At 41.7% G+C, this 144,179-nt stretch overlaps 3 protein-coding genes across 6 annotated transcripts in view; all 3 read right to left on the bottom strand.

Moving 5' to 3' along the window:
- rab18a (RAB18A, member RAS oncogene family) overlaps nucleotides 1-8,276 on the bottom strand; it is an 18,011-nt gene extending 9,735 nt beyond the window's left edge. Inside the window, exons 1-2 of the mRNA XM_034707039.1 lie at nucleotides 8,079-8,276; nucleotides 4,273-4,328 (exon numbers count right to left, since the gene is read on the bottom strand). Coding sequence (XP_034562930.1) covers nucleotides 4,273-4,328; nucleotides 8,079-8,146 — 124 coding nt within the window. The 5' untranslated portion in view covers nucleotides 8,147-8,276. The remainder of the gene's footprint in view (nucleotides 1-4,272; nucleotides 4,329-8,078) is intronic.
- A 2,527-nt stretch (nucleotides 8,277-10,803) lies between these two features.
- itgb1a (integrin, beta 1a) lies at nucleotides 10,804-45,823 on the bottom strand. 2 transcript variants are annotated; one of them, XM_034706713.1, is made up of 16 exons: nucleotides 45,460-45,823; nucleotides 25,332-25,398; nucleotides 24,803-24,955; nucleotides 22,076-22,295; nucleotides 21,803-21,973; nucleotides 21,110-21,348; nucleotides 20,649-20,804; nucleotides 20,417-20,512; nucleotides 18,913-19,002; nucleotides 18,585-18,725; nucleotides 17,659-17,861; nucleotides 17,321-17,559; nucleotides 16,999-17,221; nucleotides 15,754-15,989; nucleotides 15,384-15,550; nucleotides 10,804-12,059 (listed from the first exon to the last, which is right to left on the bottom strand). In XM_034706713.1, the coding sequence occupies exons 5-16, from the start codon at nucleotides 21,915-21,917 to the stop codon at nucleotides 11,994-11,996; spliced, it is 1,971 nt and encodes a 656-aa protein (XP_034562604.1). In that variant the 5' UTR covers nucleotides 21,918-21,973; nucleotides 22,076-22,295; nucleotides 24,803-24,955; nucleotides 25,332-25,398; nucleotides 45,460-45,823; the 3' UTR covers nucleotides 10,804-11,993. The 2 variants fall into 2 exon arrangements, with proteins under 2 accessions (XP_034562604.1, XP_034562603.1); XM_034706712.1 differs by having other exon boundaries at nucleotides 24,870-24,955.
- A 10,189-nt stretch (nucleotides 45,824-56,012) lies between these two features.
- Nucleotides 56,013-142,823, bottom strand: nrp1a (neuropilin 1a). 3 transcript variants are annotated; one of them, XM_034706677.1, is made up of 21 exons: nucleotides 142,558-142,823; nucleotides 141,429-141,769; nucleotides 140,054-140,220; nucleotides 139,260-139,775; nucleotides 126,920-127,342; nucleotides 125,490-125,664; nucleotides 108,661-108,842; nucleotides 99,838-100,065; nucleotides 96,990-97,145; nucleotides 92,337-92,503; nucleotides 78,062-78,217; nucleotides 74,081-74,225; nucleotides 69,316-69,647; nucleotides 66,856-67,000; nucleotides 64,852-64,962; nucleotides 64,059-64,109; nucleotides 61,664-61,807; nucleotides 61,280-61,557; nucleotides 61,072-61,168; nucleotides 60,910-60,963; nucleotides 56,013-59,251 (listed from the first exon to the last, which is right to left on the bottom strand). In XM_034706677.1, the coding sequence occupies exons 5-21, from the start codon at nucleotides 126,984-126,986 to the stop codon at nucleotides 58,965-58,967; spliced, it is 2,775 nt and encodes a 924-aa protein (XP_034562568.1). In that variant the 5' UTR covers nucleotides 126,987-127,342; nucleotides 139,260-139,775; nucleotides 140,054-140,220; nucleotides 141,429-141,769; nucleotides 142,558-142,823; the 3' UTR covers nucleotides 56,013-58,964. The 3 variants fall into 3 exon arrangements, with proteins under 3 accessions (XP_034562568.1, XP_034562570.1, XP_034562569.1); XM_034706679.1 differs by lacking the exons at nucleotides 139,260-139,775; nucleotides 140,054-140,220; nucleotides 141,429-141,769; nucleotides 142,558-142,823 and adding an exon at nucleotides 128,610-129,141 and having other exon boundaries at nucleotides 64,873-64,962; XM_034706678.1 differs by lacking the exons at nucleotides 139,260-139,775; nucleotides 140,054-140,220; nucleotides 141,429-141,769; nucleotides 142,558-142,823 and adding an exon at nucleotides 128,610-129,140.
- Between the last annotated feature and the right edge of the window lie 1,356 nt (nucleotides 142,824-144,179).

Here is a 144,179-nt window from a genome sequence, read left to right as displayed (position 1 = left end):
ATGCCTTATATGCAGGTAAAATGGTTAGAAATTTCAACAATTTCTTGATGTTGGGGAAAACTTGAGCAGCAGCTTTCTGAACTGCCTGATTATTTATTTATTTGTTTATTTAATTTTAACAAAATCCGTTTGAAGATAAATGAGTCCAATTTACTGAAAACGAACTCTACAGCAAGTTTTCAGCATCTTGTGTGTCAGAAATGTTTTATCTCTCATTGAGTTTTTAGGTGATGATAGGCAGATTTTTTTTAAAAGTTAGGTCACGGCCCTACTATGACACCGAGACATCTAGCTTGATTTGTAGATTTCCTTGTCGTAGATTCAGGAACTGACTTTAAATATTTCTTATTGAGGCCAAAAACAATGATTTTGTGTTTTTGTCTGTTAAAGCAAATCCTATCCCGACATCAGACTACACTCACTGATGATGTATTGCGAAAACATACACACCCCAGAACGTCTCTGAACTTACACTAACCCCAGATTTCCAGACTGGCATTGTGCCCGTCCCATGTCCTGTATTTAAATTATGGAGTGACCGTGTATTCATATGTATCACAAAGGGACAGTGTGGTTTAACGTCCTAGACTGAAACCAATGCAGACTTTTATCCAAAAAAATAAAAACCCACCACCTGTGTTATGGCTCAGAGAGCAATGATTCACTCCTGTGAACCCCACCGGGTCCTAGAGGAGCAGACATTTACATGAAAACAACCATGTTGTCCCTCCTTCCCTTGACAAATAAATCTCCTGTATTGCTTTTGTGGAGAGTTTCAGTGTGCAGTGTCTGGGTGACATGTCAGACACAGTTTTAGCACCCACTGACAGATTTAGCAAGGGAACGTATGCTTACGATCGGCTTGTTTTTACATCTGGGACAGGGGAGAGGAGTTCAAGTTTGGAGTCAAAACACACGAGGAGAAAAGTGGGCATGAAAACAGGCTGAGGATATACGACGTACAGTGCCAGATACAAACACACAGTCTGTTCACACAGTCAGCCACAATAACCAGCTCTTCCTCCAGTCCAGCAGGGTTGCTCAGATACTGTTGCCAGATGCATGTGGAGCAGAGTTTACACTAAACATGTCTCTGATCCAGGACCAGTCTGCTTTATGCAGTGCAAATTCAGACAGGCCTTTCACAGAGAACATGCAGTGAGGCATTGGTTTGTAACATCACAGTACAACAAGACTAGACCTAGACCTTATCTGTCTGTTTACATTGGACCACAATCAGCCTTTAATTGGGCATAGAGCTTCACTTGACAGTTTGGTTGATTGAACACAGTTTGGTACTCCAATATGTTGGTGTGGCTGTATGAGTGGTGCATCTCTTGGTCCGGTCATTGGACTGGGACTAAGCCAAGTCTTAGTTTTGATTTCACAGACGTGCACTACATCCTGTCAGGACCAGGAATCGATCTTAATGACCAGTGTCACGAGGACCGTAGCTTCTCATGTGGGGCCTAACTCTAACCCTAACTGGCAGCGCAGCACCTTAGGGTTTTCTTGATTAGCATTAAAACATACCCCACCATATCTAAAACAATGAAGTTGCTGGTAGCAGATGACATGTCAGGTCAATGTCACAGCATGTTGTCTCTCTTTCTTTCTGTAATGACTGCAACCACAAATATCTAGGTTGTGGGTGTCAGAACAGGCGACTCATGCTTATTTGATAGCTGTAGGCCGTACACTGTGTGCTAATGTAACCGTAAACTGAAAGATCTTCTGTTACAGGGGAGAAAAACAACCTCAGATGAACTCATTTAGTCGTTAAAGAGGAGTATACATGAGTTGAGATCCAGTGATACTGGATTAACAGTGATTTCTATCTGAATGTGAGAGAGCTGGAGACAGTGGGAAGGCGTGATTCCAATAAAGACATCTGTTGAGCAAAGAGTTCATGGCTGGCTGAGTATAACAGTAGTTACCCAAGACTTGACCTTAAAAGAAATGTGCTTTAACTGTCTCCACCTCTTCTTGAAACTGTGCTCTGTGTTGTAACAAAGACAGCATTGTGAACTACAAACCCTCCAAAAATAGGGCAGAAAAAAACTCCAACAAGGCAATAAATCTGGGGTTATAAATGTTAATATGAACAGAAAGGCATCAAGGTTAGTTGCTACAGCGTCATAGCCCTGTGGCCTTGGTGCATCACATGATTAATACCAATAATAGAAGCTAATATCATTTGCAGGTCCACTTCTACTTAGAAAAACCTTCACTCTTAATGTACAAGTTTTGGGCTACAAGAGCACGGGGGCTTACTCCTCCAGCTCACCATGCACTCATACCATCTGTTACGAAACCTCCTCACAGCCAACATTTCTGCAAGCTGACCTTGTTTTTTTATTCAAGCATTAAAGATCGTCGACTGTTTAGAGAACTTGTAATAGACAAAAGATGGGGAATTGAAAAAAAAGGAGAAGATGATTGAGCCAGTTTCTGGTCCTGGAGCAGATAACAGGGGTCTATTGTTTTGTGGATTGATGTTTAATGCAGTTCACAGCTCCTGCCAGTTTCTGCCTCATAAGGGTCGAGAGACCAGGATGCAGAATTAATATCGGTTTATCACCACTACACTGAGAATGGGAGCCATTGTTTCTACAGTATAGTGCTTAAAAACATTCAAGTACCAGACGCTGGAAAGCACAAATACTCTGACAGACACACTTGACCTTTCTCCGCGAAGTCATTGCACCAGTACTTGGCTTGCGGGAAAACAGTTGAAGTTGAGCAAATTGCATTTAGGGTCACAGAGTCAGTGGGCAAATGTTTTGAATTGGTTAGCCGACTGTGGACAACATTAGCAGAGCTCGCCCTGGTCGAGTGGTTATATGCTCTTCTAACAAGAACTACATATAACATTATCTGTATTGTATTGAATATTGTCTGTCTTTTGTGCTTGTATACATCTAGGTAGTAGAACATTGTTACATTATGGCAATGACATGAGCACCACATACGTGCACGTTGATGTGCCCCTGACTGAAGCGCAGCAATTCTCAGCTGAAACGCTTGAGGGCAGTGTGGTCTGTGTGATAGTCGGGTCATCTGTTTCCGACCCCGCTACAATCTCTGTTTACATTTTTTACAGCGATTCAAAAGTTATGTTAATCTACAGCTGATACATGTTGCTGTTTATCATACAGGCATGTTTAAAGGGAAGAATAGAGAGGACATGTCAGAGGGGATGACATCGAACTTTTATTCTACTTTATTTACTTATTTATTTATTTTAAGTATAGCATATTATTTTCTTTTAATGGTTTATTTTTTAGTGTTTTATTATCTTAGAAATGTATTTTATTTTGGTGATTTTAATTTCCTGTGTTGAGTTTTAACATCTTATTTTATCTCCAGTGTTTCCTCATTAAGATATCATGAGAGCTTTTCCTCAGTTTGTTCAGCAACTTCTTTTTTATTTATTTTATTTATTTATTTTAATTGTTTTTAAAACTATTGATGCATATATTGTGTTCTTAACCTTAGGATTGCGGGGTGGGTTTGGGGGTGGAGTCTTTTTCTTAATTTATTCTATTTTAGGTTGTTTTTATGTACAGCACTTTGTGTTACAATATCATTGTATAAAAAGCGCTTTATAAATAAAGTCTGATTGATTGAAATACACTGCCCGGTGTGCGGGGATCCCGTAAGTGTTGTAAAAGCGTGAAATACAGTGCAGCCAAGCGGGCCAATCACAGGGCTTGCGTTCCGAGTCGATTCGACACGTAGTTACATTTTGGAGGAGTTGCACGCCTGTTACATGCGTAGGCATCTGCGTAGGTACGGGAGCTACACGGACCTACGCCGTAGGCTTCTGACGATTCGATGCAAAAGTATACATCAGGCTTTACTTGGAGCTACAGCCCAAGCTCGTTGGGGTGGTCAAAGCATTTCAGGTCTACAGCAACAAAATGATTAATCATTTATTTGACCAACTAGTAATTCTGGCGCCAGCTAGCGAGTGTTTAATCGCAGAGGCGACTTAATGTTAAAATCTTAAGTGGGCATTTATCCTTATTCTATTGACATTGCTAAGCCAGTTCCCGTTACACTACCTTTATTTCAGTGTCTTTCATGAGAAACCACAAAGTTTTGTTCAAACCATTACAATATGAAATAATTTCTACTTTACAGTTTTGGGTCAAAGAGTGTTTTTGCTACCCGTGTGGTTTGTGACTCATTTCTACTCAACTCATAATCATCTTGCAGTTATCACCAACATTACACGCACAGCAAACTCACGTCAGATGTGTTACTCACCTATTGTTGCTGTTTGTTCCGGGTCAAATGTGTCATCTGTGAATCTTAAAAGGAGGCTGAGGACAGGAAGAAGGAAAAAAACAGATGAGAACTCCTTACGAATCACTCACATACACACAGCAGAGGGGCTTTTTGGTGACACCAGTTCACCTGTGCTTATCGAGCTTTAGGTCTTCAGATCAGATTTCTAAACGCTTTGTTCACAGAACCTCTCCTGTGGCACCAGCCTTATCAAATTGTGTATCTCTGTCTCTTTGTATTGATCGCTTTGTTCTCCATGTTCATGTACCAGCTTTATTGTAGATGATATCACAGCTGGACTGCAGTCATGAGGTCAGGGTTCATTTCTAAACTATGACTCATCGAGTGCATAGACTTTAATCACAGCGCTGATGATTAGGATAAGCTGACTCCTTTCCTCTGACCCGATCATGAGTCTCTTATTTTTCTCATGGGCTATCAGAAGGGATGCTGGAGTAATGAGTGTTTATTGTTTGGGGTTCATACTGCAAATTAACCATGCCTGGAAACAGCCGAGTTTAGAAATGCGTTCTGTGAGGGTCATTTGTTCGGGGAAAATGAAGATTGTGTTTTCTCTGCCAGGCAGACATCTCCCTGTCGATTTAAGGCTTCTACAAATTACAGGGAAACAAACTCAATATCTGTTTACCACTTAAAAATGAGTCCACTCAGTGAAACTACTCAACAACAGCACCAACGGCTCATGGTAATTCAAATCCTGACATTTTAAACAAATAAAAGCTTAAATTGGTTTATTGTATTAAGCTGGAACCTGTGTAATAACAAAAGGATGCTGATTTCGGGGTACAGTACTGTGCTGCTGAGTAGAAATATCAACCGCTGTTTATGTTATGGCATGAATAAAGTCAGGGTCTCCTCTGTGCTAGGTCAAAACAGAGAATGCATTCATTGTAAGAAAGTGACCCGCACTACTGGACACAATTAAAAGAAAATAAATAAAAGATTTCTCCACAGTTAAAATAACACAAGAGAAGACCTGAGATTAGAATCATTTTGTGTGTTATTATTAAAAAAGTAAACTCAGTAGGATGATGAAGAACAGATTTTGACACCACAGTGGGGACAACACTGCTTACATTCTAGTTGTTCCAATGTTATTCAGCATTGTCGATACAGAATCATGCCATCAATTCATATCCCCATCTCTAAGTTATGATTGCTAATATAACAGCTTTTTATTTTCATTTAAATGCAACAGTTAAGTAACATTAGTGAGGTAGTCTTAAATAGTATTGGAGTATTTATTCATTGTTGTTGCCATGTGTTTGTGACTATTTTGTTTTTGTTTCCATTATTTGTAGTTTCGTGTTACTCATCGTTTATTTGCTCAGATACTTAGTTTATTATTTTCATTTTCATTCTTGATTTTTAAAATTGGCTGCTATTGCATCTTTGTTTTATGGATAATGTCTCATTTTAAACAATTGTTTTTCTCGTTTTGTTGTGTGGACCCCAGGAAGACTAGCAACCACAATGTGGAAGCTAATGGGGATCCTAATAAATAAAGAATAAAGAAATAGTACTGGAGCTGTTTTTTTGGAAGTAAAAAAAACACGGGTTATTGGACAATCTTGATTTCAGAAAGGTGAAACTGGTATTCTCCTCATAAAAATAAAAACATGATCATGATAAGCAAATACACATCGTTAAGACTCACTGATCCAAAATGAAGCGTATCCTCCAATACATCAGATGTTTTGACACTGGGGACCTCATTCCTGTGATTACGATGCAAGAGCCTACATCATTTTGGGGTTCTAGTTTGTTATTTAGGAATCTGGAGCTAGGTCATTCGTCCACACATTTGATTTAAGAAAGTCACATCCCTTGTCTCAAGGCTTGCAGCAAAGCTTCAGGCAGCTTATATGCTTCTGTTCCGTACAGTACTATTTCAGTAATGTAGTTTGCACTCTGTGATGTTTACAACCCAGGTTGTCTGTCAGGATTTTTTCATGCAGACTGGAACCACATTCTTGGAGACAAGCAAATGTGAACAAGCACTCAGTATGCATACCACAGACTTGACTAGAGGTTGGACAAGTGTTGCTACAGCAATGTTTCGTGCCTCTGACTCTTTCGTTACAATTAAGATATGGCTAGAACCAAATATTTGTATTTTAAGCTAAAATTGATGTGCTTCTTCAAACAGATTTGACACACCATGTTATTACAGTATGGTCCCTTGTGGCGGGGCTGAAGACACTAAACCTGCACTTTAACTTTTAGGGGCATTTTTCATTCTTCAGTTCATCAGATTTTATTATTATTTTAATTATTACTTTAATCGTTATTATTTGAATCATTGCTTTAACATTTATTCATCTTACTTAATTGTTTATTTATTTTTTTATTTCTTGTATTCATCTGATCTTGTTAACGCTACCTTATTTTTAACTTTTCTCTCCACTATTACTTCTTTTATTAATTCTACTGTATTGATTTTATTTTTACATATTTTATTTATAATCATGCCTTTTATAATTTTACCATTGCTGTTATTTTCTGTCTCTGTTATTCTGTGAAGCACTTTGGGCTGCATGTTTTTATGTATGAAAGGTGCTCTATGAATAAAGTTGAGTTGCGTTTATGATATTATGATATATTATTGTTTTGCAATGTATTAATAATCGCAGAGTCCCCAGTGTTTTCAATACAGTCAGTATGGTATCATATCGTGGGTTACCCTGTGATACTCACCCCTTCCACACACTATAAAGATCTAAAGACTAATTTTGGTAAAACAAACTAATAAAGTTACACTCTGGTTTAAATATTACCAGTGTTTTGTGAACCTTTGATCACCACATAATACTACTACTACTACTACTACTACTACTAATATTAATATTAATATTAATATTAATAATAATAATAATAATAAATATATTTCTATAGTACCTTTTTGAAATAGGTTTACAGAGTGCAAGACATAGCGTGTGAAAAAACAAAGACCCTGACAATGATTAGGAGAACTAGAATGAGTTAAGTAAAAGACAATAATAAAAAACATGCAGAAATTAAAAAGTCAGTGATGAGTTAAGAAGTAAAAGCACATTTTAAAAAAGTGTGTTTTAACTTCTTAACTCATCAATGATTTAAAAGAGGACAAGGGTATGGCTTGCCTGATCTCCTCTAATAGGAAAAAAAAAATGAGGTAAAAGCTATACTGCCTCAATCCAGGAATGCCAAGCTGACTCTGAGCAATTAGATCAAGCAGGGTGTGTGAAATATTGACTGCAATGTCCGTTATAAAGTGTGTGTGAAGGTTTTGATCTGAGAAAACCAGCGTTACAAACAACAAATCAGATCAAACACAGTGATTGATCCTCCTTGCATGGTCAGCTCAGTTATCTGCAGTAAAAACTTGACTGTGAATGAATACCCAGTGTAGCTGTTGTTTTGCCTGCACAAAGAGATTAGGTAACAGTGTGTGCATGAGGCACTACAGCCACGAAGACATGGCAGGAAAGGAAAGTGGTCTCGATTGCAACATCTTCAAACAGCTGTGTGAACAAAGATGATGTCACACACAGCTAGCTGAGGTTAGCTAGACATGTACAGCCTTATTATTAATATTTCAGCTGTGAATACCCCTACACTCTGTCACGTTTTAACATCAACATAATGACACCCCCCTGGGTTATTCTAAAACGCTCTACTATCTCATCATTTCACAGTTTGTCTTCTGCTGCTAAGCTAATACTGGCTAGCTAACGCTGACAGTCAGCCACGACATCATTTTCTTAAAGATATCTTCATCTTACCTGGATTTTCCAACACCACTTTCTCCAATTATCAATATTTTCAGCGTCGTCAATACATCGTCTTCCATTTTCTGTTCACAGTGAGCGGTGTTACTTTCAATAAGTAGCTCTAACAGCCTCTTAATAGCGACGTCTCGAACTCGCCTGCGTTCCTGTTTACAGCATACAACAAAGATAGTTCAAGCAGCAAGATGCCTCACTCCGAACATATCCCGCGTGACATTTTAACACTTCCGCTTACGTCATGTACAAAGTACCAGATACATTCGAGATTACACTGTGATTTCTTTGTATTTAATTTAATCATCATTTTCTCTTTATGTTGGAGAAGGGACACATTTAAATATTTAAATGCCTGCTTTAGTAAAATATGTGTACATTGTACATGCCATGAAAGTGATTGGTAAGAAAAATTACCTGTCCCTTGATTTGATTTGATTTGATTTGATTTGATTTGATGACTTTATTTCGAACATGTAAAAGTAAAAATACAACCAAAAAAAAAGCATGTAAGTAGAAAAGAAGAAAGAGTTATACAAACATACATACAAGAAAAAAAAGACACAGTTATACAAAAGAAACAAAATCAATATTAGCAAGCAGTGAAACAATTTACTTTACATGTGCGAAAAAGGAGTAGGAAGAAGTTAAAACTTATCTAATCCTACCCCTCTATTCACTATTTTCTGCCATTATACGAGTGCAATCTCACACGTCAAATCTTCATATATTATCTTCATATTTACATCAACAAACAAAAGTAAACCCCTCGTGATTCTCAACACTAGTCTTCCTCCTTGTACCTCATGAAAATCATTTCTTTGTACTTCTTCTTGAATTGAATTATGTTCAGACATTGCTGTAGTTCCATATTGAGACTGTTCCACGGTTTTACACCACAGACTGAAATACAAAAACTTTTCCTTGTGGTCCGAACACTCACCATCTTTAAGCTGAACTTCCCTCTTAAGTTATAACCCCCTCTCTCTTTCACAGAATAACCTTTGAATATTTCCTGGAAGGAGAATTTTCCTAGCCTTGTACACAATATGTGCAGTTTTACAATCTACGAGGTCAAATAATTTCAATATTTTTGATTTGAGGAACAAGGAATGTGTGTGTTCACGGAAATTAACATTGTGAAACTATCTTTGGAAATACTGTTGTCAATCAGGCACAAAAAATCTTGAAGGACTCTTCTCATGTCCTTTATTCAGAATATAAATTATTGCCCTCTGGAATACAGTTCAGAGTGAGCAGATATAAAAGTAATAGCTTCAAGCTCTCCTTCCTCCCTACTTCCATCACTCTACTCAACAATCTGCACTAACATAATGCTCTTGTATGAGTATGAGGGTTCACTTACTCTGCACTAATGTTAATATGATATTGCTTTTTACTGCCACACTGGTATCTTATTGGTAATTATTGTATTATTGGTATTTGTTGTGTCATTGGTATGCCACAGTGACATGGTTTTTTTGTTTTATCTTTGACAGTGGGCATGTTATTGTATATTGGTATGATGAATGAATGTATTGGTTGTGACCAGCATTGCACTTATGTCCACAACAAATTTCCCCCTGAGGACAATAAAGTAGATCTTATCTTATCTTATCTTATATCAGTGCCTTGTAAATACACCTCTAAACAGTTTGCATGAATACTAATAATCAACAGTTATTTATGGGGCCCCTGAAGTCCCAAAAAATAAAAATGAGCATATTACAAATCATAAGTTAATATAATGATCTTGTTTGCACAAGATTATAACTTATTCCCACAAAATAATAACTTGTGCACACAAAAAAAAACATTTTAGCCTATCATCACTTGTCCTCTAATGTCCAATTGTCTAGCTTTTCAGGTGTAAGTGGAGTTTTGAGACTGACTGGTATGTATGTGTTTTTGAATTGCCTGACAAAACATGTATAAAGTTAGAAAACAATTGTAGTTTTCTCTCCCAGACTTATCCTGTACATGGTCCACTGCTACTTTAATTATTTGCCTGATCATCGCTTTCACTTTCTCTTGTCATCTCACAACTGAAGAAAAAAAGGCCATACCTTTGTAAAATTGGTACAAATATTACCCTATTATAAATGTTTATACATTTCAAGAAGTAAGAAAGAACATTTGTTTATCTTTACCTTTGTGAATGCTTGACTAAATACTGTGCTTTTTCAAAATTGGTCAGAAAGGAACTCTTATTGTACATTATATTAGAGTTATCTGTAATCCTGCTTTTCATATTGAAAAATAAAATAAAAAATAAAGTAGTGTCAAAAAAACACCACAGCTTGCCTTAAAATATTCCTCATTCAAATCAGATTTTTGTTATTAGTTTTCTTTGTACAAACATGTCAAAAACTGTCCATAGGAACATGATTATTTTACACTGCAGCCCAAAAGCCAGCCCTCCTCTGAACGAGACTCATCTGAAGTGTTAAAGTAGGAAAACTTGTGATCATGAGTCAAACCATGGCAGGATGCGTATGGATTTCATGCTCCACATATTTCATTAGAACCACAATGTACTGAGAACATAGCCTTACACTGCAGCTTTCTAACCCTGAACTTTAAATGCACTTACTACTTCTATCTCTCACTTCAGCTTCATTGTGTCATTATTGCTGCTTCTGTATCACCATAAAAAGCAGACCCACTACTGATTTCCTGTTATTTTTGCTTTTATCTCAAAGTGATAGCCACACAGAAGACACTGATCATTTTTGTAATTTATTTAATAAATAACTCATAAACAGCATCAGAAGAGGACATGGTATTGAAATAAAAGGCACTTTGAAAACAATACTGTGAAGGCTTGTGTGTGGTACTTTAGAGGCATTTGGCTGTGAAAGAGGTGATTCATATAATGTTCAAAGAAATTCGTGTTTCCGTTTATAATTGAAAAAAAAAAGAAAACTAACCTAACTGACCAGACAATAAGTTCATTAGTCCACTGAATAACACAAAGCAGGCTTTTTGGCGAACTTGACAAACACAGGAAAGGACCTGAGAATAAAGTTGCTGCAGGTAGCAAATAAAACTTCATATCATTAGCTGGTTGCATCTTGCATTAAAACTTTACAAATCCTTTGATTGTTCAACACTGCTACAGTTTGAATAGTTTAAGTGGTATACAGTCCCTTTGTGATCGTTTCATAACACTTCAATTATAGACAATTGATATTCATCTTCATCTCATGTATTTACTCCTTCAGAAAGTACTCAATAAGAGTAGAATAAAATCTCAAACTTCATGTGTTCATCAGCTGCAGTTTAAAAACTACATTTACAATTACTGCATACAGGATTCAACATAACTGTCCAATCTATGTTGAATGCTAAGTATCACTCAATACTCTCACTATTGCAATTCTTTTCTTTATATACACACATTGACATAATGTGCTGCTATGGCTGATGATTTATAAATCAAATTCAGGTCCTGTCTGCAACATACAAACACACAGGAGGTCAGTGCACAGAGAGAGACAAGACATACAAGTGTCAGAGAGAGAGACAGAAGCTGAGGAATTTTTGTACACATAATAGATATCCATAGTGTCCACATAGCGATGTTCAAAAAAAGCTAATCTTCTGCCTTTGCCAGTCCTGCGGCAGGGAAAAAAAGCACCTTCATTTCATTGTTTTTGCAAATATGCAACTTAAAAGTATATACACAAACCGTATACTGTACATCTAAAAATTCAACAAATGCATATAAATCATAAGTGTTAGTAAAAAGGCTGATGCAGTGGCTGCAGAGTGTATCATAACAGTAAAGCGACAAGAAAAAAATGACGAAATTTCCACCAGGTTTTTTTTCCTTCAGACCCCCATAAATCCACGGTAAATCCTGCAGGCATCAGATGATACTTGATAGCAGAGTTCATGAAAGCTATGCAGCCTTTATTTTCCTTCATATTTGGGGTTGACGACAGTTGTGACAGCACTTTTGTAGATTGGATTTTCACCCTGTAAAGCAAAAAAAAGAATCAAGTTAATCATGTTGTTAGAGCAGTGTGGACGCAACTGTTAGATTTCTCATATTAAAGCAAGGCTGACCTTTCTTTATCAAGTCATTTATTTGAAACACTCACTCACAAAAAAACATGCTGCTCTGACAACAACTAAGAGCAAGCACACATTTCCAACACATCAAACTTACCAGGCAGGGATTCTTGTAATAAATGCTTACGTCCTGAATGACTGCAATAGTTCTGTGACAGTTTTAATTCTCACAGCACACTCATGCTAACTATGAAGGCAACATTACTCTTTCAGGGTTCACTTGTCTGTTTTTAGTTTGTTTTGTAGGTTTAAAGGAGAAGTGAAATAAAGCAACAGAGTGAAAAAATATGAAGACACACATACACAGTCCGTGCAGGAAAGCAAAGCAGAAGTTGAAAAAGAAATACAAACTTAAAGGGCACCAGCTTTACGGCCATAGTTTGGATTCTGGAACTGATTGATAGGACTCTTGTATATGGGGTTGTCTTGCTACAGGTGGAGAGTGAGGAAAGAATAAAGTTGAGCACATAACAGAAGTAAAGAAGATCAGGAAAAAGCAGAGCAAAAGATGGAAAGGTCCAAATAAATTCCAGAAAATGATGAAAGGGAAACAGAGTGGAAAACAGAAATTAAGAAATGAGGACAAAACTATGGAAGCGTATTGCATTAAAAAAAATCTTTGTTTTTTTCTGAATAAATAAAATAACTATCTCAGAATTACAAGAAAAGTTTTTATGAAAAAATAAAAATCTGCTGTATTTTTCAACATACTGATACCTGGTTTGAGGCACTGGGGGGTACTCATATCTCTAAGTCACATGGTGTTGTTAATGTTTGGTATTAAGCTTGTCGATGTTGCACCTGCACATTAGAGCTCTGCAGCGTTTCAGACCTAGAGCTCACTCTGATCTGCAGGACGTTGTTTCTCCAAGGTCAGTTAGGACAATACGCTTCATGTATAACATGATGCATCTGATACACACTCAGGCCAGCTACAGGGCAACTTCAGGGACGATTTCATGAATGCTTAAAACACTGGATAGCTACCCATAAAGTGCAGCTTAGGTACTGTATCTCGTTAATTTTTTTCTGTTTCAACTTTTCACTTCATGAAACGTGCCAAACTCCAGCGGCAACAACTACTACTATCTGTCTCATCAATATCATCTCTCTCTCTCTCTCTCTCTCTCTCTCTCTCTCTCTCTCTCTCTCTCTCTCTCTTCTGCTCAAGGTTTCTGCCTGTTGTAAAGAAGTTTTTCCTTGCAGCTGTAACTTGTTAACTATTGCAAAGTGCTCTACTCATGGTGGATTAAGATGTGATAAGACTGAGTCTTACCCTGTCTTGATGTTGGGTCTTTGTTAATGATGTAACATAGAGTGGTCTAGACCTGCTATGTTTGTAAAGCCTCTTGAGATAACGTTTGTTGTGATTTGGCGCTATATAAATAAAGATTGATTGATGGACAAATTCCAAGATAATTTTCTCTAATAGGCTTCTGTACAGAAACATGCCTCTTGGTCTTGATTTGTCTACACTGACTTTGTAATAAAGTGCATTTTTTGTGATAATTTGCTGGTTAACATGGTGAGCTTTGCTGCACTTTCCAATCAATATGCATTTAATGAAGACATACATTGTAATAACAAAAATAATGATCAACGTCCCTCTAGTTTTCAAGTATTTTGTATGATAGGTTGTGTCCAGTATGTTGTGCTCTGTCTGTTTTATTGCTGAATTTGTTTGTTCCTCCTTGTATATTTGTTGTTCATTTTAATGCAAATCTAGGGACAGGCATTGCAATTAGCTTAGGCTGTAAATAATGCTGAAGTGAGTAGCATCGGTTTATTTGATTCATACTTGTCCCTACACAAACCTGAGCATTAGTAGTTTGTTCTTACCGTTGATGTGCTGCTATATATCCTTACATACAAAACAATAAAATAGACAAACATTAAATATTGATTGATAAAACTGACACTGTTCTTTAGTCTAGAGAAGTTTCCTCTTCAGTAAGGAATAGAACGAATACATTCAGACTGATTTGGGGAGCCTTTTTAGGTGCTTCATCCAAAGTGAAATGTGTTGGCTGATAATCAACAGTAATTATTCTTACCTGGACATGAACTAAGTTTACATCCTTTACTTTTTCAAATTGTTATCTTATTCTTTGCTGAGACTGATTGCTTTACTGGTTGCCTGTTCCAGTTTTTGTTTTTCATTCCAGGTCTAAATGGGTTGTACATCATAAACTTTTATGGTAAGTAACTACCGTTTCTTTTTTTCCTTCCTTGTATTCATTTCATGGTTCCTTTATCCAATCAATATCTCTTGCCATTATCATTTCCTAAGCTTTTAGTGATGATAAAAGCTTGAGAGCAAAGAAAACAAGGTCTGGGCATCCATCTGACTCTGGCTTTGAGTTTCGATGAGTCCTTCCAATGGCCCTTTGTCCCATGTGACAATACATTCATAAAGGCTCTATGCTGTTGATATACTGCAAAGTAGTTTCCATAATGTGTCTCTGTCCTGCACTTTTGAAAAAAAGACAAGGAAACACAACTACAGAAAGTGCAATTTACACAAAGGCAAACTTCATTTAAAGTGAGTTCCATCTAAATTTCCTAAAGTTGAATCTTCTGAAACCATTTATAAGAATGTAACTGGATGTTGTTGCTGCCAACATTAGAAAGTGTAGGAAAAAGCTCATCCATAGGGAGCACAGGAACATAGGGAGCAACTGAGTGCTAATCAGGAACATTAGCATCATCAACCACAGATACAGTGATACTATTCAATTCTACCACTAGGTGGAGGCATCTCACTGCACAGGAACCTGTGTTGAGCTCCAGCCTTCTGTCATATTGATGTTGGCAGATGATGCTATAAAGGGCAGGAAACAGAGAGGGGAGGAGCTGTGGCCACTCCCCGGAAAAAGTCCAGCTCTGCTCTTGGTGCATAACATTCCCAAAAAAGTCCACACAGTCACTGGCATATTTCCTCTTTATTTTGAGTGCTGCTCAAAAGCAACACATTCAATCTGTGCCTGCAGATGGGAGACTGGAGGGAATGTGAGCCAGACACTTTGTAATGATATCAATAAGTCTGCAAATCTCATCTGCTGCTAAGAACAACAAACGCTCTTCACAAGCTAATTCCCTGACAGCGGCTGGCTCTGCAGAGCAGCCGAAACAACACCTGTTTTCCACATTTAAATATCTCCGACAAACCTCTGCCAAAAATAAAAAATATTTATCCTACTGATCTTTCACAGAGTTCCAAACACTCACCGTGTCCCATTTGGCATTCATCTTCTCCTTTTCGAACTTGGCAAACTCTCTCCTGTCCTGGATGATCATCAGCAGCTTCCAGATGAGCAGCAGGGCTAAGCCAATCAGAACGATACCGGCGACCACACCCGCCACAATTGGGATGATGTCAGGACCAGTGGGGCAGTCTGAAAGCAGAGAGTTTTGGCGGCTTTAAATGACGGGGCCAAAAAAAAAACAAGACCATGGGAAAAAATACCATCACACGCCCCGGTGTGAATAAACAAATGATCTATTTTTGCAATCAAGCCACCACAGCCCCTGTAATTATCCTCCCCTGAAACAGAAACCTTCCACACCCTGGCTCATGTTAGCCCAGATCGCTGCTTACCCAGACTGTCGACCACATGGACCTCCTTCTCTGTGTTGTTGTTGACAGCATAGGTGTAGTAGAACCAGCAGTCGTTGGCGTCCCGTTCCTTGCAGTGCATCACAGGATAAGAAGCCTCGTGAGGCTGTGGCAGCTTCTCTCTATCCTTCACTTTGATGAGGTTGAAGTAGCTACAGTCTCTCTCACATGTGTCCTTCTTCTCCCCGGTGCCAAAAGTCCGACACTGGACACACTCTCTGAGGGAACAGGGTGGTATTAGTAAAATGGTAAGTGGACTGTACATCTAAAGCACTTTTCTTCTTCACTTGTCTCTAACTTACGTATTTCATGTCATGTTAATGATCATACAGTGAATTATTTATGGAACATAACAATGATGACAAAAAAAATGTCAGTCTGTGGTCCCAGCCTCAGATAAAATGAAGGCTACTGAGTCAATAAGTTGTATTCAGAACAATGAATACAAGTTCCTTGGCTCTGAGAGATTCTTTGTTTTGTTTGGAACAAGCTGCCACCTTAAGTTAGATTGTTACCAACCTTACAAACTTTTAACTAATGCCCTAAAACATTTAGTTATTCCTTGGCTTTTATCGCAGCATGAGAGATGCGTGGTCTCTGTCTTTGTGTGCTCTTTTATTGCTTTTATTTACTTCACAGTGTTTTTTTAATGTGTTTTTAATACTTTTCTTTAGTGTTTCAATGTGCTTTTAATTTTAATTTTTACAGTGTTTGTGTTTTTAATATTTTTCTTCAGTGTTTCAATGTGCTTTTCATTATTACTGTAACAGTGTTTATGTGTTTTTAATTATAATTTACAGTGTTTCAATGTGTTGTTAATATTTTTTTACAGTGTTTCAATATATTTTAAAATTATTTTAGTGTTTCAACATCTTTTTAATACTTTTTTACAGGGTTTCAATATGTTTTAAATTTTTTTACAGTGTTTCGACACCATTTTTTATACTTTTTTACAATGTTTCAATGTATTTTTGATAACCATTTTTTACAGTGTTTCAAAGTATTTTTAATAATCATCTTGGAGCTTGTCGTCTTCCTCTTGGGGAGTCTCAGTTTCATTGTAAACAGTAAGTAACTATACTTTTTGAAACCCAACAATGGCAATAAGCCATATTGGAAGAATAAGCCTTTATATTTTTGAAAAAACACAGAAAGTAAACAAAATAAAATGTTACATATGTCGGTTAAAACTATTTGCACATTGATAGAACTTCATTTTAGACTTACTTGTGTTCAGTACAGACTCCTGGGCAGGTGGGACAAGTCTCACAGGTGGGACCCTGGAATTTGGGGTCAGTGCACTTGCAAATGCCACATTCACACTTCCCTCTGCCGTTACAGCTCTGCTTATTACTGGCCATACATGTGCTGTTGTCTAGGGAACAATCACAGGCGCTTCCTGTCCACATTGGTTCACAGATACACGCTCTACATTCGCATTTTCCATGGCCTAAGAAAGGAAAAAAAAAACAGCGTAGCAGAGCTTGAATTTGCTTTTCTTCTCTCACATCAGTTAAGACCAGACATTCATTGGAGCTGTCAAACTCACCTCCACACAGTTTGTTTCCAGAGCGATCACAATTGAAGTTGTCACACTCGCAGTACTGGCCGCTATACCTCTCCTCAGGCTTGTCTCTCTTCTTGCACTCACAGTTGCCGCACACACAGTCTCCGTTGTTGCTGCATGTGTCTGTACCATTGTCTTTCCTGCAGGTCCGGTCCATGTCTTCTGTGGCAACATCATTACTGCTACATTCACACTTTCTTCCCACACGTCCTTCATTACACCTGAGACGAGGGAAGGTGTGTTATTCACAAGGGTTTCCAGATTCTCTATATGCTCTGTGTAGATACATGATGTAACAAAGATTGCTTGCACGGACTTACTTGCAGGCTCCACACTCGTAGGTCCCATTACCAAAGTGGCATTCTGGACTGTTCTTGATGCCATCTTTGTGGCATTCACACTCGCAGATGAAGTGGAGAGCAATCTCCACCTCCTCTGTAAATCCCAGGGGCTTGATTTTAATGATCTCAGGCTTGCCTTGTTTGGGACAGCCCTTCGATGTCACGCTGATGCTAAACATGACCTAGGAAGGGGAATTCATGAGAACGCTGTGAAAATCTCAAACTAAAACACCTTTGAAGGTCAACCAATAAAGAAGTTTCCAAATGATGTCATTGTGTGACGGAAACAGAACATGATGACTGAGAGCTTACTGGTCCACCGACACAAGGAGTCGTTTCTGTGCAACATAGTGAGTGAATTGTGAGAGTGAGCGGTGGAAATTATTCAGTATTTCTGAAAGGATACCTTCTTCTTGTTCCAAGTGCATAATTACCAACACACTTGTAGTGGTCCAGACAGAGTTTGGGATTTTTTTTTATCAAGTTGTTCATGGTTTTGCTGTGAAACTACTGAAAAATAAATCTTTATCTATTACTGCCTGTTGGTTGCTGATTAAAGGAGCAGTTTAAAAGTTTTAAAGCGTCCATGCTCAACGCTCTGCTGGGTTTTTGGTACGAGTATAATGCTCACGGTATCTACCTGTTTCCTTTCCTTCTGTGTCCTCTTAGATAGATAGAGAAAATGTATGGTAATGTAACATGCAACTGTCATGACTTCAACTTGTAATAATGATAATAGCAATAATAATAATTAAAAAATAAATACATACATAAATAAATAAATAAATAAATAAATAAATAAATAATAATACTACTACTACTAATACTAATACTACTACTACTAATAATAATAATAATAATAATAATAAGTAAAGTCATTAAAAGAGCACTGTTTCAATCCTCACCTCATCCCCGATAGAAATGTTGGAGCACTTCCGTCCATTTTCACCCTCACTAACCACTCCATTCTTACAGCGGGATGTGTAAGCTATCGTCACTCCCTCTGGAAGCTTACTGTTCTCCAGAATAACCTCAGACGACAGAGACTGCCAAGAATCAAGAGATAACATTGTCATTTCCTGCACTGCATTTCTTCCTGTCGCTTTGTTTAGACAGCATACATAAACAAAGCTCGGCAAAGTATTAAATGAGTGCATTGAGATGAACAAACACTCTGTTCTACATGAATCTGAACATTTAATGCCTTTATATGGTACATGAGAGTGTACTTACATTGTAAGCATCTATAATGAGGTTGATGACGTTGCTGGAGTTGGCAGACAGAGTACCCACTGCAGACTTTGGAATCAGATTTTTGAGCTCCTAAAAAAAAGAATATTGTTGATTATGGGAATTTTGATTAGCGATGACAAAAGTATCAAGAAAACTCTTCTTTAGATGTTTATAAACTGTAAATACAAAACTTTATTTCATTTCATTCAAGGTTCAGATGGATACAACAATGATTTTAACCATTTAAAGTCCAAGGGCTTTTGGGCTTTTTCAGTCCGGGCTCCTAAACTATGGAACGACCTACCAGCTGAAATAAGGCATGCTACTTCTGTTTTTAATTTTAAATCACTTCTTAAAACTTTTGTGTTGTGGAGGCCTTTTTTTCAGAAAGGCCTTCACAACTTTGTAACATGTTATTATGCCCTGGACATCTTGTTATGTGTTCTCGTACTTTGGAGTTCCTTTACGTGTTCCATATTTATACATATGTATGTATGTATGTATGTGTGTGTGTGTGTGTGTGTGTGTGCGTGCGTGTGTGTGTGTGTGTGTGTGTGTGTATGTATGTACATATGTATACATGTGCATGTGTATGTGTGTATGTGTGTATATGTGTATATATGTGTATATATATATATATAGGGTTTTTTTTTCTATTTAATTATCATCTTTCGTTTATATTTATCATTATTATTATTTTCTGTGAAGCACTTTGTAACTGTTTAGAAAAGTGCTATATAAATAAAGTTTATTATTATTATTATTATTATTATTTATGAATATTTTTAGCATTTTATCTCTAATAAAGTATAATAAAAGGCGCTCCAGTGCTTATACAGGTACTTTTCCTAACTGTAGTGTGATTTCGTAGGATATCTTAAAATGCTTCATATCCCCAGAATCAGTCAAACCTTGTCTGAAAGGTTAAGAAATCTTTACAGTATAGTAAATGATTAGGTTAAAGTTTTCTGAAAAAGTTGCTGTTTTTTCAATGAATTATTTTGTTAAATAAACTTATAAAACATTGATCCATATTTTCAATATCCCTATAAACTATCCATAATATTTACCCAATGAATAAACGTGAACAAAAAAGCTGCACATTTTTTTGTTTTTGAGATACGTTTGTTTAAGTAAGCAAAGTGCAAAAGTGCCTGTTTTAGTGTAACTAGTGATGTTGTTTCGCCATCATTGTTCACTTCACAAAATAAGGTAGAATCCGTTTTAAGACTACTGTGGACTACGCCATAAAAAGCCTTTTTCTTTATCAAACCCAGATGGGCTGAACCGTGCTCTAAAATAACAGCATGGCAGAAGAAAATAATAAGTACTTTCAAGAGATGCTACCATAACTCACAGCAGATGTATCAGCCCAGGTGGATATATTTACCCATGGGCATTTTGAGCATGCACGCAGAAGGAGTAGGGGAGAGCACGTTCCAAACTGACTGCATTCGAGTTAAGTCTCATTGTGTTGGACAGAGATGAGAAAGAGGACACTTACTTGGTACACAGGCTGGAACTCCTCTGTTACTGCAAAAATGGTCTGAATGTTGTTGTCACTTAGCTTCTGAACCAGGTGAGCGATGGAGGGATAGTCCTTTAACACAGAGAGTCAGATTTATGATGTAAAAAGAGTAGCAGTGTCTGTTAAAACTCAGCTAACAGTTCCTTTTCATTGCCTTTCCTAAATGTGGGAAGCCTTAAAAACAGGTCACCACCACTGATCTACTTACATAGTAGTGGCTCATGGTATACACATTGTTCTCCAAGTGACACTTTCCGTCATTGGGCAGAACGATGCCGCCCAGTTTACCGTCTCCAGCAAAGTGGAAGCCAGCATCAGTGGAGAACACCAGCAGACGTGTCACATTCCTCCAACCAATTTGCTCCTGAGAGAGGAGAAATGAACTTAAACTAGCAGTAATGATTATCGGTGCACAGCGATGTGGAAAACAGAGAAACTGAGCCGCTAAGAATGTGACACATTAACTTTTTTATTATCACTGTATCCAAAACTCTTCTTGTAAAAAGCAGGGGCTCATAAAATACCTTTTTCACACATCACCACATAAACACATTTATTGGTGCTTTATCCCTGGGAGCAAGTGCCGTAATTGTGGGAAAATTACCTTGAAATGAGATCCTGAGGAAGATTATTTGCCTTAGTTTTTTTTTGTAGTTTTTTTTTACTCACCCCACACACAGCAACTTGCATAATGGCATCAAAGCCTCCCTCAGGAGAGTCCAGGTTTCCAGAGATGTGCTGCTGGCCCACCAGGGTGTTGAACTTCTTGCCATCGTTGGTCAGTTTCAGGACGTTTTTGTAGCTGAACGGGCTGGTGCAGTTCTGGTCGCCTGTGCACGGGTTCAGCAGCTTTGCAGGTGTGGTGCTGATGTACGGCATAACCGTCTTTTCCACAAAGGAGCCAAAACCTTTGAAAGAAAATCAGATTTTAAAGAATTTTAGCCACATGTTTACAAAGTAATTTGGCTTAATAAGACAGCAGCCCCTGCAAAGGGTAAGCTGACACCAAGTATATTTAGAGGTCACCGAACTCCCAAGTGTTCACTACTTTAGTTTGTTTGTACAGGCCAAGAAAAAGGTCATTCAGACTTGGGTGGCTCCTAATACTTACAGGACACCTGGAAACACAAAGTGTTTTTAAAGTTCGATACTGTGGACCCGCTTCAGAAAGAACCAAGACCATACACCCCTAAAACCTTCATCACATGTCACTATTTGTTCTCTTGGATTAAGTAGAAATATCAGTCTCATCTAAGGATGTTAACAATTAATCAAGTATTGATTAATTGATTGAGAACTTAATCGAAACTCTTTCCTTAAAGAATCAAGCTGCCAAACTCAATCAACCTCCAAAATCCTCACCTATCCTGAAGTCCGAGGTGATCTTTGACATCTCCAGCATCAGACTGGTTCCCAGGTTCTTCACATTCTCCAGATCATCCTTCATAGAGTACGACAGGTCCATCAAGTAGTACATATCGATGGGGTAGTCTTCAGCTCGTTTGAACTTCAGGTCGAATACCTGGGGCTCACCTACAACAAATTACCATCAACATTATTTAGTGAGTGTTACAGAGCTACATGTCTGATGAAATCCAGAAGAAGGAAGAATACTCATTATAGAGCTATCCTCACCTGAGCGTAGAGTGAGGCTGAGTTTCTGGGGCTGGATCTGAGTGATGTCCTCTGGCTTCAGTTTGTCTGCTCCCTTTCTGCGGGTCGTCACTGTTTTGTTCCCGAGGACTCTCTGTTGACCATGTGGGTTTTCTATCAGTGATTCATTACAGCCTCTTTTAATCAGGGACTGCAGCTCGTCACAGCGGGTTGACACGGTCTCTCCTTGTTGCAGGAAGTTCTGGTAGGAGCAGCACAGGGAGAATTAAAGGGACAGTCCATCAGTTTTGTAATGGCATTGGAAACTAACTTTGGCTTGGGTTTGGTAAATGCTTAAAAACTGGAAGCTGAAGATGTTTGTAAACTTGTACAGAATTAACAGCCCATAATAATTCTATAATACAATAGAGAGGTTGTTCACTGCTTGAGGACATACAAAAAATCTTGGATACAACTTGGCAACAGGTTAAATTAATAGTCTGCTCACTCATGAAGCCAAAACACCAACAATTATAAGAGTCAAAGAGTACACTACGAATGACATACGTACAGCACAAGGGACATACGTACACTACGAGTGACAGGCACACACCATGAATGACATACGTACAGCACACTACGAATGTCAAACGTACAGCATGAATGACATACGTACACCACGAATGACATACGTACAGCACAAGGGACATACGTACACTACGAGTGACAGGCACACACCATGAATGACATACGTACAGCACACTACGAATGTCAAACGTACAGCACGAATGACATACGTACACCACAAATGACATGCGTACAGCACAAGGGACATACGTACACTACGAGTGACAGGCACACACCATGAATGACATAAGTACAGCACACTACGAATGACAAACATACAGCACGAATGACATACATACACCACGAGTGACATACGTACAGCACGAATGACATACGTACACCACGAATGACATACGTACACCACGAGTGACATACTTACACCACGAGTGACATACGTACACCACGAGTGACATACGTAAACCACGAATGACATACGTACAGCACGAATGACATACGTACACCACGAATGACATACGTACACCACGAATGACATACGTACACCACGAATGACATACGTACACCACGAGTGACATACGTACACCACGAATGACATACGTACAGCACGAATGACATACCTACACCACGAATGACATGCGTACAGCACTAGTGACATACGTACACCACAAATGACATACGTACAGCACGAATGACATACGTACACCACGAATGACATACGTACAGCACGAATGACATACGTACACCACAAGTGACATACGTACACCACAAATGACATGCGTACAGCGCAAGGGACATACGTACACTACGAATGACAGGCACACACCATGAATGACATAAGTACAGCACACTACGAATGTCAAACGTACACCACGAATTACATACGTACAGCACGAATGACATACATACACCACAAGTGACATACGTACACCACGAATGACATACGTACACCACGAATGACATACGTACACCACGAGTGACATACGTACAGCACGAATGACATACGTACACCACAAATGACATACGTACACCACGAGTGACATACGTACACCACGAATTACATACGTACACCACGAATGACATACGTACACCACGAATGACATACGTACACCACAAATGACATACGTACACCACGAATGACATACGTACACCACAAATGACATAGGTACACCACGAGTGACATACGTACACCACGAATGACATGCGTACAGCACTAGTGACATACGTACACCACAAATGACATACGTACAGCACGAATGACATACGTACACCACAAGTGACATACGTACACCACAAATGACATACGTACACCACGAATGACATACGTACAGCACGAATGACATACGTACAGCACGAATGACATACGTACACCACAAGTGACATACGTACACCACAAATAACATGCGTACAGCGCAAGGGACATACGTACACTACGAATGACAGGCACACACCATGAATGACATAAGTACAGCACACTACGAATGTCAAACGTACACCACGAATGACATACGTACACCACTAATGACATACGTACACCACGAATGACATACGTACACCACGAGTGACGTACGTACACCACGAATGACATACGTACAGCACTAGTGACATAAGTACACCACAAATGACATACGTACACCACAAATGACATACGTACAGCACGAATGACATACCTACACCACGAATGACATACGTACACCACGAATGACATACGTACACCACAAATGACATACGTACAGCACGAATGACATACGTACACCACGAGTGACATACGTACACCACAAATGACATGCGTACAGCGCAAGGGACATACGTACACTACAAGTGACAGGCACACACCATGAATGACATAAGTACAGCACACTACGAATGTCAAACGTACACCACGAATGACATGCGTACAGCACGAATGACATGCGTACAGCACTAGTGACATACGTACACCACAAGTGACAAACGTACACTACGAGTGACATACATACATCACGAGTGACATATGTACACCTCGGTGTTGTTCTACAAGCTACAAACTTCCAGGGATCACACACACTAGTAATTTGATTTTGACTGACATCAAGGAAATGCCTGATTAGCAGCATAATCTAAAGACTAAAGTGCACGTCATTTCTTTCCGAATGATTCAAATCTATATGTAGCTACAGGCCTAAATGATCTAAATGAAATGCTTACTAGAGCTGTGAGACTTAAGATATCAATCTGGATTTCTCAGCAGTGGTTGTAACTGGGATCCACATACCGGGTCTGTACACCAGCCACATTTAGCCCCAGCCTGGATGCACTCCCCGCAGTATTTGGCGTTGGCATTGATGCACTCGTTCCCCTCTGGATCAACAAAGAGAGAAGAAGAGGAGAAGAGGAGGCAGAGTTAGAGGGGGCAGGGGTAACGCTCAGTCCCTGCAAAGTAAGCAGCCTGTTAAGCCCTCTGTGTTTACACATCAGTTCATCTGGAACACTGTGTGGCTCGATGGTAATTGGATACAGAGATGGGATATTCTGTCTTTTCCATTATCCTCTCCGCTCCGTGATGCTTAGGTGGATCTCTGGTCTATGACATCATTAATATAGATTAGGCTCCCTCTCTCTGGAGCTAGTCATCATCGTGATCTCTGCGTTCATAATACAAGCTTACATCAAGAAAATGACATCAATGTGACAGAATAAAGATGTGAGCACAGCATCTTGTTCAGAGAAATCTTACCTTTCTGAGCGTTACTGTAACAAAGGACTCCTACCAATGAAGATATCAAGAACAGCTTCAGGTCCATCTGAAAACACAAGAAAAAAACTTTAAATGCCTGATGGCCATTTGTGACTATCTCTCTGATTGGTGACCTTGCTGCTGAGTTTCATAACTTCCTGGACAAAAGGGTCCAGAGGAGCCTCTGAGAGATGAGGGATTAGATCTGTAAATGGTTGGTTATAATTGGAGATAATAAATCATCCAGTGGCAGGGGCTTTTCTATTTTCAGCTGGACAAATGGTAACAGGCAGCTAATTCAATTCAGACCACTTTCACACAAACACAGTACACACATTCATGCAAAGAAAAACACAAACACAGTAACAGTGACTTGCAGCTGGTATCCCTCACAATCCCTTTTCTGTAAATAGCACCAGTTCCCCAGAGAAAACCCCTATCTTGTCCTGTATATTGATCCTTTGTCTGAATGCGGGGCATCTGGTCAGCCATATCGATGCATCTTGTCCTTTTCCTAATGCATAGCTCATGACTTATTTATCATAAGAGAGGTTTTCAAAGGGTGATTTGTGAGCAGTGTTAGGCCAGTCTAGCCACTATGTGAAACTGTACTTAACCATAGTGGTTCCTTGAGCAAAAGCTTGCAAATAAACCTAGAGCGACAATGCTAACATGCTAGTATTTTAGAGTGTTAACTAGTTGGTAGGATTTCAACACTTGCTAAGCAACACTAATCCAATCCCAATCGATCCAGTAGTCATAAAGACATTGGTTCTTACGGTGGCCATGAAGGACAAAACAAATTTACAAAAGATGAAAAACAAAGTTGGAGACAAATTTAATTTAACAATTAATGGCTACTGCCATAATGCTATAATGCTCTACTAGCTGGATGTAAACAAGCACAGACGACAGACAGCATATCATAGTGTAGTTCGTCAGTGTTTTCATCTAAGAACGGAGCTTAAGTATCATGCTGTGTAGGCCGTGTCTGAATTAATTGGTATATAACCACTCGAATCGAGCAATTAGTAACGAACGCAGGCATGTGGAAATTAACCTGTAACCAGGACTGGTGGTGCTAGCTCTGCTAACTTTAGTCACACTTAGTAAACCAATTTGACAGAATTTACCCACAGACTCTGTGATCCTGTGTTTAGCCGTGATAAATAACGTGACTGTTTTCTGAGTGTACCATTAGTCTAGTCGATCAGTCTGAATTTAAATTTGTTTTAAACAACTACGGAATTAGTTGCTTTGGAACCTCCCTAGTTGACACCAGAATGAGTTCCAATGGATTGTGGATGAACATTTTAAAACAGTAAGCTTGGCATTTTTGCCATTCATATCCTGGTTCTGAGCCAGAAGTGACCATATTTGGTTAAAAGAGTGAAAACACTACCTTGGTTGATATATAGTGTGGGCAGTGACTCAAAATTAACATTGTACTGTATTGAAGAAGACTTCAAACTGGCATTTAGACGATGAACTCTTTAGGAGAATGATTACTGAGGCTATATTCAAGAGAAAATGTGTTTTTTTTCCTCACAGATAATGATTAGACTTTTATTTCTATTCAGTGAAGTCATCCCCCTGCTGGCTGCTGTTGTAGAGAATGCACTTTTTCCATATTTGCTTCACTGACTTCATTGAATTTTAAAATACAGTATCTTGCTTGGACAAACCATCCTTCTTTGCTGAGTCTTTCACTAAAACCACTAACATCTTTCCTCAGTGTTGGTGCAACAGAAAAAGTCAGGGATTACTGAACTCAGCAGAAAGAAATTCCATTCAACAGTACCAGATACTGCATATTTCAGTCTTCCAATCACCAACCAACCATCATTGTCTTCCCCTGAACCCTGCTGCTAGCATTGCTATAGAAACAGCTTGAGCAGATTTCCTGTAGTTTTAGGTTGCAGCTTTACTAACAATAAATAATCATGAGAACAGAGCTGAGGTTGCTGAAAGTTAAACACAAGGGCTTTTCAGTGACCTCTCACTATCATTATAAATTCCACAGTCATGCTACTGCCTCAGAAGATTTAGTTAGCAGTGTCAGTTCAGGGATTCTCAGCACCTCGTATTGGCAGGTCTAATAAGCGACAGCTGGGAAGGCTTCTAAAGAGAGACACTGAATCAATGGCCTGATGCTGTATGCATTAGCCAGCAGGGGATCAGCATGAGCAGAATCTAATTTACATGTGGAATGTACTGTATGATGTCCTTCCCATCAATCACAAACTCAAGGGAGACATTTCTGAAAGAGTCTTCACAGTAGCTTAAAGCAATCCACGATATATTAAAGCATAAGGTTCAAATTAGAGGTAGAGAGATAGAGATAAAGCCACTAAAGTTTTTGTTAACTTTTACTTTTTTGGACCACTTTCAGGCTATTCATAGAGGCTACATTAAAAGACTGCATTCCCAAACACAGTGGTAAAGGAAGCTCTGACGTTCAGTGTGCTCGGTGTTGAGTGATGCATTCCTCAGTGCAGTGTGTGCGTGCATGCATGTGTCCGTTTATATAGACACTGAGGGGCAGACGGCCTGTCTGCAGGCCCCCAGATTAGATCAGCTGGCTTGAATCTCTACTGCTGAGCGTGGGTGGTGTGTGTTGGATGGATAAAGACGACATTTAACCTGGCTCTTCCAGTATTACACCTCACTATAACAAATAATGCAAACAGGCTTCTGAGAGAGTAAATGTATCATAAAATGTTTCAGTGGCAGCCTAAAATAAAATGTTTGGTATTTGATCTATTTTCTCATGGAAAATCGATTTCAGTGTAGACAAAGCTTTGAATGAAGGAATTTAGGTTCACATTCCTCTTGAAACAGACCAGCACACTCTAATATTTTCTTTCCCCCCAACACCAGGGTTTCAACTTCAGCTCCTAGGAATCACTCAAATGCAAACCGTGTCTATAAAACACCAGCAAGGTGTCAAGTTAGTAAAATAACTGTGTTGTCTTTAATCCCATGAAGCTTAGCAGCTGCACGCAGGAATGCTTGGTAAAAAAAGCTACAGTAAAATAAAGCAAAAGACAGAGAGCGGTCTAAGTAAGGGCTGGGAGCAGGATGTTGTGCTGCCCTCAAGTCCACCCCCAAAGGAGTTCAGAAGTCATAAATACAACTTGTCAGTGCTTCAAGATGGTTTTGGTTAACATGGCAGTGTAACAGATGTATTTTTGTCTCCAACATTTCTGGAGTAAAAAAGACATGAGTTGCACAATATGGAAAAAAAAACTAAATTTAAACGATCCAGACAGATTAATTGTCATGTATGATAACATGATGGTACTAGACTCATGGAGTTAAAATATTTGCCATTGAAATATGGAAGAGAAAAGTAAACATTTGCTTAATGGTGAAAAAGTGTTCCATAAATGAACCAATAGCATATTCATTTTACAGCCAACAACACATTATTAGGACTGCCCAGTGCCCAATATGTATCAGGCCGACACGTTAAAGGCATGATGAATACTGATAGTACAATTATAATCCATTGTTCACATAATACAGTTTTGTCTGATAAAAACAACCAATAAAAGTTGCTTTCATTTATTTATTAACAAGCCTAAACACTACGACACAGTAGGTGTCAGTATGTGATTCCCAATTGAACAGAGAAGAAGAACAAGCGCAGCTGCAGCAGGCTGACAAGAGAGTAAACATGGTGTCACCTGTGTGGATGTTTTTCACTGTTTCAGAGGAACCAATGCAATTTGCAAAACATGTGCCTCAAATATACAGAGAAGAGGAAAAGGGCCCTCAAGTTTTAACCAAGCAGCAACCTCCTGTCTAAAAATATGAGTCCAATGCGGAAGTGCTAAAAACTGCAGTTCATCAAGGATCCGCTTGAGGCTGGCTCCAGAAGTACCGGAAACCACATACACACCAATTCAAAAAAGCTGATCTTTACAGCAGAAATAAACATGTTTACAGCCTGGTACAAAAGACGAGTGTAGTCCAGATGGCTCATTTCTCGATCGGCACACACTGTACGGGGGTGAATTTTTTTCTAACACTGCAATTTCAAAGATATTAAGATTACGAGTCTTCCAATGAGAGGCACAGCTGACTTGATTGACAGGCGGGAACACTGTAGCTGTCTGCTAGGAGGCTCAAAGCCCGCCTCATTACGTCATAATCACTCGACAGCAGCTAGTATATGGCTCCTGCTGACGATTGGCCTCAAAACAGCGCTTCAGAAACAGATGGGTGACATCACGGATATTACGTCCATATTTTATTGCAGTCTATGGCTTTAACACACCAAATATTTCTGGCACTTGAAAAGTCGTCATTGCAACAAAGACATATTGAAGAAAAATGCAGAAGTAGCTGCAGATAGCATTAGCACCAAGTGCTGTAGTGACAGTTCAACAGGAGACAATGCAATACTAAAGCAATGAATAAAAACAAGTTAATTTCAGCACTTGATGACCCTCCTTTTTGTGCGGTGGAAGATGAAAGATTTCACCAGCTAATGGCGTATTTGGAACAGTATCCTGAGTCACTGCTACTTTGCAAACGTATCCCTACCTGCTCTGTATGATGTGTTCTCCAAACACACTCGAAGTCTGATCCACAACAATGTCAGGGACATAGGTTTGAACATGGATAGATAGACTTCTGATGTTACTCCAATGAGTATGCTGAGTTTGACGGCTAGACGGCTAGATGAAGACTTTGACATATAGATGATATAGAAAAAAATAAGAGGAGCCAGAACTGCTCTTTGTTTTGTGTGTTTATAATTGAGATTTCTGTTAGAGTTGATATGGAGTATTAAGAGATATGCATCTTTGATCACTAAATCTTAGCCTTTCTGAACCTCAGGTGTGCCTACAAATCCATAACGTCATCATATACAGTATAAGGTTTTTATCATTGGTTGTTATCCACATGAAGTGAACATAAAAAGTTAAAGGTTGTTGAAAAGAGCAGTTCTTACCATCTACAGTACATATGAAACAGATTATATTAAACAGAGCTTGTAACACGATACAATTGCAGCACAGAATCAGAAACAAATGCTACAAAAGGCTGTTGAAACAATAGAAAACACTCCCACTTTCCCAGTCCTTCAGTATGAAGCATGTTCTGAGGCTTTCACACGGTCTGTTTGTAAGAACAATATCTGGATAACTCCCAGCTCACAAGTCTTTAATTTTACTCCACAGTGAGATTGAGTTCCACAAACTATCGCACTCAGAAACCAAACTATGTAGAATTTAAACAACAGAAATAAAAGCAAAGACAACTTTTACCCTTTGTCACTGGGAAACATAACCATAAATACTACCGTCAGTCTGATGTATGAGGTTTGAATAGTGCATGTATGAATAGTTACACTACAATGAACAGTTTAACTAAACGGGTCGTGCTGCAGACATGAATCAGAGTTACTTGCGTAGAAGAGAGTTGAGGACTATTTAGAGATGTTTGTATAACAACCTTTTTTGTTTACACATAGAGAACATATAAAGAAAGAGAGAGTAGCACTGGTTCTTCTCTTACAGTGAAGTAGTTTATAAAGCTCCCATGCTCCTCTCGCCTCTCACACATGCATCTTTTATTCCTCATGGCCTGTCCACTTGTCAATCACACCTGAGCTGTGACTAAAGGCATCCCACTGTTTCCCAGGCCCCACAGAGCTCTATCAGCTGGCAGGAGAAGATGATGCATGGCAGACATTATGGTGTGTGACTAAAACGGGCCCAGCTTCTCAGGCATTCCTGAGGGACTGAACGCGCTCTGACCAGGATAGTAACCTGCAACACACTTACTGCACTTTGAGGAAATGTGAGCGCTGAGGGCCATGATGATGATGGGACACTGTATTTTTAACAGCCTGTTTCCCATAAGCACTTTCACCTGGTGCAATGAAGACATCCCTGTAGTCTGATTACATCAAAGTGAACAAGAATATTTATGTAAACAAGAAATACTTTATATCTGTTGGATGAAGGCCTGGGAATAACAGCCATGCACACATTATTTTGATGCATAGCTAGTTGGCTAAGATTAACTGGTGCAAATGTGGTGACATTTTTCAGGATTTATGTTGGGTTCAGCAGAGACAGAAACAGTGTGCTAGGTTATATAAACACTCAGCTATTGTACATTAATAGCATGTCATATCGTTGTTGCAATGTTAAACCATCTTATTGCACATTGCATCTTTTTTCTCTGGCCCATTTTTTCTCAAAATTTTCGGTGGCCGAATTTTTGGTGCATCCCTAGTGCATATCTGATGTAGCTTGATAACAGAGGTTGATTGTTCAAGCTGAACCAGCCCAATGGTAAGTTAAATCAAGGTGACCTGGTTCAAGCAGATCAAGTAAATGCAATCCGAAAATGCCCTTTTGGGCCATTTTCAGCAGAAATTTTTTGGTGGCTCCCTAGTTTAAACAAAGTAAAGCATGAACCTCCTCTTTAAGGTTATATGTGAAAGCCTGCAAAATAACTCATGGGCTTCTTCCAAATTCTGCCTTTCGTGTAAAGATGTCTCACAAGCATAATTCAAGAAGTATGCAGTGTTTTTATCTTTTCCTCTTGATGATGAAATGCTAGATTCTTAACAAGATAGCCAGAAAGCGCTAACCACACATAATACACTGACATCACAGTTCTTTCAAATCTTTCAGGTTTAACTTCCTTGTAGTTTCACCAGTCACGCTACAGCTCAAAGGCTAACATACATTATTTTTTAATTTATGACTCAATGAATCCACGTGGTAATAAGTGGATTTTTACTGGACTTTGTGCAATTAATCCCATTATTTTGATAATACAGAATAATTCCATGTTGTGAGCCACAGTGTGAAACCCTCTGGTGTAGAATGACCCAGCCTAATTGAGCCGAACAAACCTCAGCTGTGAAGCAGTGGATTTACTTTCCTTCAAATTGAGCTGCATTTGCAAGTGCTTAGAAGTACTTACTTCAGCAAGCACTGCCATGAATAATGACCAGCAGAGTCAGGGAGGCAGTGAAAAAACACACTGCAGCAGTAAAGAACTGGTGGCAGCACGGAGTCACAGCGCTCTTTGTAGGGAGAGGGAGGCCTGGGCTTCCCTTCCCTTAGAATGGCTGTTCTTCCCTGGCCGTGAAAAGAAGGAATGGAAAAGAAGGAAAAACAGGAAAGGGCGGTGCGCAACTCGGAGGGGAAAGGGGTAGCTGCAAGTCCAAAAAGAAGGAACTTACATTTAAACTCACCTTAATCCTCCCTCCTCCATTTGTGCAGTGTTTGTCTGGTTGTTCAGGCCTTTATTATGCCAGTAAAACCTTCATGAATCAATTTGGAGAGGTGGAGAGAAACCGAACAGGTCTGAAATGCTTAGGTATCTGGGTCTTTTAAGACTTTGTGGGCCTTGAGTTCGGGTTTATATTTCATTAAAAAATTCCATGATGTACGCAGTCAATCCGCTGTTGTCCTTGGCGTATCTTTGGCATCCTTAACTCCCATCCTCCCTCTCTCCCCCTCACCATCATACCACCCACACAATCACTCAGCTCACTCCCCTCCGCACAGAGCAGAGCCAAAACCAATCGCCCTTTGACTTCACACACCCTTCACCCTGCTCAGAGAACACGTCCGAGCTCCGAGACGTACAAGCCGACCGACAGAACTGAGGCGGAATACCAAACAGTGTCTGTCTGTGTCTCTGTCTGCTCCCCCCCTCGCCACCACAACAGGACCCTCTCATAGCAGACAAAAGCAATGAATCAGGCTCCCCTTTAAAACCATGACACAAGGTCTGATACTTAAAGTGTTCCCACTCACCGTCGCCTCTCTGCCAAAAGAGCCTCTGTGTGATAAATAATACTAATGAGGCAGATGCTAATGTCTTTAATCTTTCGGTGCTTCTGTGCTTCACTGACACTGATACGGGCAGACAACCTAAAGGGATCTTTTTTTCCACCAAAGAAAGAGAGAGAGAAGTCCTCTGAGAGATACAGATGAAGCCACAAGCTGCATCAAAGTTTCCACATTACATTAGCATTTGAATTCTCCAGCCATTCCTCGATGAAAGAACATTTGTCGGACAGAGAGAAAGTGAAAAGAAATGTCATAAAGAAGAGCTCAGGTTGGAGTGAGTGATGCCACAGTTAGCTATCCTTGAAGAATGTACACCTTACGACTGAAGAGCTTTGGTAGCTTCTACCGTCCTGTTTTGACATTTAGAAAACACTTTCAATGATTCAGCGGACTTGAATGATAAAAACTCCTCTTAAGAATTGAAGAAGCTAACATTAAGCATATTCTCAAATCTCTAAATCAAGTGCAAAGTCATTCTCACAGTGCTGTATTGAGTCACATTTGCAGAAAAGAGGTTCAAAAGCAGAAATGAGCCTGCAACATTACAGACCACAGACCTTTTAGTCATTAGTAAAGAGATATGATGTATAACAAGAAACATTTTCCTACTTCACACATGCAATCCTGATTTTTTTCCTAAATTTTCCAGAGCTCTGCCTCTGAAATATTCCAGATTTGCTTATTCATACACATCCCTCACAGCATGAGGTCTTCCTGTTGGAGGAGGAGAGTAGGGGATGATGGAGAGGAGAGTCATGACATCAAAATGGGCTAAGGTGAACGTTTTTAAATTTGTAAAGATGCTATGAAAATCATTTTTTTATTCACCCTGTTATATGTTGCTCTCTCTGGTTCACATGATATAAGAGTTATCACCCCAACTATGAATTTTCACAAAAATGTCCAGCTGTGTTCCTGCATCAGCTCTGCCCGAACTGACACAGAAATTGTTCTATAAGCGTTTTAGACCAGAGGAACTTTACCCTGGAACTACGTGCATTTCAACCGGTGGACCCAGGGTCTAAATTTTGTTCAGGGGTAGATAATCTCCCCCCTAGAAAGCCCCTGCTAGGAGGGTAGTACTTTTCAAAGGTCCCGGGACTTTTCAAAGGTCCCGGGACTTTTCAAAGGTCCCAGGGCTTTTGGGGGGCAGGGCCTGCAATGCTGAACGTGTCTGATAGATTAACCACAGAGTTTTTATTCTGCCCACTGTCCACAATAACATCACACACATCTGTGATTCACTTGATTTCTCTTTCTTTGATTTGTTCCATTTTTTTTTTATGTCTGTGAACTTTTCAAAAGAAGAATCTCTTGATTTAGCAGCTTGTAACAGAAGTCTTCTCTCAGCCCACCGAGAATGCGTCTCTCCCGGTGTTACGGTTTTAAAAGGGACCCTGTAAACTGGAGACCTTCAGCTAAATGTAACAGCATTTGTGGAGTTTACACAGCTGTTGAAACACAGAGGGAGTTTTAAGATTAAATATCCTCATCAGATATTTAATGATCGTCTAAAGACGTTTATGAGGGATGCATCCGACTGAAAGTCGGCAGTTAACAGGGTCGTGGTATAAACCAAAACACTGGCCAATCTCTGCCCACGGCTTTTTGAGTTAAAAACGATTTTAAAGTTGCGTTGAAACGTCTTTGCTACTCTCTTTATCTCCTCTCGCGTGTTGATTCAGTGAATCCATCTGTGATGAAATATAGCACCATCTAAAACAGCGCGAGCTGAGTCTCTTCCATGCTAACAGGCTAACTGTGTATTGCTCATAATGATAACTGCTTGTCTGTCTGCTTCTACGGTGTCATCTGTGATGAATGGCATTCCTCTTTGTTTTACTGCCCTCTACTGGTCTGGTGGTGTAGTGCATTTTTTTTTCCTCCATATGTCACTGGCCTGATTTGCACAATCGACCTGGGACTTCAGCTCGCGGTCAAAACGCAGACAACAATGGGGGAAACAGAACCTTTTAGTTCAGGGTAAAGTAGTTCTGGGGGCTGAAAAACCCTTGGTACTCTTTGTCAAAATGCACCTTATGAAGCTGGCAGGAAAAAGTACAGGTAAAGTCAAGGTGAAAATTTCAGACATTTTCGTCCTCAATCATGTTGATTATGAATCATGACTCATTCATTTCAAGGATAATAAGGTTACAAGTTTGGCATAATTAGGAGTGCGGCTAGCTTGACTGACAGGCGGGCCCATTGTAGCTGCTAGCTACGAGGCTAAAACCTGTCTAAATTCCACTTCTTTGCCTCTAGGATGGCGGAAAGTTGGGTTGAGTTAGCATTTCCAATATGGCGACCACCATCGTTGGTCTTCAAAACTCTGCTTCAGGAACCAATGGGTGACATCATCGAGACTATGGCCATGTTTTATACAGTCTGGGGTTACTATCTCCAATGTTTGTTCAGTAGGGGAATGACTTCATCCCACTGTTTTACCTCCATACCTTTTATACAGGCTTCCCTTGGTGAAAAACAAAGCTGGTTGAACAGACATCCAAGTGACTCCTTTAAAAAGTGTAAATCAGATATTCTAAATCTTGCCCTCAGTGTTTTCACTTCAGTGTGGGTCCATAATTTCCCACCATGTATTTGTTTTAGGTGTAGTAGCTATAGTTTAAGTGCTACATTTATGAGCTGCTCGACACATGGCTTTTCTGCAGGCCTTTTTGTGTGCTCTGCCTTTTATACAAAACACTCAGCCAACCACATATGTTGGCCCCGTGCCTGCCAACATTCCCCCTGAGTATGTGGGAGGCTAAAGATATAAAGATACATTTCATGGGGGGATTCTGCCTTGGTAAGAGTTTCTTACTTTTCAGAAAATCAATATCACTTTAACTATTTTTCTATATTGACTAAGGGTCATATCTCATCACAACATGCCCTGAAACTTCAACAACTGAGTTAAAACCACTACATTTGGAGGAACGCCAAGCCTTTATGTCGCTATTCACAGCTCTATCTCTGTGTTGGAAATAGCTGTGCAGTGCTAACAAGTTATTCTTGACTCGTGACCTCCACACCTGGCCTCTGCGATCACTCCAAAAGTTGAAGCAAATCACAAAAGACACAAAAGCAATTTGCCTCAAGCCCAAAGAGTACATGGAAAATCCTACAGTTAACTTCAGTGTTAATCTGAATGGAGACATTTAAGCGTAATGTGCCAGGAAAAATGTGCCGCAAGAAAATTCCAGCTCAAAGTTTTTATATATTTGAAGTAAAACGCAAACACTTGAAAAGAGACAAGCTTTGCAAGAGCATAGCGAGTTATCTGTTGAAGCGTTTAGGATGATCTGATGAAAACAGATCAGGAGCATCCAGGTTTCACCAACAGCCAGGCTGACATGCCGGCTAGTTTTAAAGGATCATGTGGGGTCGCCAGTCTGTGACGTTGTGAGCTCAGGGCTCAGCCTGTGAAGCTGAGGATCTGCTGTACAGTAAGCCTCCTGAAACTCCCTGTGTTTGCTGAGTCGGCCCTTCCTGAGCTGAAACACAGGAAGCTCAACTGGATCACACAGGAAGCCTGTATCACAGAGCCTGGAAACCAGCCGCAGCTCCCTCTCAAAGCCATGAAGATGACATATTTGGCATTCAGTTGTGAGAGGAAGAGAAAGAAATACTGGGAGAAACGGGGAGAGTGCCATGTTACGGAGGGGTTGAGAATGCAGAGAGCTGCCAAAACGGCAGCATATTGTCTTTGTGAACCGAGCGTGTCTGATTGTTAAAACCTTAACCAGGCCATCACTGTCATCTAAACTATGGGAAAAGCTAAACAAGCCTTGAAACTAGCTCAGACAATGTCTACGACAGAGCAAAATGATCTCGCTGAAAATTGATAAACAACTGTCAGATATTAAGCCTCTGAGATTATCTACAAAACACAGAGCAGCACCTGCATTGTTCAGACAGCAGGAAGGATCATTTGGAAACATGGCATCAATCTGCAGCGTCACACAAATATTTACAACACTGGATGCAGACAAGGATAAAGATCATCTCTCTAGAGCATGTGTTTATAAATAGAAAGAAGCTACAGCTACTGGGAGGCAAACTATATATGGCTATATTAGCTATGACCAATCACAATCATGAACAGTCTGAATCAGATTGTCTAATTTTACAAACTCAGAGCAAACTATGATATTTGAAAAACATGAAGACATTAAAGACATAATCCAGACTAAATGAAGGCTCATAATATCACTTTCCATCATTAGTGCACAATTATATCAATTACTGTTTGTTCCCTTAAAGGTACAGTGTTTAGCAGAATAGACTCAGTATAAATGAAATATAATATTAATAACTTTGTTTAAATTAGTGTTTAATCACCTGAATATAAAAATCTATTAGTTTTTGTTAACTCAGAATGAGCATTTTATATCTGCAGAAGGAGCGGGTCCTCTTCCATGGAGGTCGCCGTCTTGCACTGCAATGTTTCTACAGTAGCACAGACAAAATTGTTAGCGGTGGACCACTGGACATTCAAAATCCATATTTCCCCCCGCTGTGCATCTAATCTTTAGAAATAAAAGCGATGCACTCCTGTCACAGGCTGAGTTATTATTTGAGGGGCATAGCGTTAGCTTGGTCACTACCTGCAGCAGGTGTGCTTTGTGAAACAGCTCTCCGCTTCATTGATGATTTTTACCCCCGGTCTGCGTTAGTGACAAAGACAACCTGGGGACGTCTGTTTAATATTAGACATTTGCCGTATTTGATGCTATCACCGTAAAAAAAAAAGCTCTGCATTTATAAATTAATTTAATCCAGTTTGGTGACACATCAGACACATTTAGTAAGTTTGATCAACTCCTTGGCATCAAAGAGTGCCGTGAACTGACTGTCTGTCCAGAGCGCCTGTCACTGCAGGTGCATTCAGGGGGCGTTGTAAAAGTGTAACACAGACCTGTATTTTGCGTTAATGGCATTTTTATTTGAATCAAGAGAATCATATATAGTGATCACATGAAGAATGTTTTCTTTTTACTGTTTTGCAGGGACAGGCTAGATTATTTAACGTAAGATATTACAAATGCAAAAGTGGTAAAAGAGTGAAATGTGGATGATTTCAATACTTGGTACAACCCTGATATCGATATCAATCAATAGATTGCTGTGGCAAATTCTGCTGTTAGCTGTTTTAATGTAGCTGGTTAGCATGCTAGCATTTGCTACAAAGCACTGAATGCTAATCTCAGCATGCCAAAATGCCTCCAAGGACATATGCTAACATGCTAATGTTTTATCAAGGAAGTTGTTAATCTAAATCACGCAATCTAGTTTCTCACCAGCCTTTGCTGATTAGCACAGCAGACAAAGTAGAGCTGAGGCTGATGGGAATTTGGTCCAAAACTAAACATTTCATCAGATGAGAAGAAGTTCTGGGGATCCTTGAGTTATTACAATTCCACTTGAGAGGGAAACCAAGGTCTGGATGAAAAGGAAACAAAAACCAGCCACGTGATTTTATACGAGGAGAGCAGAGCAGAGCAGAGAGGAAACTGCAGTATGTAAGCTGTTCAACAGAAGCTAAAAAAACCTCACAAAGACTGTGTTGAAACTCCGGCATCAGTCCTAGGCTGTGCTGTTTTTCACTACACAGACAGATATGTCAAAGTTTGATCTTAATCCAATTTTCACCCAGCGGTGGGCCAGCTGTGGACACCTTCGCCGTATTTCTGCTGAGGCCCTAATCCTCCAAAACTGGCACAGTAATGACACTCAGATGTTTTTCATTAGGCCGCAGACCTGACACTTGAACCTCAGGGCCTCCATTTCCGCTGCCACTGGAGAGTGAAAACTGCAGGGCTAAAACAGTAAGCACTCCAGAGTATCATGCATTTCCTCTTGGGAACGGTACGGCAATATCTGTCAAGTCTAATTCTCTGAGTGTTCTGAGGGGCCTCTGACTGAACATCGTGTTCTGAAACTCTGCTGTACCACTTAATCACGACAACAGACCGAGAGACAGGCTTGCTCTTCAAAAATCTCTGCTCTACATCTCTCAAGCTTGATGTCCCTGAAATGTACAGCTGGTGCTGAATAGAAATGAGTACATCAGCTTGTTCTTGCATGTACTTTGAGCGTGGTACCATCGTCCTGACGTGCTGCTGGTGATCTGCCTCATTAGTCTTCCTCCGTTTAAGATATCTGCTCACATGAATGATGGGAAGCCTAATAACTTCATTGATCTTTTGTTTGTTTGCATAACTTGATCTGCTTGAACCAGATCACCTTGATTTAACCAGCATTGGGCTGGTTCAGCTTGAACAATCAACCTCTGTTATCAAGCTACATCAGATAGGCACATCTGCAGATACGGGACATTCCAAAGAGTAGTAAGCGGCATGAAAAAAAGAGTCCATCTATGCAGCCAGCCGCAGTACTATAACGTCTTTTTGTCTCTGAACCGGGGGACTGCTGGTGACTCACTTTAACACCCCTGAGACTTCAGCGTCAAACAGACCACACTCACTAAGACAGAAAACAGTGTTTGCATTGTGCTGGTCCTACAGTTGGCTCCTGCATAAAGGGCACTGGGCAGAAGCACATGGTGAAGTGACTGCTGGTCAGTAAATGATCAACGTCTGATGTTTTTTAAAACACTGCTTTAAATTTCTAATACTTACAGAGGTTTTTTTATATACATTTAGGTATTTTAGGTATATGCAAATTTGAATCCTGACAGGGTGAGTATAGGAGCCTGATGCAGAAAAAAACTAACGTTTTTACCACAGTGTCAACAGGCAGAGACTCTTTTCTGTGGATACATTTGACATAATGTGCGTTTTTCTTTCTTGTCGCTTTTGCTGTTCAGATTGAATCACCATAGTTTTGGGTTCTGTCCAATCAGAATCAAGTATCAAGTATATTATGTAACATCAATTACACCTACACCAGTTGAATAAATGATGGTCTCCATCCTGAACTGTGTAATTAATGGACGTAGTATCCGTGACTCCACCCATCTGTTCCTGAGAGCTGTTTTGAATCCAGGCTACGGCGGCAGCCATATTGGAAACTCAACCAGGCATAGTGTGACGTAAAGAGGCGGAGTTTAAGCCTCTTAGTCAACAGCTATGTGTTCCCGTCCGGGAGTCAAGTCAGGCATGTCCTTATTTGGGCAAAAACTTATAATCCTAATATCTTCTGAACCGTCATGATAGAAAAAAATTCACCCCCCGTACAGCGTGTGCCAATAGAGAAATTAGCTACGTAGAGCCAAGCCGTTTTTTGAACCAGGCTATAAACATGTTTATTAATGCTGCAAAGATCGTCTTTTTTAAATTGGTGTCTATGTTGTTTCCAGTGTTTCTGCAGCCAACCTCAAGCGGATTCTTGATGAATTACAGTTTGTAACAACTCCGCATGGGCTTCATATTTTGAGAGGTTGCCGCTTGTCTCCATCACATTTCTGGACTTCTTCAGAGATATTTATACACTATATCAAAAGCTACATAAAGCTGTCTTGGTACATGCATGTGAGCCTTATGCTTTATCTTTAAAATAGACATCTATCAAAGTTTTCCATAAACACTGGCTGTGAGCCCTACATTTGAAACTCAAGCGGAGTACTCTCTCAGTTTCTAAGTAGCATCATGTTGTTAGGAACTTAACATTTATCTTGATGATAGATTGTAGGTCATTACTGAACATCAATCTCGTCACAGCTCTGTAACCTGTAGTTTTTATGGTGTTAAGCACAGAGTCTGTTTGTTTTGGAAAGGAGGGTAATTCTGCTTCATTTAAAAAAACCTGTTAAATACTTCAGAAATACCAGCTTTAACAAACACAGACCGCCTTCCAAAGAGTTAGCAGCAGGTCATCTTGAAGACACTCCTGCTGTCCTGAAGGAAAGTTACGGCTACACACTTTTTAATGTAAAATGCAAATAAATAAAAGTACTGACTCACTTTGAGTGAGATATGACACTCATTGGGTGGTGATTGGACTTTTGGAGGGCAGAGACGTTTCCCTCAGTATTTATTCAACCCTCTCTTTCAAGATGTCCTTAACAGCAGAGAAAAATGTGTTTGATGCTGTGTTTGATTGGTTCTGACAAAATGCTGAGATGTGATACTCTGTTTTAATCTACCATCTGAGTATCATAACATTTGTTTGACTACAGCTATATTACTGTAAGTGAATCCTGTGTTGATGTTAGTGAACACAGCCACATTTCAAACAAGAACTCTTTTATTTCCTTGAATCTGAGCTTGTCTGTGGGTGACAGGCGTACACACATTTCTATTGCAGCTCACAAGCCTTCAAATTAAACCGCTTCACACTGTCAAAATAATAAACATAAGCATGGAAGAACTTCCAGCAAGACAAAACTCGGCTACTATTTACTACCAACACAACATGTTTGGCCTCTTTTTACCCAGCAGACCTTGGCGAGCAGAGGTCAGCTTTAACCACGCCATTCCTCACCCGAGCTCCAGATTCTGTTTTTAGAAGCAAGGGGGCCACACAAAGACGGCCCAGAGGAGCAGGGTAGAGAAGGGTTAAAGTTTTGGCAGGAGGTTGCAGACCAAAAACCGGGAGTAAGGCCCACCCCGTAATCTAGCTGCTGAAGAAAAATCTGAGCAAAAGAGGGTTTTCAGAAGAATGGAAACACAGAATACAGCGAAGGAAATTATAATGTTGCACGACTTATAGCGTGGTCATATGGCAAAAATAGTTTTTTCTACTTTGAAAACTATAAATGTTATGACAACATACTTTGTTATTACCCAGGCTGAAAGCTGGGGTTGGTAGTCAGATTTAGATACACTTTTTGTTATACTGGTTAAATTGATCTTTATGTTCCGACGGCAATCAATACACAATGCAATCCTAAAAAAGAGCGGAAAAAAGCTGCTATCTACAGCCGGAGTAAACCTGGGAAAACACCAACCAATCCCTGCCTTTGGGAGCCAAATTATGATCCAATCAAATCCCGTCCTGCCGTTCTGCCCACCTCCTGCGCGTATATTTCATGTTTGTTTGTGTTTTTAACTTTCACTATGATAATGTTTTGGCGTTTTCTTACTACTGAGTGAGACATGAGTTGACGTAGTGCGAAACACAAACGATGTGCTGAGGACCGGTTTTGAATCAGTCACAATCATATGGTCGAGAATCAGCGGCGCTCGTGCATGTGAGCGGGGGCGTCGTTTTGGAGGAGCTCCGAGGGGAGGGGTTAGACGAGGACTGATGAAATGCTACATTCAAATTCATGCTAGTTTTCCGTGCCTACCAACCCTAGCTTTAAGCCTAGGACCTCGTGGCGCAACGGTAGCACGTCTGACTCCAGATCAGAAGGTTGGTCAATGTTTTGGGCGGCAGTAGCTCAGTCCATAGGGACTTGGTCGCCGGTTCGAGTCCCAGTATGGATGAAGTTTGGTAAGTGGACTGGTGGCTGGAGTGGTGCTGGTTCACTTGCCTGGGCACTGCCGAGGTGCCCTTGAGCAAGGCACCGAACCCCCAACTGCTTGGGGTGCGCTGGTTGATGGCAGCATCCTCACTCTGACATCTCTCCCTAAGTGCATGTCCACTGCCTGTGTGTGCATGATTGTATGTATATATACCAAAAACTGTGTGTGTAGCATGTCCAAAAAAATAACACGAGTGAAAAAATTGAATTTCTCCCATGGGAATTAATAAAGTACGTTTCTTCTTTCTTCTTCTTCAAGTTAAGGTCTATCAAAGACACTCAGTCTCACCTTAAAGATTAGTGTCTCTCTAGCGCTCCTGAACAGACACATGACGTCCTAAAGAGGCTGCAAGCTGAGCTGCAACTTATTCAGATCAAGTTGTTTCTAGGAGCTTATATCAGGGCTTCTTTGCTGTTTATTGTTCACAAGATTTGAATGTGAACAATAAACACAAAAGAAGCTTCAGGAAAACACAGAATAAAAAAGTGCATGGTTAAAAGCCTTTGTTTCTTCAAAGCTTTTTATTCAATACAGGATGTCTGGTGAGGGGGCTGCTAGCCAAGCTGTCACTTATGCTGCCACATTTAGAAATGTGTGGTTTAATCTGACTGATCTTTGAATTACCACATGTTTGAAACATCCTCAGAATGCAGGAAAACACTGCCTGTTGATCAGACATGTGATTCAGTACCTAACAAATCACATACAACTGCTCTTCAGGGAGCATCGGTTACAGACCATCTTCAACAGCAAAGTGTGTGTGTGCGTGTGTGTCCATACCCTGGAGGTAAACGGCTAAAAGGAGGTGATTATTTACACCACTTTACGTGTCTGGGACTGACATCTCCCCCTTCAGTGCAAAGCATGCGTCGCACAGACCGATTGTAAGCATTCATCACTTCTGTCCCACAGGAACGCAGAAACACACGGAGAAACACACCGTGCATATTCATCACTGCTGTGTCAAGGGGACAAGTTCGCACGTTGGGTGAATGTCTCAACAGGGAAACAAACACACACATGAGAAACATCACATGTCCGGATAGAAAGGCCCGGGTGTGGCCCCTCTATGTGTGTGTGCAGTAAGTGGTCTCGTAAATCAAGCGGGAGCCCGGCCCCTGCAGCCGCAGCTGTTCCCAGGGGACCCTGAGGTCGCTTCCATTAGCTGGTGGCTTCTGGCTCTGCTACCGTCTCCCACTGTCCTACATTTACCCTCCTTCTCAATTAACCGTCCTCCCCCCTTTCCTCATACACTATACTGTCTTCCCCTTCCATATCTCCTTGTCACACCCCCTTTTATCCTCCCTCCCTGCCTCCCTTCCTGCCTCCATTTCCCTGATTAAAGTGATGGCCCTCAGCTGCACTGCGGAGTCAGCTTCGCTTTTTATAAGGCCTACTACCTCCTGCTCTCCTTCAAATGAAAGCTCTGCACGATCCAATCGATGAATGCTGTGCAGCCTGTCCATCATGCACTGCATGGGTAACAACAAGCAGCTGTCAGAAAGCTACTGTGTGTCTTAGCTGCGCATCAAGTCCTGCACACATGCATTTCTGTGTTTACTGTATGCAACAGATGACATAAATCATTATCTCTCTTCAGGGCCTCTCTGACTCCAGCTTTTTACAGAACATCTGCAGCCTCCCTCCCTCTCTCTCTCTCTCTCTCTCTCTGGCCTGTCAGCATCTCATGTCAAGTGACCCCTGAGTAATTTAAATAGATCATGTGAGATCACTTGTTGAAGCCCTTTCATATGACCAAAGACATCAAAAGGGGAGAGGAGAGACAGGATGTTGAATCTGACCCAGGAGAGATGGATGGGTGGAAAGCATGTTGGACACCAAAAATAATTCACTTTTATACTTTGTATAAAAAACAAAGCTTTTTTAAAAACAGCTTTTTCTTTATATTTTTTGCACAGCCTTATGGCTAACACTTGCATATTTACATGGATGCTACACTGACATGTTCATTAATATGCACTGTCCCTTTAAATAAATAAATAAATAAATAAATATACATAAAAAGCAAAGACACTTGATTTTTGATATATTTCACACCATATTAAATTAGGATTTTTTTGTTGTTGTTAAAAAAAAACCTGCAGGCAATAAACCAGATAAGAGAGACGTAAGACGTACATAAGACGTACCTTTTACTGTATACCTAACACAAAAATGAAAACAAGAGACAGAGCGTTCGCAGTTAGGGGTCCGACACTCTGGAACCATCTGCCCGAGGAGATCAGATCTACTGAGTCAGTGAGCTCTTTTAAATCTCTTCTTAAAACATACTTTTAACACGGATTTTATGTGAATTTTATTTGACTTTATTCTATTTTAAGCAATATATTTAAAAGAATTGTATTCCTTTAGAGTCTTTTTAGGTAAATTGTATGTCTTTTAAAATATGTTTTATGTCTTTATCTTGACTTGTGTGTTTTTATGACCTGCCTGTTTTATTTTGCTGTCCATGTAAAGCACTTTGTAACCTGGTTTTTGAAAAGTGCTTTACAAATTAAATTAATATTATTATTATTATTATTACCGCACAGGGGGCGCCAAAACTGACACAAACTGAAACCTCCTTACTGCAGCTTTAATACTTTATTTTTCTATTGCTTAACATAAGAATGAGTGAATGATAAACTGAGGTTACATTGTTTGCGAAAGTTAAAAGCAAAACTATATCATGGGATAAAATGTCACAGCAAGTGCCACAAATTGTCATGAAGTGCAGTAACACCAATTTAAATTTAGCTCACAAAACAACCTCTACATAAATCAGCTTACCAATGAAATACAGCTTTTTGGGACACAGGGATTTAAACGGAAGGCTATATTGAGAAGAGTTGTTAGTTTCCTTACCTTGCTTCTGTGCTGTTGCCCGAGGCTTCATACAAAGTTCAGCTGTATTTCCTCTCCTAGCTCCCAGTGATGAGCCTCTCTGCAGACAGACAGCAGCAGCAGCTCTCTGCCCTGTTGGCACCGGGAACCTCTCTTTCTCTCTCTCCTCCGACAAAAAGTCACGAAAGATTTCCACAGACACTCATTCCCTTCAACTTTACTCCTCAGAGAGAACGTAAAGAGTATGAACTCAAATCAAACGCGGGGACAGTCGGATATCTGGAAAGGAAACTCAATCCCCGGGGCGATAGTGTGGACCCGTTTCCCTCGGTCTCAGTCAGGGGAAAGCGGAGAGACGTGACCGCAGAGGTCCGCTCCTCCTGCTGAAACCTCACTAATGGAAGAGAAACAGTGCGACAAAGAGCGCTTCCGGTTATATCCTTCAAAATAAAACAAATTTAATGTAAGGGAAAGACTACTGTATTGTCTCAGTTAAATTGAATTTATTCATACTAGTTGCAATTAATATGTCCAGTGCTGCCAATGTGATAAATATGACCCTGTACGTCATTGTAATGCAATTTTTTTGAAAATATTTCAGTATAACTATTTGACATTAAAGCTGCTGTTGGTAGGAATGGTGTAAAAACACTTTGCTTTTTTTCTGCCGGATTTGGAGAAAAGGTCATAATGCCCATCTGTACTCATCGGTAAGTGGAGTAATTTGAGACTATTGCGAAATCTCTGCCTTTTCCTATGCCTTTGTATCAAGCAATCTTATTATTCCCTCGTTCCCGTTATGACGGACCAATCATAGCTAATCTCCAATCCTCTGTCCTGATTGGTTGAGGGGCGGCCCCTACTACGTCCTCTGATTGGTTATGAGTCCAGTACTGTTATGACTGCACATGCCGATCTGTGTTGGGGGGCTAAGAGGAAATCTGGTTGGGAGGGATAGTGTTGACGTTCAAAGTCCCTCTCTCTGAACAGATGTTGTACTCGGTGACTACCAACAGCAGCGAAGAAGTTACTTATCATATTTAGGTAAGTGAGTATTTTGATGTAGTAACTTATTGTTAATTTCAGATACTGTCTCATCTATTTGAGATCTGTTTTAATTTGACATACTTACTCATTATGTTGTGCTCTACAGTGATTGTGTTAGAAAATGTTTAGTTTTTTTAATGATTTCTATGATTGTTTTTCATTGAATCACCATCACCTCAAAAATTAAGATTAATTTCAAACAAAGTTTCACAGAGACTCTTAAAAAGACATGCTTTCTACATACATACATGCATACATAGGCTTTCTAATAGTATGTGGGCATAGGCTGCAAGACAGGCACATTGATTAACTTCATTAAAAGAGTCTAATTGTTTCTTTAGGTACATAGGATGAAATAACTAGTGATGAAAATTATGGTAATTAATGCATAGACACGCACTTTATACTGGAATTGGTGTCAAATACTGAATCGTTTTTTAACTGCTTTTATTTTGAAAAGGCTTCCACGCTGTTCCTGTTTTGCTTTTTGCTAAATTTCGCTTACTTGTTGCAGCTACAGTCTGAGCCCCCTGCTGACGTCACTGCTACCCCTTCACATAATCGCCTATTTATACAGATGCTGCCAACATGTCTGCAAAGATCCATCAGTCAGTAACTCCATTAAAATGAATGTCCTTCATCATCAGTATTTTCATTATTTCCAACATACTGCTCCGATATATCAAAAAAAAAAAATACAGATAAGGGAGAAAACAGCTGTCTGTTTACATTTAATTACAGATATTACTCAAGCACCTTCCATGTTTTTTTATTTTATTTCATCCTTTGATGATTCATTTACAGGACTTTAAACCTAATCCGTGTATAGAAAATAAAAGAAAACTGCAAAGGGTGATTACTAACTTCACTTAAATGGATATACATTACCACAGCTTTAAAATCTCTGAACTGGTTTTCAGTAAACCAGTTTACCCTGAATGGTGTGTGGAGTATATTTCTGATATATTATCAACCAGACGTGAACCTTAGTTGTCTTAGCTGTGGTCAGTTAGTACAGCTGAGAGTCCTGACTAAATATGGTGAAGCAGCGTTTAAACACTATGCTGCCTGTAACTGGAAAAACTGCTTTTAGAGATTAGATATGCTCAAGTGAAATACATTTACAGTATAGAAAACCTGCACTTTTTTATACTGTAGTTTTAATTTACTCTCATTGCAATGTACAGGGTATTCTAATGTACTCTATCGGACTCCCTGAAAGTATGATTTTATGGACTTTTATGTACTTATGTAAATATTCCTTTTGTTTAAGCATGTTGTTTTTATCTTTGTGGTTTGTTTAAGCACATTGAGTTGCCATTATGTATGAAATTAACTAAATAAATACATTTGTCTTACCTTGCCCTGCCTTAGCTGTGTTGGTTACACAGGTAAAGTGTGGCTTTAGTCCTTAAATAAATTCATAGCACAATTATTTCGACATACAAAGCAACAGATATCATCATGACTGAGACAGTTATTTTAAATAATGTGAGATTTAAGGACCAAAGTTTCCTTTCATATAAAAACTGAAACTTTTTCTGTCTCTTACAGTGAATTCTTCCTCTCATAACTGGAGCATTTCCTCCTGATGTGTGTTAAAATTGGTATTGTTGTGTATAAATACTACTACTAAATTAAACCTGAACAATCAAGTCAAAGAAAGAAAGGAAGTAAGAGGAAGTCAAGTGTTTTTATGAAATATCACATCTGAGAGTCATGTGAAACTGCTTATACTTCGATTATCAGATTATTTAAAAATCCTAATGATCCCATCACAAAGGCCAACATTAATAATAACAGTTTCTTCTTTCTTTTCCACAGCAGAAGATTCCATATAAAACCCTCAGAGCATGTTTTGGACCACATTCAATGAAAATAATCAACTCAGCGAGTCATGTATTTGCTTTAACTGAGCGGAGAGTTATTTGTGGCTCAGCACTCAGGGACGTAGTGGAAAAAATGCGATAGAAAAACAAACTAGCATGTCCAGAAGATCCTTGAATCCTGTTTAGTCTCCAGGGAGTGTTTACTAGGGAATGCAGCTCTTTATCTTTTCCTCTGCCCCCAGTGAGATAGTTGAGAAGTTCCGTCTGCTTAAACTGGACTAAAACTCCATTCTATGACATTCAATAATAATGCCTTATTGCTGGACTCATATCTTGATTTTCTTGTAGCCTTTCCCGGATACATCACTTTTGAACTGATATGAATCATACTCACAAATTTAATGTGAGAGGAAATTTGTGTGACTCAGTTACAGGAAGAAGAGGTGATGAAGATAAGGGCTGTGCAGGGGTGCAGAATGCCCAGCAGGCAGCAGAATACTTAACACCATTAGTCAGAGGATATTATGAGCACGGAGAGGTCTCTGACACACTGCAAGTGATACAGACGTAGAAGGGTGACTTTGTTCTTACAGTATATCATACCTCACTGATGGTTTTACATTCTGATCCCCTCTGACATTAATAATGGGTCAGTTAAACACAATTTGTCAGGAGTACAGCAAAGGAAGACAATATGAACATAGAAAGAGTTGAACCCACATCTGGGAGTTTTTTTCTTATCTTAAATCTGGACTAACCCCTCGTGGGACAAGATCCGTGATGGTTCTACTGTAGAGGCTAGAATCAGTGAGAGTAACTCAGTACAGGTTCACATGTAATACAAAAGCAGCTTTGTCCCAGCAGACATCAGTGAGTTCCACAAGTTTATTGATACAGCAGTAGTGTTATCTATTGAGGACAATTGATCTTTTAATCTTGTTTTCACTGATGGCTTATTTGATCTCTATCTCTTTTTCTCAGTTTTTTCTCATTGTCCCGAAGAAGAGCCTGAGCTTTCGACTCCCCAACGGTTCTTAATTTAGGATATTTTTATGAGAAGCCTTATAATTGCCCAATTTTGTACATTTATTCTGTTAAAAGACCATTCTTACTTTTTTTTAGTATTTTAATCAAACTTTTGTATTGTACAACTAAACAAAAAACTGCAAACATATCCACGGAACAGAACCAGAACCAAACTCAAACAAACAGAACCAGAAACAAACTCAAGGGAACAGAACCAGAACCAAACTCAAGCAAACAGAACCAGAACCAAACTCAAGCAAACAGAACCAGAACAAACTCAAGAAAACAGCACCAGAACAAACTCAAGCAAACAGCACCAGAACCAAACTCAAACAAACAGCACCAGAACAAACTCAAGCAAACAGAACCAGAACCAACTCAAGCAAACAGCACCAGAAGCAACTCAAGCAAACAGAACCAGAACAAACTCAAGCAAACAGCACCAGAACAAACTCAAGCAAACAGAACCAGAACCAACTCCAGTAAAAAGAACCAGAACCAAACTGGAGCAAACATTATTAATGTCCTCAGGTTGGCATTGAGAAAAATCCATGCCATGCTGATCAATCAAAACAAAGTTCTGCTGTGAGCAGAGCTGGGGATGAGTACTGTGAGAGCTCAGCACCGAGAGGAAAAAACTGGGAGCCGGCTTTCTCTCGATGCGAGCCGGCTCTTCTGATTCACTATAAAGCATCGTCTCTCAGAGCCGCAGCTTTCGATCATGAGACATCACTACCCTGCTGAGAGTCCCCTCTATGTGAGTGGAGTTTGTCCACGGGAACAGAGAAGGTTCCCGACAAAAGTCATGCCAACACCTGCATTCTCGCACTTTACAGATGAGGTCAAGAGATAGGGAGAAGATGTGCGTGTGCGTGTGTGTGTGTGTGATTGTGGTGAAATATGTGAAATATATATGTAATATAAACATGCAGGGGTGGTTGCAAATATGTGAAAGGAACCATTTTTATTTTATATGTTGATTACGCTAATTAAGGCAAGTAGAAGAAGTTTCATGCCGAAAAAATACGTTTAGCACTTTTAACATTTTTTTATTTTTTTATTTTGAACTTTGAAAAGGGTCAATCTGACCCTGAACATAACAGGAGGGTTAAATACTTATGTATCCTTATTTAGGCAACTCTTAACCTCCTTCCCTCTAACTTGTGTAATTCTATCCATCTGAAAAATGCTACAGAAGCTACAAACCTCACTCTGTGATCCATCTGAAGACTTTGTTTTGCTTCATGTTCCCTGAGTGCATCTTTAAATGGAGGTGTAATGTTTTAGGTAAGCTGCTCTTGAAGCTTGGAATCAGCTGCAGGAAGATTAGGGTCTTGGGGTGTTGGTCTCTTGTGATCTTTTCAGAAGCAGATTGAAAGAGTTGGAGGACGATGCATCAGGTTTTAGATGCTGTGACTGAAGACTTCTCCTTAAGTGCCCCAGGAGGTTGATTTGTGTTTCTGTATGTCTGCACAGTCTTACCTGACACTCTTGTTAAATGGAATTTTGATCTTTATGAGGCTTTTCCTGGTTAGAAAAAATATAAAGTAGCATCCCATTTTAGGATTTGCGCTGTAATAAAAGAGATTTCTATTTTTCTTGTGTTTTGAGTTCTGTTTTTTATATCCAAGAACTCTGATGAGGGATATTTATATGGATGTATGATCATTATGGTATAGACTAATGGCATAGTAATGATTTTTAAAGCTTGTATTTTACTATTTTTCTACATTTTTCAGTTATTATTTTAAAAGTTAGAGTTACGTAAAACCTAAAGATATTTGATTACAATAACACGTCTTGTTGTTCACCTGGGACAAGTCACTGTTATGGCTGTGGTTTTGCAGAATTTGCAGTTTAAGTTACATTTTTTGCTTCATTGACCTCTGGAGCCTCCCTGTGGTTTGCTTTAGTCACTGCAATGAAATGGGAACAAATACCTTAAAAAAGAAAACTGTACTTTAAGGTGAAATACAGGGACATAATTTCATGATGGTATTCTGTGACTACTATTAGAACTACATTTTATAAACTTAGATGTTTGAACCGATTTTGAGTCATTGATATTCTTCTACTGAACCAATAACCATGCTGTGCTGTGATTTTTGGGGGCATTACATCTTGTTAATTCAAACGTTTTTCACATTCTTTTATTTTCTTAAGAGATCTAGCTTGATCCTGTTGTTTTTTCTTTCATTAAATTAATATTCCTGTTAATAGTAGCACATGTAGACATAAGACTGATGTTTTAATGACAAAATGAATATGTACAGAAACTTATTTGACTTTATCTGGAAAGAAGATACTGAGATCATCAATACACCCAAAGATAGCTCTGTTCAACTATCATGTCACAACTGTATGACAGTGAGCCATCTTACAATGTTAAACAGATCTGTAACTGAAAGTATAATTCATTCATAATTCTTTGTAACAATCAGACACTTTCTAACAGCAGAAAACGTTCACCTTGTTTATTGTTTAAGAAACCTACGAAGCTGATGAGTGTGTTGGTTTATCACTTTGCGTTGCTCATTTGCTGCTTATTGTTTGTATACTTGCTAATAACTCACAATATCTATGGATATAAGATGACGAAAGAACAAACCAGCCACACATGCACCACTATGCAACATATACCTTGATTTGTTTCATGGCAACTTTCCTTTTAATCTGGAATTATATTTCTGATTTAGTCACACAGTAACGCCATGTTCAGAATCCAAGAGACACTATTTCTAATTTTACTCAACAGAGCCATCTAGTGGTAAAATGGAAAACTACAGATGTAATTTAAACTAGTCCCAAGCCAACAGTGCTTTACAGTGCTTTCTGATCTTCTTTTAAAGACCCATCCACATCTTTTTCAGTACATAATTACTCCATAACAAGTAAAAGTATTGCATTATAAAAAATCTATATTTGCAGCTATTGTCACCTGTAAATGATGTGTTGTTATACATGACTGTTGGGTTTTGGGTGGATAAACCCTTAACAACTGTATGAGAACTGATGGCAGAACAGTGTAGAGCCAGCTGTAAAAATAAGGAGCATCAGACAACAGGTTCCAGAGCTCTGTTTTTTCTTTTACTTCAGTTCACACATGATACAAAAGAGTCTCACATAACATGCAGCAGATCCCTCCAGACAAAAGGAGCTCCACAGGTGAAGCTGGTTCCATGATTGCAGCAGCAGCCAAGCAGAGGAGACACACCCTGACCCCCACCTTCACACACCCTGGCCTTTTTTACCCCCTCAGTCTCCTCCCACACCAGTGTAATCACAGTCACACCTGCCCCTGACTCTAAAACACATATTTACATCTAAACAATACTTACAATTAGCAACCTCCATGCAGATGATTGAACAGCTAATACAGATGAAAGAAAATATCTAATAAACTAAAGAACTACCACATAAGTCAAAAATACCAAAATATCCCCTCTACCCCCCTCCCCTCTCTTTCTTCTGATCACTCAACTCAGCCTAACAATGTACAGCTGCTGGAGTCCTGTGGCTGCATCCTCATGTGTGCACCCATGATAACACGCCCCCCGGAAGTAGACCCCAGGAAGAGAGAGAGAGAGAAAGATTAGTAAGGGTTTCCTTTCCACAACAAAAAGCACAGCAAAACAATTTGCTGTACTAAATTAGAGTTAAACTTAACAGTCAACGTGCAGGTGTATTATCTTTCTTCACCTTAGTGAGGGGGATGCTGTCCAGCCTCCTCCCAATGACTTAATGTGATTATAGATTCATATCAGAGCTGAGTTGGAGCTGCTTGAGGAGCAGCTGGACTCTAAACTAGTTTAACTTGTTAATTCCAGCAGTCACAAGATAATTATGAAGGTTGTTGTGATTTAATTTATTCCTTAAGTCTCTTTACGAAACATTATTTCTCTGTACAAAAAAGCAGGCCTCTTGCTCAAATGAAGAGAGAGAAGATTGCCTTTTAATATTTTGGTATTTCAAAAATAATCGTAAATTTAAGGTCTGTCTAGGGACAATGAAACAAATGAGACTATGAAAGCTGGAGTGTGTGGCATCATTTGATCTGGTGCCTTCTTATCTAATTTATAAACATTAAAATAAGTTCTCTTGGTTCTGACTGTTTGAACTCAAGTTTATACCTAATGCAGAAAAAAATGATTGATCCCTCCTCTCAGTTGATTTTTCTACCTGTATGTCCCCAACACTCTACAAACCCCTGAGTTTAACCGAGCAGTTTATCAAACCCCTTTTTTTTGTACTAATGTTTAATGTCATAGCTTTAAATACTTCAACTGTTCTGTATATCCCTTTCTTCTATAAGTGCGTAAAACACAATTGACTGATGCTGCTTTGTCTCCTCCTTGCTCGGCTGATTCATTAATTACTGCAAAGTATTTCTGTGCGAAACTATCGGGTCAGGTTTCAGAAGAGATAAAAAGGATCTAATGGAGTTGCTGGGATACAAATCTCTTGGAGTTAATTGTGTGTGAAGGATACGCAAAGAAAATTATGTTATGAGTCTAATTGCTTGTGTATGATAATGGGGGACTGAGTATTGCTGCTATTTATCTACCAGTAAGAAGTGCAAATGTTTTACAACCTTTATCATCTCAAATAATTGCTAATATTCCTCCTTTCGTCTTTGGAAAGTACATTAAACTATAAAACCAATTCCCATTTATATTCTGGATTTAAGCCAGTTTCAATACTACTACAAAATTACTCACCAGTTTCTAATTGCTCCATTAAGTGTCTCCTTATCTCGTCTGTCCCCCTTTCGGATATGGAACTCAGTGTATCATCTTGTGAGACAAGTCAGTTCCTAAAATTCATCTTGAGGAAAGTGGAGTGGAGGAGGAGGAGGAGGATGCACAGGTGTCTCCTTTACAAAAGATTTAAGGGATTCAAGATCTACAACAGTCATTGCAACACTTAAAATACATAAACCATGCATGACCACAGTAATGTACGATTAACGCTAGATTCTGTTCTGTTTTGTTCTGCTCCTTTACAGTCCTACACATTATGTCACAGTAAGTGAGGTGAGGTTACCTAATATCACTTCTTGTAAAGTGACTAAACTAAAAGTAATGTAATGTAATGTTACATTAGGTTCAGCATTAGGTTAGCTAATGTCACGTCGTGTCCAGTCACGTCACGTCATTTCATGTCACGCCAATTTATGGGGGCTTATGTGTTAGAGGTTAGGCAAGGTTAGGTTAGGTTAGCTAATGTTTAAGGGGCTTATGTCTTATGGGTTACATTACATTAGGTTACGCCACGTTGCGTCATGTTGCATTATGCCACGTTGCGTTATGTCACGTTGCATTTCGTCACGTTGCGTTAGGTCACGTTGCGTTAGGTCATGTTGCGTTAGGTCACGTTGCGTTAGGTCAAGTTGTGTTACGTCATGTTGCGGTACTTCACGTTGCGTTGAGTCAGGTTACATTTAGTTACGTTACATTTCGTTATGTTACATTACAATACTTACGATACCTTCCGCTACATTATGTTCCGCCACTTTATGTTCCGCCACTTTATGTTCCGCTACTTTATGTTCCGCTTCTTTACTTTGTGCTACTTTACGTTATGCTGCTTTATGTTCTGCTACTTTACTTTGTGCTACTTTACGTTATACTACTTTATGTTGCGCTACTTTATGTTACGCCACTTTATGTTACGCTACTTTACTTTGTGCTACTTTACATTACGTAACGCTATGCTACTTTACATTACGTAACGCTATGCTACTTTACGTTACGTTACGTTACTTTACGTTACGCTACTTTACGTTATGCTACTTTACGTTATGCTACTTTACGTTATGCTACTTTATGTTACGTAACGCTATGCTAAGCTACGCTATGCTACGCTATGCTACGCTATGCTACGCTACGCAACTTTACGTTAAACTACTTTACGATACAATACGATATAGGGGCTTATTATGTCTTTTGGGTTATGTCATGTTAAGTCGTGTCATAATATTTCATATTTGTGTTTTATCTTGATCACATTGAAGGTACACCTGATTTAATTAGCGTTTTTATGGTCATGATGCCCAAGAGCTGTGATTTTAAAAGGAAAAAACATAACAGGATGAGTGTTGGCAAGTGAATCTTATTGACAGAAAAGCGTTCATAACAACTAGACTTCGGATGTGTATATTTCTCTTGTATATTCAAGCTCTGCGTCATGCCTCTTTTGTATGTTCAGACCTCAGCAAAGGATATACCTGTTCATCTTAAGCTCCACTACGCTCCATCTTCTTCACTTGCTCCTATTGAGAAATTCATTAAGATGGCACTCTTTGTTAAATTTCAGGGTCATAGTGGGCGGATAGAGGAGAGAGGAGGCCATGAACAAGGAAAGAAGTAAAACAAATGGAGAAAAGGCAAGGGAAGGAAGGGGAAGCCTGATTTAAGCTGATGATCGACAGCTGGAAAAAAGAGCTGAGTGACTGAATGAAGGTCATACCAGCTTCTCATTGGTGGTCAGTTCCCACCCCTCATTCTATCCCAGGGTTTTTGTAACCGTTTACCACTCCAATTGGCTCTGAGATCTGCCTTTGATTATTCACCATTCATTCCATGGTGTCAGAGTGAATCAGTTTATTAGTTGCCTTTTCTCTTTCATTTAAGTGACCAAAACAACTTAATTGGAAATAAAGGATCCACCTCCTTCATATGAAGAAGCCTTTTATTTGTATCTTTGGAAAGCGATGGCTGTAAAACAAAGTCTAGACAAACTGTTCCTGTTTACATCACTGTCTTGCTGTATTAGTGCTTTCACATCACTTTGATGGACAGAACAGATGTTGCTCCAAAGAGCTGATTGTGAGGCTGCTGGTGAACCTTTACAGCACGGCTGTGATGAGGATCTGATCGGAATAAAAGAAAAACAAGATCTGGATTCTGGATCACAACACAAATATCCCCTTTTCTTTTTTTAAGGCCTTGCTGTTTATTCGTTTTTTTCCTACAACAGCAAAATTACAGAAGCAGTATTGAAAATAAAAGTCTTATTTTCTTGTTCTTTGTAAAAAACAGAACAAAATCTGCACAAAATTTGAATGACAGTACAAAACGAAGCGTTAATATGCCATGTAAATGTGTAGGGGAGGGACATTACTGTTGGAAAATCTATTTGCCTTTTTCAATAATGAAAACATCTCAATATTTTTACATTTCAGAATTATATCACATAATCTGAAACTATATATATAAAAAAGATGAAAGAAATGAACATGTGTTTTTTGTGTTTTTGACTTTCTTCTGTTTTTTTGCAAATGAACGCTATAAACACATAAACCTCTTAAATATATTTATCAGTGCAACATTGTTTCTCTTGAGTCCACGCTACAGTATCCTTTTTCTCTAGTTTTAGCAGACGTCGCTGGAGCTACAGTCCTCTACAGCTGAAAGCGCGGCAGACGTTACGGTGTAGAGGTCGAGAGGAGTGGGAGGTCGATTTCTGACATGAACAAAGCTGAGGATGTGTTCACCACGGCACGACATACAAAGCACACAGATGTAAAAAGACGTCACCCCTCTCAGTATTGAGTTCTTAGATTGATTGTGGAAAAAACGCCGAGTTCCTGTACTGTGGGTTCTTGTGTCCTGATACTGTCAGTCTCACATGGAGTTCACACAGAGTTCCTTCCCTTTGTAGTGTCGGGTTAGCTTGGGATTGTCCGATACATCCATCTGCAAACAAGAGTCTCCATAGAGATTTAAAGAGTTCACTTTGAAGTAACATTTGCACTTCTTTGAGCTTATAAAGAGATAGAAAAACACTGTCACACGTTTCTCCACTCCATCACCTCCCCTTTTGGGAAATCTTAAAGAGTAAAGCCAGTTCTTTTTCTGAGTGAATCATGGGAAAACTGCAGTTTTCTTGTTTTTTGAGTGTAGGTGAGAGCCCCCATGAACCAGAAGGGGGCGACCATCCTTTGGTAAAGCCATGGAGGGGAGGCCAGGTGACCTGATTCAGGTGACGCCCCGCAATCCCTCGCTGTACCATTGTCCCGTCTGAATGACATCAGCTCTGACATCACAACGTTATGGCTGCTACACGTGAAACACGTAAAACTCTTTGTGGCCCCTCTATGAGGCCTTAAGCTACAATACAGCATGTGAACAATACAAACTGGGCTTTTTTTTTTTTTAAAGAGACAGATGTGTCTGGCTAAAGTAATGTTAGCACCATTCTTCAGTTAGTGTGTTAAACCCTCTTTTTTTAAAATGAGGGGATCAGTAACAAAGTGCATTCAAGCTGCATTGTCCAGAGAGCACTTCTTCAGTGAACAATCCACAGTGACGTAAGGAGGGGATGAGCTAGCATAGCTAAAGCAGAGCAGTGATGATGATTGTTGAGTTTTTGGTATGCTGACAGACATTTTTTTTATACTTTAACACCTCCTCTGCCTTTGACATGAGAGTGTTTGAAGCTATATGAAATTATACATGAAACTATATGAATTCAGGTGACCAGTTGAATGCAGAGCAGATATATGATGAAGAATTGTGGCATTAGTTGAAAAAGATCTTTAAGAGTTCATCCTGTCAACTGTTTTTTTTTTTTGTTTCATTACATTTAATTCACTTGTCTTTTGTGGGCGGGTGTTTTCGGTGACAGATGGCTTGAATGCACATTGAAAGTCGCCGTAATATCACAAAAAGCTAACTCGTCTGAGCAAGAAAACCTAAAAATCAAAACCATAACACTGCACCTTCCACAGAACAGTCAGAAGATTGTATTTACACACACACAAACCCATGAAAAAAGGGATACTGCAGCTTTTTTCCTTTTTACTTTCTTTAAAAAGGGCAATAAAATATATTAAAACTTATTTACAGTGTGTGGGTTTTGGACAGAAAACAACAACAACAAACAAAAACAAAGCGCTGTGACAGATTGTTATCCTGATTTGCAGATATTCATACGATAATGTGCCCCTGTTTTCTGTCATAACTTAAGCCATGTACAGTAAAAAACACCCGGATCAACAGAAGAGGCCAACTGAAATATACTAAAGGCACTGTCAGAACCATACATTGCCATGAATGGGACCCTCACTTTAGAATGATAGAGGTCAAAGGGGAAAAGGTACATGGGTAATGGGCACACCCTGTATGCCACAACATGGGGCAAATCTACAGTTTTGCCGGATATGGTTCATTTTAGATTTTGATACGTCTCTTTCAAAAGTCCAAAATAAACAACCTTCATGGACTGATAAAGAAAAAAAAGATTTCTTTCCCAGAAAATGATAAATACTTTTAACATTATTAATAAATTGGTCTCAACACCAGCATCCGATTGTAAAAATGAATGAAAATCAAAATAGAAAAATTAAAATATCATCTGAATCATCTGTACATATTTTTTTCTGTAGTTTATTTGTACACAGTGTCCCCTACTGGTAGGTTCTTTTTACTGCTGCTCCTGAGAAAAAGCGTGGGTCAGTCCAAACCTCCCATTGGTTCCTGAACCTGTCCCTCATCCAGTGAAGTTGAGGGTGGTGGCAGTCCATGAGCCTGCCTACTCGCTGATACACGAGAGCATATGCCTACAGCCAGTCTTGTGCACGCTCTGCACGTCATACAGTCACATGATGCACCCAGTCCCAGCTCACGCCTCTGAGTATGAGCTCTGTACATTGAGTTTGTCCTTCTTTAGCTTCACGCCATCCACTAGCTCAAAGTTATAGTTCTCCAGGGCTGATAAGTTCCTGTCCGACATGCCACCGTGTGAGCAGGCGCAGTACAAGACCACGCCACAGATGGCCCCCAGGAAGACCCCGAGGGCTGACATGGCGATGATGGTGATGAGAATTGGGTCGAGCGTCTTCAGCATGTTGCCCGCCCCGCTGATCTGGTTGGTCTCCACAAAGTCTGGATACACGGTGATGTCCTCAACTGGTTGAGAGGCAGAAAAAAGAACAGCTGAGTCAGATATGTGGTTTGATAAAAAAAACTATGAAGACTAGATATAGACCTAACTATCATTTACCAGGGGCCTAACAGGTCCCAAAGCCCCCAAACCTCCAGACCAGAGATGAATTGTACAGGCCCAAAAGGAAATGTGAATGCAACAAAACTTTAATAAGGGAATTTATTGAAATTGTCCTTCCTTAACTACAGCTCAAATAAGACATGAATAGAATAAAAAAACATTTCTGGAATCCTTAATTTAAAACTCCTGTGAGGAAATTTAGGATTGGTTGATTTTGACACCCCCTTGTGGAAAATGTTCTATGTCTTGTCTCTTTGCTAATCTGTCCTGTACATATCTAAATAGTGTTTTTTCACCAAACATCTCTTCCTCTTGTCTTTAATTTGCTCTGGAAAATGTAAACTAAGTCTGTTTCTTGGTACCCCCTCCTCTGACACCTACCCCCTCACAGCAGTTACAGGTAAAAAATAATGATCTAGAAAGATTCAATCTTGTCATCAAAGGTCTTGTTGGCTTTATTTGAGGTATCAAAATGCTTCAGCATTCATCCAAGTGTGTTTCATAATCATCACAAAACTCCTTATAGTAGCTTTAAATAGAAAAACCCGGTCATCCTCGTTCACAGTCTCATCTGATCCCCCCCTACATGTCATCTTGCAGGCTAGCTTTCCCCCCCACACTAAACTACTAATCGGTCATGGCTGCATTAAACATTACGATTGTCAGATCTTTTCAAAAAGCTTAAACATACGATTTAGGGGTGCCTGTTTGAACTTTAAAACAAAGTACAGTGTGTAGTCTAATTATTATTTTGATCTGAGGTGAAGACATAATCTTAACCAGTAAAATCCACTATACTTGCTCAAGCTCTTTCAGTGCTTCAGCAGGTCATTATTCAGAGCAATGGTCTTCTCTGATGTATGAGACATGTTTGTTGAATTGTAATTGTAGGGGCAAAGTTACGTTCAGACATGTTAAAGGTAAATAAATAATCAACAATTTTGGGTTAAAAGTTAATCTTCAAATTTGTGATTTCATTGTATAAGTTAAGTTATAAAATATGTTAAGAGTCAGCTAAAAGTGATTTGATTTAATTCATGTGGATATTTTTGTAAACTTAAAACGCAGTATGGTATTGTTGTCAGCAGTGAGTTATGTTACTGTCCCTTTAAGAGAGAGAGAGCTCTTTTGTGTGGCCGTAGGGTGAGACTGGGGCAGACATTTGAGGATCAATCAAGGACCGAGCCTCATGGTTTCTTTACCGCCATAGTATAGTTCTTTGTTTAGGAAAACTTAACTTTGAATAATCCAGTAAGATTGTTTAAGAAAACTGTGGATTAAAGGAATTTGTTTCATCAGTTTTACTCGGAGTCCTGTGGGAGTTTTTTCCTCTTCAAGTGAACATACACAAGCAATCCCAAGGCCTTTTGATCTTCAACCACCACAGTAATGGCTCATTTATAAAGGCTTGGTGGTCACAGAGGGACACCTATATGTAATATTTGATGGTAAAAGGCCAATGAGTCATGGTTAAGGACAAACCCTGAAGAACCTATAAGTACGCAAGTGGTTCCAGAATAGGTACAGTGCTACAAAAACAGTCCATGTTTGAATGACTTACGGATTTCATTGAGGCGATCCTCTGGTAGCATTGGCTCAGTGGGCACATCAGGGTCTGTTCAAAGAAAAATTCTAATTATATCCAACTCCACAAGAAAACATGCAGCATTTAAAACTGAATGATTATATTCAACATCAAAAAGTGAAACGCTAAGAGTCTCACCTTTACACTCAGCCATGCTGAGTCCATTGAGAACCTTAATGTCATCCACAGCAATGTCCCCCCAGCTCTTTCCATCAACCAGACCTTCGATCACAACCTTGAAAGAAGCACAGATTGACTTTTTAGGCAACCTTTTCTCTGATGCCACACTGAGAGGAGTAAAAATATCAAACCCAACGTCCAAACACACAAAGGCAGACCAAGATACCTGATAGGGTTTGTTGGTGCGTGGCACAAGGACACGGCCTTCCCTCCAGCGGTTGCCCTGGTGACCACTTACAGTCCACAGCAGGATGTCAGCTGGACCGTCGACTGTCTGTTTGCGCTGTTTGATATGCAGAGTGCCAATGTGTGGGCCGAACATGTGGTACCAGAAAGACACACACAGGTCTGAGTCCGGAGAGCTGACCACCGGGCTGATGAGCCGAGCCACCTCCGTATCTTGAGGACGTGTCGCGAGGGTATAGATGAAGTTCCCTGATCCACCTGTTGAATTAAAGAACTTCTATCACAAACAGACTAAGGTGGAAAGGATGGTGTTTTTCAGCATCACTCTTCTGCAAAGTGAGCAGGACCTGGCGGGTGTTCTTACCTGTGTGGTCCATGTTGGGTCCCGTGTTGAGCGTGGGAGTGCCACTTGACTGTATCTGCCACCTGGAGCCTGTGTTCTCTGATGTCCAGCTGCAGAAGGACGGATCGTTGGCCCAACCGAAGTCGCAGGCAAACCACAGAAAAGCTGCAAATGTAACAAAAGAAAGGTTGTGTCAAAGCAGATCACATTTCATCATCACCCTTATTACAAAGGAGAACAAAAATTGCCAAGAGCTCTGAACAATGACCCATAGGCTTGTCGTGATATGACCGCAGGCTATAGTTTGAGGGTTTCATCCACTCACTCTGATCAGATACAGAACACTAGAGGGCAGCAAAGTACTGTGGCATGTTAACTTGCAGACCTACATCTGAGAGAGAGAGCAACAGCAATCTCAGGAAGAAGCAACAGAGTGGGACAGAAGGCAAGTTATGTCTCTAACATGTCAGAAAAGACCTCATGTGGACCTAATTTCTTGGTTGCAGTTAATGATTTCTTTTAATGAACATCACAGGGTGTGTATAGGGCTAAAGAGTGACACTAAGGACGGGCACAAAGAGGGAGACAGCGGAAGAGAGAGATGGAATCTGGACATGGCGCCTGTTTAGTAGGAAATGTTCATAGCAACCTGCAGAGAACTCAGGATTTTAATGAGAGCAGGGACTTGAGGTTTTTGAAGACAGCTATGGTAACAGTGCCGGGGCCCCATTCCAACAATGTAGACCCCCATGGACACACGCCGTGCCTCAGTAGAGGCAAGAAAACGTGTGGGAGCTCAGGCTTTAGTGTTTTTTAAATTGGATAAAGGAAGACTTCCAAAGAACACAAGGGAGTGAGATGCTTGGGATGTTAGCCACGGCCTTAAACTCCAGCATGAGATGCCTTTAGAGATACAAAGAGGCAGCTCTCCAAAAGTCTGAATACATGGGCCAATATTCCCTTTAATAACAGGAGGGTTTTAACTAGCTTCTACAGGCAGAGGCTCTATGTTCCCATTAAACACAAAGGATGGAATTCCCATGTGGAACCACATTTCAGACGCCAAGCCACTTTTCTTTTTTTTTCGGCGAGACATCCCAATTCCAATTAAAAGGCTTTGGGTTTTTTTTTTTTTTTCCATTCTTGTGAGGCTTTGACTGAGGCTACCAACAAGCTCGGGATGAGATGAGCAGCCACATGACTCACTCGGCCATTTGATGAAAAGAAAAAGAGACTTTTTATTCTTTTTTTTCCGAATACCAACGGAAACCACGTCCTCAGAGATAAGAGTGTCCGGGGCCGAAAAACACTCAAACAGACATTAACTCCTACAAATACACTGAACTGATAAGCATGCAGTGCTTGAGGCTCTTGAAATGAAAAGTCAGGCCGGTAAGTGTTTACCCACAAATGTTTAGTTCTGTCCATCCATACACACACAAATATGCAAATACACACCTGCACCTTAGCTCTCATTTATTATAATAGCTGGTGTCCCTGCAGACTGCAGACAGACCACAGAGCCAGCTGATGGAGTGAAGGGGGCTGGGTGGAGCCTATGGCCCATTAGCCAAGGTCAGTCTGGGGCAGAGCCTCTCAGCTGGCTGCTGCCTCATCAACCTGCTATAGGAGACGGCACTATGTATGTGTGTGTGTATATGTGGTGTGTCCATGTGACCCCCAAGCACACCTCATTTCCTGTGGTCATTTGCATTTTGCTTCTTTGTTTTTGTGTTGTGTGTTTAGTGTGTGTGTGTGTGTAGCGTGTGTCTGTGTCGGCCCAGTGATTAGTGATTATGCTGAGGAGGCAGCAACAGAGCACCAGTGCTAATCATCAGCCAGCCCTGCATCACACAACCTCCCCTCACCCTGTCAGTGGGAGCCTCTCAGGGCCATATCATCAGCCGTAATAACAGACACACATCAGAGAGGAGAGGCCGCCTTAAGCTGGCAATCATTAGCGGAAGTACGCTTCTTTACGAAACTATGGAAATAAATTCATAACAACCGAGTGAAGTTGAATATTCTCCCTGTTTATGTTCATATAATGTCAAACGCTGAAAAAAACAGCAGGCTCAGTGCTGTTTTATTCTGATTTCTTTCAAAGCTTGAAGCTAGAAAGGAACTTATCTCTGATACTGAAAGGTGGAATACAAACACGATGGTGAGTCATAAACCACAAGCTAGCTCTAAGGCCCTGCTCTAATGGGAGAGGGACATAAAAACACAAAAATGCTTTTCATTGGATGCAGAGTTATTATACTGCCTCAAGGATGAGTCATTTGTTTATGTGTTCAAGGAAACCGAACTCTCTTAAATATCATAAAACAAACAAACAAACAAAACATCTTTTATATCAATGTTGGACAAGATGCTTGCATATAAAAATTAGAAAAAATGTTCATATTTTTCTCACCTGGGATGGTGTCCACTTCTGCAGTAGTGGTCCCCGGTATGATGGTACTACCTATCACAACATAACACATTAGCAAGTTTAGCTTAGCACAGCAAGAGTGTGATCATAACTCATGTCTTTCACAGACGACTCAAGTGTCTTGCTCTCTAAGCTCAACTAATCAGAGTTGCTGTCTTTCTCTTTCATTTATGGCTGCCTTGTCTCCATATAGCCTCTGTGTAGCACTTATGTAATGCTTGCTAATCACGTGACCGAGACAGTGCCATGCTCATCATCGTAGACTGCTGGTTAATGGGGAGTGCAGGCAGCAGTGCAGCTTCAGAGAGTTACTGGGTTAGTGGGAAATGAGGCCAGGAGGAGTGAGGAGAAAAAGGTGCAGGTGCAAGATAAAAGGACAGAGAAATACATAGAGAGAGAGAGAGAGAGAGAGAGAGAGGCAGAACTGATTGTCTGTAGGTGCAGAAGCAGTTTGTGTGCACATTTAGAGAGCTCTCCAGGAACAATCCTCTCCTGTGAGCGTGCAGAGGTGGCGGTAAGAGAGGTGGGTGCTACAGGTGCAGCTAATTAGAGCGCCGTACTGTACATGCCAGCACGTATGTGGGTGCATGCATAGTGCCTGTGAGTGTGCACAATCGATGGCAGATAAGCTGTGGCGGCATCGTATCAAATGGCTACAGAGAGCACAAAGCTGAGAGAGTGCAGCAGATTGAACGTGAGCCAGAGCAGAAGGAACGGCAAGAGAGGGGGGAATAGAGGGGGTTTGATTGCAGTCTCATGAGGGCGATGTTAGCACCTGTCACATCGTAGTCATCACCTGTGCCGCTGTGGCAGCTCGCCTGGTCGTCGTCACACTCGTCTGATGGAGTGGTGCTCGGTGCTGTTGTGGTAGGCGGTAGAGTAGGAGCTGTGGATGGAAGGAGGGAGAGAGACGACAGACACAGATGGATTAGATATCAAGTTTAGAATATGTAGCTCAGCATGTGCACTGACCAGAATATGTCCCAAAAACATGTCTTTGTAAACATGTTCAAATCACACATTTCCACTGTACAGAACCTAAGCTTTACAATTCTAAGCATTGATATCCTCACAGTGGCCTAAGGGATTTCCCATTGAGAAATAAGAAAATGTGTATAGTATGTAAGCTCTGTATGTTTTACCCACAGTGACACACTGGGATTCAATCTACGCCTGGGCTATTAGCATCCCTCCTTTTATCATGCTATGGAGGGGTGGGTGTCTATGAATAGAGTTGAAGCTATAGCATGGTTGTTAAGGCTTTGGTGGCTGCAACTCAAAGATGGAGAAAGAGGGAGCTAGATTGGCCCCTGGCTGCCAGTGCCCTATCATTAAGGCCCCGCTGCACTTGGATGTGGGCACAGCCTTAGATCCACTCCACGCTCCACTGCTGCACAGCCTAGCTGTGGTGTGTGTGTGTGTATGTGTGTGTGTTTACAGTGACTGAGTAACAAACGGGCTTCCCCAGCATACAGGGGGGAAAAAGGAAATGGTGAGAGATGGAGAGAGACAGACATAGACAGATAGGGGCAAACTGCCTGAAAAATGTATGTGTACTGACTCCGTGTGTGCTATTGTGAGTGTGTGCGAGCTAGCACTCTCGCTCTCTCCCTCTGCTCGATGAAATATGAGGCAGATCAGCCCCTGTCAGATTCAGGGTGGGGGAGGTCAGGGATGGGGTCAGCACTGCGTCAGGGGAGCCTCTCTCAGAAATGAGGATTTAGCCCCCCCCCCTCAGTGGCCTGCTACACACACACGCTTGCACACACCAGTAAAGCACCAGTGTATGTGCGTGCCTGTGTATACATGCCTGTAACCGCATGTTTGGCAGGGTGACTGCGGTTGCTCTGTGTGTTTACGTCTGTGTGAGAATGTGTTCGTTTGGCATTAACACTGAAAACAAGCATTATTATCTGACTAAAGCTCCCACTGGGAGACCACGAGGCTTACAACTGAACAGGTCTCCCTGAAATCCAATATGTAAATCCACTTAGGGTTAACGCTACACACTCTTATACTGTTGAGCTAGTACTGTGCTACATCAGCTCAGATGGGTAAAAGAAAAAAATGAGGGTCATTTTAAAGAAAGAAAGTGTGTGCAGCCCTTTGTAAGAAGAAAGACAAGCAGAGGTTGCCAAGAGTGTGATGCAGGCCAGGCTGCAATAATCCTACTGGACCAGGTGGGCTTTCATTTCATCCCCCTCTACAAGTGGCTATCTATGGGGGCAGCTTTGATGTAACCAGGAGACGAGACAACTGTCCCTTGTAGGGATAAAGAGCAGGAGCTGGACAGCTGTGGGCCCAACAGTGGGACCCCCTCACGCACATCTTAAAATAACCCTGACTGTACAAGCTACTTACAGACATGTCATTAGCTTGGATGATAGATGGCTGACCTGAGTGTGAGTGCTGTTCATATGTGAACACATGTAAGAATAGTCTGTGGATAAATGTAACAAGCCAGCTTTGAATGGAGATTAAGATGTTGGGAAGAACGTCAACACTGAAAGTGAAAATTTTATTGCCACAGTTCAAAGCTTCACAACAGCTGGAAATGTCATTAGCTCAGAAAAAGGTTTTAATCTGTAGAATAACTTTTCCACCACTGGTATCAACATTATTACTACTGGTAGAGAAATCAGCAGCACAGGTAGAAATGTCCCCACCATAGGTAGAATTTCTATTGTTTTTTGCCTTTGTTGCACATTTTGCACCGAAGCTTAAATGATCATTTAAAACAGAACAAAGTTTCTTTTAATAGAACTTCTAACTGACGTACCTTCAATTTCGCAGCCAAGCAGTTCAAGCCGGAGGCCCATGCCAGCAGGAGTGGCCCTCTCTGGGTATATTCTGATGAAACGTGTCAGCAGGGGCTCCACCGTCCTCAGCTCAGGAGTGTCATAGTTGCTATTCCCTTCAAAGATCTGTCAGAGAAAAAAAGGAGGGAAAAAGACAGAGAGGAAGAAGTGAGTGAAAAAAAAGTGAAATTTCACTGATAATGTCACTGCTGGATGTTTGACTGCTACAGCTCTCTAAAGGAGATGCCCTGAGGCAGACTTATCCCTGCCATCTAAAGACCAGAGGCAGGGTGGAGGGCTGGCATGTGCTGGGTTGGAGGAAAGATGATGTGAAGAACAGAGGATGACCAGAACTCTCTCATCTTGCTGACATCTGAAGCATAGCTAAGGCGAGTCAGGGATGGGGCTGGTGGCGCAAACAGCATGACGCACACCTCTGTCAAAGACAACTTTCAGCTCCTTCAACTCTGCTTCAGATCTTTCTCAAGCGAAGGGAATAAATGAAGGAGAAAAGAGGAGGATGTGGGGTGCAAGCAAAGCAAGAGATAGAGGATTGATGGAAGTGGATTAATGGATGTTATCATGTGAAGGAGCTTGGTGCAACTTGGATGCTAGAAACCTCTCAGGCGAGGGGAGAGAGGCGGCTAACTAGGACATAGGGGATATAGATCCTCTGTACTCCCTTAATAAATCAACCAATAGCCCATCTGGATCAGAGTTATGCCCTGTCAGGGACGCATGTAATTGGGGACAGGGCTGTTGCAGCTCTTCTTGGTGGTGAGCGTGGTTGTATATGTGCTCATATAGTATATATGCATTCTATGTGAGGACGTATATGCATGCTTTGAGCCAAGTGTTGGTTTTCTGTGCGTGCAGTGACATGGGCAGATAAATCTCCGGTCACTTCTCTGTAGTCTCTCTTCTCTCGTCCTCATCCTTCCTCGCCTGTTTACCCCTGACTCCCTTCACCCCTCCTTCTTCGCTGGAGAGGTTTCACCGTCCATTGAAAGGGTTGAACGGTGTGTGTCGGACAGAATACAAAGCAGGGAGAGAGATGTGGGAAAAGCACTCCGAGAGACTTGAGATGCTTATCCTAATGTGATTCAGAGCACTGCAGAAATTGACTTGGAACGACTGCTTAATGACTCACTACTGCTAGGTGAAACGCTCTGGTGAAAATTAACCAAATGCGTCATAATCTGAATCAATGTTCAAATGTGTTTGGGAGATATTTTTAGAGATGCATGTTCAAATTATTTTCCATGCCACTGAAGCTAAAACCTGTCCTTTGACTCGTGTAAGAAATCAATCCGTCAGCCAAACAAACTTCCTGCACAGAACCATCCTAACTATTTTTAATGTCCTTAAGCATTTTTCATGGGCATCAAAGCATTTGATCAACAAGACAGAATCTTCATTCCCTTCTTGGCTTCGTTGTTTGGAGTCACCTTGGCTGGGAAGTTGCCTTAAAAACGGAGCAGGTCAGAGTTTAAATATTTGCCTGAAACACTCAATGCATGATATGTCTCAAGTTAGATATATGGCTTGAAATAATCTGTCCTTTCTTTAACAACTCCTAATTCAAACTCTGGAAATTGTGAGTAGAGATTATCTGAAATGCTTGTAATAAACCAAGACTTTCCCACATATTTTAATATTTTTTGCATGATTATTTGCAGAGATGTGAGCTTCCATGTTGCACTGGTAGTCATGCTCAAGTTCCACGACTTGCAAAACATTCTGGAATTTTTTTCAGCCCTCTGTTAGTGGTCTGCATTTTGGACTCTTTTTCTGAGAGTGCGTTTGTAGGGCTTGATGATAAGCACTTCGTAATCCCTAGAAGAAATTGGAAATGCTACCCCTGGTGGCGGAACTGATGGGATGGTCTATGTGGCGAAGCCAAGGAGGGATTGGGATCATTGGCTGCTTATTAATAAAGAAAACATGCTTCCATCTCCTCATATTGTGTGAAGTTGAAGCCAAAGTACCACCACATGGATGGGCGCTGACATTTTCTGCTGGTGAAGCCAAGACATGCGCAGAAGAGATCAGGCGGGACTGATGTCATGACCCTTAAGCTAACCAAAACACACATTTTACTTACAGATAAAACATCAGAGATCCCTCTGTTTGATAGAGTCCATAGCAGATCAGAGTCTTGTGTTGATTTGAAGTGGACTCTCATGTTTATAGTGACTATTGTGTTGGTGTTTGCTACATTTTCTCTTGCTCTGCTGCTCCACTTTGCGCACAAGGCAAATACTAATAATGATTTCGACTATAACCTATATATCATCTGTTAACATGGAGTGGGCAGGCTTTGGGACTTAAACTGCATCCAGTCACTGGTAGATGCTCTCAAAGTTTTGGCTTCTCTTTGGGGGAGCTGTTGTACTTTTATACAGTCAATGATTTGGATTAACAAAAACAACAACTCTCACCTTCGGCTTGTTCCCGTTGGTGTCTAAGACCATCCTCCACTCAGAGCCGTTGTTACTGTAACCCAGTCGAAACTTCTTCATGAAGACTTTGTTCTCACGGTGCTTCCCTCCCTGGATGATCAATCCCTTCACCAGTTTCTCATCGCCGAGGTCCACCTGCAGCCATTCGTTGGTGAAGGGCTGGGGCTGGGGCAACAGGGTCCACCCTGTCCTGCTGGTCAACAAACGAGCATTCTCTGGTACCCAGCTCCGGTCCGTATGAGAGGAGGCAGTGATCTGGTTGTCTGTAATTAAACCTGATACCATGCCCAGCATGCCTGAGCAGGGGTACTCTGAAAGACAAAAGGGAAAGCAAACGCTACTTAGCTTTTTGATGCAAACTAGTGAGAACCTGCAGGGATGATGGATGCATAGGAAACAAAAGATTTGATCTGTATCCAAGGGCCTGATGTCCAACATCATTTCTCATGCCACGAGCCTGGTTTGTTGAGTTTGGGGTTCACACAGGGGCAACAGGAATACTGAAAGTCAAAGTGAGGAGGACAGTTCCCCAAACTCTTTGTGATGTTTCTGTGATCTCTGCCTCTATTCTCTCTCTGTCTGCAGATCTCATGCATACTAATTCCTCTGCCTGAAGCGGTTGTCTCCAGGCAGCCAATTAAAACCCTCCTCTCGGTTGGTGCTTCCACGTCCTGCATTCTGGGAGCGCTTTTTCTTTTCATCTCCCTGATCCACCCCCTCCTACCTCTGTAGACTGGAATATACTGACACACCAAAACAGATTCTCTTTGTTTTTTATCTGCTGCTGCACTCATCTACCTTCTGCTCCACAGCTGTCAACATCTGTGGGACTGGGTCTTTTAACACCTTGTTGTTTCCTGTCCACGTTTTCAAACTTTCTTCTCCCCCTTTTGTTCTACTTCTCTGATCTTATCCTTTTCTAACTCTCTGTGGGTTTTAGCATCTTTGGATATATTTTCAAAGACGTTTTTTTTTCTCCCTTTTTTCTTGACACCATCCTTCCATATCAAGAGCTTAAGGATAACAACCTGTTGTTACAGCTCAGAACCATTTGTGTGTCAGAGTTTAAGCCTTTTATCAACTTTTCAGATCTGACACAACAACTTGATGAGCAACCATATTAAGCAACGTCTGGTTCTTAATCTCCGGTGCTACTTTTGTCCTTTTGTGTGTGCTGCAATTTAAAAGAGAAAAATAAATTCACAGTTTTTTACCGTCAGAGTCTTGCATTGAATCTGGACATCATGCGGTCTCTTCATGCAGCCACACAGATTACTCCTGAGCTCACAAGTTCCTCCATATTGTTATTACCTCTGCAAGTGTGGCGCTGACTTAGCTGTCATGTTTGTCTCTACCCAACCTCCCTAAAACACTTAATCCCAAAACACTGAGTCACAGACCTGTGAGAAGTAACAACATATTTACTTGCTCCCTTGGAGGAACAAATCCCATCATTGTTACATCCTCTGTGTCTGTACCGGACAAAGTGTGCACTTTAGTGCTGCAGGACTTACACAAAGATCCACATTGGTAGTATCTGTGAATAGTGCACTTAGACTTGAAGAACAAGACCTCATTTTCATTCATTTATCTCCCTCTGGTTATCAAAGTCAGCTAACTCTATGGTCCTGCACTGCAGTTTTAAAAATCAGACCAAAAGGAATATTCTCTGGCGGCATGAAAGACTCGGATCGACTTTTTCAGATTTTTCTGCTGAAGTATTGGCAGAGCTTTGTTTGAGAGCGAGCACAAGAACAAGCCTCTGGTTGAGCAAAGCTAAGGCCTTGAAAGGAACTGGAGGCTTTTGAAGTGGGAAGATATGAGAGAAAGGTATATGAGTGTGATTGAAAGTGTATGTGTGCGTCTCTGATCTGAGTTTAGACACTTGGGTGAACTCCCCGGTTCATCTGGAACTCTAAATCGACATCAGCTGTGATCACAGAAGCTCCAGAGATGGCATGCACGCAACGACACACCCAGAGGACTAAACACGTGTGGCTGTTTGTGGACTGTTTGTGTGTAGATGGTGATACGTGGCTATGTGGGTCGCATGTGGGGTTTGGGTGGAGCATCAGCGGTTCATCAGAGATATTTATACAGCGTGGTGTATTTACAAACAACAGGGCAGTGGATCTTTTTATTAATGAGTAGCGGTTTGAATCAGCAGGGCCACGCGACCATGATAAGTAAGGGTAAAACATCTTGCAACATTCTGCAGTTTGACTCCTCTAATCTGATGTTTGATTTATGGTCTTGACATGTAACATGGAGAGTGGGCGCTTAGAGGAAAAGCACCTATGAATAGCTTTAAATAGCTCTATATTATGGTGAACAGATGTCCAGATTTGTCATAGACTGTTTATGTTCAAGGCTAGGTGTGACTTGTTTCTAAAACCTTCCTTGCGTCTCATGTTCCCTACAATGATGTTTTCCTCTCCCCTCAATCCTCTGTCAAACTAGAAGTAATTCTTTAAAGACACACTTGCTTCTGTTCCCTGCGGCTTTGCCCCTCTTACCAAAGATGCATGGAGACACGAGGAAATGATGTAAGGGAGAGAAGGAATGAGGGTGTATGTGTAAAGAGACATGAGACATCTTTTCTTTGTAACCTTCACGCTAAAAGATTTGAGTGTATGTGTTGGCAGGGTCAGCAGATCACTGATTCTTTTGTGGAGAATTTACATTTAGAGAAACATATTACCACACAATTGACAAACTTTCTTCACCATCATTTCTTTGGGCATTTTAAGGCACCCCTGCAGTTTAGGGGCCCAAAGCAAGTCCACTACTGCTCCCAAAAGACACCTCCAAAAATCTTTAACATCCTAAAAGTTCGAAAATTTCTAACATTTTTTCATGTTTCCACCCATAACAGAAATTAAATTTGCTTTGGCACTTTTTTACAAGCATGAAATACAACCAAATATCAGAATCCACACTGATTTGTAACTCTCTTGTGCTGTGTTCATCTAGCCTGCTAGGATTTTTGCCTGAATGTCTGGATCACCATGCTGTGGGTTTCTGGGTGGTTTAGCTTTCTAACAGTTTATCTGAAAATCCAACCTGACCAAGGGTTGCAGAGTTCTGTGGTTTGTCAAATAGGATGTCTAACCATTGTCAATCGAACCTCAATGTTCAAAACCGGAGCCAGGAAAAGTAATTATGTGCATCTAAGACTAGACTCAACTTGATCTAACTCACTGTTGGTGCTTCTCTCTGATTCCTTTTCCTCTACAGATAATAACCCTACAACAAAGTTAGGATTTCTTACAGATTTTCACAGCTGCATCATATAAACAGCTCTATCATCATCTTCAATCTTACACAACACACACATGACGGTGGTTTAGCTAGCGGTTTAAGTTAAATCAATCAATGTGCCCCCATCATGGCTGTTGTTAGCCTATAAACCAAGGCAATAGAAGCTATGATGTTATGCTAAATTTGAGCATACTTTGAAAACAAACACCAAGATGCTAGCACTTGTACACAGCAACACAAATTATCAGTACTAATTTTCATGATTGAGTTTGAAAATATGGACAGCCTACTCCCAGCTCTGTTTCTTGTCAAATTTTGTTGAAATATTTAAGACGCTACTATGGGGCAGCACATTCCAGGGGAAGTAGAGCTGCACTAAAAAAGTCCTCCATATTTCTTTTAACAAAAGTTTTTCAGTGAAGTTCTGGTATCAGGGAAAGTTGAGCAGAGTGAGTCACTGAGTTTATACAGCCCTCATGAGCCCAAACAGTTTCTCTCCCTGTAACATCACTGCTAGCATGTAGTGGATGTGGCTGTGCCTTCAGAGCACCCGGGGGTGATGACGTCCTTACAGAGGCCCAGCGGTGACTCGAGTCTTGTGATGTGTTTACGCTCTGTGCAGCGGTCTGGTCGTGTGCCTGAAACACACGCCCCAGCTGTAACTCGGCTGTACCCACAGTGCCTTGTGCCTTGCTATTATATGCACAGCCACACATACTGTATGTGATGCAGAAAACATCCAAACGCACAAAAAATGGCACTTGGAAATGGATTTGGCTGGCTACAACTAATCCTAACTCCAACTTTAATCAAAGGATAAACCTGAGGTAACACTTACTTGAAAAAAGCTTTACTTTACCTTCCCTTCCCTATCCAAGTGCAGAAGAGCAAAACACAAGAGCAAGTACTTATTAACATTCAATTCATGTGCTTCTAATTCCATTGAGATGCAAACAGATGTGCTACACATACACACAAACACTCTAACCTCTCATTAAAATAAGATTGACAAAAAGGCAAAGATTAGAGGAGCTTTGCCAAAACCAAAAAGAGGAGGCTAAGACCTGATCACCAGGGGGACTGGGACCATATAGACTCAGACCAGCTGCCAGCTGTTGGCTGCATCTATATTGAATGAGGAACATCTAAACATGGAGTAACATAAATAGGTAATCTGTCTTTGTGGGCCCCTCCTTTATAATGCAGCATCTCTCTTTAGCCTTAGAGGAAGACTCTCACAGAAATAGTGCTTCATCTCACACCTGGCAGGAGGAAGGTGTTGTGCAACTGAGGCGTGGATGCATGATACCGAGAATGATGCAACAATAGTTTCTGGCACACGTGCACAAGTGTCATCGTCAGATTGTAGCATTTGAAACAGGTTCGTATTTACTTATGATATAACCATGTGTTTATGTGTCAGCTGCTAACAGAAATACAGCAGAGCTGTGTGCGTGTGTGGAGGGACCTCTGCAGTACCAACCTGATATCTTACATCCGTACACCTCGAAGCGCAGTGCGATGCCTGTTTCCCAGGTAACGGGACGGACTCGGACGAAACGCGTTAGTGTGGGTTTGGGCAGCTTCGTCTTGGTAACGTCTGTCGGATTGGTGTTGCCTTGAAAAACCTGCGAAAGAGGGAGAAAGGTAAATTATTGATAGAAAGTGTTGAGTTGAAAAGCAGAGCGGAAATGGCTCCAAGACCTTGACTGCATTGAATCAAGAAACAGAGAACCGAGGCAGGAGAAATGTACGCTTTATAAGATTAGGATGCTGGAAGTAATCATGAGGGGTTATTTTTCCGACAAAGAAACATGACTGAAGAAGAAGAGTTTATTGATCAAATATGTTAAAAATCTGACTAATGCATGACAGAACATAAATCAATTACTGTTAAGCACTTTCATTACTTTCAGATCTCTGCAGCTTGGATGAGAACCAGGACTGAGAGGAAAGAGCAGATAAGTCCAGTCTTAACTGTCCTGTTTCATGTAACATTAAGACATTAAATTAAAGCCCCTATGAGGAGTTTTTGGACTGGTTGTGAAACACATTGATAGTATATGACCTACAAACCAGACCAGCAACGACAAGATTCAAAATGTCTATGCTGTCATCTTTAGTGCCTGAAGCTGCTGTGAGAGATTTAAAGCACGTTGACTAAACAGCATTTTTTTTTTATATTTTTCACATCAAAGATTCACATTGGGTGATACATTTCACCTTTAAAGAAAGAATGATTTTTTTTGTTGGAAAACATGACTTGCACATGTGTAGGACAATCAATGAAGACTTATGAGGTCCAGCTTTGTCAACAGGGTGCGCCAAAATCAACACAAACTGAAAGGTGCTTTGAGGTCCTTCTTTCTTTTATTCCGTTTTTTTTTTTTTTTTTTAAAGTTGTCTTTTAATTGGTTTAACATGTTTTATTTACTCTTATTTTAGACATTATCATTATTATTGAGTGATTTTTATTTCCCCAAACAGTGACTCTATGTATTGTATCTTTAATTTTTATGTGTTGTTGTACTTTAACTATTTATAACTGGAGATTTACTTTTCATTGCATTACTTTATCATGGCAAAAACATGGAGTCTGTTTTTTTTGTTTGTTTCTTAAAACCATCTATTTTCATGGTAAAAATTGTGAGCATGGGTGTTCCTTATTATGAAGTACTTTGAGTCATATTTATCTTACAAAAGACTTTTCCCCCTTCCAATTATTTGATTAGATTTATATATTTTTTTTATTATTGTTTTTCTTATTATGCTTTTCATTAAGTTTAGTTGGAAATTTAAGTGATAAAACATTAATTTCCACACTTGGTCTTGCGCTAACTTTCAAATATGAGACTAATTCTACAGACTTCCCTCCCACCCTTTTATAACCCTAACACTTCCTCTTCCTCCACATGTAGCAGCACAAACAGGCTGTGAACCGTGACTGTGAAACCTGAGGCAGTATGTGTAACACAGAAAAGACCAGATTGGCTCAAGATGTCCTCTTTCTGTCCTCCAGTTCCAGATTTGGTGGGTAGTTTTTACTGCACTGTCTTGTTTAAAGGTCAGAGATGTCTCTGTTCTGCCCCTGGGGTCCGTTGACAGTTTACTAGCACCATACGAGGAGGCCGGCCACCCAGCGAAACAACTCCCTACAGTCCACTGCAGTTCATTCCGGGTAATTGAATCACACCGGTGACCATGTGACCTCGTGACCTCTCTGACAGAGTAGCTATGGGGCAGAGAGGAGTCCAGTGGAGAGGAGCAGGATGGACAGAAAGATAGAAAGATAAAAGCTCTTAAAAAAGAAAGAGGCTGAAGCATTTGTCCCTGTGCAACACATTCCCTGAGCCATACCTGTCAACTGTGTCACTAAGGGACCAACAACAAAGTCATCCACTCTCTAAAAATGTCACGCCAAGCCTCCTCTTCTCTTGCGAACTGTAAAGTGGCTTTTTCCAGAGCTGCGCTTAAACGCAAAACTGCGAACTCAGCATGCAGCAAATAGTGCCCCTCTGCACAAAAGCACTTTAGAGCGTGGAAAAACACAGACTAGGCTCACCACGGCACCTTTACACTCCCACTTTACAGAAGGGACTGTGTACTTTAGAGAGACCATAAAATAATCAGGCTCAGGGCCATGTGTACACTGCGGCACAGACATGCTTGTTTGGATGGTTTGCTGCTGTTCAGAACTTTTTTGTTACCCTTCAGACCACAAAAAGGAGCCTTGTGTTATTTACATGTCACACACACAGATCTGTCACACACACACAGGCCTCCCTGACCCTCCAAACACACACACAGCCGAGGGTGTATCTGCCTCCAGATGGACAAAACCTGCTCTGTTTGACAGGCTGATCAGCAATCGATGGTCACAGCCTGTCATGCTCCGGTCAAGCATGCCATCCCTCCTTCCCTTTCTCCTCCTCTCCCCTCTACCAGCTGCTCAAACATGACAGCCTCTCCTGTTTCTTTCTATCAATATTCTCTTTAACTCTTGTTTGTCAAGTCTTTTGTCATCCCTGCTTCTTTTACGACAACTTGACGGGTGCCTGACATAAAGCAGAGGCCACATTCCTTACATAATCCTCCCTGTGGCGACTGCTGTGATGAAGTAGCACGAACGCCTTGCTGGAAATATCATGCACCAACATAGACGGTGGGTTTACTATCATGCTGAGTAAAGTGCATAATTACATGTTGGGAGAAAGAGACTTAAGAGTGCGTATAGTCGGGTATTCCCCCTTTTGTTGAGCTCAAAGGAGACTTGGAGGAGACCACAATTCAAATCAGATGGCTGCTTTACTGAGAGGAGATGTTTCAAGTGCAGTGCATGTGCAGAGGGGGCTTTTATGACTCTGTTTCTGGTTAGGCTGACGCAAAATGAACTATTTTTATTATTTGGTCTTCTCTGATAGTCCCATGTGAATATGAGGGCAGTAAAGGTAAAGAAAAGTCAGCAGCACTTTGTTTTACAGGATGTTGAACTTTTTTAGTGCAAAGAAGTATCAGTTAAACTTGAAAATAGCAAAATCAGGGTTTTTGATACCATAAAAATGTCGTATTGCACAGTTAAGATTTTCAAATTATAATAAAGCCCTTGATGCTTAATTAATTTTTTCACTATTTTACTTATTTAGGTGAACAAAAGATGGTAAATGTTACAAGGATTTATAGAAATACAAATGCAGATCCCACTTTTTATGAAGTTAACTTTTGTTTCCTTTTAAAAAAGTCAGTTTTCCCTATTTCAGGTATAAAGAATCCTGTTTATCGCCTTGTGCACAGTATTGTCATAGAGTGCAATGTATAAATCGGATTCCCTGCATAACGAAGGTCAGATTTTTGTCTAAACCAGGGCGTCAAACTAATTTCAGTTCAGGGGCCACATACAACCCACTTTGATCTCAAGTGGGCCTGACATGTAAAATCATACGTAACAGGACAACTCAAAGTGTTTCCCTTTGTACAAGTACATCCTGAAAATGTCCACATTACAGCTGTTGTATTTTTCGCCATGATGAATCTCATAGTTGGACCTATGAAGTACGCACATGTATGGTGAGCATGTGCACGACATGTGGCTCCTTTTTTCGAAAAAGGTGGATCCACTGCTCCTGCTGTTACATGTTAACATATAAGAAAACTTTAGTGTTGATTGGATCTTGAAGCGCTCTAAAAAGTCTATGAATTTCCACTGGATTGTGCAAACTGCAAATATTCTCCTGGAACGCTGTTCAGGTGCGCTCCATCAGCACTATGATTTTATGTGACCCCCAGAGAACAAATCTGAAATAGCAGTTACTTTTATTGAAAAAATGTAGCTAAAGTCTTCTCTGTAATAGTTTTGGAGCCTCTTGTGGGCCAGTTTTGGCCCGCGGGCCGTATGTTTGACACCCCTGGTCTAAACAATCCTCCTGCAAAGAAAATTTGCATCCACAGAACTAGAATAATCTCCTACCTTTTGTTTGGAGCCTTCCTTCAAAGTGATCCAGTCCTCTCCATTAGAGCTGACATCCACTTTGTATGACTTGACAAAGTAAACCCTCCTGGTCTCCTGGGAAATGGCGCCCTGGGTACCGATGGCTGAGACGAACCGCAAGAACCCAAGGTCCACCTGTGGAGGGGGAAAAGACAGAGAAAGAAAAGACATGTGAGAAAAAATGCTGCTTAGAATTATTTAACAGCCACAGGAGCTGTAAGAATGACACGACTCTCCCTTTTAGTGTTTAGGAGAATACTTATTAATCCTGCTGAAATAAAGTGCCTGTTCAGATGAGTAGTTTTGTGAAAGGGGCTTTCATTGCTCGGCCTGTATTAATAATGCACTGACAAGATTGAGAGTTAAAAATATAACCCCGCCAGTAGATTCACCTCTGGCTGCAGTCTCATCACTCTGCTACCTGGAATTTAATAAACAGCAATGAAACGATATTCACATTAATGAAATAGACACAGGATGACAACTTAATTTCCTGAGACAGGAGACAAGAGCTTATTGGCTAAAAGTGAATATTGAATAGAGCAGGGTCTGCAATCACATTATCAAAACTGGCCAGGAGGAAAGAGGGATACAGATTGAATATCAAATATTGTACCTTTTAAAATATGCAGGGCTTTATGAAGTAATCATGAACTGCAGAGCATTACTGCAGGGCTGTTATATTTTCCCATGGTGACTGCCAGGAGGGGTGGGATCAGAGAGGCATGTGAGAAAGGGTTTTTGGTGTTCGTCTGTTTGTATACCCATGTGTACACATTTCTAAGAGTGTGTGCTGCAGTAAGAGATGATCATGTGCAGAGGAAGTCACTGGTATATATCAGACTGTGGTGTGTCTGTCTGCCAACCATCATGCATGTTCACAACTACGACCATAACTGCCGGGAAAGACAAAACACACTCATACACAGGCTTTTATATGTCACCCTGGCTTCTGTCTTTGTGTTAAGAATAGACTTCAAACAGGCTTTTGATTATGTTAACTGGGGCTGTCGAAATTGACGTGATAATAACGTGTTAATTCAAATTCTCCTTTACGCAACTAATTTATTTGATGCACAATTAATGCGCGCACGTTCTGTGTATGACCCTCGGCCCGCCCCGTAGTTTGGGAAATCAGGAATTGATACAGCAGTAACATAACATTGTGGATGACAAGAAGAAATGAATAAAGAGGGTGTTTTGAATGGCAAGTTCAGCTTTAAAGCACTGCCAGATGGTTCTCTGGACAAGACCAGAGTTATCTGCATTTACTGTTGATGTGACAGAGATGCATTGACAATGCGTCTGTTGATGTGATGCATGAGCTCAATCACTTTGTGTTGAGCTGCTTAAAAAAACAGGATGTTTAGTTAGTTGGATATTACATGGTGGTAGTGTAACGCCGTAACTTGTTTAATCTCTTCGGAGCTGTTAAACTTCAACAGCGTTAATTAGAAACTTCATTAATTATACTTGAGGGCTGTGGGGAAGAAAGAGCACGGGACAACTTCTGCTGTGAGTCGTGTTGCGTTTACTGACTCTTCCTCAACATAGGAAAACAGCACATCGAAAATGTGACACCCTCACTTCAAAACCATCAAAACCATATCACCCTGAGCAACCTTAAAGCAGTGCAATATATGAAATAGAAGTATTATGAACTTCATTAAAGAACTCAATGATTCAAATACTTAGACCAAAATAAATCTCATCTTACAGTAGTGTTACTAAGTAATGTTACATCCAGGTCAAAATGCCCTTTCAGCATATTTTTTGAGCATGCAGTACCTTTGATGTTGTGTGGCAATTCTTCTGGACAGTATTTATCATTGTTTCGGATTGCTACAATAATAAAAAACATGCATTTGCATAAAGCAAGCATATTTGTGCACTCCCATGTTGATAAGAGTATCAAAAACTTGAAAAGTATCCCTTTAAGGCACATTTAGAACAGATGAAAAAATGTGCAATCAATTTGAGATTAATCGCCAGTTAACTATGGACAATCATACCATTAATTGCGATTAAATATTTTAATCGATTGACGGCCCTAATATTAACCTTCTAGCTGCACCATAGTAGATGTAAATGAGAAGAGCATAATTCTTCCCTGGTCTGTTAGCTAACAGCAAAACCAAAACTTTAAACTCCATCCGGGAGCTGTATCTTTTTTGTTGTCAATACCTGAAGTGAACTCCAGGCCTTCTGGGTAACAAATGCTTGGATGTTTGTCACTTATGTTATTTGAAGTCAGTCTTTCCTGTGTGGTCAGCAAAGAAACCTCTTGTCATACATCGAGTCTGCAGCAGTGCCTTAATGATGCTCCGCCGTCCTCGTGCCATTGACACAGCACCGCTCTGCCTTTGTTAGCTTTTGTTTCCGTGGTTGCAGGATCAATAAAGGTTAATCTTGTCTTATGTTATCTTAAACTACAATTTGGATGTCAAAAGTGTCAGTGGCATACTGTTGTATATCACCCTGCTGGTTTGTTCTGATAAATTGCAAAACATTAGCACATTTGCTACTAAACATGTGTTGACAGGCAGCTCCCTTCATTCCTGAACTTGTAAGATCTATTTTTAAGAGGCTAATTATTAGTTAAAGTGTTGTAATTCTTTGTAATGTAGTGCTGTGTTAACAATATTTATGACACTCCATCAGCCCTGGAGCTTAAAACATTTTCTAAAGCCCTGAATGGAAACTCTCAAGATGCCTTGAATGTGCAAGATGACAAATGGTTGAACTTGTAAAATCTTTCATTTTCTACCGCCCTCGTTAACTTTGCTGTCATTTGTATAAATTTACTGTCACGTGAAAGGTCTGACTTAGAGCCTGGAGGTAAGATCAGCTGTTGCTAGTTCTGAGAAAAACAGACTTTTTCAGCTACTAGTGATAACAAATTGTCTCTCCTCGACCTCTGTGTAGGCTACTTAACCCTGACGTACCACCCCTTCATCCATAACTGAGGAAAAGAGTGGGTGTTGTGTGAATCTGAAAGGTTTTAAAAGGAATGCAAACTCCTCAGTGTATGAAGTAGCGTGCTTAATTTTAACAAGCGTTAACACCGTCTCTGACAGGCTGAGCTGACGTTAATAAGGAGTAATGGTGTTGCGTGCAGACGCCACTAAGGCACAGGAGCGAAGCAGGAAGCCGGGGCGTTGGTGGAACGCGTTTTCAGATCGTGATGAGACACAAGGTCCTTTGATGTTGACGTGGGATGGGCCCAGGCTCTGACGGATGGCAACCAGAGTCTTGAGTAGATTACTGAATCAGCGCAGAGGAGATCATGGGTATGTGCATGTGCAAAGGTTTGTAAGAAAGAGCGACAACAGTGAAATCCCTTATGTGAGACGGAGCAGACAGACGCAGAAGCATGCACATATTTTAGAAAATCTAAGCCAGCATGATCTGCCTCCAAAAATCTCCACAGAGCTCCTCCAGCATGTTAAAACCATACAGCCAGTGCCAGCTAGTTTTCTCTGCCAACCTTATATACAGCACTGCGCCACGCTTAATGACTCGTAGCAAAGAGCAGCAAAGGAACATCTGCATGCCACAAAACGCCGGTCATTCCTGCTCCTCAAATTCTCTTCCAAAGGAAAAAAGACATAAACAGATGGGAGCAATAAATGATGCTTCACCATGCTATTCTCTCTCTCTGCTAAACTCAAAGGCTTTGGATGGATGGAGGCTAACAAAAAAGACAGTCAAATACTGAAACAGAATACTTTTGTTCCTGTCTACGGGCTCGAGAGGCTTATACAGTAAGACCCCGTTTTCTTGTGGGTCTACAAATAGAGACAAAATCAAATCCTTTCAGCTTCAGATGGTTCCTGTTTAATAACGCAGGAGCTGAATTCCTTTCTGCTGGGTAAATGACCATATATGTGATAGCGCATGGCAGGGCGGCCTGTGCTTGCGTGTCAGGTTATTAACAATGTGCTCAAAAGGCCAGTCTGACTGATTCCAACCTGCACCAATGGCGCTGCAGCATACTGAAAAGGCTAAAAAAAAAAAGGTCTAATAGGGAGACTTGGCCTTGGGATGTTTTCTCTGAAATGATCTCATTAGGTGTAATGGAGAAGAAGAGGAGCCTCTGGGAATGAAATGAGTGCTGGTGCTAATTGGGCACACTCATGGGTGCTCAGACTCACAATCTGAGAATCTGAGTGTGGCAAAAAATGGGTAGTCTGAAGAGAGATGGACCGATATATGGCTTTAATCAAAACACGATGCCAACTGGAAAGCTCTTTTTTGTAAATTAATGTTTATATTCAAAGGGTAGCAATTTTTTTAGGGGTTCTCTGCCATGGGGTGTGGTACACTGCCCAGTTTAAAGAGCTGAACGTCTAACATACTTTCATTAGTTTGTGGTTCGGTAGTTTTAAAGTCACAAAAACCATAAAGATTCTGAGGCAGAGAGAATTATTGGAATTTTGGAAAGGTTTTGGCACAAATACTCTTATTTAATGACACGGAATACATGCAGCCTCCATCCAAAAGTGGCATCAGGGTAAGCTTGACTGGTTCAGACAGAATGATGGAAGGAAGCAAGAGGAAAAGATGAAGAGAAAAGTGAAGAGGAGAAGGTCAGGAGGGGGGAAACAAGCTGCTGACAGTGATGCCTCAGATGATGTGAAGGACAGGAGCTTTGGGTCTCAAGTGAAGAAGTATGCAGACCAGATCAATTTCACAGACACGGGCAGATAACAGGGCCTGGGTAATGAGCAAAGCATGATTTATTAATGGCTGCTTGTTGGAGGCAGAAGAATGAGGCAGAGGCCACGCTAACAAACCAGGGTTTCGTGGGTCAGGGAAGAGAAGACGCGCTGCCAGGACGCTTGGATGTAAAACAAAGTCCGTCCCACACCACAGACACCACAGCGAAAAACAAACAAGCCCAGATAATGATTACTATTGGGACTCCTTTTAGCCCAGAGCCACAGACAGCAATAACTGACCTATATATACATACACAAACACTGCACGGTGGATCCTGGGTAAATAAATCACTCACAGATGATAAACTATTTGTCATCGAGCCGTGAAAGGCTGAATCATGCCTAATGGGTGATGTAATCACTGCGCTGAAAGGTGTGAATTATGACTCATAATCTACTATCTAAGGGGACGCGCTGCTTTTTGAGACACTGCTGATCTGACGGAATAAAGCTTGTGTCTGGTTCTGTTATTTCTCCGATGAGAGTGTGAGCTTGGAGTGAAGCCCACATAGAGAGGAATGACACTGTACATTCTTGGCATGCTGGTGCTCGGTAACTCATATCAGTAGGAACACACACACACATACACTCACACAGGGACATAAACATGCCAGGCTGGGTATGAATTCACCCACACTTCTCTGAATCTTTCCATAAAGTGACGGCGGGCTGATCTGTGTGTGGGCAGAGCTTTAGCTTGTCCCTGCACAAACGGCTTTATTGACGGGGATCAGACTAGCCTTAGTTGACTTCTGTACCCTGCTGCATCACCTCTCTTTCTTTCATTATCTTTTAACTGCTTTGATCTAAATGTTCTTAACCCCTCTGAATTTTTACCTTTCAGTCTATCTTTTTCTTAATGCGCTTTTGGCCATGCAATAACAATTCATAGCAAATATCAATGCACAATATGCACAAGAAAGTTCTTCTTCTGTCACTGTCAAGTTTGTTATAATATAACATTATTACTTGCACAATGTTGCCTATATGGTATAAGTTATGTTAAAGGGTAGGCAGGATAAGCCTTGGCTTCAGCCTACATATTTTTTGGTCAGCATGTGATTGGCCAAGATATATGTGGATGTTCATGCATGTTTATATGTATGCATGAATGTACTTGTGTATGTATGCATGTGTGTGTGTACGTATGCATGTACATATCGATATGTGTGTGTATGTATATGCTAGAATCTATATATATGTTTTGGTTTTTTTTGCTTTTATTTGTAATTTTCAATTTTTTTTTTTTGTAATTTTTGAATCAGTCAATCAATCAGTCAATCAATCAATCAATCAATCAATCAATCAATCAATCAATCAATCAATCAATCAATCAATCAATCAATCAATCAATCAATCAGGTGACAATAATACAAATATTTGTGGTTTTAAGTGATAGAAAGCAGTATATCAACCCAACTTTTTCAAATGTTTACAGGGAACAGTGGAAACAGCAGCAATATTATGTGAATTGAAGCTAGATTATGCTTGAAAAGAGCAGAAAAAGTTGTCTTAGTTTTGCCCTTGACGTCCTGAACTTTTGAAGACTTGTCTTGACTGCCAGAGCTGTAACTTTGTGTCTATAAGTCAGATCCCGTTTATATTGCTGCTCATTGTGTGAAAGAAACCTGTTGCTTCCTAACAGCCTCGTTGTTTGTTTGAAGCTGATTTAGTAAATGCACGTCTGTAGCTCTATTCACATTTGCACTCAACTCCTGAAAACTTCCCAAAACTCTCGAGATGAGCAGCACATGTGAACGCAAACGGTCCATTACCCTGACTTTTTCCTGTTAGACCCATGTAAAATTTGCTTTAAGAAGTCTGAGTGATCTAATAAGAGACACAGCAGGAAATAATCAGAAGTTGGTAGGAAGGGTTGATTCCTAAAGATTATATGCTAAAAAAATGTTGGATTAAGACGTTCTGGAATTTTGGGGGGCATGTGTGAAAGAGGCTTAATTTTCTTTCTGCTGAAACTGCCTGAAACTACTCAAATTCTAATCACCATGTTTGGAAGAAAAATGCCATTTGAATCTAGCCAACATTTGAGAATTGCTGCAGTGTCACTTGGAAATTCCAACATTTTGTTTCTCTAACAGTGGCATACTCTCAAGGCTGGAGGCTACAACAAACATGGTCGGGCTTGATTTAGTTGCACTCAAAATTTAAAGTAGCTTTTTATTGTTCCTGCAAACCCACTTCCCAACAACCCTGCTGACAAGTCTCTGTCTCAGCCTCCTTGGAGTTTTTCCTTCTCCCACATACTGCTAAACATGTTTGACTGTTTTGGGTGTGCTCTGCCTTCCTGTTGTGAAGCAAACTGATGACTCAAAGCCCCCTTTTCCTCACAACAGTGAATGTACACAGCTCCAGTCGTTTCACAGACTAATGAAACCAGAGAGGCAGAAAAAGAATTAGTCGTGCTCAGGCTTGTAACATCAGCCAGTTAAAGCCTGGTGTGCATGCAATTAGATCAACAACTGAAAATCCACATCAGGAATTTGAATGAGGTGTGTGTGTTACTGTGGGAATAAATGACAGACAGACAGTGTATTTATGTATTTATGCGTGTTTGTACAAGTTTGAAGAGATAATTTTCCAATTATCGCTCAACAGCAGTGGCAGCTGTGGGCGTGATCATTGGCTCTATCTGATACTCTGCGTATTGTCTCAGCGCTGTGTGACTCAGTGCCACATGATATGTATTTGAGGCTATTCGTTGTTGTGTGGGTGCAAGGGGCAGACGTAGTTTATAAGACTAAGGGAGGAGGAGGAGGAGAAGGAGGGTGTGTTCAAGAAACAGCAAAGGCTCAAAAGCTTTATCTCTCACTGCTTGATTGGCCTATAATTGAGTTGCCAAGAAGTTGTATGCAGCAATCCGTACTCTGGGAGAACTTTACCGAATACTTTCTTTTAAATCCATTTCTCTACTTCCTCCAACAGAGGGGGGGGGGGATAGCTTCCTATATGTGTGTGTATATATATATATATATATATGTGTGTGTGTGTGTGTTTGTGGGTGTGTGGGCTGCTGAGTGAATAACTGAAGCCTCTTGGGAATGGGTTTATTCGTTTTCCCTCACCGAAAAAAAAAAAGCAACAAGAGAAATGCCGAGGGTGAGAAAGGAGGGAGTGCTCTTCTGTGTTGGAACGTCAAAGAGCAGCTGGTAAACATACACTCAGATCCACGTCCTGGAAACAACCTCAGGAAACGCTTTATGGATCGCAAAGGATGGTATAGAAAAAGGAAGATAGCCTTGGTTTCCTGTGGCCATCAGGCGGATGCAGAGCCTCTAGTCACCTTTTAGTGCATAAAAATATGATTACAATTTTCTTTGTATGGTAATGAGAAAAAAGCAAACATTTCCGTGAACTTTGGAGCACATAGCTACTTTTATATGCAAATAATTAGATGTGAGAGTCTTCTTGATCTTAGAACCCATCTGCTAATGTTTGACAGCTACTTAGCCTCCCGAGGGCAGTAAATATCTTACTGGTAAAGAAGTTAGCAACTTTATCTACGACCAAGACCAGTATATTCTAATCTCACAAAGCACCTAAGGAGACAATACACTTCTACTATGTTAGTTTCCAGGAAGCCCAGTGCTGCAAACACCTGCAAACTAAGATTAGGAGGCTTTAATAGAATTAAGCCCACTAGCCGCATGCTAACACGGGGCACTCAAGTCTCACGCATTGGGCTTGAGGCACACGCATTTTAACCTGTTCACACACTCACACGCCACACTTTTTATTTCTCACGCACAATCATTACTAGGACAACGACCACCAAGTTGCGCCGCTTTTCCTTCAGAATGAGTTTTCCATGCTCCAGCTAAACAAAAAGAAAGAAAGGAATATAGCTACCCACCAGCCAATCAAAAAATATCATCACTGTATCCGGGTAAAACAACGCAACAACATTATGTTCCAAAGAAAAGGATGCACATGCGCAATGCAGACTGACCGCAGGTTGGAAGACGACTTCTGTCTGATGGACAACAGTGGTCAGTCTCTCAAAAAGCAAAAGTTACAGTCCAAGTTATGAATCCTCCAAAACACTTACAATCAACTATGTATCAGCATTAATATGTACATGTCTGTTTATAGGGGAGTAAATGGATCTACAGGGTTAGCCAGTTGGTTCCATGATTGCATTTTGGCAAATGTGCTCTGCTCATTTTGCTCTTCAAGGATATTTTTTTCTGCATGCAAATAAAGACGTTCAAAATTAATAAGCCATTACTACTCCAATTATAAACCAAAAATCTGAATCCTTCAAATCCACAAATTATACCCAAACTACAGATTATGTGTTCACACTGTTAATAGAGATTGATTTCCCAACCAGCTTTCAGTTATCTGTCCACCAATTTCACCTACAGTCTTTTGGAAACGGAAGCTTTGTTGGAATAGCTCCATTACCTGAAAGTGTAATTAATTCTCCTTTAATGGAAATTGCATCACTGAAATGCTGCAGGACCTATGAACTCCACTCACGACCTTCCATTCATCACAATATTCACCTGACAGAATTACAGTTTATTTTTAGCCCTCCGACACCTTTTTGGTAGCATTAAATTATGCATGTCTTCCCATGCGGCCATCATCTGTTTTACTGGCTAAAGAGGGATGTACTGGTTGGACGACAACTGAAGCAGAATAAAAAGCTGTCTGGTGAGTCATGTGTGTGAAGTGTGCCTTTGCTTTGGGTTTGTTGTTTACACAATAGCACAATAGAGGCCTCAGTCCCAGCTGAGGAAGTATTTTCACAGTCATGTTTTAAGTTTCCTCTTCCGTCTGAATCATCCTCAGACATTAACTCCAGGGTCATTCCCAACTCGCAGCACACATGACTAACCGTCTGTTAGGTTGTGAGTAACGATTATGCAACTAAGAAACAAGGATCAGGGGAAACGATGGTGACATGAAGGTGTGTCATGTCTGGATGTATCTTGATGATCCAATCCTAGTATATACAGCTGTGTAGTGACTACAGTGCTCTCAAGCTTCTGTGTCTTCAGCTCATGCACTGAAAATGACACTGATTACAGCGGGGCTGAGTTTTTTGTCTCTGGATCCGAAGGCAACACTGTTTCATGTCATTACATCATGCCATACTTCACATTTTTCGATTTCTAGTCCCACTGTTAGGCAACTCCACTCGAGTGTGGGTCTCTGTCCTCTCATTGATTTTACAATTGCGAGCCAGGGCTGGAGCAGTGAGGCACAGACAGCGTCCATTGTTTCCATTTGTACAACATGATGATGATCTCACTGGCGGCCACATGCCAGCCTACGCTTCTTTCTGCTTTCCACTAGACTTCATAAACTGAGAAGCTGCTGTTAATTACCGGTCCATATTTTAATTACTCATGGCTCTACACAGTGGTAAGCCCTGGAACGGGGACAGAAGTGTGGAGAGAGACAATAGCGATGAAGGGGGCATTTCTATAACCCGCTGACCTGGGCTAATTGAAAGCACATTTGGATGAAAAAGAAAACAGGATACAGCAGAATGTGCTTGTTTAGCATTAGTGTTAGTCTCTACACTCCGGGCGTGCAGAAAAGATAAACACTTTGGTGGCCAGAGCAGTGTTTACATCGAGGAAGTGTGCAATTAGTGGGCTTTTGGTCAGTGGAACTCAACCTGTTATCTTTGCTAAGTGGTTCATGTTTCACAGCGCTGTTTGCTAGGATTGACAAGGTTTTAACTTTCACGGAAACCTGTGACAAGTACCTCTGTACTAACCGACTCTACCCTGAAATTAGCACCACAAACTGGGGATAACTGAACATACTGTGTACAAAAAAATACTATGTTTGGTGCTCACATCTATCAGACAAGCATGATTAAAGCACTTCTGTCATGACAAGAGTAAAGGGACTCACTATCTCCCCTTGTGATTAAACAATTTGCGTAATCAGACGCATATAGAGGATGATAAATACATAAATACTGATGAAGTAATCAGGGATAATGCTTCCTGGCAAGAAGATTGAAGATAATGGCAGGAGCCAATGAAGCTAAATTATAGATATGAAGAGAAATTCACTCAGGCCCACAAGGATAAAAAAACGAGTGTATAGGATAACATGTACAGTATATTCCCATTATGAGATACTCAATAAAGAGGCTTTCAGGTATTGACAGTTGGGTTTCATCCAAGACTGTGTAAATTATTCATGTTGTGTTTATGTGTGATCAATGGTAGCAGTCCGGCAGAGATCCAGGCTTGCTTCTTTTGCTTCACTCTGATATTGTGGTGACTCTTGGACGCCATCAGATCCTTTTTATACGAATATGACAAATCTGTTTTATGCGTTGTCAGATTCTCAACATTTTCCCCTGACGAGGTCCAAGAAGAACTGTTGCTTTCACCGGTTCTTAATATACTTTATACTTTCCCCCAACAGACAAAGTGTTGGATGTTTATTTCAAGATATCGATTGATTCTATTTTAAATTTACACCATGGCTGTCAGTGTTAACACATTAATCATCATCTTCATTCAATTCACGAGTGCTATTTTGCCCCTCTCTGTTGAGCCGCTGCAGCATTTTATGCCACCTACGTCATCTTTGAAGGGCATCTTCTGATATGCAAAAATAAGCAAAGATCAGACTTAAATTACAGAGACTGATGCTTCTGTTTGATCGTTTTTAAAGCAAGACTTTAACATCATAATGAGAACCAATGCAGATGCAGGTTTTTCCTGACCATTCCTTGTGAAATCCATTCTGACTTCATAAAGCAAGGATCAGGCTATAAGCTTGGTAGTCTGCAGGGGTATCCTAATTTATTTTTACTGCAACCTTCTGCAGAAACCCCTGCTGTTCATCCTCTTATCCTTCAAAGAATCCATGGCTCACACAGGCAGATAATATGCAGAAATCTCCATCTACCTTGATGTAGATCTGTAGACCTGAATTTCAAGAGGTATGAGTGGAAGAAGAGAAGAAGAGAGAGGAGACGTGATTTGAAAGGAACAAGTAGAAAATGAAATAAAGGCCTGTTTTGAAGGATTATTGCAACTTTCTGTATTCCCTCTTCAAGCCACAATCCCCCTCAAAGGACATCTGTCCATCTCTGTGTACACCAAAGGGCTGATTAATGGCCTGGCTAACCCAGCACTCAAAGCTGAACCACACCACACCAATCTAATTACCCAGAGAAGAACACACAGTCTAGCATCTTGCCCTCCTCCCGCTGCATGCATCCGAATGAGGCAGAATTAAAATGGATGACAAATCTGGATTATGTTTTGCAAAAAAAAAGAAGGAAAGCAGAGCAAAGGGAAAAATACCCAGGAATCAAAAGGCCGCCTGTCATGAATAATAAAACTGTCTGCCTCCAACTGCAGTCAGGGTATGATAATGAAATAAATAATGAATTGATTACTATGCATCTGATGGCACACTGAGATGATTTGTACGTGCCACGAGGGGGCCCGAGCTTGTTGCAGCACCATGGACCGGCTTAATGAAAGAGAAATGAAGAATTCTCCTCTTTAATACCACTTGTGATAATTGGGCTTCTGCTCAGAGAGCTCGGCACAAGTGCATCGCACTCCTTAGAAAACATAAATTACGAGGCAGCCACAGACTTCACTCCTTCGCCGAGTTTGAAATTACAAATCAGAAGAACACCGTTCAATGTTTTGATCTGATTAGTATTGGGAAAACAGCACGCCCATTAGAGCACATCCAGATTATACTGCTAAATCAAATCTTCAATATGATCAATACTGTGGCAGGCGTAGTCTCGAGTGGCAACAAATCATTGTGATCACTTGTAATTTCCGCTGACAAAAGGCATGCATGTGAAGGGTTTGAGTAACGGCGGATTTTTACTTGTACATTGAATCCATGCAGAGCCTTCACAGCAGCCTATGTCAGAAGAGTGGTCTGGCTTTAGCTGTTATGCTTTCGTGCTTGTGTCTACATCGCTCACTACTACACCACCTTAATGCTAGTTAGCTGCAGAGTATCTTCGCTGCTGTGCTCTTCTTCTTCTGGCTTCTATGCCATTGTCTTTTACTGAAACTGAGCGGATCAAATTGGCTATTGAGTCAATGAATCTTGAACACATTTCCTTTTAATACACTTGGAGCCATGCAGGAATTATCCACACAGAAATTCCCCCTTCAAACACAGAAACTGGCATGACCACTTGAGTTGTGGCTTCTCGTTGAAGCCATTTAGCTGTAGCAGCTAACTACAAGCTACGTGAAGCACAGTGACTTCCTTGTAAAATGAACAAATCAAAGTTGTTGGGGTGTGACGTACTGTAGATGTATCACAAACATATCATTCAGGCTTTTCTTTCAACTCATTGCTCAAATGCCAAACTGAGCAATCCTTTAGATGAGACAACACTTCAAATGCAATTGAGTGTCTACCAAGATAGGAGTGAAAGAGGCCATGTTCCCCACTAATCCACTTAGATACATGCTGGTCTCTGCAGGACACTATAGACCCAGTCAGGCTTCCTCACAAAGTCATGAACACACAAAATCATGAGAGATCGTGCAAAAACATGCACACACTCATAATCAAACTCTGATTCAATTATTTTAAAGGAGCAACAGAGTCCCTCAGGATAATATTTTCATTGCAATATAAAAGGGAAAGCTTGCTTATGGCCCTCTCCAAGAAAATATTTGGCTACGGGTCAGCTCTATTATTCATCCCCTGAGGAATATATGGAGGCCAAACTTTTCAGCAATGAAGCAAAGCCTGTAGAAAAAAACAGCAGCAGAAAAAGAAAACAGTCCAGGCATTTACAAGGCCTCAAGGCTTTCAGTTAATAAATCAAACATGCTCCCAAACGCATCTCGTAGTGCTGCAGTGGTGCTGGCACTGGGGGGGTTTGTGAGTGGACTTAGGATATGTGACTTATCCCCATCTGGGAATGGGAGAACTAAATCCTTAATCTTTTCACATAAAGTTCCCCCAGTGGGCGATGATCACTTTGTGCAGATAAGCTGACAGAAAGAAAAATATGACAAAGCTTGTTTGTGTGTTCCAGAGTGTGTCTGTGTGTGAGTGTGTGAGACTAGGCAGGATGCCTGGACTAAATCTCAGCATCCCCGGAGGCAGCCACTGTTATCAAGGAAAGGGAAAGTTATCAGGTAGGACAGGAAGACAGAGGGAGAGGAGAGAAACACATTCATAGGTAGACAGTGATAGAGAGAGTGGACGTCGACAATTTTTGTGGGGTGTGGACTCAACCACCCCGGAGGTCCATCAGGACAACGGACATTTATCATCAAAATTGTTGAGTCTCGTCAAAGCGTTATGGGGGACTCTGTACCTCCAGAGACTGAAGGACAAACACAGAACACTCCAACTGAGCTGAAGCTGGCAGGACGCCCCTACAGCACACACCCTCAGACTGTGACTCACCTCTAAAAACATACAGCAGACAGAAGGCACCTGTTTCCACAGCCATAGTTTTCTATCTAAATCACATATGTTATATTTGTTGAATGATTCGTCTCCTCTTAGTGGCTCAAAAAGTAATGTATTACCTGAATCCACTCTTTGTTCGAGTCCTCTGCCGGCGTCCATGCATTTTCGTAGTAGTTGAGTCTGGAGCGCTCTTGGGACCAGCTGGGGTTGTAGTGGGATGAAGCCACGATTTGGTCCGATGTTATCTCTCCTGATTCCATTCCCAAAGGGTCGCTGCAGTCAAAGTCTAAAGGGGGGGAGGAAAGGACAGATGGAAGATAGAGAACAAGAATGAAAAAAGGAGAGGAAAAAGATGTTAAGTTCAGACCACAGAAGGCACCAGAGTTTGTCCTGCTTGTGCTTTCTTTTTTTCATTTTCCCCAAGAACCAGAGCTGCTCTCTTGGGAAGGGGACACCACACGACAGGCACTCAGCACTGCTGGGTGGAAAGTAACGGCACATCAGCGACGCTTCACTAAATCCTTTCTGTTTCTCTCTCTTTAGTTTTTTAATGGAAGGAGGATGGAAGTGTTCCCATTAAGACGTAAAAATGTCTTCATAAAACATTCAGTGTGGGCTAAGTTTACATCAGTATTAGGCGTTAAAGTGACTTTCCCCGCGGTTATTTCTTCTACCCACTGGATTCGTTTCCCCCTCTCCCTATGGGCAGTTTATCTTTTTTGCACATTGTGACTTTTTCCCCTCCAACTTGGTCTCTTGGGGGAGTTTAGGTGTGGTTAGTATCTGGATTTTACAGCCATATATCACACTTAATGGCCAAACCACCCATGGTAGGAGGTGGCTCCCTTGTTTGTGTTGACATGGGGCAACCGTTTTGAGGTATCCTTGGCTCTGTGGTGAAATACTCCGCTGGGTCAGATTGGGTCAGCCCCCTGTAACCCCTGGAGGGCAGACATGCTGACACCGCTGTGGACGAGGCCTAAACAACATTTTGAACGAATGATATGACCTTTTGGTCAGGGCAGGGGTCGTATAATGTCCACTGCACATGTTTTTTCTTTTACTCTCTCTTTTTTCCAATTGTTGTATCTTTGGGCTCAAAACATTAATCAATATGGTGGAGTCCATAATGTCAAACGTGAGGCCCTAAAAGGCTTTTTCAAATGCATTCTTGACATTTTCAGCAATTTTCTTAGGAGGCAGAAAATGATGTAAGAGGACGCTGTGGTTGTCACAGTTTCGATATTTACAAGTTACAAGACGTGGAGTTAGATGCCATGCTAGCATTATTTACCTTTACATCAATGCTGAGTGTGAACAGACTTATTCCCAGTATCAAGTGAAGATCAGTAAGGAACATGCTGGTGAGCAGTAAAGAGTATATAGCAGCTTCATTGCGTACAGGAGGCTGGGTCACGCTGGTTACAACGGTTGCATGATATAAACATCATCACCCCTTCCACTCACTTGGTTATCTTCCTGACTTTTACCTGCTGTGTTCTCACATCATCTAACCCGCACTTCTTGAAGACATTTTATAAAGAGGCTGGCAGGAAATGTCCTCATAAAATCTGGGAAAAAAATCTGATTTTTGAATCCACACATTTAGCCCTACCTAAAAATTTAAGGACGATTTCAGGAGTTTTGCACTTGTGTGAACAGGGCTTATGGTTGATTTCTTGGTAGCTACTTTAATTTTTTTACACACTGTTTTTCAGAACTGTTACCTGCCTGTAATGACTCTGCTTAAACATATGGTCAATGCCCCAAAAAATGCAATCATGTGTGTGTGTGTACAGACACACACACACACTCCCTCACAGGGCTCAATATGAGGGGCAGCGTGGAACTGTTTTGTGTCTACTGCCTATGAGCTATCACAGATGGTCTCCCCATCTGCCACACTGCTAACACACCTCAGTCACTGGGTCAGCGTGTGTGATTTTGCCTTACTGAGTAACTGGGAGCTTGCTCATAGGTTTTGAGTGCGTCATAGTCTCAGTGTGAGGCTGAGAAAACTGTCTCACACCTCTCCGGCGGCTCTCTTTTGAGACGAATGCCCGTTCTTGTCAAACTCTTGTTCTCAGTACATCTAGATTACGCGATCGTGATCAACAAAAAAAAAAGGCAAAAAGGCATATGTCTGCTGCTTGGGATGCTATCTGATTATGTGGGTTACCGACCAAAGGCAGGCTGATAGCCCAAGAAGATAGCGAGGGCTGGCTTGACGGGTGAGGGGAGTTGTTGGAGAATTAGAGCAGGAGAAACAGGGGAAGAACAAAACACAAAGCCTCCTTTCATCACCTTATCACCTCTCATCAGTAGCTTTCAGCAAGAGTGTACCCTTCCTCTTGCCGAAGCGAGAAAATCCAGCGTGTATTATGCATAAGGGGATTATGAATGATTTAAGTGGTACAAGTCTAGAGCTGTGGAGATGAAGTTTGGGGATTTTTTTTCCATCCTAGATACGTCTTAGTTGGTGATGTAAGACCAGGAAACTCATGTTAATGAAGGTATTTACTTATCATGGGTCCGATATTTCACCATGCCTCTTAATAGCAAATGTTAAAGGTTGATTTGCGTAATCTGATCCTGGATGTGTGATTAAAGCAACTTAAGTAACTTCAAGTTAAAAAGAGAAATGACATCACCAGTCATCGCTGTGCTCATTATTGCTTGGTGTGTGTGTTTCTGTGTAAGCACTTAGCGTCTGCTTTCCCCTTTGGGCAAAGACAGAACCTTTTTCTTTTGGAGATGATTAGTGGATTTGTTGTATGACATCCATCTGCATTGCTGTTCAAAGACTGACTGTGTGTGTGTTTGGGGTGGTCTAGCCCCTGGACAGATTTATGACTCCTACCAGTGCTCGTCTTTCTTAATGAAATGTTTAGTTAGAATGTTTTGCAAAATGGGGTCAGAGGGTCGGGCCCTGTGACAACGATGCTGCATGTGAAAGCCCTAAGGTGTGTGTGTGTGTGTGTGTGTGTGTGTGTGTGTGTGTGTGTGTGTGTGTGTGTGTGTGTGTGTGTGTGTGTGTGTGTGTGAGTGTGTCCTGGGTGGTTACTGGTAGGGAGGCTGCCTTTTGCAGCCCGGCTCCGCAGTGTGTTAAAGTCTTGTAAACCACAGGAGGGGAGGCAGAGTTTTACCCTGTAACAAATTCACCAAATGAAGAAGCAGGAGGTGTTTATTTAATAACTGGGAAGCTCTGTTAACGTGTGGGAGTATGTGGTAATGGGACCATGTGTTTGGACAACATCTGCTCGCTACTTTTTTCTGATAATCCTCCTAAGGTCATGTTATTGCCCTCTTTTTCCTGCTACCACTTTTGTCTCATTCTGTCCAATTTTTTTCCACTGAAAAAAAATCATCTAGATAAGATAAGATATCCTTTATTCATCCCACAACGGGGACATTTAAGTGTTACAGCAGCAAAGTAGACAGTGCAAAACAGTATAAAGTAAACAAGAGCGTATAAAATAGCAATTATTAAAAAGTTAAAAAGTTACTCAAGTTACAGTACTCCTTCTCCAAAAGTAGTATGGGAGTTACAGTGTTGAGTTATCAGTCTCTTCTTCTGTTGAACCCTCAACTGGCAGACACTTTCTGTGCTTTTAAAAGCTGGGTTAAACTCACATACTGTATTTTGATACAGATTATTTTTAGGGGTTGCTTCAAGATTGTTTTGGACAAGCCCCCAAATTATGCTGTTACTGGCTTAGACAATTTGGGACTTTGTGAACTAAGAGCCTACAAAAGATGTCATGCTCCAATTTTCCAGGGATTATGATGATATTTTCACCTCTGGATGAATGGTAAATGGTAAATGGACTTGTACTTATATAGCGCTTTTCTAGTCAGTCTGACCACTCAAAGCGCTTTCACACACTACTCGTCGCATTGACCCATTCATACCCATTCACTCACTGATGGTAGATGCTGCTATTTAGTGAGGGACCATCAGTATTAGTATCTCAGTATCTCATTCGTACACGTTCACACACCTCTGAACAACAGCAGGAGCAATTTGGGGTTCAGTGTCTTGCTCAAGGACACTTCGGCATGTGAACGCAGGAGCTGGGGCCGAACCGCCAACCTTTCTGATTGATAGACAGCCGACTCTACCCACTGAGCCACAGCCGCCCCGATGACCAAAAAATAATTGATCTGTACATTAAGCTTGTTAATATTACTTTGAAATAACTGTTATTCATAACCAGGAGTCAAATGGGGCTGTCCATGGCTCCACCTTTGGGCACATTATTCCACATGGGTGGAGATGTTGTGGAGCTGTTGCATACAACGTGTTTTTCTTTATTCTAATTAACTGCCCTTACTTGTTCCACGGAAGAAGCTTTGTCATAAACAATGAAATCTGTATAACATCTGTCCTGAATCAACTTCACAATAAACCAGCAGAAAGTGTGCCCTTCCCAGAGCTCCGTGAGGGTGAGAGGGAGGAGATTCTGACAGCTCATCTCCACAATCAGACACGAAACAAGAGCAAAGTGCACCGAGCGGCAAAACTTTATGGGCCTGTCTCAACACCTACAGTATATAAAGAGTACAGTTAAGTCCTGCTATAGGTAACAGGTGTCATAGAATAACTTTTTATGCAATTTGGCACCTTATTTAAAACTGATTTTACTGGATCATGATTTCATTTTGATTTCTGCTTTAGCATGCAGAATATTTGCTGCTTTTTTTCGAGGGCTCTTTCCACCTCCTTGACTCTTCCATAAATCTGATTTACAATGTTTTTTACGTTAGCTCACCTTCTGGAACAGTCCTTTCAATGACAGTGAAGTTGGCAGAGAAGCCTTCCTTAGCAATGGCGCTGTCGGTGTTGATTGTCAGCGCCAGGATGCCAGTGTAGGAGATGATCCTGCCTGGGGTGTTCTGCCCACAGTATCTCCCGATGTATGGACCCACTGGAGGCAAACAGCAACGGGACAAAGAGGGAGAGAGAGAAATAGAAAGAGGGGGGAGAGAAAAGCACAACATTGTTACGTGGGTTAGACTTGGGTTAACTCAATATTTGTTTGTTTGCCCGAGCCATGTCACACATCGGTTTTACTACCAACTCCCCCTGTGGAGGTGTGAAAACTAGTGTGTCAGTGAGGTATGTCACCGGCTGCATTTCTTTAACCCGACTCCATAAAAAGGCTCCCAACATTCCAGGACTGTTTGCTTGTTGGACACAAAAAGAGCAAAGTGGAAGAGGGACCTCTGGTGTGGGAGGGTCATGGTCTGTGTCTATTTGCTGGCCGTAAATTCCCCAGCCCTCCCGTCTTCCCGTATATTTTTTAATTGAGGAGGACACAGCCATGGCTGAGTGAGTTTTGTGAAGGAGTCCAGACAAGTAAAGACTGGGCAGAGAGACAATAAGGAAGCTTTGGAAGACAGAGAGCAATAAAAGAGTGAGAAGTACATGTTCCACTGGGCAGCTGAAAGGGGAAACTGGATTGGTAGAGGAAAGAAGGAAAGAGGTGCATTAGGGGGAGACAGAGAGGTGGAAAAAAAGAAAAATATCATTCGGTGAAAACAGAGCACAGTGACCTTGCCCTGTGTGTGCTATGATCCATGCACAATTTTGAGTGTGTGTTTCTGTTGGTGCGTAGAGACCTGCAGCTTATCCGTGATTAGTAATGCTGTGATCAGCGCTGAGTGACAGTCCTGCCTCCCCCTGGCCTCCCATCATCCAGAACATGCCTCTTCCAGCCTAGGGCTGACATGAAAGGCAAAGGCCAGACCACAGGGACTTACAGGGCAGGAGTGCGATGGCTCAGATTAATCTTCATAACCCTGGTGCCTAGTGTTTGTGCGTGGGAATATATGTGTGCTTTTAAACCCGCGAAGACCTTGGCTGAACAAAAAAAGGCCATCTACTGGATTATCTGCATGACTCCCCAGCTCAATGAAATTTTAAAGAACATCACTATGAAGTCCTGCTTTGCTCCATTCCTCTGGGAAGAAGAATGGAGGAATGGTGGTACAGCGTCTGTCCAGTGAGGTGTGCTTTGAGAGGTGTAATTCCCCCAGTGGTTCACAGAAGCCTGTATTTGCCCAAACATGTCCCACCTCTGCACACCTCCCAACAGCTACATGCCTCGAGCCTTTTGTGCTAATGCACTATCGATCCAGCAGGCACCACGGGAACCGCCTGGCAAAAGACGTCACACTATTTTCCTCCCATGGCTTATTTTTATACAGGAGTGTCTGTCACAAACAACAACACTTGAAGACTGTGTGATTCCATGTAGGTCGAGTTCCTGCCCTAAAAAAAAGCTCACTGTTGAAGAAAAGAGATTCTTGTGTGCCTTATTACAATTCTTTTGTGTCATAAAAAAAGAATCAACACTGAATTAAGCACAAGGGGTGAGAAATCTCTGAATTTTGATCAGTCGGAAGTAGCACAGGAAAGTTTCTTTTCTCCAGACCCCTGAGGTACTTGATGTATTAAAATGTGATAATAATGTGACATATTCTCAGAGCCTTTGCAAGTTTCCTTAATCAACACTAATCTTGAAAATTAAACATGTCCCACCTCAAGGGGAGAACACGCAAATGAGTTATGGAAATACTTTGTGGAATCAGAGGTAAATTCCATGGAGAGGTGAGCTTAGAATAAGAAAATCAACTTTAAGTAAACTCACCTGAAAACATGCGCAGGGATTTACACTCCAACTTTATCATCATTTTGTAAGTTTAGCATTGAATACTGATGCGTTCCAGGTTGGATGCTACAAGATAAAATTCTTTCAATTTTCAACTACTGATGGGTGAAAAAAGCTTTCATCTAGTCTGCACCCCCTGTTGGATTAGCCATGAGAAAAACTGAAAACTTCAAGAGGTGATTTTGTTCACTGAGTTCAAAGCTTCATATCGGGCCAAAGAAGCTTTGCTTTGAACACTGCTAGCTCTCCCATGCTCTTTTTCTCACCTGCTGATTTTGGGAATTATTTTTTAAGGCAATATTTTATTTTGTGCCAAATCTAACGAGAGCTGCAGCCTTTGCTTTGCCCTGGGTCAGTTGGATGTAGTGTTCATCAGGACCAAGCATCTTCAGGTCCAATTTAATAAGCTTTTTTTTATTAATGTGGGAAACAAAATGTTCAAAGTACTTTTTATAAACAATAATTTCCCTGAGTTTTCTATGCGTCAGGGGGTGCTTAGTCTAGACCTCAAATTCCCATATGCACATACACCGACAAACCCTGCACAATGCAGCCTGTAACTGTAAAAGGAAGGGCAGCTCTCATAATCAGGAAGTGTGTGGCACTCAGCGATGACAAAGACTTGCGCACATGACGACTATTGGGCCCCTGCCAAGTCTGGTCAGAGCAGTTAGCCCACTGACCAGGATAATGCCATCATATTGTCTAAAAGTGTTCATTCCTTTTGCAAGTAGTGGAGCTGAAACATGTAGCCCCCCTCAGTTATCTTAACATCTCAGAATGGCAGATTTTTTGACCATTAGGGAAATGCCAATCTGTTCTCACTCACCCCATATAAAACTATGCTCTCATATTTAATGGAAGGATTATTTCTCTACTTCTTTTTAAAGTTACACAGTCACAAGTACCATAGATCGTTGATAGCCCAGTTTGTAACCTCTCTCACCTCCAGGGAAGCCATCCCAGATCTCCAGTCTGTCATAGCGGCAGAAAACACCAGCAGGCGGAGTCGGGTCCGGCTCCAGCTCGAAGCTCTCAAACTCCAAAATGATCTCAGACATCTTGGGAGCGAAGATCATGAAAGTGCAGTCCAGGTTGTTGGGGTATTTTTCTGGGAAACCTGGCGACTTTATGACACCGCTGTTGGAGGTGAAGTTCCTGGAGCATTCAGGACCTGCAGGAAGAAAGAAGAGAGGAAACGAGGAGATGAGAAAAGACAGGAACTAAGAAAAGGGTGTGGATGTTTTTGTTTTTTTGAATGACTGCTGGTTAAGTGATCTGTTTTAGGGGGCTTTGTGTGGTAGGTATTGCAAAGTTGTGCCTCCCAGCTGGTCTATTGAGTTGGGGACAGTTTATAGCTCATAGAGGAGAGGCCACCTTGACAGCTCCTCCATTCACTTCAGGCTACATCTGGGTTTATGTGCTTTTTTTTTGTCACACTCCTTCCTCAGTGGACCTGTGTCGAATCTGTAACATCTGGATTGCGAGTGTGCACTTTAGTGAAAGGACTCAATCACCAAAATCAAGGAGCGATGAATAAACAGCCTGAATTACTGTGCAAAACCCTGTTCCTCTCTCATCAGGACTCGTCTGTGAAACATATGAGAGGTGCTCAGGCAAAATTACAGCGCCACTGATGAAAGGCGAGGGCAATGACTGCACATATACACACTCTTAAACACACAATTTTACACAAGGGAGAGTCAAAATATTTATTCACAGCTCCCTGGAGAGCCGCCCGTCAGCTGATGAGGAGCAGTAACACATTTCTCATGTTAGCTACTTCGCAGAACATCAAGAGCATGAGATTATGATTCAAGAATGACTGACAGGTGATAAAAAATGATGCAAACAGCTGCAGGGAATTCATTAAGAAAGTGGCAGAATAAGGCATTAAGACTTGTTCACTGTGCATGCACGGGGGCCAGATTGTAGCCAAGCCTGGCTTCACACATTTACAGCATCAGGAAAAAGAGGACTACAGCCATCAAAGGCAATTATTTGGAGCCATTAATGGTAGAAATGTGCCCAGGATGTCATTTTCATGGTCGTCTGACAGCCAGTGTGATGGGCGCAGATGGGGGTGATAGGAATCAAAATTGCAGGGAGTTGTGCCAGACAGTGCCTCGGTTCTGCAGTCATTGTAGCTTAAATGAATGTGGCAAACTGTTTCTGAAGCATCTTGCTGGGCACATAATTCAAGACCATCAGGCCCACTTCAGTGTGTCCACCGCTGGAGTGAGTGAAGGGAGGGAGAGCCATGTTGGGTTTCAACAGTTGAAAGCCATCGTGAGTGGCGCTTTGACTCTAAAGAGAGCTGACATTTAGTGCAGCGGCTAAAGTGTAGCTTTCGAGAACAGTGGGCACCATTAATTTCACAGCTTCCCCTCCTATTTACCCCCGGAAAATGGAGAGGTTTTGACAAGAGGGAACTAGTGTTCCTAGGGATGACAGGGTTGCAGGGTGCTGCAGTTTTGCACTTTACCTCGCTGTATTTGCGAGAAATGTCAGACAGTTTGGCTTAAAAAAAAATAATACAGATGAAAGCCGCTTCTTTTGGGAAAAGGTGCCAGTGTTCTCTGAGTGCTTGAGACAGCTGCAGGACCTAAAGTGCAGTCCAGGTCAGTGTGCTGCATTCCCTGTGGATATTGGCTCAGGGTTCCACTCTCCAGCCATTTCATCAGCCTCCACCGTGACCCTTATCTCAGCTCAGCAGTTGACCAGAACAGATTTGGTCATTGGAAATGGTTCACTCTGAAAACCGGGCACCGTATTGGCACAGAAACAAGTGCCTGGGCTGCTGAAATTGTGCATAGTATTTCATCAGAATGAAGCCTAATCCTAAAATGTGATAACTTTATATTATAAAAATGCATTTGTGAGATATTGGGCTTAAAAAAATGTAAGACTACCTCGTCCTAAAGCTGGATGTTTCCTTCCATCCACCAAAGAACAAACACTGACATTTTACAATGGGTTTGGTAGTGGTAAACAGGTGGATGAAGACCAACTTTGTTAAAAGAAACAGTAAGAAAATGAGAATTGTATATAACTGGAATGTTTCTTATAATACTTGCAATTATGAATCTGATGTGAAAACAGGGGCCAGACTAGAAGGATACGTTTGTCATGTGTTTGTGAGAGAAAGTGTGAAAACAGTGCGGCTTAGATTGCAAGCTTGCAGGTGTCGCTCCTCTTTCAGCAATCCCTGTGAAGTTTGCATATCCCATCTTCACCACCAGGTTTCCCTGTGCGGAGTCTCTCTGAACAATCATGACTGAAGCCAAGCCAACGACAAACCACCCTATTGTCACCTTTTGAGTGCCTTGCTGCGTTTATAACCTCCCAAAGAAAGGACAGGCTGGAGACACCACAGCAAAATAGAGTGGCGAGAGAAAACAGAGCGCCTTGGTCGTTTCCCAGCTGTGAGATAATCATCCAACAGATCTCTTTTATCTTGTGCCTCCACATGGGAGGGCTTCTGTCCCTGGCTCCCCTCACTACACCCAGGATACTTTGTGCTGATGTCTGCATGAGAGGCATTCAGTGATAGCTGTCACGCTTTTTCTGTGGCAGCATCCGTTTTTTTTTTTGCATGCATCTGTGCTGACAAGGAGCGCACAAGGAGACAAAATAAATCCTGTAGTCAGCCAGACGCTAACTCGCTCTCTGTCTCGGCCTTGTCGTTTTCTCTCCTGGTGGATTAATCGCCTCGTCAGGACAGACGGGTTTTCTGTAAATATGAAGGTTTTGACTCAGGTAGGGCTGATAGAAAACACAAACAAAGATCGTTCCATTCCTTCAAAATAAGATAGATTGTTTGGCCACCACAGCGCAGCAAGTGGTCCGAGCTTTAAAACAAACACCCGAATTTACAGCAGTATGTTTGCAGAAAGAAAAAAGGAGTAACCTTGGACATACTTTTACCAACAACCTCCAACCAGGCGCTCAGACATTTACTGCCGGCAGTAATGGATTCCTTTAACTCTTGTTTATACTGAGCCCTTCTCCTCTGGAGGGGGGAGTAAACAAATGTCACTCCAACTCGCTGGCTGAGTGATTAGTTTGTTTAACAGAAGACAAAATGATATTTAATGGAGATCTGGTTTCAACTTTGTGAGTGTAAGCAATCGATAATAATAAGTATTAAATAAATATGGTTTCAACTGTTACTCTCCCTGATGACTTGTCCTCTGCGTCTCTATTAAGCTGCTGCTCTAAGTGCTCAGAGCAGACCAGAGCTTGGGCGTTAATCATTACAACAACATTGCGCCAAGGAACAGGCGTTAAATGTGTCGGGCGGGTTGCTATTTTCATTTTTAAATCTGTCTCGCTCTCCCCTGTTCGTGTCTTGCTCCTTTTTCCACCCCTCTCTCTCTGCTCAGTCAGGGTTATTAGTGGCTGGAGCCATGGGGGCTGAAGGTGTTGTTCTTGGGCTGCTAAGTAAATCACCACTGTTTATGTTCCGTGCCGCTCTCTGGCTGATCATTAGCCCAGTTCACAGCCCTCCACCACCCATTACTGCCCCCTACCCCGTCATACCTCACCCTCCCCTCCGCTCACTGTACGCCACACTGACAGAAGGGTTAATCGTCGGTGGAGAATTAACTCTTTCAACAGTAAATCAAACATTAACCTGGAGCCTGCTGAGTGTCATTCATTGCAACAGATGGAAAGGCAGGTTTACCCATAACCACTCGCACCCTGAGGCACTGCTGACATAGTATTTAGTAAATTGGCTGTTCCCGTGACATCAGCCCCTCCAGCCAATGAGGGATGACACTGTGCTGATTGGTTGGATGAGGCGGGATGGGAGGTTAGAGTCTTGCTCCTGCTGCCTTTTAGGAGATTTGTTGTCTCAGGTTTCCATGAGGGCTGTGTGTGTGTGTGTGTGTGTGTGTGTGTGTGTGTGTGTGTGTGTGTGTGTGTGTGTGTGTGTGTGTGTGATGACAGTATGTCTCCATGCCAGATGTGACCTATGCCATCAGGGCGTGCCGTTCATGAAAGCAGAGCGTGCCCCCTATTACGCCCCACCCAACCACATACACACACACACACTAACACACAGATGCATCTTAAAAGTGTTTTCACAGGTGTGTGTTAAAGTTAAAGGGCCCGTATAACAGAGACATGATAAACGGGGCTTTTATGTGAGGGGATGACACCACAAGTATCAATCCAGTAGATCAAGGCTACACCCACACTCATATATTTCCATCTTAAGATGTACAACCTTTCCCTTTTTCATCCAACTTACTCAAAAAAAAAAGACTTTTTGAATCTTTGGTGACCCCATTTTAGTTCTGGAAACAACAAAAGTCTTATCACCCCAAAAGATGTCCTTGTTTTATCATGAAAGGCTGCATAAATTACCAATCACAGGCATTTCTGATTAGTAATTGGCCCAACATGAAGAACCACGTGTCTGTTTCTTATGTGCTTGTTTACAAGTCCAGCCTGCAATGCTTAAACACTTAACTGGAATTGCAGATTGCTCAAATGCCAATTAACGACATGTGTGAACGTAATAGTCATTCTGCCTGTGAGGAGACAGACACGAGCTTTTGTGTGATCGAATGGAAAAGGGCATACTAAGGAGGCACTACTGACACTATCTCTGCCTCTGCGCCCACTTCAATAGATCTGCTTCCAGCATTGATGTGGCTCTAAGAAAACTGCAGAGCTGTTAAAAGAAAACATATGTCGTGCATGTGCATCTACTTAAGAGGACCAATCTTTCCAGAAACTCTTGAGGAGATAGGATAAATACAGTTTTCAGTCTTCTACGAAAGCACCAGGATTTCAGTTGGGGTTAGCCCCACCTCATTTTTGTTTTGCTCCACTCTACAAGGTGGATATCAGTGACTTTTTCTCCATAGACTCTAAACAAGAAGATGATGTAGCCACTGTGACGTCACATGTTTCTGGTTTGTGGACTGCTTTTTGTATAGCCTTGAGATTGGCTTTCTCTGGCGCCACCATCATTGTGTTTTTTGGAGCCAGAATGGACAATATTTGGTCTACAAGGTGGTTGTGCTGTGCTGAATATAAATCCAGATTGACAGGTTGCTTGAGTAGCAACTTGTCAACCAAAACCAAGAGGCTGTGTCCACCTTTTTATTCTGCTTTTGGTTGTTGATCAAATCAAGGCAGTAGCTCTCCAATCGTCTTTATTCACCATTTCCTTCCTGCCTGGAATTTGAAGGCCTCCGCAGAGAAAAACACAAACACAACCAGCTTGCTAATCTCTCTCCTTCAGCTCAAATATTCCTCACTCCCCAGACTTATCCCACTCTTCTATCTCTCTCCTCCCCCCCACCTCACACACCATCTCGCTTTTTTCCCGTCTCTTGCCAGACTTCAGCCAGCGGAGCGAGGCTGCCAATTTGCAGGCTATAAAATAAATAGCCCATGCTAATTAAGATGGTTGGATGGGAATGAGGAGTGGAGAGGGGTAAGAACTGATGTGGAAGCGGCCATAGAGAGTCGCAAAACAACCTGTTCTCTTCCAATTAGACACTCTGCAGGCTACAGTTGATGAAAGCCGGGGCCGCAAATGCCAGCTTGTTGACGTACGTGTGTGAAAGTGTATTTGCATAGTTTGCAGCTTAAGTGAGTAAGCCTGCACACGTAAACATACTTGTTTAAGTTGGCATCTGATCCCTGAAGGGAGTACATGTGTTTGCTTTGTGGGTGTATTTATCTTCCATGTGACCTTTGCTTGTGTGTACCCCCAGTTGAAAGGCAGTACCAGTCCCTGGGGTTGACTTTCTGTGATCTCCCGGCCTCTCATCACTCGGATAAACCGCCTGCATTCTTTGCATTTCCCTTCATTGGCATGCAAAAGCGCAAGCCTCCCATTCCTCCATCCGTTATCAGAGCATCTGTGTATCATCATTAACGTTACATGTGTTAGCCAACACAATGTTCTTCCAGCTAATACCCTGCTTGTTGATAAGCTGTACTAATCAGCTAGCTTGGAAACTCTCTTTCACTTTGGTCCTCTCTCTCTCTCTCTCTCTCTCTCTCTCTCTCTCTCTCTCTCTCTCTCTCTCTCTCTCTCTCTCTCTCTGTCTCTCTCTGTCTCTCGCTCTGGCAAACATGGATGTTAATTGATCTTCTTTTGCAGAAAACAGTGCTGCAGTAGTCAAAACACAGAACAAATTCAAAACATAAAGGGGGTCTGGATCTACTGATGAAGCAACGGCACACCCATGGTGCTCTTGTCCAGGGGGAAGATGGTGCTGGTTCCAAAACAAGATGAAAAAGTTATGTCCTAAAGCAACAGCCCTGATTCCCTTTTAGATTGCATGAACAAAAAAAGTACAGATTCCCATCTCTGAAGAGCAGATTTTCTAATTTCAGTCCTCACACACATCTGAGTTTCTTGCAAGATCTGTATCAGCAGTTTCCCTCACCCAATGCCAGTGCACCCCTAACACGCCTCATTTATTAGAAGCCTTACCTAATAGATGAGACTGAGAAATACCAAGCTAATCATTGGAAGAATGCAGCACATTCAAGTTCCTTATTAAGGGGGAATGAGGCAGCAGAGCGTGCGGATGAGTTTGTCAGGGTGGAGTGTCGCTTTGATCTCATAAATGGGCCCACACTCCACCAGCTGCCCTGCTGTGATGGCGACACACAAACACAAGCACAAACACACCATCCCAGATTAAAAGGAAGGAGGGACCTTACAAGGCCATTCATCATGTCTCTAAGGGTCAGGGTAGGCCGTCCCATAGACTGCTGCTAAGGTTAATTAATGAAAGTGGAGTCTGTAGCACCTGTCTGCCTACGAGTCACTCTCCAGATATGTGCTGTCCTCCTCCACCACACTCCAGTCTAAACAAAGACAGGGCAGCCAAGCAACAGGAAATTCTCTCATGTTATGCAGTGTTCTGATAAGATAGACATCCCCTGAGGATATTTGTGGTTTATCGTGCCTGATTCCTGAGCAAAATAACTCAGATGTCTTATTTTTAGCCTTAACATTAATAAAGGAAGTTCAAACTGATTCTAGTGCTCAAAGAGAAGGAGGTGAAAGCACTCTCTAACCCTAAACAGCACTCAGCGGCTCAAACTCTCTAGAATTAACTGCACCCTTCCTTTGGACTGCCATCTGACAATGAACAACATTTGTCAAATCAATGCTCAGCAAATGATGCCCTCGCTCATTGTACAATGATTCACAGCACATAAAAACGGCTATGATTACGGAACATATGGGACTATGACTCATTGCTTTTGAATGGAGCATATTGTCTGCCATATTGCGATTGCATAATTTGACGCTCTGCTGCCTTGACTAAATCACAAACAAACCATGAAATTAGACAGAGAGGTTTTTTAAAACTACTCCTGCAGCTTTCATGCAGTCATAAAGTCTGAGTTTGATCGTTTCGGATTAGAAATAATCTGATTGAAATTATTGGTGATGTGTATCTTTTAATAGTGTCTTTAAGAAGTCAGTGGCTACTTGCAAACACCAGGTACATCTTTTTTTATTTTTATAAATAAGTCCTTTTATTTTCCAGTTGTTAGTGTAGTTAGTAATGGGGAGAGGGTATACAGCTGTTTTTAGAATAGCAGGTAGAAGAGGCAGTGAAAGATCCATATATAGAACCATATGCCATAGGCATCCTCCTGCTGGGGACGTTCTGGGCAGTGGCGACAGCTTCTACTACTCGTCTCATCACTATCACCTCTCTCTCTTACTCCCCTCTATCCCTCTTTCAAGACCCAACTCAGTCGAGGCAGATGGCTGTCTAACATGAGTCTGGTTCTGCTCGAGGTTTCTGCCTGTTAAAGGAAGTTTTTCCTCGCCACTGAAACTAGCTAAATTCTGTGATGTGCAATGCTCATGATGGATTAAGGTGGGGTAAGACTGAGTCTTACCCTGTCTTGAAGTTGGGTCTCTTTTCATAATTTGACATAGAGTGGTCTAGACCTCCTATGTTTGTAAGAGCGTCTTGAGATAACGTTTGTTGTGATTTGACGCTATACAAATAAAGATTGATTGATTGATATTTATGAGTGAAAATGTATTCTGGTTTTGTGGGACTCACTGAAATGATAACAACCTCAGGTTCAGTTGAGTATATCTCTCATGAAGCTTGTAAGCACAGCTTTTGATCTTCAGAGTTTGAGCTGTAGTACATCACTGTGGTGGCCTCACCGTACAACATCTGTACAACTGAATGAAACCTGTGCAACAGTTAGTCAGCCACTTTATTCTTCTTCATGACGTCACCATTTGAACAAACAGGTTAATGAGAAACATGGTCCTTAACCTGAGAAGTACTTTATAACGAGAGTATTGCCGCGGGACCTCAAAATGAGTCTACAGGGTTTTCATCCTCAAATAATAACTAGGTGACACACTTAATTTGATAAAAATAAACTTCTGATGAAAAATTCTATCATGTGAATTATAGATGTTAGTGAAGATCTGTATTTTAACCCCCTCAGTCGGACATCTCATGTTGGATTGGTTGAAATTGTATTGCATCTGAGGTTTAGTCTCAGACCTCAGCTCAGTACAGGTGCAGGGCAGAGGGAGTGACCAGGAATCTGTCTGATTAAATAGGCCGCCAAACTGGGAGGATGTGTCTGTAAGGTGATTGTGAGAATGTTGAATGTTGCATGTTTCATGTGAAATCAGTGCTGCCTGAACTAGCTTGCAGGCGTTGCCCTATTTCTAGTATACGTGCAAAAATGTAAAAACAGTGGGGGTAAAGTGAATCTCAATCTGTGCTACACCACCCACCTGTCTTGAAGATCTCATATCGAATGGAGAAACCTGCTCCGTGGGTCTCATAGTCAGACACGAACTTGATGAAAAGCTGGTTTCCTGAAGAGACGACCGGAGATGGAGCGATCTTCCCACAGTATTTCCCCACAAGCTGACCGCTCTCATCCACCCCATCTCGCACCTCCACGTAGTCATACCTGAGGACAAGGCAAGTAGAAAAAGGAAGCAGTGTTAGTCAACGTTTTCACCGCTTCAGGTTTGTTTTCATTGCCTTCTTTATCCTGCTCTCTTTGCTGTTGAAGTAAATTGGATTTGTTGGAAATTAGGCTCATGTTGTGCCTGAACACACACGCACAGATAAACACATACATTCATACCCAGAGGAGCACATGAACTCAAAGCAACACAGCATATTGTGCAGGTAATGTAGTGGAAATGAAACACTGTGCTCTAATGAGGTCTCAGGTTAAAACTCAGGGAACAGGTGGGCAGGTTTTGCTTTCATTATATCGACCTGGAACACACGCAAACACACAATTGCTGCAGAGGTTTAGTGCTCCGAGCAGCACTGAGGCTGGTTTACGTAACTGATTCAACAACTGAACCTCAGTCGAACGCTTGTCTGTCTCCCATTTAACCACAGCACAACACCCACAGTGTGTGTGGGCCTGTTGTTTAATAGAAAATGTGAATTGAAAGTGATAATATCTAACCCTTTAGGCTTAGGCTGGTGCATAGAATGAAGCAGGTGTTAAAGCTGTTAAACACACACATAGACACGCACACACACACTCATACACAATCCAACATCACATTGAAATGGAATTTCAGACCAACGGCTTCAGAGGAGAGCAGCCGCCTAATTGAGTCAGTGAAGAGTTTAGGAGCAGAGGAGGAAAACAGCTTTCAAATAGGACTTTGGAAAAGGAGCCATGACGCACACACATACACGCACAGACACAGACACACACACACACGCACACACACACACACATACACAGAATCTGGCGTGTGAAACCTTAGCTGGTGAAAGCGGCATTAGAGTGACTGGCCAGTGAGGGTGGTCTAAACAGCCTCAGGTTCTCCTTTGCGTGTGTGTGTGTGTGTGTCTCTCTTCAGGCACTTGTTGCACTGAACCATATGAGTTGTGGTTTTAATTTCAGTGCGTGTGTGTGTTTAAGTTTGCATGATGCTTAAGATGACTTTTCCATGCTGTGTTCTGACTCTGAATGACAGAGCTCAGCCACCATCCAAGCGCTGATTTCAGTTCAGGTTTCCACACTTTCCTAATTGCCCGTAACGCAAATTCACGCCAAGTTTTTGAGCTCTACAAGGCCTCTCAGCGAGCACTGCTGCTGCTGCAATGGTCCTATATCTTCATCAGAGAAGGAAGGAAAGAAACTCTAGTAAATACAGAACTGAATTCTGATGAATGTGCTGTGTTTAATTCGCAGCAGGTGTCGGGCACAGTCACACATACTCTGTCTCTCAGAAAGTATGTGCCTCCTGGGCACAGGGGCCTGTTTTCATAGTTTTACTTGATTCCCAAATTACTGTCAAAACATCACGTCTCCTTAGCGATTCTGAATTAACTTAATGCTCGGGCTCTCACACAAAAAGGCGATTTACACTTTGAATGATGGCTCAGGGTGGGCTAAATCCCTCAGGTGGGACCTGACTTGTATCCACACGCAGTCCTTGGCAGCTTTTTCTGTAAAAACAAATCCCTCACTCACCTCAAATGTGTTTGTAAAAACAAAAAAAATCAAGTTACCAGAAGTGATTTTGGGAGGTTGGGGATTGGTGGACTGAGGTTTGAAGAAAATCACTGAAAGTACTTAGATTGAGCATGTCAAGAGGAAGGACAAAGTGTAACTTAATGTGGAGTTGGTGCTGCTTGAAATTGGGTCCCTCGAGGAGGTGCGGTGGACGGATGACTTTGCATTTTCTCTTTCTGCTTGGATAGAGTGATCTGAGGTGATATGGAGCTGTCAACGTGCATGAAGCGCCTTCTCTTCATCCGAGAGAAATCTGCTCCCTTCTTTAAAACTAGGCCATGATATGCAATCTTCCAACCTCTCTCATAATAAACTGGATTACAATCTGGTTTCTGCCTTTGTTCCTTTTTGAAATCCTCAAGCTGTTTGGTCATTTCTGTGCGAGGTCTTCCTCCTCTCATCAGGTCGCCAGCTGTGGCAACAGCCCGGCTCGGCTTAGACAAGCACCACTTTGTTTCAGCGACTTTATCAGCTGCAGCGAAGTGAGAAAAAATATTTTCACATGGTGTGTACAATATTTACCCCAGGCTACACAGCCCAGGAGCTACTTTTTATTTAGTTTGTCCCTGTAAACAGGGATCAGTGTTGTTGTTTTTTTCTGCATAATGATATCATCGTCTGGTTAAGTCACGAGAATTACTATTTATAGTGTTGAGCCAAAGCTACAATGACAAAAGGCATGAGTGTTTGTATTTATGGAATCCTTTCCTCTCCTCTCCTCTCCTCTCCTCTCCTCTCCTCTCCTCTCCTCTCCATCTTTCAGTTCCCAGCTCACAACAGAGCATCAATCTTCCCGTGGCCCTGCTCTGTTCTATCAGACGACTTATAATTCACCTCAGAGCCTCTGTCTCTGCAGCCCCCCTCCAACCTACCCTGCAACTGCCAAAAGTGAGGCGTTGCCAGACGCTTAAAAAATTGATGCTGAGATGCATCACTGAGATAGAGAAGGAGAGGAGAGTAAGCTGCAGTACAGTTGAAGCAGCTGAGTGTTTGTAGGTATGTGTAGTCTTGTGTTATTTCTGTACATACATGTGCATTGGTATAGAGCTCATGAACCAAAGACATTCAGCTAATGTTTTTGTTTTGCCTGTCCTCATGAACCCTTTATTCATCATCCAACAAAAACAAAACTCATTCCTATATCCATCTTGACTCCTCGCACCTCCAGAAAAGCTGTTTATTGCATTTTACCCTGGCGCGCCATCAGCTCGGATGGCCCTCGTAAAAGGCAGCACAGTGGGAGACGATGCAGATGGAATAGAGTGAACACCCTGGGGGTCCTCACTGTGCTCCATGTGCGAAAGAAAGAAGGAAAAGAAGAGGTCTCCCTTGGAAAATGTCTCTATTTGTGCCTAAATGACTGGTGTGTCAGCCTGGGCTGCAGCAGTTCTGCACTACTGGGTCCACACTGTGCTCTGCTCCTGCTAACACAGATCCATCCAGGCCCTTATCATCTGGAAGACATTATGGAAAACGCTTGATGGGACAGTAAGATGCTTTCAAAAGGCTCTCCTGTTGCCGACAGTGTTAAATGTAGCTGTGATCTACAACTCTAACAACCTGTAGGGGCTCGGCTCCAAGACTCAACTGGGGAAACTAGCCCCATCAAGAAAGAATATCTTGGCTTTCTCCACTTCTCACAGTTTTAGGGTTTCCCGCTCATTTATGTCCTCTGAATCTGCCAAGCAAAACTTTGATTCCTCTTCTTAAAGGACCCGTGTGGTTCTTTATACGTCCCGTTGCTGCTGTTTTTGTGTCTTTCATTCCTCATGACAATACAATCCAGTTGAGCCGTACACCTATTTATCCCTCCAGTCGGCTTTAGGTCTGGGTGGGCCTGCCAGCACGCCACAACATACATACACAGGCGATTACACGTACACACACAGACAGGCACACAGTGAGCTGCCTACCACAGTGCTAATAGTAAAAACGGTTTGCCAATCCAGTGGGGAAATTAAAGGGAAAAAAGAGGGGGCGAGGGGGATGAATGTAATTCTCAACGACCTTCGCTTCACCGACTCAAATGTATTAGCCTGCCTTCTTTCTTCAGGCACAGAGAGAAAGCAATCCGCTAGTGTCAAACAAGAACATTAGCCCTCCTTGCAAAGCCAAAGAGAAGGCGACAAACCACCGGACTAACAATATAACACTTATATTGCCTGAAGCTTTCCCATGGAAATAATCTGTCCTCCTTCTATAAATGTCTGCTTGATATGGTTCCACAAAAGCAATACAATCTGCGGCAATGGAATAACCCTATGACAGACTGCATGAGCCTCATACAATTGGTTAGATTTCTTAATCAGACCATTTATAAGCCGTGGAAACCCCCCAGAACAAGAGCTCTTTCTTCGCTACTACTCCCTTTAGTTCAGCTTATAGAGAGCAAATGCCCTGCGCTTTTCTCAGGCATTCCTCTTTCTGCGGCTGTCACAGTACAGCCCGCTATTTCACGAAAACATGTCACCTACAACATGTCAAAACATCTCTGGGTAACACAAGAGGAAAAGCCCAAACAACAGACATGGGACAACTCTATGAGGCCCGGGGGACTTAGCAAGGAAAAACGGACTAAGTTGTCAGCTGTCAGAAAACTCAGGGCCCACAGATTTCACGTGTTCAGGAGTCTTGGTTAACAAACTGTCACTTGGGGCTCCGGAAAATCATCATTAACGTTTGTACAAGGGGGCACGAGATAAGCTGATCTTTGACTTAGCCTGGAGGGGACATACCTTTCTGAAATAAAATTCTTCCATTCTCTTCTTTCTTTCCTTTACTGCCTCCCCATTGCATGTGACATTCATTAACCCGCACCAGAATAACAGCTTCCCTCTTTGCTTAGGGCTGAGGCCAGCTGAAATGACACCCCTGTTGGCTAGCCTGGACACACCAAAAGAAAAGAAGTGCAGTAAACCTGTTCTACATCTTAATGTCCTCGGCTAAAGACATTAAGCCTAATTGACTCGCCGATGGTATGATTTGCATTGACGGTTGAGATCTCATCGTCAGAACAGAAACTTGACCATGAAGTTTATTTTAGCCATCGGTCTCCCTGCTGATATGTCTCCACTTCTGAATCTGCAGAAAATTACTGCAGGAGTTGAAGTCCTCAGAGCGCGGTAACCCACCCAGCGGGATAAACCGCCGACCAATCAGAGCTGATGGGTTCAGAAGTGGTTCGTTGTCAGCGAAGGGGAGAAGGGCATGATTGCTTTGCTCACCACCACGCTGCCACAAGGATGGATGGAGGGAAAATATAAAAGAAAAGAATGATGGGTGAAAAGATGGATATTCCCCCGCCCAGGCTGCACAGCTGCACCCATCCAAGTGGCCTCTTTGGGTGTCACCCCCACACGGTTGCCATCAGCTCGGTCATATTTTTAGATGCGGTGGCTGTTTGTGATTTTTTTGCGGCAGCCTTGGCAACATGTTTGTAAAGCATATTCGCTTTCCTGAACAGCAATTATCATTAGCATTGATGGATTTAGCGTGCCTCTATCCATTAGCTTTCCTAATTACACTGTCGAGAGATCTGCTGTCGCCAACAATCAAATTAATGAATTTGGCTATTTAGGCTCAATTATTGCATCCCCCCTCACTCTGCAACATGCACAATAATCCTTTATTTGGAAATATGAGCACAGACTGACAGAGGGGGACTTCTGCCCCGGGGGGATGCTTTCTGCTCAGCACAGAGGAGGCTGATAGTGGTGTGTGCTGGAGGAGGGGGGGCTGAAGGTGGAGTAAAACAAGCAGGGGAAATAAAACTGACCACAATAGTTCCCATTGTTAGCACACTGAACAAAACCCCCTACGCTCACCTCACATGTAAGGCCTTCTGCACTTTGAACCCAGTCAATGCTCAAGTATGCTCAGCTGACTTGTTTTCTGTCCCCCTGGGTGACTGGGACATGCCTGCAGGGCCAATGCAGAGCTATGCATGTTTTCCAGCCATACTGTCATAAACCTTTGACCCCCTTCCCTCATTAAAATTGCTAACCATGACAAATAGGTCACAACAACATGATTATAAAGGTGTAAATATACGTCAGTCGTTGAAACAAAAGAAGCAGTGCAACTTGTCTTGAGCAGGATACACATTACAGGATAATCAGGTAGACTTTGGGCCAATTGCCCCACTTCTGACAAAAGTCAGCAAAGGCCCATTTTTCTGATGTGAGGTGTGTTAAAAGTGGTTTCATTTGCCACACTGATTTGTAATCGCAAATATGAAACATGTTTGATATTTATGATCAGATGTTCTGTTGAGTGGAGGGAAACCCAAGAACAACAGAGCATGCACCCTGTTGATTGTCATGGAACAGAACGATAGCCAATTGGTAAGCAAGCGAACGGATGACAAAAACGACCGCATGAAATTAGAAGTTAAGACAGCATTGGATGTAACAGGTAGCTAAACAGCTAACAATGTTTGGCTTGACAATCATCCTGTCGTCTGTCAAGTTTGTTTACTCTAAAGTCACGTTTGACAGCAGGAGGTCTGGCGAGATTTCAAGTTTTGGGAGTGTGGACGGTGGTAGTTGGTGAAAGAGATGAGCTGCTTTGGCAATATAGTGCCATTTATAGTTCTTAAATGTTTTTTAAGAACAGAGTGTGGGCCAGGCTTTAGTAATAAAACCCCTTCATTCCTAAAGGGTGTGACTGTTTGTAAAATTTGATTATGCAGAAATATTTCCATAAGTTATTGTGATGTGATTCCTGCGAAATAAATAAAGAAAAATGGTTGCTTTGTTCCAAATGTACTTAATTGTTTTAATGTAATTTTGGGGGTATTTCGCCATTATTAGATAGGATGGCTGAAGGGAGACAGGAAATGCAGGGGGGGGGGGGGGGGGGGGGGGGGATACTATGCAGCGAATAGTTGACACTTTTTAAACGCTGAGCTAAACAAATACCCCCTAGTGTGACATTTAAACTGTACCAATTTTAAACATTACAAAGAAAGTATAAAAATTCAAACTGTGTCGCAGCATTTTTTTAAATAGAGTCACCATTTCATTAAACCAGGAAAACGTATCAACCTGAAGAGTATTGCAGGGCTGTAAAGCTTAAGTCAACATTAAACCTGTATAAAGTGGGTGCCGTAGTGAACAGAAGATACCAATTTGAATGCAGTGAGAATGAGTAATCATAATTAATGAGAAAACTGCCCATGGCAGAATGGAAACACACATTTAGCTTTTTTTTTTCCTGCTAGGCAAGCTTTGGATATGAAAATGCTTAACAAACAGTGGTGCTCTATATGCAACTCAGTGTGTGCAAATATGAATATTAACACATGAAATATGCTTAGCAAATAGAACAACCAGCCCTTTGGATACATTTCTTAGAAACACGTAGACGTTAAACCACAGCTCTTAAGTAGTCGATACTTCTGAGAGGTATTATGCAATATGTGAGTTATAAGACCTTATCATGGAGAGTTTTACAAAAACAGATTCAACAAAGGGGCAAAGAGAAAGGCAGGAAATAGGTATGAAAGTCTAAAAAATGTGGAAAGAAAGGAAGCCAATATGAAGGAAAAGATGAAAAGGTCTGAGAGTTTTCTCATAGACAGACGAGAGGGAGGGAGAGGGGGAGAGAGGGTGAAGGAGCACTCCAGCCCATTTCTGGGGCCATTACAGGAGGGAATGGCTCCCATTTGTCCCACCTTGACATTTGAGAGGATCTCTGATTACACAGGAGAGGTGCAGGCAGAGGTGAGCAAAAAGAGAGTCCTCCACAGGGGTCTGTGGCACGGTGAGGATGATACACCATAGTTACAACAATGAGGAGTCAAGGGTAAAAATAACAGGGCACCGGGAGAAAGGGGCCGATATGGCACAGCAGGACTGACGCATTTACTGTCTTTTTAAACACACTGCCCCTGCCCTGTGCCTTTCACCTACATATCCCCAGGAGGCACCTACAGGACTCAGCGGCATGGATACAAATAGACCTTACAGGGAGGGTGGGGGCACATGGGTGCTTTATCTCAATCTGCTTTACAATAAAAAGCACATGACCCTGAGCCTTGTGCACTTACAGTATGTTGAAAATCTGAATGGTTGATCAGGGCATTTTCATATTGGTAGACTGAATGTTTGGTGGATAGGATGCTAAGAGGGTTTGTACTGTAAGCTGCCAAACTACATTGGCTACGTTCCAAATCCATGATTCTCTTAAAAATCAAACCCAACAACTTGGAGTGAAAACCATAACCCACCATCTATAAAAAACAATGTGAACTATTTGATTTTATTTCAGTATTTCATTCAGACCATTTGTGACATCTTGACCCTAAACGCCAACTAGCTAGCACCGGAAGAAGCCAGTGCTGTGACACTAATCCAAAGCGTCCAGGAACAATATCCCATTTATTTTGTATATGTCACAAAAAGGGGTGCTTGTTAAGAGGACAGACTATTACTGGATATCCTGCTCATACATATAGGATGTGCATGAATAGGGTCTGGAACCATGTGACAAGAAGAGACAAGAGGAAACACGGAGATAATTGTCAACAACCTTGAGCTAGTGACCCACTGAACTCGACATGGGACTAAAATTAGCCGAGTGAATGCTACATATCTTCACGTTTCATGAGGAAGAAAGCAGAAACCCCAACATGAACTCGCCCAAAAATGTAGTGGAATTTACAAATGCAATCGTGTATTTGCTTCTGATGCTGTGGGGAGGTAGCGCTGCTCCCTGCTGGGTAATGAGCTGTGTGTGCAGGGAGCATGCCGCTTTCAAAGAAAGCAAGGGGAGCAGAGGAAAGGAGGAAGAGGAGGGAGGAGGGGAGTTTAGTCAGAGGTCAGCTGGAGGTAAAGCATTTGGGTGCCGTTCAAAACTCTCATCTCCACAATGGGCAGGAAGACAGACAAGAGTGTGGCGTGGGCGGGGTTGGTGGTGTTGGTGCGTTCAAAGGAAACAGACTGGTGAGGCAGATAGAGAAACAGTGTGAAGGCATGTGAGTTGAACGGCTGATAGAGGGAGCGAAGGAACAGAGACAATTGAGAGAAAACAGTGCAAATAGCTGATAGAAGTGGTCGGCAAACAGATGCCAACACAAACGCAGCAAAAGGTTCAGCAGTGTGAAGCATGCTCGCTCTATCTCTCTCAGATTGTTTTACATGGTTCTGCAGCAGCGAGAAAGCTTGAGGGCAGTGGTGGTAATAACTGCTCTGGGAATTATTCAATTAAACAGCCCATCCATCCCCTCAAGCATTCTCCCTCCTCCTTCTTCTCTCTGTCCTCTCGGCAGTCTGTGGAGGCGGCTGGATTGTTGGGGGTCAAGAGAGCAGTCTGGGCTGGGCGCTCATGACCCGGTCAGCTGGCTGGACAAGCAGCCATTTGGAAGGAAGAGGGGGGGGGGCAGGGGAGGCTGTGAACAGGCCCCTAAGAGAGTGAGAGACTTGGATTGTCCTCTTGCGTGTATATAATATACACAAACAGCCAACAGAAACCACACCTGACCTTAAACCACACAATAACCTTGAGCTAAGACAATCTATTTCTGGTTAGGAAAAGGAAGAGGGGGAAAAGAATGGTTTTACAATAGTCACATGTTTGCTGGGGAAGCCAGTTGATCAGTTAATGCCAGATTTTCTTTGAATGCAGATCAGCCCTTGGAAGCAATCTCTAAATTTAAAACCACATTCTTTATTTGATTCTGACGGCTGCATTGTTCTCACTGCGTGCAAAGAAGTCAGATTTTCCAATGATGCAGCACTTTGAAAGCCAAATAAGGCGTGCTGTGAGGGCCGCATGCCAGGCGGTGCATCTCTTCCATGGTGCTGGGCAGAGAGGTTGAATGCCTGGCTTTACAGGTCTGATCTAAGTGCTGATGGGCAGCCAGCTCTTGCCAACATTTGGAGGGCAAGGTGACTCTTCCATTTACTGGCCCTACAATCAAACTTTCCTGCCAACTTGGAGGCCGGCTGTCCAGATTTCCCCCCGCTTTCTGCTGAAATCCCCTGAGAGACTGTGTAAGTATGCATGGAAGAGAGGGGCTCCTCTTGTCAATTCTCTGTGTAGGCAGGGGTCAACCTAGAAAGGCTGGACAGGCGCCAGAGATACAGGTTGCTAATAACACTTCCAGCACTACCCTACTGTGATAATGCAATAAAAGGTTGCCGTGAGGCTGAATTTACAGTCTCTTTTGACAATTACTGCCATGTAACAAAAGAAACAAAGCCGTGAGAAAAAATAATGCTATGGTGGCTGCAGTGAAAAAGAAAGACCACAACTAATGTCGCCAATTTAGCGAAGAGAGATCAAGCAAAGAGCAGACAAAGCGAGCAGTTGTGAGTGGCTCTAACTCAATCAGAGAGCAGTGGGGAACCGCCCCATCAATCACTGTCTGCTTGCCACCCCGGCCGAATCACGCCGAGTTGAGTGGTGGAGAAACACCAGCGAGTCGACAGCCTGCTGCGCATGAACACAGTGACCGAAAATGACCCCAGGGACCAGGCGCTCAGACAGGAGGGTCTTTTGCTTTACTTCCTACCTACCTACCCTCATCCTTACTGCAAACAAACTTTGAGTCTCTCTTGGGACTAGCTTGATTGTTTGAATGAAGAGCCCTGTGGTCGAGCCCCTCCTCCTCCTCCTTACCCCGCCTTACACCTCTTGTGGATCTGTAAGCACCAGGGCGTTAGGGCAACAAACAGGCAGCGTAGGGCCACAACCACATCAATCAAAATCTTGAGCCCCCATTCAAGGTTGGGACCACTGAACGAAACATGTCTGACAAGCCTGGACACGCTTTGTTAGAGTGTCCAGAACGCCTTCATCAATCCAGCCAAACCTCGCTTCTCTTGCCTTTCTTCTTTAGGACGTTTGCAGAAGTAAGACATTTGGAGGGTTCTGTTTCAAAGTAATCCACCCTGGAGTACTGCTCTACCACCCACGTATCCTTAACCCAAATCATTCCTCACTCATTCACCCTACCAATCACTTCTTGTTGTTTTTCCATACAGCCTCATAAAAGAGGAAATCAGCATTTGATGGAAAGAAAAAAAAAAACAGACAAAAACCTGTTGCTAATTATATTACATGAGGCAGCGAGAAGGGGAGATGGTGTTTATTGCCAACTGTCCTTTGGAAACAGAAATGCATAATTGAATCATAGCCTCAGCGTTAATGCTTTTTCATCGGTGCTGGAAGGAAAATGAGAATGAATTTCCTTACAGTGAGTGGAAGCAAGTCCAGATAGAAATACCAAGTGTTGTCCTCTAATCACGAGTCTCTCCATATGGCTCCTTCCCTAACAATCTGCTTTAGATAAAAAAAATAAAAGCATACAACTGACATCTCTGAGCTGTGTTGGCAGTGGCTCTCCTCCACTAGATACTTCGATGTAGGGAGGCTTACACTGGTTTGGTGCCGAAAAGAAGAAGAAGAATAGGAGTATAAAAAGGGAATTCAGCAGCTGTGTGCCAGAATCAGCTTAGTGACATTGAATCCTTGGCAAGAATCAGTTGCTTACACCCACATCAAGATGAAAAACAAAACAGGCAGACACGTGAGACCGTATGATGCTTTTGTGCTGCCGCAGATATGTGACAGGGGCTTGAAATCCAGTGGTTTATTTATGAGCACTGGCTTTGTCTCGTCTCTTTCTCTCTTTCTCTCTTCCTCTCCCTCCCTTCGTTCCTCCTTTTTTCCTACTCCTACGCTGCGAAGTGGACCGCCCTCCCACTGTGAGGCAGAGTGGCTCGCCTCCCGGTTGTGGTCAGGTTGTGCATGAATCAAAGTGGTGACAGAGCAGCGGGGAGGATGGCAGATGCCACGGCCAGAAAGCTTTTCAATCAGGCTGCCCTTCCAAGCCGCGGCCAAGGTGAAACACTTCAACGACGGATGAAAAAGGACCCTCAACCCCACAGTCACCTCCACACACACACACACACACACACACACACCCATGAGCTGCATGCATGCAGCCACACATGCACAGACCTACTTTAATCCTGTTCATTAGCCAGGGAGTAACCCTGCGTGCTTAAAACAGATGAAGAAGAGGAACAAGAGTAGAGAGTGAAGGTCAACAGCTTCCACATGCAACTCCTCTGTCTTCTGTCCTGCTTTTTTTTTTCCTACCCCATGATAATAATTAACAAGGTGAACACCTTCCATTTAGCACCACTGCCTCGAACGGCTCACCTGCCTAGTTTCATTTTGCACTCAGCAAATAGGATGATGTGTTGTAAATAGAAATTGAGGATGCTGAATGCTTTTCCCTGGAAGTTTTATCATGCTGACAAAATAAGGTTTGGCATAATTGCAGTGAAGTGCAAACAAGATACATCCAAAGTAGATTGCTCTTTGATATGCTGCTGACAAGCTAGTTTTTCAAGGCGTGATGTTGTAATGTAATTTTAGCTGTAATTTGATTTCCATTGTTCTGTACTGTGGGAGTCTTTGGCTGTGAAAAATACCAGGTGCATAATTTCAGCTGCTTTTGTCAAACCTGGTTGTTAGAAGAAGCAGTGACGCCCTGCGCAGTTTTTATTTTGCTGTGCCCGTTTTTTCAGTGTTGCTTTGAACTCTGCCTGCACGGATGCTTTGGTGACAATGTGCTTTGAAAAGAAGCAACACATCCACACAACAGAAATAAATGTCTTCTAACAGGCTGTAAGTATCTCCAACAATCTCTGTCACTCCAAATCCCCGTCCCTTAAGCCCCTGAAGGTCACAGCACTTCCCTTCTTTAAAAGCCTCGAGAAGTTCCTGATGCATTCCTGCCTTATTTATTTTCCTCCATGACAACCGCTGATAAACGGTCTCTCAGCCTACTTCTCCTTATTTGCCCATGGTTGCCTTGCAGAGGAGCGTGAGAGAGGAATTATGGGGTAAGAAGGTCTTCAGATCCAGTGAAGAGTTATCGGCTCTCACTCTCCAGCTGTGAAGCCCCGCTGCTCTGTGTCATGCATGTTTCGCATGCTTTTCAGGTGGAAGGGCAACAGGGGAATTAGGGAAAGTGGACAAGTATGGATCTTTTCCCTAAAGCCCCCTCTGACCTGCACTCTCACTTCAGAGAAACAGGTGGCCCTCTTTGTCGGACATGATGTCCGTGTGAGTGAAGTGAGTGGGATTGCACATGACAAAGAAAGAGCCAACTATAGATCCAGTGAAGGGTAAAACTCCTCTCCTCTTCTCCCAGGCTGCTGTTAGTCATCCCTGGAGTCCATGCCTGGTCAGGAATGCCAGGAGGGGCAGGATGTCTCTTGTGGAGGGTACACAGTAGAGAATGTTTGCCTTCCCAGCAGGGCCAGCAGCTCCGAGGGGGGTCAGCTCGGCAGGAGATCCGAGTGGAAGGGGGGGCAGCAGGACAGAGAAAGTAGGAGGCTACAATTAAAAAGAGGAAAAGAGTGCTTTCCCAAAGCTTTGAGTTACAGGCACCTGAAGGTAGGGGGGCTGGCAGACTTTTTGAAGCGTGGCGAGGCGGGAGGTTTTCCCTGGCTCTCTCCTCTATCTCCCACACACAAAGGCTTGCTTTAGAAAGCATTCTTCAAATATCTCTGCTGCATAGTACCACCCTGCTACACATCTCATCTGAGCCCCCCTCTCTATCTGCTCCACACACTGTCACACTGGAATTTCTGTGGGGTCCAGAAAAATACAACCCAGACAGAGAGGAAAGCAAAGAAACGAGGGAGTGCTGAGACACGGGAGACAGCCTCTTCTTTCTCTGTTTTTAACTCATCTCTTCAGCTCCTGCAGAACAAACAGTGCAACACTGACCGGCTGGCTGGCTGCAAGGGATTTCAGTGAGCTGAGCTCAAGAAGGAGCTATTTTTTTGGGTTGGTCAGCAAATCTGATGCCATCAATGATTCATAATGTTGTCAGGAGTGCATCATGTCTATAGAAAGTTGCTTTTTCTCTGTGAGTCAGCAGGCGAGGAAGAGATGCAGAGAACAACCAGCAGCCAGGGATTAAAGATTCTCTTTGTCTTGTATACTCTGACTCTTCCCTCTGCCTTCTGTGAAACCTGTCTGTCACTGTCTTATATTCGAATTCACTAAAACTTCTATTTTCCTTACAGAAAACAAAGCTGCCACTGTCAGAAGATCCTGTCAGCCGTTATCAGATCACAGAGAAACAAAGAGTGCGCACACACAGAGGGTGTGGAGCGAAAAGCATATCTATTTACTTCTGTTTTTTTCAATAGAGCTTAGCGTGCTCATTCCGCTGGTTTTCCAAGCTGAACTGACTTCAAATATTTGCCTTGATGCGGGCTGCGCCTTCCCCTCAAACTTCATTAGCTGTGAGAACGGCAAGGGCGGCCCCTGAAACTCCACTCTGTGAAAGTCTACAACGGTGCGTGAAAGGTAAACACGTTCTGCATTCAGAATCGCAAGGGCTCACTTAGTCTCCTTATCTCTGTGATGAAGTGTTTTCCTCCCCCAGCTCTCAGGATACAGGCCTCTGCACTTCCCCAAACAAACCTGTCAAGGGTAGCGCACACGTGCAACAACACGGCCGCGGCCAGACTCCACTCAGCGTACCCTGTTTTTCTTTTTACGAGCTCCACTTTGAGTGCTTCTTGTTTGGTTTGCTGATAACAGCCATGTAGAGGAACATGTGGTGCATGTGTGTTCCATTTACCCACTAATTAGATTGCAAGGCAGTGCACTGAAGCATGCATTGTAGCCGCCGCCCCCACCCCACTCCCTCCACCCACTCTGCCAGTCCATCAGATAAGGAAGCCATTCTGGCTCTCATCAGTTTCCATTATGTAACGGGCAGATTTGGTGAGTGGAGCTGCGACAGGGAGTCTGATGGCTCCAACACAAATCACACCCAACTACTGTCTTCAGATACATAAGTAACTATTCCCTCCGCTCTGTGTAATTAAGTTAGCTGTGACATGCCTTGTCAGCGATTAGCACAATAACTGCCCTCGTGTTACACAGAGGCATAATTTGAAATTAAAAAGAAAAGGGCAAACTGGATTTTACTTTCGTGGCTTGTCTTTGTTGGATAAAGCCAAAGTAAAGCCGCACAAGGTGGAATATATTGTGAAGTGGAACTAAAGTACCATGAAAACCACTCCATTAAAACCATTAAAAATGAAACGGAGCACCGAGTTAAAAATAGGAAAAAAGGCTGTGGGTCAGGTCGACCACGTTTCCCCTGCATGAGACCGCATGAATCTGAGACTTCCTCAAAGTTCCAAGCCGTCCACCTCTGTCATTTGTTAGCGTGTCCTCCTGACTCACAGTTTACGCAACCTTCTGAACACCGTCTGTAGGTTGTGTGGCTCCAGACTGAACAATAGGGTGAGAGGAAGAGAGGGTGCAGACACGTTCACTTCATAAACTTCATCAACTAACCAATAAACTGATGATCCACAGTCTGCTGATTCAGACACTGCTAATTTGTAAATGATACATGGATGGATGACTGATCTCAAAGCCCCCCTTCTCTTCAACCAAGAATAAACTTCCTCCAGTCTGAGGAACTGAATTCTTTTGACTGCACGTGTTTAGTAACAGGAAATTCATTCCTGACTAATTTGATTAGCACAAGCATTGTTACTGCTACCCCCCTCCTCGTGCCCTCCCTCCCTCACTCTCTCTCTTTCTAACAGTGGATCTTGGACGGTTTAATAGTCCCTCTGGTGTTGAAATCTGACCCAAAAGAAGTGTCAAGGAGCACCCAGCCTTTAAAAGACAGCAGTATTCAACCTGCCATAAATCTCTGACAGCACTAAAAGAAAGGTTAAAGCTGGATTGAATTCAGGATTAAAACACCAAACACTGCAAACGTATACAGAGGGGGCCGTTGAGGGAGCACAAAAGAAGCGCAGGGTCCAGGTTTAGGGTGGAGCGGGGATACAGTAACAGGATCCTGCAAAGCTCTGTTCTCTCCCGAGCCCTGCAGCGTAAACAAACAGCTGAGACAGAGCAGGGCTGAGGCACCGACACACGCACAAAACCACACACGCACACACACACACACACACACACACACACACACACACACACACACACACACACACAAAGACAGGCAGGCAATCAGAGCGAGGCAGTCTGCCCAGGCAAGGCTCACCTCAGGGCACACACACTGACACAGACTCATCACATTACTGTCTGTCTCCGGTTTCATCGGCTTAAACTATCTATTTGACAACAGGTTAGCCGCTTAGCCTTTTGTTGGAGGCGGCAGCTCGTGGCTTACAAGTCAAATAAGGATCGGTAACTGGCTGTCACAGAGAGAGATCCATCTTAACAGAGTCATTTCACATTTTTTAAGCTGAAATCTAGAAGCAGATGAGTCAGATAATTTCCCTGTTTCCGTCTGCTTTGTCAAAATGAGCTGAGACTTGTCTTTTTATGTAACCCTTTTTTTTGGGGGGGGATTTTAAGAGGGACGCTGGAAATTACCGGCTGATTTTTATCCAAAGTTCATGACTCATTGTGGGTCTCTGGACCCCACAGCTCTCTCTCTTAAATCCTTCTGCAGAAATATGGCAACTCAAATCGATATTATACCCCAATGACTTCACTCCACCAGGACGGGAAAGTGAGGACATTCAGAAACCGACAGACAGGGGTGAGACATTCCTGCTGCTCTATGTAGTGTGGGAGCAGGAGTGCACTGACACAGTTTCAGAGAGCCTGCGGACACTAGATGGAGCAGTTTCATGTGCAATGTGCACGAGGGAGAGGGGGGTATAACACACACATACACACACAAACACATAAACGCCTCACAGCAACACACATGCCCGCATGCTTTGAACTATGAATACATCTATAGGTTTGTTTGTTAGTGTGAACAGCTTCTGTGAAGCCTTTTATGGTGCAGTCATTCCTAAAGTGTGCGGCCCAGGGGTTTAATAGGTGCCTTCAGAGGATTTACAGACGCCCATTTCAGCTGAAAAGAGGCCTCAAGGCACTCAGATTATTTTCATATTTCTTTTCTTTTTAACTAGATTGGAATAGGGCCTCAGAGACAAATTCAGACTGCATGAAAAATTGAGGATTTTGGGGGCCTATAGTACATCTGTTTTTCATAGACAATATAAATCACTCTTGATGCAGCCAACTCACTTGCACTCCCGGTCCTCCAGATCGAAATGCGGATTAAAGTTGATGAGGATCCTCTGGTGAGGACCAGGCGCAGATATCACCCACGTGCATCTCTGAGAAGAGGGATAAGACATGGGGTATCCCGGCGAGGTGAGGTAGTTGGGGTTTGAGATTCTGATGTTGCCTCCACATTTGTCTGCAGAGGGGGAGAGAAGGAGTACATTAAGGGGTGAAAACTCCCACAGATTACACAGACAGAACAGCTGGACTACACAAGTTCAAGAGTGTGTTCTTTCAGCGGAGTGTCTCACTGCTGTCTGTTACAAACTTACATTTTTAACCAATCACAATGCCCAAAATAATATGGAATTAAATGTAATGTTTCATATAAAAAAGAAGGTATTTTTACTCCAATTAACTGGTTCCAGCAAGCAAATATTTCTCTGCACAAACTTTAACTAAGTTTAAGTATCATAATGTTTCTGCATGCACTTTAGAACAACACTTTATCAATGATTGTACTTTTAATTAAATAATGATAGAAATAAATGATATTAAGTTACACAGACAAAAGGAGTCAACCACACTTAAATAAGAATTTAAGATTAAGGAGCGACTCTGCTAAAAAGTGTGAATGGAGAAGTTTTCAGGCAGGTCAGTTTGGCCGGAGTCAAAAGTTTCAGCCACACAATCAGTTACATTAGACTTCCTCATTAAGTCATAATTTTAACTTTAAAAAGAATAAACAGTTTTTTCAACAGGCCCACCATCTGTCTTCAAATGTATCTTCATTTGCGCTTTATTCATCCTTTTCATTACAAAAGCTTTCACCATCTGCTGACTAACCTACACGCACAAATCACTCGCTTCGGGATAAAACGAGAGAAGGAATATAAGCGCAAAAGTTGAAACGAAACTCAAACTGTGAGGAGAACAAGGGGAAGTTGTGCGTGGAGAATTTGAGCTGACTTTTTGAACTTCACCAAAGCTCACAAACTCAACCCACGGTAATAGAAAGCTGTCTCCATGAGGATAAAAATGATTTAATAATGTTTAATAAGATAGTTTATTTAAGGTTCAAAGGCCATATAAAACTTCAATTGCATTTAGATAAAATGAGATAAACATGCAGTAGAAAGAGGCTGCTCATAATCAGTCTTAAACAGGAGTATTTAAGAATAGCATTAATAATAGATGTATGAAACACAATAAAGGAGGGCAACTGATTTACATCTAAAGTCAACATGGAGTAATAGCGTCTTAATCTCTTTAAAAAAATATATGAAGAGGGATTTTCCTAGTGTGGGTAAAATGGGCAGGTGAGCGCATGCGAGTTTGTCAGAAGATCAGCGGAGATCAGAGCACCCTAATCTCTTAAAAAAATATTGGGATTAGTAGCTTTACTAGGTACATAAAAGCTTATTTATATAGATATCACATGTCCCACTTACCGTTTTTGAAAGCCTTGACCACCAAAAGGATTCCCATGAACAGGATAAAGACTAATCCACAATGCATCCTTGTTTTCTCTCCCAAAAAATAAAATTACGCATATAAAAAAAACTCCAAAATTAAACTCCTCCAACAGGGTTTGTTTGTGAGCCAAGTATTCTTCTGTCTTCTCTTAAACTCGACAAATAAAGCAGAAGTGTCTCTTGTAACGAAGTTGATCTGAGAGCGGGCTCAGGTCGCTGGCATCCTGTCATTCAGCTCCTGTTTCCTCTCGCCTGTGCCGGCTGCGCTCCTCTCTCCATCGCCGCCCGTGCCATATCCTCTCCAAAGAAGCCAAAAGCGCAAGATATATGAAGAAATGACTCACTCCTTTTTGCGTTCGTACTCCGTCAAATGATCAGGCAGGGGGTAATCCTTATTGGCTGTGGGAGTGAACAGAGATAGAAGTAGGTGTGAGAAGGTTAGGAATGAATGCTGCTGCCGTGCGCTGTGGACGGATCCCCAATGTGTCTAAACGCGCTGTCTGCTGATACAACACGGCTACAAAGGCACGGGTACACCCCTTCCCCAAAACTGTGACCACTTTGCTTCTATAGGCCCAGAGTGGGGACTTGGAGAGGTTGCTGATTGGCTTGATTACTTGTAGCCAACCTGTGTGGGGAAAAGTCCAGTGTCTTTATATGTAAGCGGAGCTGCACACTGAGTCACAGAGCACCAGCAGTCCGTTAAGTGACATGACTCTCTCTCTCTCTCTCTCTCTCTCTCTCTCTCTCTCTCTCTTTCTTTCTTACACACACTCTCTCTCTTTTACGCACTTACGCTCTCTTCCCCTCCCTCACTCTCCCACAAAAAGGAGCAAGACATTAATGGAACATGTAGTTACCAAACAGGATTCTCTTCAGACACCTTTCTAAATATTTTTTGGGAGATGTACAAAATATGAAATGCTGTGACATTTATAATACGACATTGTAAATTGTCTATATTTTAGCTTGGATTATTAGAATCACTTTTGGGCTTTCCTCAGGATGTCCGCCTCTGCTTGGGATTCATTACCTATCTGACACACTGAACTACTAAAGTGTTTCCTTTTCTGTCCCATAGAACAGATCCTCTTGCTCAAATAATAACCTATCTCCACTATTAAAAGGCCCAGTTTTTTTTTGCTCAGGAGCTAAATAATAGAAGTGTTTTTTTCCCCTGTAGTCCTTCAGGAATTCTTTTATGCACCAGTAGCTCTCCAGATGCGCGGATTGTCAGAGCCTGCCCCACAACAGTGACACCATTAAACTGGCACTCTGGAAATTTAGGGGAAATCAATTAAAGCGTAAATTAAAGTAGCCTCGAGGCTGCCCTTAGTGGGTCACACTGCTCAAAAAAGGAACGGAGCAGGCTTGTGTCTAACAGACCTCAACCGGCACGTTCAGTCATGTACAGTGGAATCATGCTTAAACACGATGCAAAGAAGTACTTAATCATTATTTACCACATATATGCTGGTAATGTTGTTTGTATTTTGTTATTAGAAGATTAAAGACTGTAAAGAATAATGCGAACATGTCAGCAACATTTGTAAATGTGTGCGTATAAAGTTATCTTTAAACATGATTACAAATCTATTTTCATATCAGCCACTGTAAAGAAGTGATATTTCGCCATATATCAGTCTAGAAGATCAGCTGCATTCACCTGCGTCTTGAGGACTCGCAACCCCCGCAGACATCCAGCCCTGCTCTCTCCTCTTCCAGCATGCGTGGAGCAGAGTATACGATCCGATTGGCTTCCCCTGATTCTGTTAAAAATGAAACCAGTTCTTCTCCAGAGTCCCCCTCAAAGAATGTCAAGTTGTGTCCCCCCCACCCCAAACCCCCTTTTACAGAGCTGGGTGATAACAGCACCGCCGTCCCGCTCGCTCCTCTGTCCCCACCGCGCTAAGACGCACAGCCGATGCCTGGAGACTCGCTCTCCTCTCCGTGTATACACTAGTCTCCTTCCCGGTGATCTCTCCGGATCTCTCTGTCCTTGTCTCGCTGCCTTTCATTCAGCGCTTTTCACAAGTGAAATCCAGCCAGAGTGAGGGTGAAATATAAAGTCCAACAAATCTCACGGAAAGAATATTGTACAGAAACAGTAAAAGTCCGGGTTGATATGATAAGTTTCTTTCCCCCCAGTCCGTCTCTCCGTGCGCCACCGCTCTCCGCTGCTCCACTGATGCGAATGCAGAAGGTTTGAGTCCCTGCCAGACCCACACGCCCCCTTTACGAGGGATGAGTACGCGGACGCGCGTGATTGTGTGTGTGTGCGCGTGTATTTGTGTGTGGAGGAGAGTGTCTGCAATCGAGATGCAGATTTCACACAGCTGCCTCTCGCTCACAACCAGCCTGTAACCTTATCAGGATTCACATCAGATAGAAAATTCGCTGACCTGGTGGATGCACGTGTAAGCCATCTTGATTGAGATTTATATTTTATTATGGATCACTCCAGAAAAAAACCCTGCATTTTACTATCTTATGGAAAACTATACCAGGTTACATTTAAGTGTTATAAAAGGATGTCACAAGAATATTTCTGCAAACCTCCAACCTTGGATAACTGAAGTGATTTAATAGGTGTAAAGAAAAAAAGAAAGGGAAAAGGATGCAGGTTAAGGACCCTATTGCCATATACTTATATATACAAGTTCCTAAAGAAATATGCCGAATATTCTAGAGGTACTGTGTGGGCTGATATCCTCTTTCTGGGAGCCTATGGGGCCCACAGGGGCTCACTGAGTGTGTAGTGCTGTTTCCTTGAACAAAGAAGCTGTTCTTTTTTGAACAATCTGGTGCCTATCTGTCACACACTTCTGTCTGTACCAAAAACACACACACAGACATTTTAACTACCAACAGCATATGTCATTTATATCATGATCTTGTCTTTTGCAATGCATTGTGGGTGATGTGACACCAATCAGAGGTGTTAAATAAGTAAACCAACAGAAGAAACAGATAGAATAAAGGTCCCTTTAGTTTTAGTAATATTTCAAAACAAGATTCATGTGGATCATATTGAAACATTTGTTAGAATAGGAAATGTCTTTACTTGGAATTAAAGTTTCTGAGTTTTTAAAAGACAAACCTTAGATTTTAATTGCAACCCTCTAAATAAGAGGGTTAATTGCAACCCTCTAAATAAATTCAATCCCACACCCACATCTAATAATACTCACACCAGGAATTTCCTTGATAGATTTGGGAACATAACAGAGGAACGAGCCAAACTTTGGTCAAAGCATTCATTCACATTTTCTCTTATTGTGCAATGATCCAATAAGAGGAACTGGAACTAAAGCAGCCCACTTCTCAGAAAGTTGAAAAATACCTCTCAGCTCTTACTCCCGAACAACACTCGCTGCTGGGCCTTAAGAGCCAAGCCTGACACACACACACACACACACACACACACACACACACACACACACACACACACACACACACACACACACACACACACACACACACACACACACACACAAACACACACACACACTGCTTGAGTTCTCTGCTGTTTTTGCTCAATTGACGGTGAAAACTGGAAGCTTCCAGCTGCAGACCTCTGTGGTTACAACCCCCTCTGCCCTGTAGGGGGCATCAGAGCTGGTGAGGCTCAGAGGGAGACACCCATTGCTACTCTGGCTCACCTTACTGTAATGCCTATGAGATTGCACAGCTGGGATACAAACAAGTGTGCTGATTAAATGTTTTTGCAGACTTAATCACTATATTCAGTTCACATTTGAGTCAGACTTCCCATGCATCAGCAGAAAGTGCACTGACAGCATTGTAATTTTTCCTGGTTGGGGTGAAATAATAATTTTCATGTACTAATTATGATCTTTTGTCCTGAGAAAATTATTGTATTGCCCTATGAGGAATGCAAGCAGCGCTGTGTCACTTCACAAAGTTGACATACACAGACACGTGGTGTACTGAGATGTCGCTTTTTTGACAAGTTTTCCTGACACAGTAGAGCAAGATAAGCCTACAATCCTTGCACATTATCATTTTTATTCCTAGAGCGCTAGGAAGACAGAAGATTGAGTGGCTTTATTTCCACCCCAGCCTTGGTAATTCTCTATCTAGCAGATAGCACAAATGTTAAAATGGTGCTGGGCATCTCTATCAAAGGCAGCGCTAACTAGCCTTTCGTGTCTTCAGGATAACACAGGAACAGTGGCTTAGAGTCATTTCACAAGGGTGCCTGCCTGCACCGTATCTAAAATGAGGGTGGGGAGGATTGTGGGAGAACAATGAAAGAGCCATTTAACGGATTTGCTTCTTCATATATATCCACACTAATCTTTGGTACAGCCCTGATGAATAATTAGCTCTGGTACAAAAGCAGACATTTTATGGCTCCTGTGAGCAGTGGACTTGATTTCATTAGTTTGGCCTTTATTCACCGGAGTGAGTGAATCAGAGTGAAATGTACAGGTTCAAACCATTTGGCACAGAGTCAATGTAAGTATTCCTCTGTTTCTGATTGAAATGTCTGTCTATAGATTCATTTGTCTGAAGGAGGAAAATTATTAAACTTTTTTGTGCCATTTTGGGTTAAGGTTGAAAAATCTTTGAATTTCAATCAATCAGTTTTGATTCAAAACCAATCATTTTAAGTGAGCCATCAGATTCCACTCTGAGCAAGTGCATGGTAATAACTTGGCCAGGAGGATCCAAGACTAGCCTGAACTTTATCTATGAACTTTATCAAATCAAGAAAGTTTTCGTAGAGAGGGTGTATGCTTTCAGAGCAAATCTGGTAGACAGGAATTTTCTTATCTAAAGACTCTGCCTCCCATACTGTTTTTAGAGACTTTAGACACCCCAATCAGGCCTCCTCTGCAAGTCCAGTTGGAACTGGAGATGGAAGATTTCACAGAGATGATGATGGCCTCATCATAAAGGTCTTTTGAGGCGAGAAGGAGGATTCTAAATTCTGCCTTCTCTAGGGGACCAATGGAGAGATAGTCACATGTGAAATATGCATTTTTTTCCTGTTCTTGGCAGCACGCGTAGCAGTACTTTAGATTTCTAAAAACAGCCTAATAAGTAGCTATTAAATCTGTAGTCAAGATTCCTTCCACACAAGTTCCCAGGACTATCTGAATGGTTTTATCAGGTTGTGACCTTTAGTGTCAGATGTCAGCTAAACTGAACACTTACCAAAGTTTGTGCAAAAGCACGTAAGACAATGCTGACCACCAGCAACTCTAAAAATCAAATAAGGGAATGTAATTTGGAAGAGTGGACTCATGCTTATGAAAACGGACATTCTTCACGAGGGGTGTGGTGTACCAGTGACATTAAAGAACTCCACTCTACTATGGTCTGCATCACTTCAGTGACGTTTATTTTTTATCCATTTATGACATTGTTTTGAACTGGCTTTTCTAAAATCTGTTTGCGTGGAAGCTATGGTACGCTTAGGGAGAGATCTTGGTAGTGGCAAGTTAATCATCTGAAAGGTATGCAATTGCTAGAAATACAAGACAACTGAACCACTTGGACACTCAGAGAAACTATAGAAGTGATATCAAACGGGGACAGTTTTGATTTCTTGGTGCAATCTTGCTACACAAATCCCTAAACAACTCAAATGATGGCTGTCCCACTTACTCTTACAGGCCTTCAGATATAACAGTATCCACAACAGTTTACTGATGAGGAGAATCAATCAAGGGAGCTTGGCCACCCATTCAGAGATTCAGTCCAGTTTCCTATCACAGCTGCACAACAAGGCTTGATATTTTCAGCCCTGCTGCCCAAAATGACTAGGTGCAAGATGCCAGTGCTGATGTCATATCATCCAATGCATGTTGCACTGATTTTAGTCAGTCACTGGGGCTTTCTTGTTGGTGTCATATGGACCATTTAATTCCTTGGATTCATGTGCAAAAAACCGCAACCTTTGATATGAGCCTTACCAAATCCATCTTGGCAGTATTTCTTCTGTAAAAACAACAACTTCTCTAGCTGAGTGCATCAGGGACATCAATGCCGCACAAACCCTGAACTCACAAGTTCCATGTGGGATGAAAGATTCACTAGCAGACATACTTAAATGCATGTTTCTGTTCCACTGCATTAGAAAGTGGATTAGAGGTGCAGACCATGAACTTTTAAAAGACCTTTTTACCTACTAATCAAGCTGTTTTTCAGTTTCTCCTTCATGTCAACCCCTGTAAAAGACAGCTCCAGGCTGAAAGGTTATTGTGCACATGAATAGGGGCTAAAAGGCCCCCACAGTACACAAGCTGCTGTACCTGTTTCACAATGTCTGCTGCGGCTGTTGATAATTACCAGTCCAATGTTTGACGGGAATGTTTCGTACTCCCTTGACAAGGCTTGCTTGCACAAACGACACACCTTCAAACTCTGTGGATGTGTCGTAATGTTGTTGTTTTTTATTTGCAGGAATGTGAGCAGCATTATGCGTGTGTCACAGGAGGTAAGAAAAGCAGAAAAAAAGGGAGCTGAATGGAGTTTAATACAAAGCTGGGAGAAACAAACAGAAGCCAAAATAAGCTGGGCCATGGGAGACGATATGAAAAACAGAGGAGATTCTGAAAACTCCCTTCACGGCTGACTCTTGAGGGGCGGGTGGTGGTAGGGGAGGACGGGGGCTCAGTCAGATCAAGGTCTGGAGTAATTGCTACAAAGGCAGCAACTCTCCTCCGAGGCGTTTGGAGCGAGGTGAAACTAAGTGTGAACGGAATTAGCAGAGGGCTGAAGCGCCTCTGAAGTTTAGAGACGTTATGGTAATATGGAAAGAACAGCGAAAACCTGGAACATTTTCATGGGTATTCCTCATTCGAACGGAGGAGTGGGGAAACACAGGAGTAGAGGAGGAGGAGGAGGGGGGGGTACAGAGAATAGAACAAAAACATAAAGAAATAGCTTCATTAGATGTAGAAACATTTACAGTGACATTTAGTGAAGCAGGGACGTATGAATAAATATGCATAATGTTGCCGGGAAGCATCGAGAGCTTCTCAGGGGCAGAAGGAGGGTGAGAGTGATGGCTCCTGAATTAATGATGAGGGAGCCTACTGTCTGTCTCTGGATGTGGGTCTGTATGAGTGTCTGCACATGTGACAGCATTTAGCTACAAATGGATGCGGGTGTGTGTTGAACTTAGGGCACACACATATCCAACTCACTCTTGCAGCACCCCAATTTCCCATCATCACTGATGGAAATTACCCAATCCTCGATACCTAATCAAGCGAACATTTTTGGGAGGCACACAGATTTGCGATTGTCTCTGATGGTTAATTACATTTCTGGAAAGCCAGGGTGCAAACTGTCTGGCAAATTCCAATTTTTGGAGTAGATATTTTTTTTTCTTCTCGGGGTGGGTTAATGTTCTTTTCTCCGCATGTTTTTTTTTTCCACCCGTTGGGAGGCTGAGACGATGAATATTGTGCTGCTCATCATCAAACGCACAGGGAGAAGCCCCGGAGATCAGGGCAATGGAGGGGAGGAAGGGAGGGGAGGTGCAGAGCGGGAGGGAACTGTCAGGGAGAAATGCTATGTAGGTCAATGAAGAATTGCACTGGGATATTGCCTCCTCAGCTCACAGTCTGGGAAGCTGATTTGATTTCCGGTGAATCCATCCGACTTGAATTATGAGAGATTACTCTCCCTAAAATCACCTTGGTGACTGCAGTCGACACCCTCTGCTCTCAGGGGGATCCATACGAGTATATTGGCTAATATATATATACTTTAAGTCTATCCGAGTCCTTCGAAGAGAGCTTATTCAGTTTCTTCTGTATGTATGTAGCAGACAAGTTCATACTCTGTGCGCTATGTGGTGTGTGTATTAAGGAGAAAGGGATGGGCCACCTTAAAACAGCCTGTTGGAGGCTTGAATGTTGTACCTGTAAGCTCACTTGCTATAAAGAAGATAGACAGATTTGGTACCACTGCCTAAACCTTATACGTTATATATCAAACAAGTTTTTGATGCTGTTGTCTTGCACTTGATTTCACTACTGCCTAGAGACATGTGAGCGGCTGAACACTGGTGTATGTTTGGTTCGGTGTAAAACTAAAAAAGTGATTGGGTGCTAGTTTGGCCAAGTGGTTAAGTCGCATGCCCATATACAGAGGCTATAGTCCCCAATGCTGTTCTCTCCACTTTAAGGCATAAAAGGTCCAAAATATAACTTAAAAAAAGTTGATATAATGATGCCTTACATCAATATTGCACACAACCTTAAATATGAAGCAGTATTGTAAGAAAACATCCTGGTGGCACACAGTAACCTTGACATTGAATGCTTCCTCAAAACCTTCAATGTTTTCAGTTTCAGCTTTCTGAGAACTAAGGTTACAGGAAGATATTTTTTTCTAAATGCAAAACTCACCAGTGTGCAGTACCCACTTCCTCTTCTCAGTTGTGGACTTAAAAATGATCACACAAATCGAATGTAGTGACTCATTATGCCCAGCAAGAGGTCATTTTGAATTTTGTGGAATCAATACTTGTTTCCAAAGAGCCAATTGGAAGTTCAGGTAATTCTGCCGGTCCACATCAAAAGTAAGACATGATGAGTGAGAAACAGTCCTTCTCCAATTATGAAGTATGCTGCTCACGACATTCGAAACAAGAGATCTGTGAGAACTGTGGGTTGTAATCTTCTCAACATGTGCAACAGGAAAACACAAACAGTTATTGTAACTTCTGGTTAAAAGGACTTATCTTTCTCATAATTACGTGGGTAGGTCTTCATTGAGGGTTCAAAACGAGAGTGACCACATCAGCCTGATCTCTGCATTTATTAAACGTTGACTAATCACTAGAATAAAAAGTGGAACTGGATGATTACAATTCAACAAGCACTTTTCCTTAACTTCCCTTCAACAGAGAGCAGGACATCAGAAAAATTGAACCTAACTACCTAATGTTTATCAGCTCTTTTTTTATTTTGTGCACAGAGAAGTGTTCATGAATAATTCTCTTTGAGTTGTTTTTCTTCTGTTTTGCTTTGAGCACCGATGACCAGCCAACACAGTTGAAAGTAAGCATTTTGTAAGATAACTCTGAAGCACAGGCAATGGAACTTATACAGGCTTTTTGTTATGACTTTTAGACTGCATGTGTTAAAATCATAAAACATGGGGCACTGGTGGCCTAGCGGTCTAAGCGCCTTACATACAGAGGCTACAGTCGCCGGTTCAATTCCCGGCCGGTTGACCATCTCCTGTATGTCTTCCCCCACTCTCTACTTCCCACATTTCCTGTCTCTCTTCAGCTGTCCTATACAATAAAGGGAAAAAAGGCCAAAAAAATATAACTTTAAAATCATAAAACATAACAGCAGCTCTGTCAGTAAGGATTTGGCCTTGGAACAGAGGCTCACCGGTTCAAAACCTGCTACAGATTAAACTATGGATATTGGACCTTTAGTTAGGCCAACCATGTACAGCCCCATCCCTCTTGACATCTCTCCATTAGTGCATGTCTATGTGAGTGTGTTTCTGATGCATATGAATGTGTTGCATGTTCAGTAACAGAGTGTAAAAACATATTTTTTGTGAGGTGTTTCTTCTTACCCTCTTATCATTCAACCTGTTTTCTTTGAGGCTGACTCAGTCTAGTCCTCCTTTTCTGAACCACTCCCACACACTGTTTATGTACTCACTGCCCTTTACACTGACTGGCGAGTACATTGGAAACAAAGGATCTATGCTCCCGTCCCGTTGTTTTTAGTAGCTTGTATTCCTCTCTCAACTGCTGGATCATCACTTTCCATGGATAGAGAAGTATTCTTCTGATTTCAATGCCTATTTTCTTTCCCAAATAAAAAAACCCTGGTAGAATAAAGGCCCTCCCTGCCCTCTGTGCTTTGTTCAGTTAGTAATTGCAGCAACAGGTGGTAAACCTAGCTGCCCCTCTGGCCCTCACGGGTAGGTTTAAGACACTCACAACAGGGTTGGAAACGGAGCCAGGAGCGGCAGCACAATGAGCACAAAGCTCAGTGTCATAGTAATTAAGAGGAGGAAATCCTGACAAAGGCAGCAGGGCCTGTGATGGTAAAGATTAGCTGAAACAGTGAGATGGGTTACTGAGGAACATGAGATGCTGGCCTTTGTACATGAGTGTGTGTGTGTGTGTGTGTTGCTCAAGGGGTAGGAGGTACCCTATTAGTGTTGCTGCTGGAGCTTGGGTGACTAAACTGGGACACTTGTGCTTGTTTTTATGCTGATTTATATGTACATATTTTCCATTTTCTTTTTTTATGTGACTATTGTAACACCTTTGTTTGTGTCTTGTGTATTTTTGTCTCTAGTCACAAGGCCCGACTGTTGTCATGAGGCTGCTGTATCATGTGCCAGGACTGGTGGTTTAGTCTTGGATTGTTTACAAAGGCTTTTGACAGAAGACAGGATGTGACTTCAGAGGCAGAGACTGAGATCACAGAGAAAAACAGCTGACGTGTGAGTCAGAAGCAACGTGGACAGGAAGCAGGAGTTGAACTAGAATATCTCATTTCCATAAAACAAGCATCACAAGACCCACGGTCAAAATCAGCAGAAAGGGATTGATTCCAGGACAGCGGAACAACTGAGGGGGATTTTTTCATATCTAAGGCTTTTTCGTGTTGCACAAGACCTTGTGACGCAAACAATATTTACTCCCGACAAGTTAAATAGACGTAGCTAAACATCCAGCTCCTTTCTGGATGCCGTCCCTCAGGTTATTGTTCTGATTTATCATCTAAGTCCAGTAGTTGTAGATGTAATACAAAAGAAGTCTTTGGTCACTGCTGGAAAAATGTTGAAGGTTTGAAAGCCTTGCAATGTTGATTTGTAGATGTTGATTAACCGTCCATGTTTAAACCAGATTTAACTGGATATGAGGCTTTTGCCATGAGATTTGTGGCACATTGACACACTCTAAAAGGCGATTTTCAAGTCACGGTGCTACAAGACGGACTCCACTAACAGGGCATCACAGCCTCCATTGAAAAAGATTTAAAGTCGATCCCCCAACCTTAATAATTCAAGCCCATCACTTTGTACTGTCGGCCAAAGAGCTTATTCATCGTTGCGTTTCTGTCAGGCGTCAGTCAGCTATGTCAGCATCTAGGGGTCTTTCTACCTTTGTAGTTAGAGCTTCACAGCTGATGTGCCTGAGCATGCACACGTCTTACTTTTTCCTTTTCTGTGGGGAAAGTTGAAAAATGCTCCCTGTACGATGTTATAGATGTCTTTGAACCATTTTGCTCACATCACACAGCCCTTAAATGGGCCAGATTTATGATTTTGTATGAAAAATAAATCATGTTGAATAATTTCAACGACGATTGGAAAAGTACTTTGGAGAAATGCCGTCTTAGAAAGTGTTTCTGTTCTCCTTTCACCCCTAACATGAACTATTTATCAAAATTATAAAATCACAAATATGTTTTCAAACACATTGGCTACAGTTGAAATCTGGTTTTCGACCTACAGACTTGGTTTCGCTCTACTTTCACCTGAAGTTTAACATGTAATCCCCAGTTAGTGCTCACTGGGATCACTTGCAGTGGCACTCGGGTGCAATTTATTGATAAACCAATGCAGAACTGTCATCTAGAGACCAAAACCAAACAGCCCTGACCATTTTGCAAAGTTTACAGCACTTAACTTACTGTTTATGTATCAATACTAATTGCTAAATTCAACCAGATCAGTGTTCGGTCCGTCTCCACTCCTTCACTAAACTGGAGCTTAGAGTTTTCAATTCTAGTCTATTGGGTCGCTTCCACTGGCTTCGCTCTGTTGCGTTCCAGCTCAGTTTCAAATTTTCAGAATAAAACACTTTCATATTCTTGGCGAACCATCTTAATGACCAGGGCCAAACCTGGAGTTAGAGGTTTCCAGAGGCCAAAAAGACAACATGGAGGCGGAAAACCGTTGATTCAGTAATTAAAACCTTGGTGTCATGACTCCAGATGTCCAGTGGTCTTGGTTTGTGCTGCGTTCTGAAATTGCAGCCAGTAGGTGTTAATGGATGAGAGAGTACCGAACTGGACCGCAGCTGAGCAGAGACAGAGGGGACACAGATCTGGTAGATGTCTGGCGTCAGTGAGCTTCATTTTAGAAGTCTAAATAACTCTGTATATCGTCTGCAAAACAGTGCAAAATGACATTACAGGGATAACTACAATAAATAAGACAGTAAAGATTCGACATGCTCTGTTTTTACCATATTTTCATAACAGAGACAATGAAAATGAAATAAAAGTTATAACAAACCAGAACTACCCTACTCCTAACCTTGGATTAGAAACAGCAGTCTTACCTTCTGAGTACCCTTAAAGATGTTACTGTGCCTTCAGCAGATGTGTGCAGTGCTGTGAGGCTTCATCTCTTCTTCCTGCCAGCTCATGGTGACCCCTGAAGTCCTCTCCGTCAATATCTGGAGTTGTTATCCCAACTGCAGAGTGCGGCCATCACTGCAGGAACAAACTAACTCCATTTCACCATGTCAGAGTGCAGCCCTGAGAGAAACCAACCTGTCCACTGAGACAAATCGAGACGGACAGCGGGAGAAAGAGATACAGCAGGACAGAGACGGAGAGCAGGGAGAGGCAGGCAGAGACAAATAGATGCAGGATGAGAAAAGGGGAGAAATATTTGAAGTCAGATGCAAGTGAATGAAAAATGAATGAACAACAGGGGGGGGATTGGATGCAGAGAGAAAGATGGAGGGGGAAATTGTGCTCAGCAGAGATGGAGAAATAGAAAGAGTGGAAGGGAGAAACAGAGAGGTTTAGAGTTGAATGCAGACAGAAAGAGAGGGAGGAAGAAATGGAGGCTGACAGGGATAAAGAAAAATGTAATTGGATGCAGACAGAGACACAGAGCAGGGGAGTCAAGTACAGAGAAGGAATAACAGGACTCTACTGTAATCACATTTTCAATACTATTACAAATACTTGCTGCAGAATACTGAAGGTTATTTAAATCTAGCATGCGAAACATATTAAAGTTAACACCGGACATGCAATATTTTCTTGTTGTAAACATCACACTGTGTATTCCACAGTGGAGTTCTGATGTGCCTTCTGAAACCCTACTACCACCACTACTCACCTTGTCTTAGTATTTAAGGAGTGCCTATGTGACCGAGGCTGTATGGAATCATGTTGAGAGGCAAATTGTCTCAATTTGAAAACTTCTGAAACAAGAAGTGAGTTTTCTGTTCAGGCAAAGGCATGATCATTTCCCAAAACCTGTCCAAATAGTTTGGTTGGCTTAACCTGCAACACAAAAGGAAGTGACTTAGTCAGGGTAAGAAAAAGCACAATGGGCCTCATTCACTAATAAATGCGTAGAAATGTTCTTACTCTGTGAATAAAATAAGTGCTTATGCAAAATCATCGTCGGATTCATGACACGTGCGTACCAGCCAATTTTGTTCTCACCACCTTGCCTATATTAGTGAATCAAAATCATTCTAAATCGACAGGCACGTGCCTGCAACCTGCAATCAGCATACCACCACGCCGCAATTCATCCATAAAAGGACATCTGTTCGGCGCATCAGGACGCTGAATTTCATCTCGGCAGAGAGAGAGGTGATTGTTGCGGAGGTTGAGACAAGAAATCCAACACTTTTCCGAAACGTGTCAGCAGGAGTCACCATGACAAAAGGAAAAAGAAGACTGGGTTTCTTAATAAGGCTGTTAATGCTGTGTCTCCTGAGGTTCGCACCGTGGCTCAGGTTAAGAAAAAAAGGTTTGATATTTAAGTAAATGCAAAAAAACATAAAATAAAAGACTAGCAGAACAAAAAAGAAGGAAGGAAACTGGAGGAGGACAAGGGCCACCTGATCTGACAGCTCAGGATTAAAGAACGGCTGCGATTATTGGAGACACCTCCATATCAGGAATATGTTCCCAAAATGAGGGATAAAGCGATGATATTGAACCATCGAAAACCTTGAAACTGGAAAATGTGATGAGTTTTATGCTATTTTCTTTGCCAGATGGCTATATGACAGTCATCTGGCTTTTTTCTTTTACTGAAAGTAGTTTAAATATGTCATGCCTTTAGTTAAAAGAGTATGTGTTTACATTTTCTGAGAAAGTTAGTTGTCATCATTTGTGCGTACGCATGGTCTGAGGAAGTTCTATTTTTGTTTGCAGTGTAAGAACAAATTCAAGTAAGAATATATTGATGAATCCCAGATTTGTGCTTCAAACGTGCGTACACACAGTTTAAGCATGTATTCGTGTGTACACACTGTTAGTGAATGAGGCCCATTGTCTTTAGTTGAAAATACTGTATGTTCTCTTTAGTATCAAATTTACAATCCACAATTTTGTACCAATCTTTAAAATTAGATTATTTCACATTTAAAAACTGGTTTTATTAACAATATAGAGCAATTCTTACTTATGTCTTTGTTTTGGGAATAAAATTAATACAATAAAATGCACTTCATGATCTTGACTTTAACACTTACCATTCAAATAATGCTGCCCTGCCACACCAGCGTGGATTGAAACCAAGTAAGTGCTGTAGCTGACCTCTTCTATGTAGTTTTATCCACAGGTCCGTGATGATTGATACGCCGCTGACAACAGTCCTATTAGCTGCACATTAGCTGCTGGTAGCTCAAACTTGTAGTACTTCAAAGATATTTTAACTCTGTTTGACACAAAGTGCACATTACTTTTGACTTGTCCACTGAGCGGTCCATCTGGGAGGTTTTTAGAAGTGAAATGTGCCATTCAAAAGTGCAGTGGTGCCATCATTATCCATCACGGTAGCGGCAGGAGACAGAAGGGCGCTGAGGGGGCTACACTATGGTGAGCAAAAAGGGACAAAATACCAAAGGATAAAACAAAAAAGGCAATTTCACAACATGTTAATGCTGACAGCACTAGTTGACCCTATACTACATGAAGAGGAAAGTATAGTAGGCAAATGCAGTCACATGACATATGTAAAATGACTAAGTCTGTTTGAATAAGTCAACTTATCCTTGCGCAGCTCTCAAACCCAGGTCTCCAACTCTAATTTTCTAAATATATGCTTTCAGCAAGTTTGAAGATTGTACTGCCTGATAAGAAGAAAAGACATAATTTGTGAGTACATTATTCTACATGATGTTGAAGTTACTAATTCATGTGTGTGTCAGGGCAAAGTTTGAGCCAGCATTTTAGGATTGAGAAATCATGATTTATTCCCTCAGTTAATCCTTAAATTTGTAGTGAGGATCTACATGTTTGATTGTAATCTCCATATTCTTTGCAAGTGTTGACGTGCTCTATACATAGAACGAATATATAGTGAGACAGAGAGATGTATTTGGCAGAGATAAAAACAGAAGTAGGCAGTGAGAAACTTGGGAATTTAGAAACTTTCAGCTGGAGCTCCAGAAGTTCTGCAGATTTTGCAGCGTTGAAACAGAGATGGATTTTATCTGAGAGAAAGCCACCCTGGTCCCCTGTGAACATCAGAATTCCAAGCGAGTCTTGAAAGGTTTATGTTTGTATGTGAAGGCCTTGTGGCATGACTGTCACAATTGTAGGAAAGTAGAGGACTCAAAAATGCAGATACAAACAAAGAATTTAATAACAAAAACTTACTGCGAACAAGGCAAACACAGGCACAGGGAAACAAGAGGTACATGCAGGAGGGTTTGACATACAGTACAATGATCTCACAAGAGACAGGGGAAACAGAGGAACTAAATACACAGAGTAATTAACACAGGTGTGGAGCACAGGACACAGGTGAAACTGATGAGGGTAATCAACAAGGAGGGATACACAAGGGCAGAAAGTAACTAACCTGGAAACACAGAGGATTCAGAACAACAAAACAGAGTACACAAGACAAGACTAAGAAACACCAGAAAGTACAAAAAGAGACATGGACCACAGAACACACAAGGGACACATAGGATAACCGATACCGAATAAACAGGAAAACCAAGGCATGAAACACAAGCAAAAAACTAGACTGAACATCAACTCATGACACCTTGAACACATGTGATACTGGTGCAATATCAATCCACTTTGGGCTTTTCACTTTTTGATTATTAAGAAAGCAACATGGCCATTGCCTGCTTGTAAAATATAGTTTGGCAGTTTGAATCCTCACTTCTTCTTTTTTTTTTAAAGCAGATCAAATATACTTTCATATGAATATAATCAAAACAAACACTCTCATACATAAAGAGATGCACAAAGCCACACCACTCGGTTTTGATTCGCAATAAAGACTTGTGATATCATCCTTCTAGAGGAAGCCAGGCCTGCTTTTTGGACAGCGGACAAAGCGACAGCTCACCACGGTTCCTCTGGTCGCATTTTATGGTTAATTACAAAGCGTTTGATGAGAGTGGCTGTTTTTTTTTAAAGGCCAAATGGATTTGATGGCGAAGCTGCGGTGTTCACAGGCTAGACATATGGCTGGGTGCAATCACCACAAGATTTCAGCAAACGCTCTAAAAACGAGGGCCTGGCACGGGAAGACGATGACACAAACTACACACTTGTTCCTAACACATTGCATTCTTGTTAACTGTTGCATTAATATGGAGTCCGACACAATAATTTCAGGCTCTGTTGGTTTTTCGAATGCACCCCCCTGCTGCTGATATGAATCACTTCCCAGACTATGAGCTACTATTTTGTGCCTGTTTTGCAATAGTGTCTCAGTTCAGCCGTTGGTTTATCAGCTCCCCTGTTTCTGCAAGACTAACAGTCAGAGCAGCAGCAGCAGCAGCAGCAGCAGCAGCAGCAGCAGCAGCAGCAGCAGCAGCAGCAGCAGCAGGCTGACATGGTCGTGTTGCTGACCTGCTTTGACCCCATTTTGTTTCACTGCCAGCATCGGATGTAACGGTATGCCTCTGTCTGTTTTATCTGTGGTTCTCCAACTCTGCCACCTTCACAGATTCACAGCTGGCCCTTGACGCACACACAAACACACACTCATACATACACCTAGCATGACACACATGTATAGAGGTTATCTTGCCTTCACATGGTGGTTGCAATCAGTGTCACCTCACATAGCGTGGAGCAAATCCAACAGCTCCCCAAATGAGGCCTTCAAAATGAAGTGCTCATCTCGGCCTCATGGTTTTCCTTGTCTGCTCTTTTCCCATTACGCCGCCCCCATCATCCTGTCAAGCCGAGGAAGTGGGCCTAAGCAGACACTTAATTTGTCTTGTTTTGTCATTAGCTATGAGCCACAGAGC

This window comes from Notolabrus celidotus, chromosome 17, assembly GCF_009762535.1.
Source record: "Notolabrus celidotus isolate fNotCel1 chromosome 17, fNotCel1.pri, whole genome shotgun sequence".
In the NCBI taxonomy this organism is placed as follows: Eukaryota; Metazoa; Chordata; class Actinopteri; order Labriformes; family Labridae; genus Notolabrus; species Notolabrus celidotus.
Note: the sequence above shows the minus strand (reverse complement) of the source record. Positions and strands in the feature narration are given on the sequence as shown.

What these genes read in the sequence shown, in the direction of transcription:
- itgb1a (XM_034706712.1), bottom strand. Translation starts at nt 25,398, where the DNA reads ATGGACCTGAAGCTGTTCTTGATATCTTCATTGGTAGGAGTCCTTTGT. An exon ending in AGTTCCAGCCTGTGTACCAA is followed by an intron (nt 19,003 to 20,416) that starts GTAAGTGTCCTC and finishes TCTTTTTTTTAG; the next exon opens with GAGCTCAAAAATCTGATTCC. An exon ending in GGAGTCTGTACTGAACACAA is followed by an intron (nt 15,990 to 16,998) that starts GTAAGTCTAAAA and finishes CTGTTCCCTCAG; the next exon opens with AGAGTGTGTCCAGTGTCGGA.
- nrp1a (XM_034706677.1), bottom strand. Translation starts at nt 126,986, where the DNA reads ATGCATTGTGGATTAGTCTTTATCCTGTTCATGGGAATCCTTTTGGTG. An exon ending in CTGGAGGACCGGGAGTGCAA is followed by an intron (nt 108,843 to 125,489) that starts GTGAGTTGGCTG and finishes CCTTGTCCTCAG; the next exon opens with GTATGACTACGTGGAGGTGC. An exon ending in GCACCAACAAACCCTATCAG is followed by an intron (nt 61,169 to 61,279) that starts GTATCTTGGTCT and finishes GCTTCTTTCAAG; the next exon opens with GTTGTGATCGAAGGTCTGGT.